This window comes from Pelecanus crispus, chromosome 9 (genome assembly GCF_030463565.1).
Source record: "Pelecanus crispus isolate bPelCri1 chromosome 9, bPelCri1.pri, whole genome shotgun sequence".
NCBI classification, from domain to species: Eukaryota; Metazoa; Chordata; class Aves; order Pelecaniformes; family Pelecanidae; genus Pelecanus; species Pelecanus crispus.
Window position 1 is genome coordinate 3,268,453 of NC_134651.1, and position 144,179 is coordinate 3,412,631.

The 144,179-nt window shown below is 44.3% G+C and overlaps 2 protein-coding genes across 2 annotated transcripts; one reads left to right on the forward strand and one right to left on the reverse strand.

The window, feature by feature from the left end:
* Positions 1-2,959: 2,959 nt before the first annotated feature.
* B3GALNT1 (beta-1,3-N-acetylgalactosaminyltransferase 1 (Globoside blood group)) lies at positions 2,960-4,057 on the forward strand. Its single transcript, XM_009479597.2, has one exon. The coding sequence runs from the start codon at positions 2,997-2,999 to the stop codon at positions 3,957-3,959; it is 963 nt and encodes a 320-aa protein (XP_009477872.1). The 5' UTR covers positions 2,960-2,996; the 3' UTR covers positions 3,960-4,057.
* An 11,009-nt stretch (positions 4,058-15,066) lies between these two features.
* PPM1L (protein phosphatase, Mg2+/Mn2+ dependent 1L) lies at positions 15,067-118,408 on the reverse strand. Its single transcript, XM_075717014.1, has 4 exons — positions 118,010-118,408; positions 40,955-41,129; positions 20,011-20,172; positions 15,067-15,413 (listed from the first exon to the last, which is right to left on the reverse strand). The coding sequence occupies exons 1-4, from the start codon at positions 118,406-118,408 to the stop codon at positions 15,067-15,069; spliced, it is 1,083 nt and encodes a 360-aa protein (XP_075573129.1).
* Between the last annotated feature and the right edge of the window lie 25,771 nt (positions 118,409-144,179).

The following is a 144,179-nucleotide window of genomic DNA, read 5'->3' on the forward strand; positions in this document are numbered from 1 at the left end:
AAACTTCGATAAGCTTTTACTTTAAATTGATCATGAAACTCTGAGAAATGTTATTTATATAAAATCAAATACATAAGCACTGATCTATAACTTAGGTTATTTCCTTCCAGTATGTATTTTTCATACTGAAAGTCAGGTTGGTGTATATAAAGAGAGAAGAATTGAGCCATTTTGTTACTTCCTGCCCTGATAAAGCCAGGAGGTAGATACCAGATTTGTGAATCTGAGTTTTTTGCGGTTACAGTCAACTTCCCTAAATGCAGTTTGAGCCGTCCTCATGACAGTTTCCTCTGCACTTGCCAAACTTCTCTTCTGGTACGCCTGCCTATGTTTAATCCTTGTGGAGGAAAAGAAGGGACTCCACGTAAAACTTCTTAGGTTTCATGCTTTTATAAGCTAGGACATCGGTCATGTTAGGAAGTTCTTAATAAAACTCACTTGTTCATCTGCAGTTATGTGATCAATCCTTTCATGAAGGATTGACTCCTGTTAGCCACTTAGTATTTTTGGAGTAATGCAGCTTTGAGAGGGATCAGTCTGAAATTCCTCTATTTAAATAGCTATTTCTATAAAACTGCTTCAATACAGTTTAAGTGATGCGCTATGCATCGTTGGTGAAGTGGACTCCAAATGATTCCTTTAAAGGATCATTAAATTCAAGTCATATCATACACAGAAATACAGGGCAGGTGGGCTCTGGCAAATCAAATTCACCTAAATTCTAATGTGCTGTGTTGGGGTTTGGATTTTTTTTTTTTAAATGTAAAACATACGCAAGCCCTGCGGTGATCATTTTGAAGATAACTTAATTAGGAAGTAATTGCACTGTGAAATTGAACCTTCCGTAGTCCTTACTGTGTGTCTTTGTGGATACTTTACAGCATAGGGTAAATATTATTACTGGAAACATTAGAAATCATTTGGAACTCCCACAGTAAGACATTGTAATTATTTTGGCTTAAAGGTATCTCATATGTGTTCACAGTATATGTAGTTTTAAAGAAATAAAGGCAAGCACTGCTAAATGGAGGGTAGAAGACTGAGATTCTGTTCTTAAGTATAGTTTTGGAAAGATGTATTTATTTGAATACCTAGTCCTGACACTGTAGTAGTATCGTCAGCGTGGACTCCACGGGGGTTTGTAAGTACCTGCCCGTGTAGATTGGACTCCAGCCCAAGATGCGTGTCTCTAGCCGAAAAATGGCTTTGGTTTGTCTTCCAGTTTTGGGCCCCTCAGCACAAGAAGGACATTGGGGTGCTGGAGCGTGTCCAGGGAAGGGCAGCGGAGCTGGGGCAGGGTCTGGAGCACAGGGCTGGTGGGGAGCGGCTGAGGGAGCTGGGGGTGTTCAGCCTGGAGAAGAGGAGGCTGAGGGGAGACCTGATCGCTCTGCAGCTCCTGGCAGGAGGGGGCAGGGAGGGGGGTCGGCCTCTTCTCCCAAGGAACAGCAATAGGATGAGAGGGAATGGGCTCAAGCTGCACCAGAGGAGGTTTAGATTGGGTATTAGGAAAAATTTCTTCACGGAAAGGGTGGTCAAGAATTGGAACAGGCTGCCCAGAGAGGTGGGGGAGTCCCCATCCCTGTAGGGGTTCAAAAAACGGGCAGAGGTGGCACTTTGGGCCATGGTTTAGTGGGCATGGGGGTGTTGGGTTGATGGTTGGGCTGATGATCTTAGAGGGCCTTTCCAACCTTAGTGATTCCCAGTTTTACTTTCATTAAAAATAATCCAGCCACCAAGGCAGGAAACATGAAATGAATTATTCCTCTCCCCTTAATTGGGTTAGTGATGGACTTGGTAGTATTAGGTTAATGGTTGGACTGGGTGATCTTAAAGGTCTTTTCCAACCTAAACAATTCTGTGATTCCTTTTTTGTGACAATACTGCTGGTTTTGGTTTTTGTGGCATGCCTGCTGGAGCTGAGTGAATCTGTCACGTTTTTGTAGACATTTCATGAAAATAATGCAGATGGGATCCTTTCTTCTTTAAAACGTACTTAGATGGAACTAGCAGGAGGATTTTGTAGCATCTTGTTTGTTTCAGTGGAAAATATTAGAAGAGTTTTCAAAACTTTTTAAAGATTTGAAGCTCGTCTGCTGCAGTGGATTCTCTGCTGCTCTCATTAGGTCAACTGTAAAGGTGCAATGACAAAAGTGGTTGCAATGCCCCTTTATTAAATCACTTGATTTAATTAGCACATATTAGAAAATAAACAACTGCTGTATAGAGTTGCGTGTTGTGGGAGTAGCCATTTCTTTAGGCAGTGTGAGAGCTCAGTCTGTCTGTCAAGATCCGTTTGTGTTTGCGTGTCTGCAGCTCATGAGGAAGTCGATTTTCTCCTCCCCCATCACCTATTCAGTCAGTTCAGAACAAGTCACTGCTCAACCCTTAAAGGAGGGATCAAATATTTGCTTGTACTTCCCTTTTTACCTGCTTTCTTGGCTGATCTGCTCCAGCTTATAAAAACTCGTAGGACTTCCTTTCTTTGAAATAAATGACACATTTTTGAAGCCTCTGAACGTCGATTTGCTGAGCACTTTGTAGCCATTAGATTTTGTGCACCGTATTCCTTCCTTGAGATTGGAGTCAAAGATGTGCTGAGATCTCTGGGATCACAATGCTTGATGCGTGATCTTTTGCAGTGATCAGGTTTATGCAGGGGAAATTTCCAAGGTGAAAGCTATGAGGTTTCAATCCATACCGTGCTCGGTATCAGCTCGCTGTTCCCGCTCGTGCCTGTTTCTGGGATACAGCATTGATTCCTGGTGTATAGGATGCTGGACCAGAGTCTTGGTTTTGTCTTCATTATATTATAGAACGCTTTCAACTGATGCTTTAGATGAGGTAAGAAAAAGATAATATTTGAATAATAGCACTCTGAATACTAATTTTTCATTTCTTTTTCAGCAAGAAACACGCCTCAGAACTGGTGATACAGCTTTCTGAAGGTCACTGACGCACTTCTGCAAAGTAGCTATTGCCCGGTTCCAGCTAGTGTCATGTATATGAGAACACTAAAATGGATTTTTTTGTTTGTCTGTCTTGTAGTTTGTGTCATAACAATGTGGTGCGTAATTTCTTCTTCCAACACTGTGAGTGAGCATACAAACCCCATGTATTTCTATGACTATGAACCGATCTACAAGCAGCCCTACCTCTTCACATTGCGGGAGCGCTTGAAATGCAAAGACATAAATCCATTTCTAGTCATCTTGGTGTCATCACATCCTAAGGATGTGAAGTCAAGGCAGGCCATCAGGATGACATGGGGATCGCAAAACTTCTGGTGGGGACATCGAATTCTAACCCTGTTCTTACTAGGTCAGGACACCCAAAGAGAAGACAATGCTGCAAAACTGTCAGTAGAAGATGAAAGCATCCTCTATGGTGACATAATTCGCCAAGATTTTATGGACACTTACGACAATCTCACCTTAAAAACAATCATGGCATTTAGGTGGGCCACCGAGTTCTGCTCAAATGCTAGGTTCCTCATGAAGACGGATTCTGATGTCTTCATCAACACCGCCAACTTGCTAAAATTTCTTCTGAAGCTAAATTCCTCAGAAAATGTTTTTACTGGTTATCCTCTTATAGATAACTTTGTCTACAGAGGCTCTTACCAAAAAACATACATCTCTTATGATGAATATCCATTCAAGTTTTATCCTCCATATTGCAGTGGGATGGGTTATATATTGGATGGAAAACTGGCTTTGAGGATTTATGACCTGATGAGTCACGTCAAACCTATTAAATTTGAGGATGTTTATGTTGGAATTTGCTTAAGTCTACTTAAAGTGAACATCAGCATTCCAGAAGAGAAACAATTCTTTCTTTATAAAATTAATTTTGATATCTGTAAGTATAAACATTTGATTGCAATACATGGCCTTACGTCAAGTGAAATAATCAGGTTTTGGCAGGATTTGTCATCGAACTCTTCAGTTACTTGCCTTTGATTCCATAGTAGTAAATATAATGAACCTTAAATGTATTTGGTGTAAAAATACTTAAAGTCCAGGGCAACACAAAACAAAAACACAGCTGTAGAGATGACTTCGACTGCAGGAGGGCTGTGCTGCCGGGACAGGAGTGCAATGGCAGCATTTCTCTGGGACATCCTAATACTCGTAAATAAAACTGTTAGGCATTCGCGAAGTGCTTTTCCATGTATGTATCCTACGCACGCAGGCCACTTTGGAATACGCTGTCCTGTCTTCCTCTGGCGCTTCTCCGCGTTGTCTGCTGTAACCACGGGACTTCTGCCCGAGTTCTGGAATGTATGAAATGTCACTGAGGAATAACATTTGTGCCAAGAAACTAGCTTCGAAGATGCTGCCTGGATTTTTTAAATTGTTTTTTTTACAATTGCATCATCCTTGGCTGCCGTCAAGTATTTGGGGCGGCAAATACTCTCCCCTTAATTGGTTTAGTGGTGGACTTGGTAGTGTTAGGTTAATGGTTGGACTGGATGATCTTAAAGGTCTTTTCCAACCTAAATGATTCTATGATACTATTTGTTCTCTGCCCAGTGTAAAACGAACAACGACTGCCTGCTTGCAACTCTGCGATCCTGCTGAGAGCGTTACGCCTTCTTATTTAAATGTATCGCCTCCATCATCGTTCCGAGAGTCTTACAAATCTGTGGATCTTGCGGGGTCTGCAGAAGCTGATGAGGAAATTCCGAAAATGTGATGCGCTTTGTGTGTGTATGTCTAGGTATATCTATATACGTATAAAATAGAATTGCTTTGGTGTCTTTGGTTGCGTTCACAGACTACTAGCGGGCTGGATGCAGTAGAGTTCCTGTGCAGTTTAGTTACGAGACATCTCCGGTACATCGGGATAAGCGAACCCCACGTCTGTCCACACGTACATGTGTGTCCTGATGCATCCCGAGACTTTTGGAACCATGCAGGCAAGATTAAAACAGATGCATTTTTAGTGTGACTTCGTATCTGTTTCTAAAATAGTTTTCTTTCCTCAAATTTTAAAATGAAAAAAAGTAAGAAATTCTAAGGTTTGTATTTCTTAAAGAAAACAAACTCTACTGTATCTGTAAAGATGGGCATTTTAATCACTTTATTCGTATCAGCAAGGCCAAGTTTTCAGTAGTTTACACTTCTAATGGACAACAATACAGAATTCGCAATTGCATTAACATAATTATTCTCGACACATCCACTACACAGTGAAGATACTATAGTTACATCCTGTACATCTAGAATGACAGAGCACTGCCACCTTATTTGTACTACAGCTAAGATGTTATGACGTATTTACATTTGGCTGTCTTTCAGGTAGTCTCTTAGAGACGAATTAGAAGAGGTGCAGAAACCTCTAGTACCGAGTTTGAGGTTTCACCAGGTTTTTTGTTACGCTGCGATTATGCTTAGTATTGAATTCTGCTATCTTTTTCAACAACCGCACACGTTTGTTTTGATGGAATTCTAGGATGCATTATTTTTTTAGCTATAAAAATGAAGTCTCGGGGAGAATACTCTTCAGACAAGCATTTCAGATGTCAGCGTTCTAAGGACGTATGTTAAGGTCAAAGGTTTTCAAAAATAGATTTTTTTGATTAAACTGAATAGCTGAAGATACAGTATTGCGTAACTGAGGGAAGAATGCTGCTGTGTTTCTAGAAACGGGTAAAACAAGCTGTTCCTGTGGTTTTAGGATCTGTTACTTGATTGTTGTAGTACTGTGGTCTGATCCTGAGAGCCCAGTGAGAAATGTTTTAACTTGTTCTTTGATTGTTTATACAGCTTAAAAAAAAGCCTCCATTTTTTTATAAGCCTGCTATGTTGAATGTTCAGAAATAAAAGTATTTGTCACAAGAACACCGCAGCACAGTCTGTATTGCTTTTTTTTCCAAAAAAATGTAATTATGAAAGACGATGCAATTTTCAGAAACTGGGTAGATAAAGCAGACAGTGCTCCTGTTGAGAGAATAAGAAACGAGTATCACAGAGAAATGGCTGTTAGAATAAAAATGCAGCTGTTGCCAAGCAAGGTATTTTTTGTATTTGTGCCCCAGAATGATAACACTGATCGTAGGTTACAAGGCTTCTGCTTTCACAAATGTAGGTTTATACACAGTGATTCAGTGTTTATGCCACCTGAAATTGTGATCTAAAGTGACATGAGTTCTGCAAGAAATTTACGTTGTAAAATATTCCTGCTCCTGTTGTGTGGTGTTACTTTTTTTTTTAAAAAAAACCCCTCATTTTCAAATCTGGTTTGTATTTGAGTCTGACCTTATTATTGCTTAAAAGACCAGAAAATTCCTAACTAAGCTAATGTTTCTGCTTACAGCAAATATCAGGAAAGTTCCCAGTGTGAGTGGCCATGCAAGAGGTAAAAAAAGCTTAGGACTGTGAGCTAACTTAAGCATTAAAGTCAGCGGTGGGCCCAAATTTTATTGCATCTGCCTAAAATACGGTACTAAAACCAAAGCCTAAACCACAGGCTAAAATTTTCTCAAATGCCAAGATTGTTTTTCTCATGTGGGCAAGTGGTTCAGAAAGCCGTGTGAAATCGGAATTCCAAGCACTTGTGATTTTGATAGGGAAATCGGGGGGCTTGCTTTCTGACTTGAAAAGCATAATAATAATAATGCATTGGTCAAAGGTTTTTAGAAACTCCTGCTGGGTGGACAGCAAAAGGGGTTTACAATGTCAAATTTCAAGCCTGTACCATTTCAGAAGAGTTAAAATTTTATCAGAACGCTTACAGGTTTTGTGCGCGTTCCAGAACAAGTTCAAAACAAACCATGAAATACTATGTGCTGCAAACTTCGGGGCGTTATTCTCTATGATCAGCTCAGTATTAACAGGACATAGATGGTTTGGAATATTTTCCTAAGTTTTGTTTTACGTTTTCTAGTTACTACTAAAGAATTTCAGTGCAAGGTCATTGTAAGTAAGTCACGAATGCCTGGATGCACAATAAATAATGTAATTTTATCGTATTTCTTTCAGATTTAAACTAGAAACGGATTGAAGGTTAACCAAAGGACGTGACACGGAGTTCCTGACAGGGTCTGTTGGGTTAGCTGTGTCGGAGGAGTTTGGGAGGCAGAGCTTTGCTCCCTATTTTTCAAATTTTCCTTCATCCCCATTTTTGTGTGACTAGCGTGTACCATTTTGGTCGTTTATTAAGTACTCTACGGTTCACTTAAGATGGAGGTGGTAGGGAAAGAGACGCCAAGCTTTCTGCAGTCTCCGTTAAATTAAACTTGTCAGGTTTTAATGCAGTTACTGCGTATTGCATGTTAAGCTGTAAACCATACCCAAATGCAAGTACTTCACGCAGGAAAGAAAGTAAGTTAAAATGAAGCTAAGCAGATGGTTGGGTTTGGGTTTTGGTTTTTTTTTTTTTCATATGGAGTTGAGTCTGCATTTGAAGGAAACCTAAAATTGTAAAAGAACCCCCACCCCCCCCATTTATATATGGGGTTTCAAAAAATGACAAAGCCGCCTCCTTTCACAGGACTAAAAGCGTCGTCTCTCTGAAATGCTGCTGCTAGCGTGGCTGGTAGCTAAAGGCCGCATGGACCTGCAGCTCGTATGAGGAAATACCTGTGTTATGGGATAGTTTGTCTTGCCTGCAGTTAGGGGACTTTGGGACTTAGTTTTCCTCCTATAAAATAAGGACCTAAAAATACAAAGTTTACCCCGAGCGACTTCTCTTGAGATGGTTTATATAGCTGAGCTGTTTCCCTCTAGCCTTCTGACAGCTGCTGTGCAGCACGTGAATTTTCCAGGCGGCGTTAAGCTGAATGATCTGAAAAAGATTGTTTTGTTTTGTTTTTTTTTTTTCTATGGTGCGAGAGCCGGTGGTGTGTGGGTGTCGCGTCCGTCCCGACGGGGACGGGCTCAGCCTGACGTCCCGGCCGCTCCTCTCGGTAACGCTTTGCCTGCGGTGGCCCTCCACCTGGGAGCCAAGTGCAGTCTCCCCTGAGCTTGCAATAAAGATAAAATCTTAAACCCAATTCTGGCTCCCAGTGAAAAAATGTTAAAGCCTGAAGAGGCTGTTGTCTCCGATAACACAGCCGCGTTGTCCTAAATGGAAGCTGTCTGTAAGTGAGATGGATTGCTTAAACGCTGCGGGTTTGTTATCTTGCGGGTTTGTTATCTTGCGTGTTGTGTAGGACTTTTTGTTAATAAAGCGCCGACCTGCCCTCGCGGAGTTCTAAACGTGCGTTTCATTTTCATAATGAGTCTGTCTCGATCGTTTCTGAGAGAGCTTTTCCAAAGACACTGGGTGGAAGTGGTTTTACAGCCGCCCAGGGTGACAGTCACGCAGGACGGGTTTTAATGTTGTTTTTCCAGGTGCTGCTCCTGTCAACTTTCTGGTTAGTAGTTACGCCATCGTTAGAGTTTGCCACATGAAAGGTAGATGGGTTTGAAATTTATAAAAATGGATTTAGTTTGTGAAAGGGTTTCAAATTTATAAAAATGGATTTAGTTTGTAAAAGGGTTTGACATTTATAAAAATGGATTTAGTTTGTAAAAGGGTTTGAAATTTATAAAAATGGATTTAGTTTGTAAAACCAGCGTTGCTAACCTCTGCTTAGGTTTCGTACCGAGCTTATGCGTATAGGAACGGTTGACCAAAGAGCAGTGTAGAGATTTCGGTACAGAATGAAACTAACTCTGAAGAGCTTTTTCCAAATGAATCATGTTTTAAGGTCACTAAGCTTTTCTTACCAGAAAATTTAAAAGTGAAAACATAAAAAAGAATTGGTGGTTCTGGCGTGAGAGCCTCCCGTCACCGGCACCTGAAGCCAGGCGGGTGCATCTGCAGAGGCACAGGCACGACCTCGCTCTGCGTGGAGCCGGCTTGCGTTCCCGGGGAGCGGCGTTCGCGGGGCAGCGGGTACCTGACCGCCGGCCCACGCAGCTCGGCTTCACGGCTCGTTACTGCCGACATTAAAGCAACCGCGGATAAAGTCCAGTTTCACCTATACTGCTCTCACAGCCCTGAATACAGCGGAGGAATTCCCGGAGAGCACCGTTCGACAGTCCCGCATTTAGATTTCTAAAATGTTATAATCGATTATTCACTTAATTAACTTCGCGGAATACAGGCTGCAGTAGGTTTCTGAGCGTCTGTGTCCCTGGAAGTACTGATGCGTCTCCGCAGGCTTAAAGGAATATAGGGTTGGTCTTTTAATGCAGAAAAAGTGCTTTATTTCCCTATTGCTCAACCAATTCGGCGTGCAGAAGCGGAGCAGACCAGGCACGGGAGCTGACCTACTCATCAAAGCGGATTTCAGACCTTTACTCAAGAATTACTTCTGATGGTTTTAGATAGGCTTCAACTGCTTTGGCTGCACACGTTTTGCTTAGCAGGGCTTCCGGCCTACCGCATATATGTGTTCAAAAAACGGGCAGAGGTGGCACTTGGGGACATGGTTCAGTCTGGTCTACCCTTGATTGGCTTAGAGTAGACTTGGTAGTGTAGGTTAATGGTTGGACTGGATGATCTTAAAGGGCTTTTCCAACCTAAACAATTCTGTGATTCTATGATATAGCTCGAGACAACTGATACCTAGAACTTTGCGTTATCGAAGGGAAAACTACATGTGAACCAGCTGCTTACCTAAGCCTTATATAGTCAGCACGGTATAAATAAAAGTGATTTAAATTCCAATCGATATTAACTTAATTGTATAACTCTTTAGATACATACAGTCCTCAGGTTTAGAGAGAGAGAATTTATAAATACATTGGCAACACCGAGGGGCAGCAGCTCCGGTCTGTACGCTTGCAAACTTCATCAGAATGTTCTAAACTTTAACCTTGCAATTTTTTTACAGCCAGATTGCAGGATGGAGGCCTAAAAACCTACTGTAGAAAATGAAAGGCTGGTGAGGGTTTTTTTTTTCTCTTTAGTATAATCACTTACTGAATGTTTCTCTGTGTAAAATGAGTGTTAGATACATTAGCAATATATTAATATTATTTAAAGCAAGGATGTCATATATTCTGAGAGGCAGCTGAACAACAGACCTCCCTTATTTTCCAGATGCAGCGTTAATGTTTATGTAGCAAACACCGCTACTCCAAGCTGACGCAGTGCTTTAGTACAAACTTCTGTATTCTAAAGAGGTCACAACTTTCTTTTTTCTTTTTAATTTTACCTTACGTAAATTGTACAATACTGTAATGACGTTAGCAGTAGTTTTGGTACTGACCTTGTGTTCACAAGTCAGTAGACAATACTTCGTGACGTTGGACGGCATTTACTTTATTTATGTTGATCCAAACATTCTATTCAGTAAAACAGGCTCATTCATTTCACATTGCGTACTTTTAGAGATTTTACGACCGCCGTGCTGCCGCAGTCCTTGCAATGTCTGCGACCATTCCTCCCCCAGAGACGGGATCAATCTGCCCAGACCACCGCTGCTGGACGTCGCAACAGAAGCAGCGGCGTACATTTTAGACGAGGTAAACCAGCGTCTCCTGCCACCCCGGAGACTGGCGACGAATTCCGGACTCTCCTCTGCCGGATCGCCGCGCTCTGCGGAAGCCGCGCCGTTGCCAAACGTTTGGATGCCACAAAGAAGCGTTTGACGTGCGTTCACCCAAGCGGCGAAGACGCCCACGCAAGGGGAGGTGAGCTGGCGGGGATGCCGGGCAGGACTGCGTCGCGCCGAATTTCCACGCACCTTTTTTTTTTTTTTTTAGCAGCCGAGTATCCGCGTTTCCCAGCTGCGGCTGGGGATGCGCGCGTTCCACCCGCGCCGCTTCAGCGCTGCTGCGCCATTTGGCCGGAGAGAAGGGGTTTGCGTGAACCTCACAGCGAGCTTTCTGCACAAAGGGAGGCTTTAAATCGCGTTTTTCGCAGGGGCTAAGAGAGCGACTGGTGACTTGAACGCGCGCTGCTCGGTTACCGGGCTTAGGCCAGCCACTAGACGGAGCTGTGAGAACGCTGAACCGGCTTGGGGCCTCCACCGGGAGCCCCAAAACCGCCCCAGGAGCTACCAACAGCGACGGCTGCAGCCCCCCGCCCGGCACACGAAGGAACAGCCTTCCCGAAACCCCACCAGCACCTAACCGGGATGATCAATGAAAGGGTAGCCTGTAGTCAGAGTGAGAAGCTAAACAGTAGTAGCCTTCAGATGTACTACGCGAGTTACACCGTTAGCTCGTAACACCACTGGGAAGAGCCCAAATTCTTTTAAATACCGGATCAGATGAAGAATTATAAGGTACGTTTTTTCATATTGGCCCACGCAGAAGATGCTCTGCGGCAGCAACTTCCAAATATCATTTTTCTGCCATGTGATGCTCTCACCTAATGAACAGATGACACCAATAGAGCTACGCGGGCTTAAGCAACAAAAAAAAAAACCTTCCATGAACCCGTACGGCAAGAGGGAGCGCTCAGCTGTGTGCAAGCTGCTTCAACCAAAATGCGTCTCCCTGTTTTTTTTTTTTTTTTTTTTTTTTTTGGAGAGGTGCCCAGGCAGGAAAGCATTCTGCCACGCTGCTCCAGCGTACCTGGCGATATTCCTGGCTGCAGTGCCCGGCAACCCCTTTCCAGCTGTAGGCTGTATTATTAAGGCAGTGGAGGATCAGACCCTAGATGGTTTAGGCTGCGTAAGCAATGCGTACGTTGCTTAATCTTGCCATCCAACAGCTGTACGTATCACGACAGAATTTGGCACAAATGGGCTGGGAAGTTGTAGATGGCTAGAACGGAATTACAACCTTCTCAGCAGACTTGCAGCAGGGAGCATAGGTGGGCACTGCGCACGTATGTGGAAGACTGCACAAAGCCCGTCACCTCCGTTAGGCCTTCATCTTTAAACCTAAAGTAGCCGTAACTAGGGGTTTTTTTAAAGTAATAAACCCAAAAGTCAACAACCTCACCAGAGATCATTGGCATGAACGTCTTTGGCCAGGAAAGAGCTACTACAAAGGTGGGAGTGCTGCAGAGAAACCTGAAGGTGCTAAAACAACTACATTTGCAAGTGCGGACACTCCAAGGTTGAAATAGGGCTGATTCGGTAACGGCCTGGATGGGCCTGTGAGTGCCGGAGTAAATGAATCCTGGCATAAATACCCAGAGAAGTCTGCAAAGCGGTTCTGCATTGCACTGCGCTACGTGTTTTCCTAAGTCCTGTGAGCGTGGCTTACTTCCAGAGGGAGCCACCCTCCCACTGCTTCCTCACGGCTGCTCCGGGACTCTCTGAACGCGTACGATTCCTGCCACCTCATTTTCCTGCCTGTCTCGAGCGCCGGAGCAACCAGCAAGCGAGCTGCGCTCGGGAGAAGGGCGGGCATCCCTCAGCAACGCTCGCCAGCCTCCAGGACGTGAGCTGCGGGAGGCTTAGTGGCTGCCGTCAGCTTTTCGCTCAAGTGGCGTTAGTCTAGAATTGGGGTGGGTTTTTTTTTTTTTTTTTGGAGCTGACCATTTCTCAAACGCCCGTAAAGGATTAGCGGTGATGTCTCTGCCATACAAGCATCCCGCTGCTTTAGCGTTCTGTAGGCTGCTGGGTCTAATTCTTCTTTTCCCTGAGCAGCTGTTTTGACAAACATCCAGGCAGCGTCCTACAAAGGAAAGCCACTACAAGGGAAACATCATCTGTGAAGGAGAAAGGAAAGGCAAACGCTACCCGCACCGCGAGCTCTGCCCGGAGCGGAGTTCCGATACTGCTGCTGCAGCATTCCGAGTACATGATTAAGCACTCCCATGAAAATATCACACGAGGTTTTCATTTCACAGCGGTCTGACCTCCAATACCTTTTCAAAATAAAATAACTGAAGCGCTCTGCAATTATTAATGTTTCCTGTTAGCTGCTCAATTTAACTGCAAAGTTGCATTTAAAATTCACTGAACACACCGTTGAAGAGATTTAAAAAGTCCGAAACCTTCCACCCTGCGGGGAAGGATGGGTGCGGGCGGGGTGCCTGCTGCTTTCAGAGGACGCCGGACACTTTCATACTTCTGCTTTTCCCTCGTCTGTTCCTCGGAGTCAAAGGCTCTACCCAGCGCCTGGGATGGGAAGAGGCTGCCAAAGGCTACGGGTACAATGTGAATAGCACCGGTAATAGCAACAGACCCAACTAAGAGTTGTGATGATCTCCAAGCAAACAAAAGGAGGGAAATTTGTTGGGGAAGCGGTAACCTAGGAACAAAAATGAAAAGACTAAGGTGGGAATTCCCTCTCGAGCAGAGAGCAGCATTTGTGCTCTTTCGTTTTTTGTCTCACGAGCTGTCACGCCCGCTTCGCACAACCACAACACAGCACGGTGCTTTAGGGACCAGCGAGCCACTTGCCCAAAAACCCTACAGGTGGGCGACGAGAAACTTTTTAACTAAGTAATAGCATATCTTTACCCAAGAAACGGCCCAAGTTAATGCATTATATCCCCGGTTCCCCTCAGGAGCCAAGTACTGACCACCTCCATCACCTTGAAGACCAGAGACTTCAGCAGATCGGCCAGGACCACGGTTTGCGGGGAGGGGATCCCACGGGTTGCTGCAGGACACGGTACGGGGAAGCAGGCCATCCGAAACACTAACCTCCCGCCCAGGCCCTGCCTCTCTCCCTCCAACGCGCGCTGCCCCGTCGCTCGGCCGCCGCCGCCTCTCGGTCATGAAGCAGCCGGCGACGTTACCGGATGCAGAGCGAACTCAGACTGTCATTGTTAAACGTACAGTAGTCACAGATTCCAAAATACAATTAAATACTGAAAGTTAGATCTAAACGTATTTTTATCTAGATTTAACACAAGCTTTCATCTCTATGGTGCAATGACACTGCCCGCCATTTATACATTATACCAAAAACTGGTTCTAAAGTGGTCTTCCCCTGGATTAACACCACCAATTAATCTGCAGTGGTACGAGGAAATCTTTAATAGACTTGACTTCCAACTAGGCAGCTCTCAGGAGCGCCCTGTTTTGATTAGTTTTCTAAACAGTCACTAACAAAATTAATTTTATCTTGCATTACTTTCTTTACATGCCTATGAAAAGTCCGTGCCAAAAAAAACCTAATGTAAGGGTGAATCTCACTGAATCATAGAACCATGGAATGCTTTGGGTGGGAAGGGACCTTCAGAGCTCCCCCAGCCCAGCCCCTGCAGTGCCAGGGACAGCTTTAACCAGCCCAGGGTGCTCACAGCCCCGTCCAGCCTGGCCTGGGATGTTCCCAGGGATGGGGCATCTCCCACCTCTGGGCAACCTGTGCCAGTGCCTCACCACCCTCACTGTAAAACATTTCTTCCTTATACCCAGTCTAAATCTATTGACAGACGTTCTTCTATCACAACAGAGCTATTTTTTGATACAGGAGGTGTCGGACCTCAGAGTATTTTGCTGGAGTTTAACATAGTTGGTTTGACTACTAGATGGCCTAGAAGGACTGTTACTGGAGTAATGCACGGCCTGAATAACCGTGTGGCTTCAGGTAATGCGGTAACTCTACCTAATCACATGCTCGATTCATTTAAGGGTGGCGGGGGGGTTAAACAAAGCGAGAGAGCCGGTTCGGTGGTAGCAGGCGAACAGTTGGCGTCTCTTCCTCCTTCATATCAATAACAGGCCATTAATTGCAAACCTTTTCCTAGACAACCTTATCACTGCAGATTTAAAAAAAAAAAAGAGAAACATGAGAGCATCGTTCTGGTCACACCTACGAGTGAAGAGCAGCATCGTTCCTATCGCTTGCCGTTAAGCGGCAGCACCGCCCCGACCCTGCTGTGCATCTGAGCGAACCTTCGACTGTTGGAAATGAGAGGTAAGGAATCGAATGAAAAGTCTACGCAGGCTTTGTAAAGAATATTCTGAAATGGCAGATTACAGTTAGTTTCTAAGGAGCAGCAAGGTCACAGGAGACAGGTACATGTGAACCAACTTAATTCTTAGAATCACTCAGAATGTATTTGTTGTATTGCTCCTTTTGTTAAGCAAAGAACAAAGACCAGAGGGATCTGTTCCTTCCGTGTAGAATCTTAACGGTATTTACTAGAGCTTTCTACTACGTTTAAAATGTAAGAGTTTGTTTTTAAGTTCAGAGTGAGGCAGAGGACCGCCGGTCATTACTGTTCTTCTGTTTTGCTGCTATTCCTGAACTTCACCACCATCACTGTTATATTATCGGGGCAGCCTCTGTAGAAGGACTGTAGAACTATACTCTTTGCACCGAAGTGTGGTTCATCCAAGCGTTCCTTGATGAATCGGACAGCTTCCTCATTGCTGAAAGCATCCCACAGACCATCCGACGCCAAGATCATGAACTCCGGCTGCAGTTTGTCCAGGTCAAAGGTAAGAATATCGGGGTCGGGAATGACAACATTCAGGTTCTTCAGAGGGTAATCTCCCAACGAGCGGGACATGGCCAGGATCCCCTGAACGCGCCAAGAGCCATTAAAGCTGATAAAACCACCTGGAGAGAAACACCAACACTTAAAGCAGTTCTTTTTAAAGTTAAAGCATTTCTCTGGCTTCCTGCCAGACCCACCCAAAAATTCATCCGGCAGCATCCCGAGGTATACGGATGTTACCTAGCTCAAAAAGCAGCAGGTGCCTTACGTAAATCTCGGAGCGCCGCAGGGAAGAGCTGGGTTGTGGCTGCCAGTGCTGCCGAAACAGCTGGAGCAGAGAAGTTGGGAATGGCTCCGCTTTCAAACGAAGCAGCTTCGTGCTCTCGACTCCCCCAGCGAGACCGACAACTTCCTGAACACAGGTATTCCCGTTCCACGCAACTTACTGCTCAGAAAGCCTTACGGCGACGTTAAGACAAAAATACCGAAAGCAAATCTTTATATTGTGTCAGTAAACCTCTCCTTTTTCTGTGTAGTTCAGGTTTTCGCCATTTCAGAAGATCTATGAAGGAAACAACCCTGCAAGCGCTCCTGCGGTAGGACTCACATCTCACTTTTAAGGCATAAAGCAAAGCAGCAAGTGCAAAAACATTTATAGGCCCTTCTATCAAACTGCCTCGAATGAGCTCTGTCAAAAAAAAGGACCAAAAAACTGCTGTGAACAAACCGATCACGAAATTTTACTTCAAGTCAGAAAAATGCAGTGTGGGATCTGACAGATTGATTTTACCATCGCCAGGATGAAAGCTGCTTCCAGCTGAAAATAGGTATTTTATTTAGGGGTTGCTTATAGCGAGATACGCTTTGCACTGAAATCGATGACCCCGACACAGCCAGCACCTGGCTCTCACACGGTCTGATCGTGCCAGGGAGGGAACTAGACAGCGTTCAAGGTCAAAGAGTAAAATTTCGGCACCTTCAATTCCGGTGCATGCACCTGCGTGCCACTGTTTCACAGCAATATTCCTGCCATCTTAACGTGAATGAAAAGTCACTTGAGGACAAATACTTTGCAAACACGGAACGTGAAAGTGTAACACAAAATCAGGTGAACTGTTGTCTTCTACATCTGCAAGCTGTCTGCTTTGGTGTTCTTTGTTCTTTGTAGTTGTCAGAATGTTTTCGGCTCTGCGCTTCAGCCCGTGCGTTATTTGTCAGTCCCCTAAATCTTACGATAGCATTTCCATTCCCGGTTGGCATCTAATCTGTAAATTCCTTCTGCTTTCAGGTGAAACTACATTTCATTTAATGATTCATTGTTGTTTAAAGCTCAAAACTTGATTTGTGTTAAAACCAGCAGAAACAAAACTTCTTAGCTGGCTGTTTCCATGAATACTTCTATGGCGTTTCCTTCCATATGGAACTTCCCTTCCATATGGAACTTCCCTTCCATAGTCAAAAAAAGGGAGGCTGCTGCCGCTCCTCTGCAGATGTGCGGTCAAACACACCTCGTCCCGCTGCTGCAGGTTTCCAGGGCGCCTCGGTTGGATGTTACACAGCCACCTACTCACCAGCGCAGGGCGGGATTCATAAGCGATTAGGGCTGTAGTAACTGGAGTGTAATCGTGTGTACGTACCGGCGTGACAAGGGATGCAAAACGCTATAAAGAGGCAGTTCAAAGTAGACATTTTCCACGCAAGCGGAGGACAGCAGGGCTTGCACCCGCCACTGTGCTTGCAGAGGAGATAGCTGATGCTGCCGACTCGTTGCAGCGTGCTTGCTCCGGTCTTTGCAGGTTGTGCTTACGCATACAAAGTGACTTTCGGTGCCGTACGGCACAAGTTGAATTCCTGTGCTTTGCTGAATGGTCTGTCGGCACTTCTAACATTATCTTTTGTAAAGCTATCCATACAGAATACATAAAAACGCTCACGGAAAAGCAAACATTCTGCGGCGCTGGCTGTCACCGGAGAAGAAAAGGCATTAAAGAAATAGAAGTTTTTTGGCAACCGCACGCGCATTTTGCATGCTAGCGAGCGCTGAGCTCAGAGGATTATGTTCAAGGTGAAGGACTTAAATTCCCGTCGGTGACAGTCACCTTGTGGCTCTGCAACCGAGTGTTGCTTCACGAGCCCGAACCGCGGTTGTTTCAAGGCCACTCTCTACTATACGCGTCGCTCAAGCTCCTGATCAGAAGGAGATTCCTTGTGTTTTCTGGGAAACCAGCATCCCTGTGTCGCAGGACATGCATTCCCCTATCCCACAGGAACGAGTCAAGAGGGCTGGGACCCCGACCTCATTCAGCTGCGAGACGAGCGGCACCGCAGCCCTTGTGAGCGCGCATCAGCCGGCCTCTTGAGAAAATACAGTCAGTCTGGAGGAAAACCCTGCGACCGGTGCTGTTAACTGCACAGCCACGCTGCGGAGCAGGTAATTCCACAGGATGCGGCAGCTCAGCTCAAAATGGAGGGCCCTGCCCTGTTCTCTGAGCTGCCGTCTGTCTTTTCGGCATTTGGCTGCGGGCTTGGGCACCAGTGACCTCTCGCCGCACTGCAGGAACTCCCACGGGAAACCGGCGCGCTGGCTTCTGGGGCTGCGGCGTGAGAGCTGCTCGAGTCATGCCGGACTGATAAATCGGAATTTTTTTTCAGGTTGTGGGTTGCCTAACTGGTTGTACGCAGTTGCTGGGAGTGGGGAAGAGAGAGGGGCTGAATTCATTCCCCGTCCCCCGCCCGCTGACAGCGGCGAGCCTCCTTAACATCCACCACGGCAGCAAAAAAATGTTAGTTTAAATGGTCTGTTATTTTTAACTTAATGTTAGGATTAGTTTAGACTTGTCACCCCGATGTTACCGCCCCGCTGAAATGCACAGGGCCAGTCACGCTCTTCTTCGAGCTGCTGTTTCAGGCTGCCTCAAATTGATTTATATCAGACTGAGGGCTGAAGGATGTTTTCTCAACCGTGGCTATATGGATTTCACTTTTAAATGAAATCTAATCCTACTAACACGAACGTGCAGTCGTTTTATAACTACCTGTAGGGCGCTGGACAGTGCAGCTTGGTGTGACGTAGGGTTGGAAAACCAAAATATAACAGAACGATGCGGTTATTGTCACTTTGTTCAGTTCGACGTGGCAAAAAAGCACCCAGAAGGTGGAAATAAGGTACTTTTGTCACAGTAGCAATGTAGGCTTGATAATTCAGCTGGGGCACTTTGCTTCAATTTTACACTTGCTGTATGTCAAGAAGGGATGCTCCAAAATGTAAAAGCATCCGGCAGCAGTATAAACTGGCCTGTATGATTGTAACAGCACTATGAGGCCATATCGATCATGATAATACAGTGGGGCAGTAGGGAAGAGGGAAGTGAATTCATTAAGTCACGAGGCTGGACAGAGTATTTCTTGGTTATAGTTATAACAATTACCTGTCTATTAAAATAATTGCTTCCAAAGTTGGAAAGTCCTGCAAAAAGCCAGGTTCATTTTTCACGTTGCTGTGTTATAAAGCCTCGCTGCTACACAGAAGAAATACCCAAATTATTTTTTTTCTCCTCAGTGAAGGCCTTCTCTAAGTGAACAATCGCACGGAGGCGCCGGACTTGGCTGAGGGGGAAGCGATTTTACAGAAAAATCTCCAGATTTTATTGATGCATCCCCCAAGCAGAGAGTTGAAACAAAGCGAGTCCAAGATTTTGCTATTCCTTCTTCTTAGGACCCGTATGCTTTTTCTTCCCTTTTGGGGAACACACGTGGTCTAGCAGCAGCAAGGATCCCCCCCGCTCTTACGCCTCCTCGGCGACAAAAGCAAACTGCGAGGAAAGCGCGCGCGCGGGCGTTTACGCTGCTGTGAGCGTTATTGATAACCTGCAGCTTTTAAAAACGTTTTATGCTCCGGGAAAAACTTGTTATTTCCACTTTACAGACGAAGACGTGGAGGCAGAGAGGCCACGCATCTCTGGAGGCAACGCTCAGCGGTAGGTTTAACACAAACACGAGGAACTTTTGTTCTTCATCGAGTAATTTGCTGCTGCAGGCTGCTGTGGGAGCCAAACCAGAAGTGGGTTCAAAAGAGACTCTGACAAATTCATGGAGAATTGGCTATTACGCTTGATGATCCAAATGTAATTTCTAGCCCAGGCAGTCGCTAAACTGACAAGTGATGAAAGCAAGGAAGATTTATTGCGGAAAGGTTGCCGTTTCTTATATTCTTCCCCTATACTCCTGCTACAGTTTACGTGTTTGTGCTGATTAGCAGTCACTATATGGGAACAAAAAAAAGCTTTGATGAATTAGCTTCATGCTCTGCTTATTTTAGGAACTAAACCTCGCTCGGCTTCAGACCCAGCCTCTCACATAAAGGCTGCTGGCAGGGTTTGCTGTGAGGCAGCCTGTAATGCTGCTGCTCCTGTTTATTCGTTTGCTCCCTGCAGAGATGGGAAGGGAACTGGCCGGGATGGTCAACTGGCTGTTGAAGATGAAGGCTGCTCTTCTTACCCAGCCACTGGCTTATTAAGGGACAGGTCAACCTGCTCCCACTTCTGTCTGCACCATGAAATCCCGCTGAAAAGCGTTGTATTAATAATGGAAGATTTTATCAGCTGGTGCCTCAGTCTGGCAGACTTTTCAGTCTCCCTGAGCGGAGAAGTCTATATTATTGACAGAACAGAGAAGAAAAAAGATGAACCTTCAATCCAAAGCAAAACCATTACGACTCACCAGCTCTTTTAATCCTCTTCCTCTCTTTCAGTTGGTAGGGCTTGTGATCGTGTGACAAGGGGATGGCATTCCCATCCTTGTCGCACAGGACTCCTCGCGAATCACCAACGTTGGCCACCGTGAGTTCTTTATCCGACAGCAGCGCGATCAAACAAGTTGTACCTGGAAAAAAATAGAAGGGAATGGGAAGCAAAAGAAATATATGGGGAGATATATATATATTTGTATATAAATGATCGGCAGGAAAATGGTCTGCCTATTAATAACGGCAGAGAGGGGCTGAAGCGGGAGGAGTGTATTCCAGTCTCCGTCTGAGCGCCGGCTTTTCCTAATGGCCAAGGAAAGTACTAAGAGAAAAATACAGATTAGCCCCCGAGGCCACTCGCAGCTTCTGTGAACTGCAACTACGGCACTGGGCCGCGCATGGGTGAAACGGGGTGCTCTCCCCTCATCCTCTCAAGAACTGAGGTCAGTCTTTGTATTTTTTATTGAAAAGATTTAACATTTTTAATTACTTCAACCTTTAAATACACAGAAAATGTAATTACTCGTTGACCACTGTATCCAACAGGCATAGTATTTGTTACTATGCTAAGGTGGCAGGAAAATATTGGAAAAATTGGCTGTTTCTCAAGCGAGAACACTACAGTTTTTATTTTCCTCATTGAAGAGGAATGAATGTTGAGCAAAGCAGAGCCCATTAAGGCGATGCCTTTTCTGTATCTTCCCCTTCTAGCTAGTGCGAGCTGTATTTGTAAAAACTCTTGCTATTACAAATACTCCTTGCGCGGGCTTTGGACCAGATGTCACAATTTCGTTCATATTTTAGAACGATGGCAAGTAAGTTTTTAGATATACATTAACAAACATTAAAAGGGAACAGTGTAGATTACATGGCACTGCTGAAATTTGTACAAAAGGTACTCAAGTGTCCTTCAACAGTAAATAAAATTAATGTAATGGCCGCTTTCTTTTCCTTTTAGGTACAGCAGAGAAGCACATGGTTCAGTTTTCACCTTTGTTGTTAATTTACATCTGATTATTCATTAAAAAAACAGGTGCACCCACACCTGTGCATTTGCACCGGGCAAAGATGTGCTTTTAATGCAAAGGCCGGGAACGGGGCGTTCCAGCACTGCCTGCCAGCGGTGGCATCCTGGCCCCTGGTTTTGTTCCAGGGGAGCTATATCAGGGTTTAAGTCTACGCTCTCTGGTCTTAAAGCAAAATTCTCACAGCTGCCGCTTGTTGCGTCGCTGTCCAAAGCCAGAATTCAAAGCGATGTTTTGCTGTTCCCATGTCGGTAGTTGAATATCCCATGACTGGTATAAATAAAATAGCCAGTAATAAACAAGTTGTGTTTAGATGCACTGTGTTCTGAAGATTTATTTTTAACTTAATGGTCTGTCTTGCACAGCTCTAGAGCTATTTTTTCACAAGACAGGCACATATATATATAGATATATTATTTTTTGCAGTTGACTGACACATTGCAGACCTAAATGGATGTAGTTTCCCGTTTGTTGCTCAAGCTCCCCGCTAACCACGCGCCTTAATGGCTCACCTAACGACAGGACATGCGGAGGAACCTGTCCACCGGGATCAGCTGAGGAACCCAGCAAAATGAGCTGCCCGCTCAAGAACGATCTCCTCTGAAGCCCAACCGAGATTGCACCGAAGGGCGTGAAGACGCCCGTGCTGAAGGGGCACCTGCCGGCGGGGTGCCCGCCGTGTCCAGCCTTGGTCCCCCGGTGAACAGACCCGCTCTGGTGCCAGAGGACTCGGTAGCCAATATCCAAATATCAATATCCAGTACCACTATCCAAACCGTGAAGACAACAAGCTAATAACGAGGGTACAGACTGCTGTAGTGGGGTGCAGCTGGTCATTTAAGCAGAGTAAAATGGGATTTAGCATTTGAGGTCACCTCATTCTCTGCCTGAACAAAAGCTGGTAACTCTGCAGAGTAGTAACTCTGCAAATGCATAAAGCTCTGCTTCAATAAGAAAATTGTGGCAGTAATCGGCACCCTCCCTTGCTTTTATTTATGAAACTTTCCTTAACAAACGTTCAAGCAGCAGCACGCTGACAATCTGCAAGAGACTCGAGGGCCGGTACCTGCTTGTCCTGGTTTCGGCTGGGCTAGAGTTAATTTTCTTCCTAGCAGCAGGCACAGTGCTGTGGTCTGGATTTAGGATTTAGGATGAGAAGAATGCTGATCACACGCTGATGTTTTTAGTTGTTGCTCAGCACTGCTTATGCCAGGCAAGGACTTTGCAGCTTCCCCTGCTCTGCCAGGGGCACAAGGAGCTGGGAGGGGGCACAGCCAGAAAAGTTGATCCCAACTGGCCCAAAGGGCTATTCCATACCATACGGCGTCATGGGCAGTATAGAAACTGGGGGGGTTGGCCGGGGAGCAGCGATCGCTGCTGGGAACTGGCTGGGCATCGGTCGGCGGGTGGTGAGCAATTGCATTGGGCATCACTTGCTTTGGATATTATTATGATTATTATTATTATATTGTTATTATTATTATTTTACTTTATTTCAATTATTAAACTGTTCTTATCTCAGCCCAGGAGTGTTTCTCACCCTTACTCCCCCGATTCTCTCCCCCATCCCATCGGGGCAGGGGCAGCGAGCGATGGCTGCGTGGTGCTGAGCTGCTGCCTGGGGCTGAGCCCCGACACTGCTGGGGCTGGGCTGACATTTCATCTAAACTTCAGAGAGGAAAAGAACGGCCGCCTTTGCAATTTGGGTTGAAAACCAAGTGAGAGAGCCAAAACCAACTCTGGAAGGATCCCGGCGCGCTGCGGGACAGAGACCCAGGCTCCGTGACCCGCCCCCCGAGCGACGCTTCTGTCCGAAGAGCAGAGCTCCCGCTTTACCTCTGCTTTACAAACGTATTTGTAAACTCGTCGGCTCTCCTGTGTGCAGGCCCGCCCTACGGCTCCGCAGATTGCCTTCCCCCTTCCCGTGACACCGGCCCAGCGTGTGGTTTTTCCTACGGGCAGTAGTAAACATCATACATCTCCTAGTAAGGCAAGTGCTGCAAGTAACATCCTAGAGCCCTGCAGTTTGGAAAGTCAAATGCTTCACAAATATAGTCATTATTGCCACAATTTATATAAAAATGATAACTCTGAACCCAGCCGTCTTGGCTATATGATCTGTGCGAACGAAGGAGAGCGAGCGGCTGGAACAGAAGATAATTTCCGAAGTGATTTAGGAAGGCTCAGTTGTTTCACGGTCCCTGACTGATGGTAAGTCCCTGACCTCACGCTACTGCCTGCCATTACATGAGAAAGCAAACTTATTTTACTTTGTTTTCTTTTCCATCTATTTTTATTTCAGTCGTTTAACCTTGTGTAGACTTAGAAAACATCGTGCTCTTGTCAGCCGCCTCAGATTTAATGCAGTTGCACAACGGAAAATTCCCAACGTAAAGGGTCCAAAATTGAGAACACATGTTATATTAGTCCCTCGACACAGCTGCCTGAATAATACCCTGCTGAGCAGTTTACAAAGAAAATCACCAGAAAATTTAAAACCTGTACTATACTGGCTGCAGAGATAGGCGCTTTTTTTTTTTTTAAAGTCAGGTAAGATTATTGGTGGTGTATTTTAGTATCAGACAAGGCACCTTGTAAAAGTCAAGGCTGCTCCAGCTCTACCAGTTTTTCAAAAAAACGCTTTATCGAAAGGAGGAAAAGTCAGCGGAGTGCCAACAGGACCCGATTAATACATTAAAAGGCGTTAGAGAGCCCAGGCGTGATCCAGCTCGCCCCGCAGCCGCTGGAGGCCTCGTGCTTCGCGCGTGGCGTCAAAAAAAATTCCTGCTGGTGCCTGGCTCCACGGCCCCGCTGGCGGGGCTGCTCGGAACGAGGAGCAGAGCTCCTGGGCTCCGGATGGCCCGAGGTGTTTGGAATTCCCCCAGTGCCCTCGTTTCACCTTAATGCAGTAGCAAAAGTGCATTTAATCTCACCAGCTGCTCACCACGTCGCTTCTTGCCTCCCTCTTTGCCGAGTTTTAATTCCGTTTTCCAAGTCTCTCGTGCCCCACAGGTTTCAGGCCATCAGGCCACGTAAGGTCTTCCCTTCCTCTTCCCCCTCATCGCTCCCTTCGACCCTGAACTTTTGCCCTTCGTAAGAAATCTTAAAGGTCTTTTCCACCCTAAGCGATTCTACGATTCTAAGTCGCACCTCCGCCCTGCCCTTAGCTCAGGCTTTCCGATGGCGAAAGTCCCCGGCCAAGGCTCTCCCTCCCCAACAACCGTCCTTCCCTCGCGCGCCTTCTCGCTGCTTTTCCCAGTCCTCCCCCACCTTTTCTGTGGCTCTTCGCAGAGTTTCTTTCTCCGACAAAACTGAGAAGGGAGACTTCCCCCTCCTACGCTTTAACCGTCGCTTCCCCATTTGCACAACCCGAGCCGAGGTTGCTCGCTCGGGTCCTGCCTCCCATCGACCCGTCTTCCTACTCTAGTGACTCGATTTTAACATTTTTTTATTCATTATCGCCTCATCCCTGTGCTTCTCTGGCTCTTCTTTTGTAGCGCATCTTCACAATGCCCCTCTCTAGAAAAACGTCGTTAGCCTCGATGATTTTTATGGCTATCCCTGCTTTCCTGTCTCACCTGCGAGCTCCTTGAAGATGCCGTTTGCAGTCCCCGCGGAGCTCGCCTTCCCTCCGGCTCCGCGCGACGCCTCCTCCAACGCAGCCTCTGCCCCAGGCTCGCCAGCGGAACGGCTTCTGCCGAGACCGTGACAGCGTTTGCCAGCCGTGGCGCAGACAGCCAGCTTTTCCCATCCCTCTTACCTGCCGCCAGCTCAGCACTTCTTCTCGGCTGATGAGAGACTCTTCTCTCCTAGCTTTCCCCTTCGCTTCCCTCATCACGAGCATCTCTGAAGGCCGCCCCTTCATCCCTCTCCTCTCCTCCCTCAAGTCCAGTCCCCTCCGCAGGCTCGCTCCTGCACAGCCCCATCTGCAAACGCGTACGTCACCCGTGGTCCCACGCAGCCCTCCACCCCGCTCCTCCATCCCAGAGGGGTCTCTCCTCTCAGCTGAAGGGTCAGCCTGCTGTCGGTGCAGGTATTTATCCCAACACGTTCACTGCCCATCTCCCGCAGCCCGGTTTGGATGGGGTGGCCAGTGCCATAGGCTCTCTCCCGTGACTTTCCCGGGCGTCATTTCCCACTCCGGTGTCCTCAAACCTGGAGCTGGTGAGGCGGCGTGAAAAGCACCATCGTGGTGCCACCACGGCAGAAGGAGCAGCTCGCTTTGCTGCCTCGTCTCGGCTTTCCACCACGTCTCATGTGGAGTTTCACTCAGCTTTACTCCATAGGGAAAAAGAAGAAAACTGGCAGAATGATGACCTCAAAACCAGAAACCATCGTCGTTATCTTTGGAGAGACCAACGCCGTCCTCTTTGCATTTAGCCTAAAAGCACGAAACCCCAGAGGGCTAAAAGCTACGTTAATTCCCGCACAGGTAGGGCTTGTGACAGCTCGTCTGTATTAAACAGAAGTCTGCGCAATAGGAAATTAGTCTAATCTCATCTCTGGAAACACAGCAAAGTGACAAGGGAAAGAAAAAACCCAAACGTGATCAATATTAATTTTTAGAGAGAGACTGAGAGACATGCAAAGAGACCAGAAAACAACCAGGCAGCGACTGGAAGCGTGCAAAGCTTCCCAGGCCAAGGATGCGCAGCCTTTGAGAAGGTCTGCGGAAGGAGGAGGTGGGCTGCACCAGCTGGGACCACTGTGAAGCTGCAGGGAAAAGGATCCCCAGTACCTTAATTAGAAAGGGAATATCCCTTTCTATGAGGATATTCCCTATTAGAAAGGGAATATGCCCGCACCTGCGCCGTGCTCCGATGGACACAGCTTTTGCAGTCTGAATTTCATCGGGTCAAACATAGAGCGGGGGAAAATTTCTACGTAAACAGCAGGAGCCCCGCACTGGCGGTATCCCTAAAAACAGCGACAGGTTTGAAGTGGCCGGATCCCTCGTCCAGGTATTGAACTGAGACTGGGATAACAGCTCCGGCCAGTCCTGCCTTCTCGGTGACTCCAAGTCGGGTGGGAGGGATGGTAAATCAACGCGCCCAACTGCTTTTTGGTAAGTCTGGATCCCCTTTCACAAACCGATGGCGTACAACAGCACTCCTGCGATGGCTGACCGCCGGAGAGTAGAGGTCTCCCATACCCTTTGAGCAGAAATGCATTCAGAGCGACTGCAGGTCAAGAAATTCGGTACTTAGTTGGCTAGACTGATGAAAAAAACAACAAACAACTCGAAAAACCCCTTCCTGACTTTTTTCAACAGTGCTCAAGCTTGAATTCACACAATAGTTAAGCAAGAACTAGTATTTTCAAGCTTCAGTAATCTCCAGAAGAAAACAGAATTACTCAGAACAGTGTGAAAAGTGGGATAAACAAAAATATAGATTTATATTTACTCTCTACTAGCAACTCGCACTGCATGCAGCTTCTTTCTCATTTACAGACCATGCTTTTCCGCGTGCCTTACAGGGACTTTAAATCCTAAACAATAAGACTCCAGTAGTTTTCAGGGCAGATATGTGACATTTTTATCATTAATATAACTGTCCTCTGTGCCCGTCTGCCTCAGCTCCTCCCGTCGAGACCAGCCATGCGTCTCCTGAATTTCTGTTCTATGTGCTCTGCACATACCCCTCAGGCAATGCAAATAAAACTTTGATTATAGCCTGTGGAATAGGCAAGACTGAGAAAGACACTGTAAGTAAGTATATGAGGAAGGGTAAGGGAGTCTCTTGCTTCCCGGTCGCCAGGAATACGGATAAAAAGCGGTGTGAGACCATCAAGATCATGAAACGCCGCCTCCGCGTGCCCTCCAAGTGACCCACCGATTCTAATCCAAGCCATAAAAATAAATCTAATTATCCACTGCTTTTCTATAAGATAAGCAACGATAAAACCAAGCAGCAAGCATTCACGTTTCATTCGTGCTACAGCAGTGAGAGGAAATGTGGGAATTGCAGGGGCTGAAGCCCTTTCCTTGCTCCAATGCTCCCCGAACCACCGTGTCTGCATGGAAAAGGAGGGACACAGCAGGTACTGAAAACAACAGTTCTCCAAACAAAAATGATCCCAACAACCTGTAATTGGGGTGGGATCACAGCAAACCTTTTGCTGGGATGGACCTTTTGCTGGATCCCAACGATCTGCGCGCCTCCTCCTTGCGTGGTTTCTAATCACAGAATCACAGAATCATAGATTCGTTCAGGTTGGAAAAGACCTTTAAGGTCATCCAGTCCAACCATTGATCCAAGGTGCCATTTCTCACGTGCATTTTCAGCTTCTCTAACGCATCCAGCCTTCATCAAAGTTTTGCGAAAGGCCAAGGTAATTGTGCTCGTTAGCACTTCTTCGTCCTTTACTCCTTTATAGGTTATTGAAATGTTTAAATAGCTACACAATTTCTTTTCAGCAGAAGCTACGCTTAGCGAAAGCGCTATTATAATCTCCAAAATACACAATTTGCGCAAAGTACTGGGCTAACCGCCTGCGAATGAAATAAACTGCTGATCACTCGCAATACCTTGCAAAAATACGTGTGCATTTTTAAAGCAGCCACCTCCTTTTCCTCAAATGTCTTGTAAGGTGGACGGGACTGAACGGCCTACACATCACACAGGCCTTCGTCCCCGCACGCCCTCGGTGCTGGCGTTTCCTACGGATGAGCTGCGCCTGCCCTTTCTTTCGGTTAACAAAATTCTTCCGCAAAAGTCAGTTCTGTAAAGCACGAACCTAAAAATAACCATTCTGAAAATTCAAGGTCTCATAATTCCTTAATCACCCCAACATAACGGGTTTTTTCCCCTAAAATTAAAAGAACTCCTTCTTTTAAAATAGATTAAAAGAAACATTGGATTCTTAGAAATACACAGAAATTACTTCAAATCTTTCTAAGGTTGTAGCTTAATTTCCACCACGAAACAGTTCCTACCTGGCTGTATGCAGTACTGTTTTAAGATTTTATATTTGAAACAGAGAACCATACTGTATTTCCATCGAGACAGAGCCTATTTTCCTGCCTAAACAATGAGTACGTATATATAACTCAATCCTGTTTACCATTAATCGTATCATGTTCATCGTGTTTGGAATATACTTACAGACTAACAGATTCATGTAGATATTCCACCTCAGCTATGTAAAAAGTACCTAAAAGTGTTTTCCAGGTAGGAAAACAAGAGCTGGAAGTTTCGTGCATCAGGTAACAAAAGTTAATTACTGAAAAATGGAAACCCTTTTGGGCAGCCTCTCCATCTTCCAGACTGCTCTGGCATCGCCTCATCAATACGGCAGCGGGATCGGGGAGCGCTCCCACCTTCGCGCTATCCTAGCGCCGCCTGATTCATTTCTTGTCCTTAGGAAAAAATAATCTTAATACAAAGGGGATCTCCATTTCGGTTCCAAAGTCGATTTCTTGGCATCGCTCCCACGTTGGGTTGCGCCTGAACATCCCACTCAGCCGTTTCGTACGCTAGGAGTAGAAATATGTTGAGAACGCTTTGGTTTTTTTCTGGTTAGAAATTTCTGTATGTCACCAGGCTAATTGAAGTGCAGAAAAGCACACGTGCCATCTCCTTTGCGGATGGGCTCGGGCGTTCTGCAGCAGTTAAACCTCCCGTGCAGCCTTGGAGAGATAAGAGAAGAAAAAATGCCTACGCTAAGGTCTGTACATGAGAAGAAAAGAAATCTCTTGCTGACGCTTCCCTGTGAGCCTTCAATATCCACGGGCTGAAACACGGTCTGCGCGGTCAGCGCAACACGAGCGTTCGCACACGAGCTGCGAAGTCTGAATTCTTCTGAGCGTAAGAGCTCCTGAAGCACTGGAAACTAAAATCCCGCTGCTGCTATTCCAAACCACATTCCCCCAAAAGCTCAGCCCGGCTGCTACGTAAGCCAAGCAACAAGAGCAGAGGTTTAGCGTGAGGTTTAGAGGTGCCAGGCAGAGCAGGCGGAGCGCAGCCCCCAGCTCAAACAGCGGCGAGCACGCAGCATTCCCTTGCTGAAAAGCACAGGCTGTATAAACTGAAAAACAAAAGTTAGTGCTTTCAAACAGGAATTACACCTGATTTTTTCTTCCCCCCCCCCCCCCCCCCAATCTGTTGAACATGTTTTCCTCAATTCCCAGACCTCTACAGCGGAACTAAAATTTAGAGGCAGTTTGATGCAATTTATCCTTTGGACTGGAGGCATCCCTAGGAGATCCCAGTAACCCTGACCCAAGGCAGTAACTGGCTTGCTTGCGTTTCGCTCGGCAACTGTGCTGAGCAACCTCGGAACGAAGCGGTGGGATTTCTGTCGGGTCAAATGGCCGGCAGAAGAGGAGCCGGAGGGTATCACGACCTTTCCAAGCCCAGCAAAATACCCACCTCTGTTAACAAAAGCTGCTCACATGAACCTAGGGTGTTCAGGAAGAAGCTGGGTATTTTTCATTGGGAAAGGTAAGGATATTCCCTCAAAATAGCAGCACTTCAACTTTTCTAAGGAAGAGCTGGATAAAAGTTTAAAAACAAATAAAAGCTACTAAAAGTTTTGCAGTGAGATATGCACAGTCTGCTTTGTTGAGATTTGTCCCAGCGTCTGTGATCTGTAAGACAAATCTTCTATGGATGCGTTAGAAATCCTCTACAGCTTTGCATTTCCCATTATGGAACTCTATCAAATTTCAATGTAAAACACAGTCTGCAGAACTAATCACGCACAAAAAAAAAAAAAAAAAGAAAAAAAAAGGGGATTCCATCCTCTTAGCACTTTCAGACACATAAACCCCTCCACAATCCCAGTGCCACAGATATTCAAGCTGTTCTGCTGCTGACACAAACAGGCTTGGAGCGAGTCAGCTCGGTACCGACCGGCCGCAGCACCCACCCCACGTTTTAAGCCAAGCTGCAGTTTGCCGGTGGCGGCACAGGGACAGCTGATGCTCGGTGATTTTAAGCGTCAGGAATAAGGTCAGCAGTGCCGCTGCTCCATGAGGCCGCCTAAGAGCATGACTGACCTTACCTAGTTAGAAAATGTTATGCTAGCTGCTCAACAGGCTTCTATTAGCGACATTCAACCGTAATGAGGCCTGAAATCGCATGGAAAAAGTAGGAGGAAAATGAAAATCCCAGTTGGAAAAAAAAAAAACCAACACCAAAATAATTAAAAGCATCCAATTTGTGCCGAGTCCTGTGACGCCTCTGGCTTTATCCCCCTCTTGCCTAAAGGATCAAGGCTGCAAAATTTCATTTCAACCCCAGGAGCTGACCTGCACTCTCCTGAGGTGCCGGAGCCATAACACCAGACTCAAAGCAGCAGCTATAAATAAGGTGTCAGCGGGTAGGCACTAAACTGAGCTCAAGATATATAATTAGCAAACCCTTCGCAAACAGCGTACCTAACGGCTAGCTTATGGATGCTGCGCACATCTCCACATCACTCAGCCTCAACGGGGCTGCTCAAAAATCCCCATCGCGGCTGGCAATCGTATCCGACAAATGGTTTTTGCTACGACTGCGTTATCCCTCGGCTCCCGGGGCCGGGTTTCACGGAGGACTAGCACCCATCGGCAGCAGGACCGTCGATCAGGCTGCAGCTCATTTCATGGAGGACCACTGGAAATGTCTGCCGCGCTCTCCAGCTGGCCCTGAGGCACTCGCATGACGGATCTCTCGCCTTAACTCCTGAACAAATAAGGAACTTATTAGTATACAGGCAGAGCTGTACAGCAAGACAGTATTTAAGAGTTACTCTGTGCCCAAGGTGTATCGCCAAATTACAAACATGCACCCCGTCCAAACGGACTGAGATCTTGCTTTGTATCTCCTGCGCTGGCAGAAGAGTGGGAGCAAGAGGAGGAAAAAAGGGATAACGCACCAGAATTGCACACAATTAAGGAGGTTTGTGACTTAATTAAAGATCCTGGAAGTGTTCAAAAAACGGGCTGATGTGGCACTTGGGGACATGGTTCAGTCTAGTCTACCCTTGATTGGTTTAGTGTGGACTTGGTAGTGTAGGTTAATGGTTGGACTGGATGATCTTAAAAGTCTTTTCCAACCTAAACGATTCTGTGATTCTATGATCCTCACTCTGTCGCCATCCCTTCTGCTATCCAACACACAAAATTCACTGATGCAGATTTTACTGAGCTGTAAGTCGAGGCTGGCTGGCCTGAGCGAGGGTGGCAGCTTCAATCAAGCTGGGGACTTTTCCACTCCTCAGGTTAACCAAACTCTGGGGCTAATCGTCTTCCAACGCCCGGCCAACAGTCACCTCGGGCCATACTTTTTTCCTTCTCTGTTTTCCGGTTGCATCTTCCAGTTCTCTGTATCGAACCCTACTCTGCCCATTTGCAAATACAAAACCTCCACATCTGCCGAACATCCATTTTTTTGGGGCAGAGCTGTCACCTTGGAAATCATCCTGCTGGCACGTGGCTGAGTGAAAACAGCACAGTTTGGGGGGAACTTTTGTATGAGATCAGCAAATTCAACCGGCAGACGGAGCCCAGGCGAGCTCCTTTCTAAAGAGTTGCCCAAGCCGCTGGCAGACAGCGGCTGCAGCCCGTAATCCCAGAGATGCCTGGAAAAGATGCACACGGCGGGAGGAAAAAGCACCGATATTGCTGAAACTTGGCAACTGCCACTGTTAGAAAGCTATTCGAGCACGAGGAAGAGCCAGTTTTTGCTTGTTTATGACCAACTTCTTTACCTTAATGGGTTGTTGCAGATTATGGATAGGGTTTTTAAGAAAGCTTCACTTGAGAACAGAAAACCTCCTTTTGTTCCTGCTCCTTTTTCCTCCTACATCTCCCCATGTATAATTCAAACAGTGGGAAATAATGGAGAAGGCTAACAGTGATTGATTGCGGCGTGCCACGCAGTTGTGCATGCAAAGCAGGGCTCAGCACGAGCTGAGCGCTGCTGCGAATGGGGAGAGCGCAGGGACAGATGACACAAAGATGCGCACGCCACCTCCAGAAATGGCAGCGCCCTCAGATCATAAATCCCTGTGCGTGTTCTTGACATTATTACAATATGTTTTCTTCTCAGTGATTCTCCTCTTAAAATGTTTTCAGAGCCACCCAAATACTACCTCTTCAGACACGCTATGGCAAAGCTAGGAGCGGCGACACTGCAGATAGCAATGGAAACATAAAAAGGGAAGGAGTTGTTTAACATGAATAAACTAAACAGTAACCTGGCTTTGATAGGAAATGGAATGCTTTCTTCTTAACCTTAAGAATTGGCTGCAGTGTTTTCAATAAACAGTTATTTTGTGCAGTCCTTGAGTAGGCAGCACGATCTGCACGCTGCAGTTGGTTTTATAGACAAGTAGGCTGGGACTGGATGTTTTGAAGTAAATGCGCGGTGGCGTCTGGACGATGCTCCTACTCATATGGTTTAGTTTTAGGTAGTCCTGTAAGGAGCAGGGGGTTGGACTCGATCATCCTGATGGGTCCCTTCCAGCTCCAGGTATTCTATGATTCTATGAAATTTCGCAACTGCAGGTGTAATGAAGAGTTTTGCAAAGGTGCGTCTGGCGATGATTTTGCGCCGCTCCGCTCTGCTACAGCAATGCCGTTTATGCTCGTCTGGGTAACGATGCAGGAGAATTTAATAAGGATCTCCAAATGGTCTGTCGGGTTTGTAGGCAGAACAAACTTCGCTGCCTTCGCTGCTACTCGCAGGAACCCTTCAGGCGTTTCTCTCTGCATCCACCGGCAGGTGACAAACCTCCACCAAGACGCATGGCTTTCTGCCAGAGGCCTGGAACACACGTTCTCGCTGCCTGCGCTGAATTTCCAGCGAGCCGTTGTCTTCAAATGCTATCTCTGCCTGCTATCTTTTTACTAAATAATTAAACAAATAAGATAAATCCGTGCTCATGTCTGTCTACTCATGCAATAGGCGCGTCTGAAATTGAGGAAGAACACTACAGTTCAAACAGCAACCATCTCAAGCGATCATCAACTAAGGGTTTTCAAATGAATCCTAACAAAAACTTATGCGAAGTAAACCTCAAATAGTGGTTTGAATTCTCCAGAGCTTGCCTACTTTTCAAGTCTTTCACTAGGCCAAAGGTACAAACAGGAAGGACGGCGATCAGGCAGCAATAATGCAGCATCACTGAAAATCCCCGTTAAAAGCCCTCTTGCAACGCGGAGGAGCAACCCTTCCCCAGCGCCGGAGGCATCAAACCACCCCTCCCCGGGCGCAAACCTGAACCGACTCTACCACAAGTTCTGACTGAATTAAGTAACCACCTAAAAATACATTTGTGCATGGAAGATGCTTTCCAGACTGAATCAATCAGTACATAGAAAGGCAACGGTCAGTTAGCAATAATTAGTACTAAAACCATGCAAAGCTTTAAAAACCATTTTCTTTTACACTTCTGAATCTCAGCGCTCTGCAGGGCTGTGGTGGTTTCTTCTCTTTCTGCGGGACTTTGGTAATGGTAGATTTTTTTCAATTATTTTTTTCAAATTGCTACAAATGTGTCAATACCAAAGTGAAGAGCACATGGCATTTACACCGTAAGACCGAAGACAGTCACGTACGCTTGAGTAAGAACAGAACGCTTCACGTGATTAATAAAAAAAAAATCCCTAACTTACTGACACAACCCTGTAGAGACACCATTGGACCTACACCGCATGGAGGTTTCACAAAATATATAATTTTTTTTGTTTGTTTTACCAAATATAGAAATATATTTACCAAATACCCCAAACCAAGTATTGTTAGCATTTATGTCAGTTCTGAAAAATCGACTGCTAAATTCAAATAGCTAAATACCTGCTTCAAAAATGGATGAGGAAGCGAAGAATATTTCCCGGGCAAGTAGGCACCTGTCAAAGCGCTATTTCTGCTCCGAGCTTCTGCTGAAAGGTTGTAATTATATGACTAATAAAAAAGTTATTTTAATGGAGCAAAAGAATACAGCACGCTCGGGCTGGCTTAAATACACGTCTGTTGTTTACAAACATTGCCAATAGTCTAGAAAGCTGGAAGACCACAACGTAGGAAATTAGAGAGTCGCAGGGTTTGCATTGGAGCTACGCCCTGAAATGTCATTTAAATGGGTTTATGTGCACACCTAGAGAGAGCCTCAGGCTGGCGTTCAGCTCCCAACCAGAGCCGTCTACCTGTATTCGACCTGTGAGCAAAAGCTCGCTCACAGCCAAGGGAAAAGAGCAGGCGCGTTCAGGATGTGACTCCTCACATATTAAAGTAGATGCTTAAAATAAACCCGTGAATCACACTAGAAATGCCGGTTTCTTTCTAATGACTACTGAAGAGCTCTGGAAAAGCTGTCCAGAATTGGATGTCTATAATGCAGATATTGAAAGGGAAAAGAGACAAATTCCACGCTCTGACTGCCCTCTGAGTTCCGCTGTAGGTACTGGCCCTCTGCAGAAAAACAGAGCACTGCTTCGTGGTGACCAAGCCTAATGTGTAGCTTTAATGCGTGAAAGAAATTAAATATGCCAAAGAAAGCGTTGGGTCTAAGGCAGAGATTAAATAAATTCAGCAGCAATCATCTGGCTATAAAGAGTAAAACTTCCTACTGTATTATCTGGAAAAAGCACAACGCCGAGTTCTTACTGCAGCAACCGAAGACCCAGAGAAGGGAGTTGTTTTAGGTCATGTTCTTGAGATCAAATACCGAAAAATCATTTCCGAACCAAACGTGAGCTGGAGGGAAGGCCACCAGCCGCGGTGGCCAGGAGGCCGCTGGTTTTCTCCTTGTCGGTAGGAAGCCTCCAGCACAGCAATAAACGTTGCCCCGACGCATTCCAGCGCCGTTAGTTACACATCAGAAAATGCGTTTGCGACAGATCGGAAAATGAATTTACTGGATTGCTACACGGCTGTCGAGGGGTGCTCACCACAGCACACGGCACACCCAGCCACGTCCCTTGAGATGCCAGCAGCACACCGTTCACTGCGAGCACCCTTCGCCTGTACATGCTTTTTCATCAGAAAAAAGACGTCATTTCTGGCTCTTCTCTTCCTCGCAGCTTCTTTACGGCTCTCCTGGCTTTGTTCTTGCACGTTCTGCGCCACCCGTTGCCTCTGCAACTGTTGTTTTTATCGTGTTTAGTGTACGACTTTCTTCCTGCTCTTTAAATCCCTCCGAAAAACATACATAAAGCTTTCCAACCATGTTTTAGGCTCAGGTAATTTCAGATTTGGCAGCGTTACATGTTCTTGCAGGACCATTATCGCTGTATAATTGTGAGGTTACAGACATCTGCTCTTCCCAATGCTGTCAGCAGAGCATGCCCGCACCCCGCCTGACTGGTAATGGCTGTAGCCAAGACTGGAAGAGAAATATTCCCAAGGCTCCTTGTCCGGACAAGGATTTAAACACCTGATGAGTCACCACTATTGAAAGTGTGTTCTCGTTTTTCCCCAAAGACCGAGCCCTCTGTGAAAAGGACCAAACACGTACCAAAAGCATGGTCCAAGCATGAGTGTGCATTATAAGCCAATACTTTTGGTTTTTATTTTAAAGAAGGTGGACATAACAAACCCAACAGATCTCCTTCTGCATTTTTAATGGATTGTTGCTGCGCACAAACCACCTTGAGATAAACATCACAGCCAAGATAACTAACTTTACCTTCACTGCGATGTAACGTAATGATGACTTGACCCGGTAAAGCTCTTTGCAGTGGGAAAAAAGGATTTTCCCCAGCAAGGTATTTATTATCCCAAATTACAGGATATGTTTCTGGTGCAATTTTACTGCTTTAATTTTCTCATTTTCTCCTTGTAGTCACATTCTCTGGGGGAAAACACATGCCTGTGCTGCCCGAAAGGGAGCACTGGAACTGAGAAAGGGGCAGCATCGGCCCCTCGATGATTACAGTTAACCTTTCCCAGCGCGACCACACCAGCGCGGACGTTTGCGTGAAGCAGATGGATTTGCCAACCACTTGGGCTGAAGTTTAACGTCGGATATTTTTCTTTTTCTCTACTTTTGCCAGAAACAGCAAATGCTCACGGGTCTGGATCTACACTGGGTTGCAGTCCTGAGGTTGCAATGAAGGTCTGAGCCTTGGATTTACGCTCGGAGCCGGTTTTCACAGCTGCAGCTACTAGAGAAACCAGACCCAGCCTTTTGCAAAGCACAGAAATACAGGCTGAATATGAGGAGTTGATTTAATTCCCGATCCATTCATTACATACTAAATGGTGCCAGGAGAGAGGAGTGGAGGGTGATGCATCGCAGGCTCTGAAGGACCGTGAGATGCCCAGGGAGAGCACAGCGCCCGGGCACAGTTGGGGAAGGCAGAGTACAAACCCTTATCTCATCCGGAGACAAAGTCCAATATGTTGTGATGCTAATGGCCACGTTTTATCTCAGCAGAAAATAGATTTTGTTGCTAAAATCAGAGTATTCGGGCAATTTGGGACGTGGACTTTATGCTAGCGCATAAAAACCCGCTTTAAGAAACACTATGGTACCGACAGCGAGCGTCTCAAGTGATGGTGCACGTCAACTGTATCTAAAAGTTTTCAAATTAAATCTAACGCCAGCTGCACCCGTAGGGAGAGGCGCGCAGGGTCCGGCCAGGCGCGAGCTTTTGGTCCCCCCTAGGAGAAGGCGTGGAGGAGCAGCCACCCGCTTTCCTTGCAGGTGGCTCCAGGAAACGCAGGGCAAATATTAGCTAAGAAAAGATGTTTGGGGCTGACATCTGGCTCTGGATGCAGTGCCTAAATATCAACATCTTTCATGACTGCTTCACGGCAGGGCAAAATGAAATTCATCTGGTTTGTCGCACAATAATGAAATTCAATTTCTACAGGACTCTGGGGGAGAGGGGCCATCCATTAAAGAAAAACCTATTGCCTACAGTACAAAAACACCACCAGAATCTCCTAGCAGGCTTTAGCTACCTGGCACACCAGAGCTACATGCCAAAGTGCTTTTAAATATCCTAAACTTGCATTTGTACAGAGCAGTCACGGAGCACCCCAGATATTTAGAGATGCTATAAATCAAAGGACTAGGATTAACATCCAATAAAGCTCCAGCAGGAAAAAAATATTCTTGCACAAAATTAACACAGCCTTAGCTAGTCAAGAATGCCACTTTTTAAACTAAGGGATTTAAAGATTACGAGAGGATTTGTACCCATCTGTCACTTTTGGCCTGCTTTCATTTTATAAAGCTTCCTTAGTCAAACTTCACTAAAAATCTTGTCAACATTTGACTATTTTCAGATGAACTCATTTTATTTGGTAGCTCTGATATATACTGATTTCCTAAAGGGAAAGATTTACAAAAAGGGGCATTAGGATGTCGAGTCCATCGAAGCTGCATGTTATTAATATTGCATGCTGCTAGAAAGGCCAAATTAACATGCAAGATCGTACCAGAAGCCCAAGCTATTTTAGTGCAGTTCTGTTTTATCCTGGCTAAATGGATGCAGCTGAATTCTACCCACTTTGGGAGGCATCCCTGGGGTGAGGGGAGTTAGCTGGGGGTGAGCACTCTGCGAACGCTCAGAAAATGGCCCTTCCAAGTGGGATGGGAAAGGTTTCCCGGATGGAAAAGGTCCGCTCCCTTGCTGTGGAAGCGCTCCCCGACACGCAGCACCCTGCTACAGTCGGCTCCTGACTCCTCGGATCACGTACCACAAACATTTAACTTCCTAGTTTGCCCGGCTGACACGTAGCAGAACTCCAACTGCTCGTGATTACAGAAATTAAACCCTTGACAGTGCTCTCTGGGATGGGTTTCGCTGATGTCTCCCGTAGTCCCCTGCCAGACAAAGTTGTATTTTCCCCTTACATCACAATTGCTTTTATTTTCACCATTTTGATTTTTAAAGATCGCTTTCTTCATTTTGTTATGTACCACCAGCAGCTTGATCTCCTCATTAAACTGACTTCGGTATGGAAAAACACTAATAAAAGAAAAATGTCACTGGCACAACTGCTTGAGCGCTGAGTAGCTGGAGTGCGCGGGATCACAAACAGCTGCTGCAATTATATTTAACTGCCCATTTTCTGGGCTTCGCTCACAATCAGATCTTACTTCAAGAGCAGGTAGCAGCATTTCTGCTTTTGTAGTAAACAAGTGACATGATTAGAATGACGAGCGGGCTCCATCTCCCTGTTTTAATCTCTAGAGGTGTCTCCACCTGACTGGGAAGCTGAAATTCTGGCTTTTTATTTACAGCAAGCTGCACTCTCTCTCCGTTCTGAATGTGTGTATATGCTGGGACTTTTCTAAACCAGTTATTTATGGAGCTTCTCATTTCCACATGACTGTTTTATTGCATGATCTAAATCCCCAAATGTGTGTTTCAAGCAGTTTTAATCTTTACTTTCTCTGTACAAACACACAGTTTTCAATAAAGGAAAACGCTTGCTTTTTCTTCTGACAGGAGTCAGTAACTTTCTCCACTGCATTTTTTCCTTCCTAACAAACTTCTATCAATCAAAATGACTGGAGAGATGAAGTGACCAAAGCAGGGAAAAAGATTTACATGATTCATTGGACTGGTAAATTCTGCATTTAAAAACATAAATAGAAGCAACAGAAAGCAACAACTTTCGAAGCTTATTTTTTATGCATCGTTAAAAACAGGCCATATGTGATTAAACAAATACCCTACGTCCTCATTTTAACTCTGCTGTCCTTGGAGAACTCGTATGACTCCTTAAGTACGTGACGTGCAGTCTGCAAATGGCACCGTACGGGGCTCAAGAGCATTCAAGATCAAAGCAGTTTAAGGGAATTCAGGCTTATTTATTGGGCGAGCACGTGAATGTAACTGATAAAGCAACAGAGCGTTGTAATTACTTGAAGTTACTAAAGCTCACAGCCCTGTAAGTACCCAGAACGTGCAGGCTGCAAATGGCATTTTAAGTTGCTCAAGCGCCTTCGAGATCAAAGTAGCTTAAGAGAATGGTATTGCTAGTGAGTGGGAGTCTGAGTAGGAGTCTGAACAAAGTTGGTAAGTAGTTGGAGCATTTTAAGTACGTCAGGGCACGGCAGCGTGAGCACAAATAGGACTAAATAACACCAGCCTGTCAGTGCTTGGTTTTCCAGAGCTGGGCTAGTGACGAGAAAGTCAGAAGATGGCAATTTTAGTTTTTTTACTCCTTGTCCTGTCACAGCAGGCCTTGCTAAAAAGCTTGCCCCCACCCTTCCTATTGGCCCCCTTTAAGTACTGAAAGGCTGCAATATGGTCTCCCTGCAGCCCCCTCCTCTCCAGGCTGAACATAGAATCATGGAATCATGGAATGGTTTGGGTGGGAAGGGCCCTTTAGAGCCCACCCAGCCCAGCCCCTGCAGTGCCAGGGACAGCTTTAACCAGCCCAGGGTGCTCACAGCCCCGTCCAGCCTGGCCTGGGATGTTCCCAGGGATGGGGCCTCCACCGCCTCTCTGGGCAACCTGTGCCAGTGCCTCACCACCCTCACTGTAAAACATTTCTTCCTTATATCCAGTCTAAATCTATTCTTCTTTAGTTTAAAGCCATTACTCCTTGCCCTGTCATGACAGGCCTTGCTAAAAAGCTCACCCCCCCCTTCCTGCAGCCCCTCTCAGCGCTGCCAGGCCGCACTCAGGCCTCCCCGCAGCCCCCTCCTCTCCAGGCTGAGCACCCCCAGCCCCCCCAGCCTGGCCCCGCAGCAGAGGGGCTCCGGCCCTCGGGGCATTTCTGTGGGATGCATCAACAGCATCTCTTCTTTTCTCTGTAACTGTAAAGACGACCCTGTGCCGGGGCTCAGCCCCAGGCAGCAGCTCAGCACCATGCAGCCATCGCTCGCTGCCCCTGCCCCGGGGGATGGGGGAGAGAATCGGGGGAGTGGGAGTGAGAAACACTCCTGGGCTGAGATAAGAACAGTTTAATAGTTGAAATAAGGTAAAATGATAATGATATAATAATGGTAATAGTAATAACAATATCCAAAGCAAGTGATGCCCAATGCAGTTGCTCACCACCCGCCGACCGATGCCCAGCCAGTTCCCAGCAGCGATCGCTGCTCCCCGGCCAACCCCCCCAGTTTCTATACTGCCCATGACGCCGTATGGTATGGAATGGCCCTTGGGGCAGTTGGGATCAACTCTCCTGGCTGTGCCCCCTCCCAGCTTCTTGTGCCCCTGGCAGAGCAGGGGAAGCTGCAAAGTCCTTGACTGGCATAAGCAGCGCTGAGCAACACCTAAACCATCAGCGTGTGATCAGCATTCTTCTCATCCTAAACCCAAACCACAGCGCTGTGCCTGCTACTGGGGAGAAAATTAACTCTAGCCCAGCCCAAACCAGGACAACATGCATCAGGACAACTCTGTGAAGGATCCAAAAGCTGGAAGACGTTTCTAACTACTTTAAAAGAAAATGCTAGTACAAAGCAGTAGCTATAACTAAGAAAACCTCCAAATTATTAAGATGTAAATATCAAAACTGAAAACCCCTGTAACTGTGCTGTTAAAATGCCTCCAACGCTCCACACATTATCTGGTTTTGGCTATCCACATGCATCATGTCACAGTTAAAAATCAGATTCTGTGACTGTCCAGCACACTCTTCGCTAAGTGAGTACCCAAACTAAGTGAGCAGTGAAGGAGAAACCAGCAGAAACCAGGTCGCACGACTTGCGGAGACAACAAAGCAGCACGGCTAGATCGATCAACATCAGTGCATGACAAAGGACAAAGCGCTGTTAGAAAAATAACTGTCCTTCCCGCTAGTTAGTATTCAATCACTGAAGTGGAAAATCTTCTCTCTCAACTTGATTTTAGGAAAAAAAAATGTTTCACTGAGTCACCTCATACCTTTGAGGACGAAGTTCAATTTGCCAGCACAAGCACTAGTATTCGGGAGAAAGACTGGAAGTGAGCTATTTTTTTTCAGTAAGATGTAACTTAGAAACACAAAATTACCTGCTTCGTCATAGGATACAGTCAATTTTTCCAGCATTTCTCGATCAATTGATAAAATCTGCTGTTCCAGGATGGTTTGGTAAGACAGCACGCTGTTCTCCTTGTCCTTCTCATAGTCTTGAAGATGTTGTTTTAGGACTTCAGGCAGGCGGGACTTCACATACTCTGCTGCCGACTATGCAGAAAAGAGGCAAAGGTTTAATTAATAAATTTTCCTTTGAAAAACTTTACGCATATCCATAGCAAATTCTTTTTTTTTTTTAATTTAAAGCATTCTCCAATGTAACTCCTCACAATAAAATACTCTTAACGCTACTAACTCCACGGTGCAAAATCCGCGGGTCATTTCTCTGCCAAAATGACCCCTGCCTGCCCAAAAACTTCCAGGGAGTTGGGGATGTGACGGACCGAATTCCCCTGAGCCGGGGCATAACCCACTCTTCGGCAGGGCATTTAGGGCACTCCAGAAAGAGTTACCCATGCTGGACATGTACATACCACAATAGCTCAACTTCTTCATCGTTCACATATTTTGAAACTGTGACTATGAAATGTAATGTCTTTATTCTAAATTTTAAAATACAAAGTGACAGAGTGGAAGCACTTCACCTGCTATTGATACACAACCAGGCTCGGACAGGGAGATTTAACAGCGTTAAAAAATGACATATATATATGTATACACACGCATCCACACACAGAAAATTCTTTTAATTTTTTTTTTTTCTCTGACTGCTCAAGGCCATAAGGAAAGAGAAATTAACACAAGGTGGCATGGTTGTACTGATGTTACGGAGCAAAAATGTAAATGGCAGTAAATAAGAAGAGGATGTGCCTCTGGAGAGGCGTTGGGCCCCCGGACCGGCCCCCAGGTCCGCCCCTGGAACCGCTCTCCCTCGGGGCTTGGGCTCCAGACACAAGCCAGATTTCTGGGTTTTAAGCATTAGCATCCATCTCCTGCGAGGACTACACTCCCATTATAATGGAAAGAACAGAAAGTCCCTCCTCCTGGCATGGGTTTGGGTTTTTTTTTTTTTTTTTGCTTTCCCATCTCTGATACAAACGTAACTGGAAAAGGAAGGTGCAGCAAAGTGCTGCCCAGGGCTCCAGCTTTCCTGCCAACCTCAAGACAAAGAGAAAAATAAATGATAACAAGGTCGTATTATTTCAGGCCTGGAACTGTCCAGAAGTTACCTCTACTCAGCAACAGGCTGTTCCTGGGTTTATATTTAGTTTTCCAAAGTCAATTGCTGATTAAAGTGCAACCTTAAAATATCACTGAAGTTGTGTTCAATTTTTCTGCAAGCTAAGCCATGTGAGACGAATTAAACGATTCTAGGAAAACTAAACCAGCTCTCCACAGGAGTACAGCATATTTAATGTTACATTTTAATAGTGGTTTTCTTCCAGGGGAAGGCCAAAAGATACACTGTATACTAATTATTTTAGTCCAAGTTCAGGCATTTGTGTTCAATGTTTCCTTTGAGAAGAGCTTTTACTCTGCGGGGTGGGATTTTTGCGCTCTCCTTACCGCAGCAATTCTAAAGAGCAGAAAACAAAAGCAGAATTTATACGTACTCATTTTCTGAAACACATCTTCTGCCAGCCCAGTGACTATTTGTATACTACCGGCTGTAAACATGTAAGGAAAAATACCCGTCCCGTCCCAAAGATCTTGCAGCCCAAGTAAAAGTCAAGAGCCAGACGGGCACAAGCAGACGGGAAGAGCATCGGGACCATCGGCCGCGGTCGGCATGACGGACAGCTGCCACGAGCCACGCGCAGCCCCATCGCCGAGTCTCTCCATAGGCATCGAGGCCGAGGATTACGCCGGTTCCACGCGTGATCTCACAGGTGGGGGGGTTTTTCCCCTTGGTGAGAAGCAAAACCCAACACTCTTGCTTAGTCCGCTGCCTTTCACACTCGGTCTAGATGTCATTAAAGATTTAAACCACAAAGCAATGATGGAACCGATACAAACTCCTCTCCTTTTCTAGCAAGAAAGGTGATCAGCCACATCTCAGTAATTACATCCCTAGCTGCACTGCAGCGATGAGACAGACAGTACTGTATTTTATTCTCTACAAAAGTAATTTTACCTTGGTTTTAAAAAGGCACTTCCAGTACCTGGAATATTAAAAAAGTGTGAGGGTGTGAGTGCATGTGTTTATGCAGGTGCTTGGTATTAAAGAAACGAAGAGGCTGCTGGGTGAACAAAAATTTAAAAAAAAATTGTAAAAAGGAAGACTTCCACCATTTCCACGCTCTTCCATCTTACCTCAATTCTCATTGCACAGACCACAGTATTCAACTTCTGAGTAGATCAGAAGCTCCCCCTGCATCCCTTATGGATTTTGGTGCAGGCTGCAGCCCAGAGATGCATTTGCTGGGATGCCGCTCATGGCATCCTGCCGGCAGAGCATCCCCACGCCGGCCAGCCTGCCGGCAGCTCGGCCACTCCTCCTCCAGCCGGTGCTGGGGTCCCCCCGCTCTCGTGAAATCTATTTTCATTCATGTATATATTTGCGTCGCAGGCAGAAGTTAGGGGAAAAAACCCATTTCACTACTTTGAAGCTTCAAAATAGCTTTATCCTCTTTTCCTCTGTATGGTCCCCCTTACTCCCGCAGGAAGGAATTACAAACCTAGCTGCTCCTGGCAAACACCTCAGCCATTAGTTATAGGTACAACTAATTGTACAACATTGCCTGGTCAGTCTTCCTCACCAGCACTCCGAGAAAGCAACTCGGAGCCGTAGGCACTGCAACAGTGAGAAATGCAAAGAAACGGCGGTCCTGGTCACGCAGGAACCCTCCCACGGATCACTGCTTCAAAACAACAACGGAACAGAAATGCCCATGGCTGAACTGGTACCTCTCTCGGTCACGATAACCTCCTATTTTCTGGCAGGAGTTTATCCATTTCTTCTATAAAATTGAAACTGCAGCATCCGCCGTGAATCTCTTTTCAGTCTGAAGCACCCTTCTCCAAATTAAATAAAGGGTTGACTTTAATACCTTAATTGACTCTAGGGTATTTCATCCTACCACAGAAAACTAATATTTCATATATACAGAACACATTTTAAAATGTCTGCATACAATGAAATAGACTTGCAGAGCTTATTCACAAAAAATCACATTATTCACTAAAAAAAAAAACCAAACCTACATAAAAATCACATCAGGAAATGCTGAAATCCCTCAGCTGTGTGGTAACCTGAACCTCAAACGCAGCCAGCATCCTTCTGTAACTACCAAATTTGCCCACATCTTTTAATTGATGAGTGTCGTGGTTTAGCCAAAACCAGGACAACGAGAAACACATATGCAAAGTAAATTTTCTTTTTATAAATTATGTGAACCGCCTGCTAAAATTTGGTCTGCTTTTCTGAAGTGTATCCTTCTGGGAGCTCCCTCGTATGGGGGGAAGTAAAGGTCTAAAATGGTTAATTAAAGGCTTCTTCATGAAGCTACTTCGAAGTCAAGCGGCAGCTTGACGAAGCAGCCTCCTTACAGAGTTATACTGGGTGATTTCGGAAAAGTTTTCAACACACAGTAGGGTATTTGGCCTGTGGAAGACCAGCACACCCGTAAGGGACAGTCGCAACCCTGCTCATCCCAATCACGTTCTGCAGGCTGCTCAACGCATCCCATAGCCTGGCTTTACCAACCCGCTTGACCTTTAAAATTCAGGTTTTCACCAAAGCAAACACAGTGACCTTGCGTACTTCTGGCACCTGAAACACTCCAGCAGGTCTCATTAAATTGTGTTCTCATCGGACGAACACCGGGCAGTGGAAAATCCTCCAGTGGCGATGCCCTGGGACTCTGCTTGCTGTTCGCCCCGCGGTGGGGTTTGGTAGGAGGAGCCGGACGGCAGAGTATCAGAGCCGGCTCCCGAATTACGCAGCTTTCCACCCAAATGCTTGCACACAGAGAAGATACACCTCCGTGGGCATACATGTAATCATGCAAGAAGTGACCCGAGTACTCCATGACAAAATACTTTAATTAAAATGGCCAGTGTTAAGCAGCTCCACGACCCCGTGAAAAACAAGGACTGCAAACAAGAGCTATGGCAAGATCAGCACACTGGCAGATCAAGCAACTGAAGGATCTAATTAGCTGGAGCAGCCATTATTTATAAACACAGATTTCAAATTTTAAAAATGGAAGATGGAGACTTTATTGCCTCAGACCTGCACTCTGCACCGACTCCCGTGATTTACAGGGGGAAGAGGGAAACCACAAATTTATGATCTCAATATTCTTGAGACAATTCATTCTGCCTGCTCGGCTATTGCAAACATCCAGAGACTATGGGAAAATACATTTTAGAGTGTGGTATTGCTGGCATAGCACATACACCACTGAAGGATTTAGAAAACCGTCAAGATTCCTCTACCGCATCTCGCTGCCTCTCCTCTTCACATGTCTTCCTCCCCTTCAAAGACACATGGGCCACTACAAGAAGTTTCCTTCTTCAGAGATGATACACCATGAACTGCTGGGCAAGAACAGAGTTCACCTTATGAAAAAGAGGAATTTCAACTTTGTTCACCTCCTGGTTTACCTCAGGGAAATAATTTTTTAACTAGGATCAAGTGAGTTTGACAAATAAAAGCCTGAGGTGGGTAGCACAAATGAACACGGGTGTAAACCCTGTGGAAGATAGTGTTGGCCGCGATAATCCCATGGGAAGGAAACATAATGAAGAGTAAAGCGGGATTGATCTGTGGACCCCATGAGACATCTCTGTAAGAATCGTGGAGAATACACAAAAGGAGCTGGAAGGAAATTAGTACAGTATCAGAACTAGAATATAATTGGGCAATAAGACAGGCTCGGTAAATAATTCACAAGACTAGATTGTTAATACAGATGATATAACCTACTGAGAATGGAGGCTCGGAAATAAAGAAGTGTCCTGCACATCAAGAGAGTATTTGCTCTTCTAGGTCCAGTCCGTAATAAAAGGGAGACAGACCAGCCGAAAGTCATCACGTAAAAAAGAGAAGCAGAGGGCACTCCCATAGCGCAGGTCCATCAGGCACCAAATGGAAAATAAAGAGAGGTTGGGGTTTTTTTAACCAGAAACTGGAACAATCAACCAAAGCACAAAATGTGATGAAGTACTGCAACTACTCAGATATGTTACGGGAAATACATTTCAGAGCAAGGTTGTCCAGCAACCTTGGAGTGTGTTGGTGATAGCAGCAAAGACCACAGTTTGGGTGCGGGATGTTCCAGCGCTGAGAAGCCCCCTCAGATAAGGAAGGCAAAAGACAACTTGCATGAAGGCGCATTAATTCTTCAGAGAGAAAACAACATAATAAAGACAAAGGACTTTAAAGGAAGGATACTTAACGATCTCTGAAGCTTGACAGTACAAAAGGACCAGCAGCTGCAAGTCAAAGGAGAAAAGAAGGTACGGAGAGCAAACATTTCCTTAGAGAAATTATGTGAGTGAAAACTATCCAATGCAGAAAAAAACCTAGGAATTAACCTGGCTAAGTCATAAGCTGCTCACTGATCTCACACTCAGGAAGGACACATGCACAGTCAGAATACCATGTCAGTATAAAAGAATAACAAACACTGAGAAACAAATGGAGACTAAAGAAAAAAATGACTCGGAGCTAGCAAAGGCAGCAAGAAAAGGTTCTACAAGTCCATTTGTAATAAGAAAAAAAACGGGCAAAATGTTGCTCTACTGCTCAGCAGAGTAGAAAAGCTATTGATAGATGATGCCATAAAAGCTGAAGTATTTAATGTCTTTTTTTGCTACAGTACTCGCTATCTTTACCTTGCTGCATTCAACTGGCAGCTAATATCAGAGGCAAATAACCAAAATCTCAAGACAGAATAGGGAAGAACATGTTGGAAAGTGCTTATAAAGATTAGATATTTTCCAGCTGGCTGGGCCAGATGAAATTCATTCAGGTATACATAGGTAATGGGCTGAAACAATCTCTTTAATGACCTCTGTCTTTGAAAATTCACAGAGGATGGCGAGATGCTATTTGGAAAGGGCAGGTGTCGGGGCTACTTTTAAAATAGTATAAAGGGAGAGAAACAGAATTACAGACTAGTCAGTTTAACTTTGATGCCTCAAAAATGGGATAAAAGATCGAATGATTTCTATTTTTATGATTTTTTTTTTTTTTTAGTCTAGTCTACCCTTGATTTAATCTAGTCTACCCTTGATTGGCTTCGAGTAGACTTGGTAGAGTAGGTTAATGGTTGGACTGGATGATCTTAAAGGTCTTTTCCAACCTAAACGGTTCTATGATTCTATGATTCTATGATTCTACGCGCATGAAAGCACCACGATTTGTAAGGCGCAGAGAGCAAAGTGGTTCTCTCCGGGTGCAAGGAGACCTGCTAATTCAGTTCCTATCAGCCGCAGTCTAGGGAGCAAACGCTCCCTTGCTCGTTCCAGCAAACATGCCCGTGCTTAAAAGTCTTAGCACCGCTGATCACATCATCAGCACAGACAAATCTTTCATGCTATTTTCTTAAGCCTTAAGGGATCCCAGCGAAATAGCCTTCCATGTAAATTAGGATGCTGAATCCCACGCAGATCAAGCATTTCAGAGAATCTTCCAGGGTTAAGACGCATCTCCAGAGTCCCCTCGGACCCAACAGGCGTTTGGTGCTCCCAGGGAGCGGACGCGGGGTGGGGAAGCCTGTCGCTGCCGCCACCCGACCTTCATTCACGGCTCAGTCATTTCACCGCTCACGGAAAAAATTTCAACTAGAGGTTGCTATTTGAAATATATAATGATCCCATTTGGAATTTCACATTCCACATTTCAGACTAGCACTCCTTAGCAAAAATACTTTTATATACAGGTTTCTGGACTCACATCTTTTAAAAAAAAAAAACCAAAACACCCACACAATTCATTGTTCGAGGAACAGTGCACTTAACTTACTAGATATCTCCCAATAGGATGGTAAAAACCATGGCATAATAAGGTTGTGGATGAGAAGCGTATTCCAGAGAGTCCGTTAGTGATTTTTTTTTTGTAGCAACACTGTAAGGCTTTCCTGTTTATTTCAAAAAAGTACAGTACAAAAATATATGTATTTACATACATATAATACATATATAAGAAAAAATCAGATTGCTAGGTTAAAGAAATCACAACTCGGATTAAATAAAAGACCTGAAAGTCAATCTCCCCCTGACCCACTTCATTCTGGTAGAGAAGTCCCTGCTTCCAAGGGTGAACTGGGACAACTTTATGAACACATTCCCCTTGCCCAGCCACGCCATTTTCAAACGCCGTGTAGCATACGGGGTATTTGTGCCCATTTTACTGTATTCACAAATCCGTCGTGAAACTTTAAGAGTCGTTTCTCGGCATCCTGATATTTTGTCGAGTGCTTACTGCAGGAAGGAAGTGGTTAAAGAACGTTCTTTGGGTTCCTGCCTCCCTGAGAGCTAAACTTAGGGCAGCCAAACCGCCTTCGCAACCCGTGCACGCTGCAGTGCAGGGAAGGCTGGTGTTGACTGGAGTGGAGAGAAAAATTCTGCCTCCAGGCCCACACGTGCTGCTTCAACTGACTTCAGAGAAAGATACGTACATCAGCCCCGACTCTCACATCTCGCACTCAGCATTTAGGATCGGATGCCTCTCCTCCAGCAGCACGGGCCACGGATAACTCTGCTGAAGCAGTGGGATTTTGCCGAGGCAAACCTCTTGGAATAAGGACATGAAGCTATGAATAGTTACTCAAAAGGAAAACAGAGGATAGCAAAACATAAGCTACTCCCAAGAGGATAATATAAGATGTACAAATGGCACCAAGACAAACGTTTTGCCCTCTAAAGCAAGGAACTATTTAAAGAACAAACGTGCCAAAAGAACCCCGTTAGCAGAGTTTTCCCGTAATACAAACTTTTGGTACGCTTAGCCTATTATTTCTATTAAAAAGTGCCTTTTTTCCTCCAAAATAAATATTCAAGTAAATAATTTACTATTGATCAATAGGTATCCTAGGAAAGCCAAACTCACAATTTAAAGCAAGCTTATTAGCAAAAGCACGCTATCTGAAAACGTTCGGGGAGCTCAGAAATTCTCTCCTAGGACTTTCAACAAGACTGAACACTGAAAACACAACTATTATTTTGCAATCCATGCACAACTTATTTCCGTAGCAGGAAAAATATTAGCCTCACAAACATCTTTAGTTAATCAGAAGCTATATAATCATGAGAAAATTAACCTGATCCCAAGGAGATGTATAAAGTTCAAATTAGTATTCGCCCTGGATTGTCAGAGATACATTAAATCCATAATTACAGTAATCCACAGCTGCTTCAACAGTAGAAAATAATGAATTGCCCAGTGAGAACTGGTGTCCATGAAATGGAAAGAAAAGGCCATCTGCTGTGGAGCTTCGCTCTGACTTTATGCTTTGAGCACGGAGAGCTCGATCTTCTTTGACACAGTCTATATGTGGATTTATGGCTACAAGCAATCCAAATAACCATATCAGCAAACACAAAGGATAAAAATAAAAAATGATGATGATTTATGGCTTTAAATTATGCATTTTAGTTTCTTCCCTGAGACAGCACTTGTCATTCACTTCTTAAATAGACTTATTTAAATGTCCTAGCATGAGAAGCAAGTCAACAAAATTTGTAATGTAAAAATTACATGTTCTGTTCTCCCTCCCACTCCCCCCAACATTAGTCATATAGAAATGTGTGACACTGCAGCGAGCATACACACGAATGTTGGCACGGTACTCGTTAATCTAGGACATGGATCAGAAGAGGTGAGAATAAGTGCAAAACAATTATTTTCCATCTTCCAATGAGGGAGTGGTTAGTGAAATACTTGTACAAGTAACTTTTTAAAATAAATAATCTTAATTAAACAATTAAAATTAAGAAAAACGTGCTCCATGTGATATAGCCAAGCAGTCACTCATCCTACAGATGAGGAAAGAAACAAAGCACAGAGACGGATTTGTCAGAGATTTCACTGCAATTGGCAGAGCTACAAGGAGTGCTCTGGAATCTGGACATCTAATTAAAAGATTAATTTTATCAAGGAAGGGGGAGCATTATGATTACCTTGTCTGGCATCTTGAATCAGGACCTTCCCTGTCTCATTGTTTGAATGAATAAGTCATTTTGAAAAATATTTGACTCTGTTTCACAGACAGAGAATCTTCCCTAGCCCTTGGAAGTTAATTACCCTTACTGTTAGCGGATAAATTCACATACCACAGAAAATGTTCACATTATTTCCAATCTGAATCTATTATCTATGACTTTCAGCCACTGAATCAAGTAAAATGTCTGCTCACCTACACTCCTCTTTCTTATGTAAATACATGCAAATTGATCAAATCACCCCATTATCTTCTCATTGATAAACTCAATAGATGGAGCTCATTGAATGGCACATTATTACATGTCACGTTATCGTGCACGCTTTCCAATCTTTTCAAGCATTCATATGGTTCTCCTTTGAACACTCCTGTTTTCCGACTTTGTTCTTTAGGGGTAATCATCGCAGCAAGAAACACAAGACGGAGGAAGACTTACCAATACCAAACCCACTTCCTTATTAGCCATTTGCGTTATGCTTATTGGCCTACCATTGCCTTCAGATCTCACGTACAGTTCATGTGGCCCCTAAATCTTCTTTTATGACCTACACTGTGCAATATCAGATATACAGACGTACAGGTGATTATACTGAAATGCATGGCTCTCCTTATGAATATACCCACACAACAATTTCTGTTTATAATTAGCCTGAAGTCTATCATACAAGCCGAGGTTAATCCCTTTAATATACACTGTATCAATTTGAAAGTATTCAAAATAGCATGTATATCAAGTCAAAACACATATTCTTCTTGTAAGTTTTGGCTAACAGCTATTAAAACTATTATTATTGATGAAAACAATCAAATGCTTCGATTCATAGAGGCATGAAGTGAAATCCTACTCACAAGGAAATCAAGTATATTCTCATCAATGACCTGGACGATGGGACAGAGCACACCCTCAGCAGCTTTGCAGATGATACAAAACTGGGGGAGCACTTGATATACCAGATGGATGTGCTGCCGGTTTGAGGGACCTGGACATGCTGCAGAAATGGGCCAACAGGAACCTCATGAAGTTCAACAAAGGGAACTGCAAAGTCCTGCCCCTGGGGAGGAACAATCTGATGCACCAGTACACACTGGGGGCTAACCAGCTGGAAAGCTGGTTGAAGGAGGACCTGGGGGTCCTGGTGGACAAGAAGATGGCAAAGAAGGATCTGGGGTCCTGGTGGACAGCAAGCTGAACAGGAGCCAGCAATGTGCCCTAGCAGCAAAGAGGGCCAACAGCACACTGGGCTGCATTAGGCAGAGCATTGCCAGCAGGTCAAGGGAGGTGATCCTTCCCCTCTGCTCAGCACTGGTGAGATGCGGCTGGAGTGCTGGGTCCAGTGCTGGGCTTCCCAGTACAACAGAGACAGGGACAGACTGGAGTGAGTCCAGTGAAGGGACACAAAGATGATGAAGGGATTGAAGCATGTTGTACAAGGAGAGGCTAAGAGAGCCCGTTCAGCTCAACGAAGAGAAGGCTCACAGGGATCTTATCCACGTGTACAAACACAAACCATGGTGCCAGGCTCTTCTCAGTGGTGCCCAGTGAATGACCCAAGAGGCGATGGGCACAAACTGAAATACAGGAAATTCCATTTAACGCGAACTAAAAAAATGTTTTTTCATGGTGAGGGTGGTCAAACACCAAGGCAGGTTGCCCGGAGAGGCTGCGCAGTCTCCATCCCTGGAGACAGTCAAAGCCCAACTGGACATGCTCTTGAGCAACCTGCTCCAGCTGCCCCATCTCCAGCAGAGCTTGGGCTGGACGGTCTCCAGAGGCACCTCCAACCTCAGCCCTTCCGTGGCTCTGTAAAAATATTTCCAGAGAATTCATTGGGATGGCTACTCCACCCAGAATATTTATTCTGGTTGTTTAGACAACTGCAAATATGCACCCAAAAATGTTTAGTAAATATATTAAGAATAATGAGAATAAGAGGAGTTATTACCCTAATAAAAGGAAATGCATTAGCACTTAAATTGCATAGGCACAGATACAAACTCTGAATCTTAATTGTGCTAGGAAGACAATTATTATTCATGCCTTTTTAGGAGAAGAATTAAGATTAGCGGTTAAATTAAACTGAAAATTAGCCACAGACAAAGCATTTATTTTATAACACTCCTGTTAGTTTTAACAAATAGGAAGCTGAAGCTTATTGTAAAGGTGATGTATTTCATAAATCCTGGAAGACACAAGCACAGACACAAAAGACAAGCAATAATTATGACTACCATGTCCACACGGCCATATCTAAAGGACATTAATATTTGGCATATGAGACTAATAACTCGATTTGCCAAAAGGCATGATTTAGCTAATGGAACAAAGCAAAATATGTTTGAATGAATTACTAAAAAAAAAAAGGTATGTCAAGATTTAAGCCAATTTTTTATGCTAATTGGTTGTAACTATTAACATAGATGAGCTGAATATTAAATTAGGAAATGTTAAAAAAGGTTTAAATATGGATGAAAATACTTATCCATTACCAGTTAATAGGGCAGAAAAATCTGGCTCCCAAATTACAATTTATGGTTGCAAGTGATTACTAAATGTAAATGCCTACACAGCTGAAGACCTGCCAGAAAAATTTCACCCGACCAGGAAGAACTGAAACATTTTCTTATATTACTATAATCAAATCTAAGCAATGGGGGATCATTCTTTTTATATTGGCGTAAAAATACAGAAGCGAGAGAATGAGAAATAACACTGGAAATAATGGTTGAAATGTCATAAAAAGAACTAACTTTACAAGAGTATTGAACTGCTCATTTTGCAAGCTAGGCATCAAGCATTTTTTGATATAGAAAAACACTGCGTTTCGTATTTTACTGAGCTCATCAAGTTCAACACAGAAGGCGAAAAAAAATCAGTTTTGCAAAATGACTGCAGCTTTGTGCAACCCCCGAGAAAACGATGTTTAAAACTTTGCGACTGCAACCTTGCATCAATGCAGCTCCTGAAACGAAAGCCTTCATCAGCAATTAAAGTGCCTTGAGACCACTCCAGGGAATTTCTACAGGTGTTTCTGTGCAGATGCTTTTCCAAATAGGAGCGGGATACAAGATGGTTTATGAAGAATCAGTTTTACCAGAAGCCTTTCATTCTGCTACTTTAGTTGAGGCGAGAAATGTATTTATAGCCTATCAGACTCAATTAAATAGCAAGAAGCTTTCTTCTTTCTTTGCCGTTGTTCTCTCTCCCCAAGAAAGAAAGAGTGAGTATAGTAGAATATTTTAGTCTAAATGGTCTCTCCTGATTTAGAGACATGACTTTCTGCCAAGCAGAAATCATCACAAGAACTAGAAAGATTTGGTCTGGGCTGAAAAGCTCTAAGAATTAGTTTGTTACGCAGGAGACCAAGACGACTCTATTTTCACCTGCTTAGAATTTTACCAAAATTCAACCATCTGGTCAGAAACTTGTATTCTATTTTAGGTTCTTATTCTGCAACAAAAACATGTAGTCCAAATAATTTAATTTATCCAGAGAATGAAGTTAAGGAACAAGAAATTGCTTTTCCCATTGCAAAAGTCACAGTTTTGGCAAACGCTTCCTTAAATAGCTTCAGCTGGATACCCCCTCGGTCACGCGGAGCAGGGGACTGCGCACGCAGGGCGCTCGTACTTACTGGGATGTCCCCGTGATGGAGCAAGCCATTGCTATCAGGTGATGGCTGAAGAGACCAGCACACAAGACACCTTATATACACCTGGGAATTTGCATTTCCTGCGATGCCCAGCGCAGAAACGTACCGGTATTGCTTGTGCCCTTTGCTACCCACCATCTGTTTGACTGCGCGGTGTGAAGCGTGCTCAGAGGAACGCTGGCTGGGACTGGTAGACCGAGGCTCGCCGCAGTCCTGACCATTACTTTTAGCTGAAGTAATTTGTACAGATGGCTCGTACAGAGCTGTTCTGTATTTACAGGCTCTCATGCAGAAAGACAGACGCTGATCCGTAAGTCACTCCTCAGGGTTTAGGTCACAGCACAAGGTAAATAAAACTCCTGCCCTTCCTTCTGCATCATGTTTTCATAACTGTGGGTGGAAGAGAGGTATGGTTCATTCTAAAAAGCAAATGTGTAAGGAGTTTGTTTGTTTTTTTTTTTTGAGGGACTTAAAAGAATAGGGGAAGCACGTATCAGACACACACTGGTTCCCACCTTGCTGCTCTGGGGACATTTTCCCCCAAGAACCAGAGTACCTGCAAGGCTTCCATTGCTCCTTTTCCCAATACTGAGTCCAGCACTCCCAAATGAAATTATTTACGTAAGTAATTCCAGTACAATTTCAAAACTCCAGAAATCTTAACAAGTAGAAAATGGACAAGAATTTACAAATAATTCTCAAATATATATCGACATATGAAGTACTTCCACAGTCATAAATCACCTGCACATCACCACCTTAGAGACCCAGCACACCCAAACACTGCAGCAGCCGGCAGCACGTCACCTACTTCTGCTCTGGAGCAAGAGCTCTGACCAGACGTTGTCCCCTGGAGCCAACAGCCAAGTCCTGTCCTGATAAGGCTTTTATTAAACAGGATATGTCTAATGCTGGAAGCAATTCTTAAGCTTTCATTTAGGTCCCCATTTCTCTTAGGACTGACCTTCTAAAAATTCTGTATTTAGAAACCACATTAATAATTAGCCCCATGTTACATCCAACGCTGTGATGAGGAGATAAGAATCGAGATAAACCACTTCAGTGTGAGAAAGAAAGAAAGTGGAGCCACAGAGCCTCAGGGTAATCCAAGCCGTTCTGCTGTGCCGTTCGCGCCGAGGAGCTGGAGGCATTAATGAACAGATGACACAACTGCAATTTGTTCCAGCCGTATTTACCGGAGTCCCCCGCTGTCTCTTCAAAAGCTGGAACAAACCCTGCACACAAACGGTTAACGAGGAAAATGTGGCCGTGTCATCCTTTAAACAATTTACCGTGGGGGCCTGATGACATTTTCCTTTAGCGATGTATATGGAAATTAAAATTTGTGAAGATAACGACTTTGAGATTCAATGAGCTCTGTTTAAATGCAATTATGGTTCTTTTGCTTAGGTCCTCTCCTCGCTTCAGATTTGAAAAGGCCACTGTATTGACCCACGTTGCAAATAATGAGCTGGGAGCCAGCGACAAAAGCGCTGCATTCACAGTTTATGTAAAACTAATCCAATGCCATTCAAGAATAAAGAGAACTTTTGTCTCCTCTCCGTGTGTGCTACTGTAACACCAGTCTGCCAGGAAAAAAGATTTTTCTTGCCCGTCAGATTTTGTGATCATGCGGGCGATAAGCAGCTGAAACATAAGATTATGGTATGACATAGTGTTTAAAAAGGCTACTGTAATCCTAAGATGTATAAATAGAGGAATAATAATGATTGATTGTAGCAAAGTTATTCTGGAATTGTTGATGGAAAACTGTGTCTAGTTCTTATAACTGGAATTTGAGAATCAAGAGAACATCTGAGGGTTTAAGAAAACAACAACAAAAAAGGAAAACAGTTTAAAAAAACCCAAAGGTTACAGCAGGAGAAGCAAGGATCTGTCTCAGTTTACCAAAGCTAAGGTCAAGTGGAAAAACTGGAGACGCATCTTCCATACAGGGGTCTCCGTTTAGGCGGAAGGAATCTGTCACCCAGGAACTCTCGTGAAGAACCAGGTTACCCCGAAATCTCTACTCCATCACCAAAGTAACCGGCTGCCGAGAAGGAAACCTTCCCTCTGATGGGCAACGCACGTTAACGGGTCAAACAGGTAAGGGCGCAGAGAAGGCTCCGAAGCAAGAGATGCTTTAGCGACTTCGCTGCTACGAATGATGTTACACAAAGCAGCTGCTGAGGGCTCGAAGAGGTACTACCTGCATGTGAAGAACGCCAAACCTTTCATAAACCCCAAATATCTCCAGGATTATAGCAAAGGAAGAGCCAGGCTAGGTATTCTGCCAAGAGCGCACAGATGTTGTCTGTATTGACACAGAGATTGGATCGCAGCTCCTCTTCCTAAAAAGAGGAGGAATAAGAGAAAGTTTTTGGTACATCAGTAACTGGGGAGAAAAAGAATGGCCTCGGCAGCATCTCACCCCACTCAGCTCAGTCCACCCTGCTACAGGAAGTGTCTTTACCTTGGGATTCTGCATTTTTGTGTGCTCTTTTGTGTCCCAAATCGAAGGACTTCCAAACAGGCATTAAATAAAACACGTTCTTCAGTAAGAAAACACAAACCTTCCAGAGTGGACAGAATTGATGACAGAGAGTAATTATATAAACCACTTAATTAAATGGCACAGACTCAAAGACAGGGACTTCATTAAATAGAAAAGCAGCCAATTCGAATCCATAAATAGTTTCCAAAGCATGTTCATTTTCTAGTGCCATTTCACTACATAAACACTGAGAGCAGTACCCTTGAGAAAAGGAGAGGCATAAATCAGGCCTTCAGTTAGGATAAACACCAATGCCTGGATGTTATTTCTTCCCTGTAAAAATGGACATAGTTAAAGAATAAAAAAAGGATTTCTCTTGACTGTGTGGTCAACACATCTTTGCTTACTGAGCCCAAACGCCTGTAAGCACACGGGGACCAGCTAATGCTCTCGGTAGATGCATGCTGGTGAATGAAGCTGGAGAACGGAGCTGGGGCAGGGTCTGGAGCACAGGGCTGGTGGGGAGCGGCTGAGGGAGCTGGGGGTGTTCAGCCTGGAGAAGAGGAGGCTGAGGGGAGACCTGATCGCTCTCTACAACTGCCTGACAGGAGGGGGCAGGGAGGGGGGTGTTGGTCTCTTCTCCCAAGGAACAAGAGATAGGATGAGAGGAAACAGCCTCAAGCTGTGCCAGGGGAGGTTTAGATTGGATATTAGGAGAAATTTCTTCACGGAAAGGGTAGTCAAGCACTGGAACAGGCTGCCCAAGGAAGTGGTTGAGTCCCCATCCCTGGAGGCATTTAAAAGATCTGTAGACGTGGTGCTTAGGGGCATGGTTTAGTGGTGGACTTGGCAGTGTTAGGTTAACGGTTGGACCTGATGATCTTAAAGGTGTTTTCCAACCTAAATGATTCTGTGCTTCTATGCACAGAGCCCACCTGTGAAGCGGGCAGCACCTGCACACGGAGAGAACTTTCCATGGGGTTGGAAAGCCAAGCGTGCAGAGCGAGGTGCGAATGCTTGCCCAGGGCGGCGGGGGGTGGTGCACCATGCCACCGGGCTGCAGCGGCAGCAGAGCAGGGCGCCGAGGCTGTTTGCAGCAGGCTCGCCCTTGGTGCCTTCTCACCCGGCATTTGCAAAGGCACTGGACCACCACAGAATCACAGAATCATAGAATCGTTTAGGTTGGAAAAGACCTTTAAGATCATCCAGTCCAACCATTAACCCAACATTACCAAGTCCACCACTAAACCAATTAAGGGGAGAGTAGCAACCCCACGCCTCCTGGCTTGGTGGCTGGATCATTTATAATGAAAGTAAAAACTAGGAATCATTAAGATCGGAAAGGATCTCCAAGACCATCAGTCCAAACATCAACCCAACACCCCCATGCCCACTAAACCACGTCCCCAAGTGCCACCTCTGCCCGTTTTTTGAACACTTCCAGGGATGGGGACTCCCCCACCTCTCTGGGCAGCCTGTTCCAATGCTTGACCACCCTTTCCACCAGTGAAGAGATGCAGAGTTCAGCTGAAGCCTCTGGGGCTTTCCACCTCCTTTTTCAATCTCTCCCTTGACCGGAGAGCCAACTTGTTTGCTTGTTTGCTTTGAGGAGTGTCTGCCCTTCCCACACATCCCTCAGTTCCCATCATCCACCCCAGATCTCCAGCGTGCTCCGACACTTTGCCCACACACGTTCATGGAAGCAGCAATGAAAGCAGAATTGCATCTGCCTTTGCAGGTATTTCTGTATCACTCACATCATTTTAGTGCCTGACTCGCCAAATTACAGCAAATTAAAAAAGACGGGAAAATAAGATGTAGGAAAAAAGAGCAAAGGGATACTAATTAAAGGGAGAAGAGTAAGTAAAGGGGCATGAAGTTAGATAAAGGAAAGATTAAACCAATGCCAGGGAAATGTAAGTTACCGTTTAAACAACAGTTTCCTGAAACACAGTTTAATTAAATGATAGTACACAGTAATTTTGCTTCTCTAGCTCATTAGAACAAGGGGTTGGTAAGCGCACTTAACAAGGCAGAAGGTCAAGCAGATTTCAGGCTATTTTCTTCACTGAATAGGTGGAGAAACAGGGGCTGAGCAAGGAAATTATTCAGCCAAATGACTTGTTGCTGAAACCCTGTGGCTGGGATTAGGATCCAGTGTTTCAGCAAACACGTCTCTCCCTGCGCGAGCTGCCAGAGTTTAATGCCATTGCGGAACAAAAACAACCACCAAACACAAAACCAGAAAACCAAACAGACAGAGGCAAAAAACCCTCAAACACAAGCAAAATAATCACGATACGCTGATGCAGAGGTGTGAATAAGCAGCACTGCTACGAGCTGAAACCTCTGCCGGGGACACGCCGCCTCTCCGTCGACTCCGACCACAAACGCACGCTCCGAGTCTTGGGATAACATTAAAGCCTACGCTGTAGTCATCACTTTAGTAGTTTTTATATCTCTATACATCATCACACTGTACTACACCTGAACTGCGACATTTCAGCAGCATCAGACTTAAAGTTACAGCCGTGACCGGGTTTACTTCCATACCGGGACCGAACCAGCAGACTCTTATCAAGTGAGGCTGATTAAATGTTCCAACAGCTTCTTTTCCTTACTGCTTCACTTTGCAATTTCTCACTATTTTTAAGAGCAGCCACAGCATGGCTTAAATGTCCATGATATCGCACTAAAAAAAACTTCAAAGACGCAACTGGAAGTTATTCTGCTTCTGCACTAGAACCTCCTTGAAAAAGCTCCTGGTCTGAAGAGATAACAGCACAGCTTTGATTTTAAGCCTTTTGTATTGCTTAGCATGTTTGTATATTAAAGTGACACAGCCTGAAGTTTTTGGATTTCACAGCAAGCCTTGAGATGACAAAAAGCACATACCTTTTTATCAGGAGTATGTAGCGAAGCAACTTATGCAACAGAGCTTAATATTTTGGAAAGTTCCCAGAAATACTCAACCTTTAATTTCCAGGAGTTTAAACAGAAATTCAAGCAAACCCGATCCAACATTTCTAAAGAAAAACAGATTTGAAATTCAGAGAAACCCACTATATCATAAAGGCTGGTCATGCTTTCATTTCGTGGGGAGATTGCTGTTTTTGCAGAACAAAACTTTGCCGGCAAGTGCCGGCAGTGCCCCGGGACCTGGACTGCTGCTTTAACCCATCGTGCTCAGGCACATGAACCCAAACCCTTCCACTTGGGTACATCTGGAGGACTGCTTTCTACGTGCCTGGCACACTAAGTTTGTTGAAATCTGTCATGCGCGTGCCTCGACTGAAGACGAATGAGCCATCACCACCCTTGTGTGTCCTAGCCACAGAAAGGAAATCTCAGACACGGAGAAAGCGTTTTGAGCGAGGTTGCGCAGCACACTGACAGAGGAGCTCAGAAGTCGGACCCCCAACTCATAACCATCACCCCATGGCTCCTCGGTGAAGTGCAGGGCCACAGCTGATGGAAAGGTTCCTCCCAGGCTTATTTGCAATGGAGTTATTCTTACAAAGCGTGTTACGTATACCCTGCAGTCATCGGCTCAGGAATAGTTGTGCATCCGCTACTCCAGGGGACATGCATCATCTTCTGGATCATCATTTTTCAGCACTCCAGCACACCAGGCATCTTCTGAGAAGAATAATATTGCTGAGATTTTCATCAAAAGCAACAGCAAAGTAGAATATGGCCATTTCCTATGAACCAGATTAACATGGCTAACAAGCAGTGTATCTTACAGCCTTCACTTTCAAAAACTCATTGAAATACCTGCCTCTTGTGAATAAATTACTCATGTTTTTCTGATTCAGTTAACTGACAGCCTCTGAGGTACATAGTTGGAAGTTGGTGAGATCAAGACTATTTCCTCAGCAAAAAGGGCTGGTAGCAAATCTTTCTTTTGCTGTCAATCAGTTTTTGATTTATTACTTTCTGTATTTATTAATTTTCTTTTCCCAAACTCTTAGGCACTTGGTCACCTTGGTAAGACGCTGTGCTCTGTCTTTCAGCCTGGTGCTGTGCCTTAACCTCGGTATTCCCCCCCGAGGATGGACAAACTCTGGGTTTCCCTCTCCCCCCTCGTCATTACCTGCACAAGCACTATTCTCTCCCCTGTTGTTTTCTCCATGCCGTACAACTGATGGAAGATACAATAGCTTAAAGCGCACTGAGCTGGACCTAGGTACCACAAACAGGCTCCACTAATAAGAGTCTGGACTGCGACCGGAGGCACATACGGCACTGTGGCACTGAACGCGCAATGAATACCGTCTGCTGTCCTGAGGCTTTCCAAATCCCACCTCGCCCGCAGTGCATTTCCTTGCTGCTCCATACTTCTAAGTCCTTATAAAATAAACAGCTTTTTTCCCCCTGCAGAATGCTTGTATTAAACCAACATGTTCCTCGTACTGAGACCCTACGTCCGAGCTTGCACCGTGCCTGGTACAGTTTGAGGCAGAAGAAATTCTGTACAGATCGCACAGCAGAAACAGATTTGCTGAGAGGCACGGACAAGCAGATGTATTTCAAGGTAAAATTTCAAAACATGCAGGTACCGTCAAAGGAAACAGAGCCCAGAGCAAGAGAGGCAGATGGGCAGCGTAACTGGGGCTGACTCTCGGGTAAGGTCGCATGGGTGAGGTCTCTGCCGACACGTTTCCCAGACACCTCCGTCCACGCCACTGTCAGTGACTTGACCCCCACTGGCAGTATTGCTTTCTTCAAATTTTGCCAATTTAATGCCTCTCTCTTCCCCCCTGCCGCTGCTAATTCTTCCATCTGGATCTTTTTCACTGAATTATTCCCATCCCACCTGTTATTTTCCAGGAGAGTTTCAAAATGGTTGTCCAAGGCAAGGATCATGGCTGAGTCCCACTCACAGAAACCAAATCAGCTGTAATCTTTATGCTGATGACTTGCCAATCTACCTTGACTCTTCAGAGCCTTCTGAACTAAAATCCACGTCAGCTTTAACATTTACTTGGGGATATTCACACAGTGGTGCAAGATAAAGCAGTGGAAGCACAGCTCTTAATCTTCTCCTGCAAGTCCTCCTCTCATCCTCTTATCCCAGAGACCAGGATAACCCCAGTATTATTCTTAGAAGGACATATCCAAGGTGTTATCTCCAACTTGGCTCGGTTTACTACACTTGATAAGTAAACCATGTCTAAACCTTCCCAATTCTTCCAGCACATCCTCTAAACATGCAGTTGCTTTTAAACCCATGTAGGTAACGCCTTCCTTCCAGGCATTGCACAATCTCAACTAATGGATCACCCTTCACGCTGCCATCTACCTTTATTTCCAGCCATGCAAAATGCTGCTGCGATACTGCTTCTCTGCCAACGCCACTGTAAATTCTCTATTTTGAGCAGAAGTACATACTAAAGGGATGAACTGCGGTGAAACCAAAAGAGAAGAGCAGAGTGGAAAAATATGCTACTCGAAGTGTCTCGACAGATCAGGACAAAAATGTGAAAAAATAATTTAGAGCAGGGAACTGCTGGAGTCAAGGCTTTCTGCACCAAAAAGTGGGCTGCTCCTTGGCAACTGAAGTTGGGACACAAACAGAGAATGAGAAAACAACATCTGAAAGAATCCCAGTGTTGTGAGTAAGGTTGAAAGAAATGGTGCCAACACTGAGCAAAAAAAGGATAAAACAGGATTTGGGAATGTTGTGGGCGTGACAGAAACTAATCTAAATAGAGAAAAATAAAATACCAACAGGAAATGTTGGGGGGAAAAAACCTGGCAGACACACAGTGTGTGGAAAACTGAGAAACCAATTTCAGAGCCAACATACTGGTATAGTGCTGCAGCAAAGGAATAATGGGATTACTTTGGGAGAAAGTATATGTGGAGAGGAAAAGAGTAGACAAAAGGGAAGCCCAACCACCAAAAAGCTTGTTACTGAAAAGATACATTTTAAGAGACACCTTTAAAGATAGCTTTCATGAAGAGGTTAAAAGAGGTGCTCAAGGCGCTTGGTAAATCAGAGAGCATCATCACCTGCCTAAACACGGACACACCTGACGTCTCGACACTCACGCATGACGATGCCTTTCAGGGAGACGGGCATCCAAAGATCGACGCACCAGGCTACAGTTACACACGAAACGTCACCCCATTTCCCCAAAGAGAAAGAGAATCGTAGATTAGAAGTTAATGCTGCTGCTAAGAGCATCACTAACTTCTGGGAGGCTTTCTGCAGGCAAATCCCCAGGTCCTGGCATTATTCAGTGCCCTGACAGCTATTAAGTCACTACATAAACTTAGAGTCTATCGATTCCCTGTTTTCTGAGAAAAGCTTATTTGGTTGGGATGAGTACTGACAGGAGCACTAAGCTGGACCTCACTCAAAAAGAAACTTGCAGTTAAAGGTAGCTCTGCCAGCTGCAAAGCAACATAAAAAGCCCCGTGCCAATCCCTCTCTCGGTGTATATGCCAGCTCGGTAGTTTAAAACCAGATTAGTTTGCCTTGCTTGGCCTTTTGATTGAATCTTGGCTATTTTTAATCCATCCCATTATAGAAAGGAGAAAATCCCCTGCAAAATAAATACTGAGAATGAGCCTTACCTTGAAGAGCTATGGATACTTATATATATAAACCGAAAATATCCTAGAATGAAAACGCATGAATCTGTGAGCAAATTATCCTGATGAGCTAAACTGAACGCATGTGTTGCTTTTGTAGGCAAAAGTGCTGCGTTAAGGAAACATTTCATTTTGTTTCTCACCTAAGAGGCACCACAAAATGTCAGAACAAAACATACAAGCAAAAAGCCCATAAAAATTTAATCAGGGCTACTTCTGAACTTATCTCAATTTCTGAGTTCATAAATTCCCTTTCTCTTACACGTAGATGCAATATTTTCAAAACCAGCATTTTAGTGAACTGGTAAATTGAATTTGCAAGAGCAATGACTGCAGGAAATCATGATAAAATGCTTGACATTTTCTGACACTTAAAAAAATATTCTGTTTTAACAAAATCTGTTTTTCCAAAGTTTTGCAATAAACTCTACTGCTTGGAAAGAAGGTAGAAATCAAAGGGGACGAATGAATTCAAATACAACATTATGTAATGAATGTTTTCATTGATTACAATTATGAGAGATTATATTTTTGAAGAATTGCAGATCAAACTACCTGAAAGCGAAATCTTTAATCCCAGCCATTAAAGTAATAAAGAAACAACATTTAATTTGGCTTGATTTTATTCCACTGGGTAAAAAGTTATTTCACAAGGAGATACTTCATCACCTACATCCATACATAGCTTGTAAGTAAATATCTTGCATTTCTCTTCCATGAAGGTTATTTTGGTCACTATTCAAGTTTCACATATACGCGAGGAACTACAGGCTATTTTTTGGTAGCAGTATGATCTTTATGCTGCTATTTTTACTTCTCATTGCCATGCTTTTGCCCTTGGGCTCTTTGCACAGCTTTCCCACTTTTATCCCTCCCCCAACTCTCACTTATTTGGCATCCTTTCTCAAAGCATCTAGTTTTATTCCCCTTAAATTCTTTAACAACTTAGAATTTATGGGCTCAGCTTTTCAACGTAGCCTAGACACTGTGTTACTCGACCTTGTGTTCCCACTGTATATTTTTTGCATAACAAGACATTTTGAATATCAAAATCTCTTTTATAGATTTTCTGTGGCAAGGGCTATATGATATGCTAGAAATTATACTAAACACAGGATAAATAGAACAGTAAAACACAGCTGTATCTGAAAACCAAACTATGTGCACTCTTCAAGCACCACATTTCGGTAATCAGACTGGAGTGGTATTAAAACTTCTTAAAATCATTTCAGGTGGTACTTTATATGCATCGGCAAGATGTGCTTGATACAAAAGGTGGTTACTGGTAGATGCAAGACAACGGACAGACTGGTGGGACTCAGAAACAGTCCCGTGACTGGACTCCAGGTTCTGACTCAACTGAAAAACACAGGTTCATAAGCAGGAACACTTCAGCCAGTCCCCTAAAGAACTTCAGCTCCTCAGGGGCAAGAGAAAAGGCACCATGGCCCACGGGCTGAACCCACATTGCTGTTGTATGGACCGCGGTTGAGCTGAACACAGACTTCTCCAGCTCAGGGAGGCAGCAGGGGATGACTAGAACGGCAAGGCTGGTGCATGCTTGACAGACGCCTTCAACAAGAGGAGATCTTGCGTCCTCTTGCCTACAGTGCCAACAGATGCTCCATTATCGTCAACGGGACACCGCCGCCTATGCTAACGAATGTACGTACGCTACGCTGGCCTGAGCTCTAACAGGTGGACATGACAACGCATCTCCCCCCAGGGCCAGTGACCCCGATCTCCCCGGCTCTCCCAGTGGGTCTGCCACCCCAAGAGCAGAGCATAGAGGCCAGCCACCGCGGTGGCTTAGAAAGGTTTCCTTCTGCAGTCGCTGGTGGCACCTTCCTGCCAGAACTGTCCCGCAAACTGAGGATTGTCGCCTACGAGTTGAGGAGAGCATCTACACACGTAAGCTATGACCAGCTGCAATCAGCTCTCACGCATCCTGAAACCAAGTCCAGCCACCCAGAAGAGCTCTGTGCGTTAGAGGGCATGGGTGACAGCTCTGGACGTAGAGGGGAAACTTCACTAACGCTCTACTAGAGTTGCTTGTCCAGCTCAGTCTCGTTAACGGCTGGTACGATACTACAGAGAGAGTGGAGCAGTACAGATATATTCCCCGCCTTCTCCTGGGTGCTGTGACCCATGCCAAAATTGCACACGGCAGCCTTCCCTTTCCTGCACCCTGCCAAAAAGAGGCCAGCAGGAAGCATGGCACTAATGGGACCCGAGAGTCAACGCGGCCTCGGAAGCTCCAGCGTGGCATGTCCGCAAGGAGGGCCCGTGGACCTGCTGGGTATTTTCTGGCTTTTCATGATTCCGGTGCTTTTTTATTGGTGGCAGCTATTAGCCTTTCTCAGCGCTATGGATCATAGGCGTTATGTAAAATCAAATATATAACTATGGGGTCAAGCAAAAAAGCTGTTAAAATGTTTTTATAGTTAGGTGTCTAAGAAATCATCTGACTTTCACTCAAAAACCAAGTTAGAAACCCATTCATTCAAATAATGTCTCTTAGTGGTTTAGCATATGATATTTTCGTAATGAAATTAATTACAAGAAAATCTGTGCTCTGTTATTCTCTTACCAAATATTGCCAAAATAACATGTGGGTTGTTTCTTTCTGTAAGGACTAACACTTAATTTAACTTTGAAAGGGACCTAATAAAATAATTTCCATGCAACTTTATCTGAGTATTCATCCAGACAATGACTTGAGGTATAAATATGACAGGGAATTCAGGGTAAATCGCATCTTTAACGTTTGGCTCTCCAGCAGTCCTGTGACTGTTTTTCTTTTCATTAAAGGTGTCTAGCAGAGAAACATGTCAGATTTGACATTTTGAATTTTTAATAAAATACCAAATGTTACAACCATAAGGAAGGGAAGCAAAAGCTTTCCCTTAATTATTTCCATAACTTTGTTGAACCTACTCATATTTTTGGATACATACCTCTTGATCGACTCTAGCAATCACAGGTGACACGGGGGAAACCCAGCGCGGGCCAGCCCTGCTCCGGCTCTGCATCTAAAGTTTCTGCATCACGGGAAACTCAGAGGGAACGCGAGAGGTTTCTCCCAGTGCAACCAGAGACCACTGGTTTCCCTGCAGAGTCCGCCAGCGGAAACGAAACAAACGGGATGACAGCTAGAAATCTGTAAAACTGCATTCTGTGTTAATACGCAGAAATAATTTCATAAACTTAGGCAGTGGCTGCTTTGCAGTATTGAGTTGTTCCTTTGCAGCAAACAAACAAGCCAATGAAAAAACTAACAAGTGATTTTTCTGAGGAATGGGTAACTGGAAAAAAAATCAAAGAATTCCCACTTCCAAGCCTAAATCTCTGCAAAAGTCACAGTAGCTGTGTATCTCCAAAGAAAGCCTCAACTTTGTATCTCTGGCATAAATAAAATATATTTTGTGCTGATCCCGCTGCCTTTTCTGACTGGAATAAATACTTCAAAGAATTATCTTGGATTTAAAACCAGAGTATTTTGGCCCGCCTGAAGGCTACGTGGCACCATTATATGTTGCAGCATAAAACCCTGCTTTGAGCTTTATTGCTGGTTTGCCTCATTCTGAGGAATTAAAGAGCTCAATCAGGTCACAGAAAGACAAAACCAAGGACGTGGACTTAAATCATAGTCACCGTTTGCACAAAAGTTTCCTGGTAAAAAATGTAGCGGCCATAATTAAAAAACTCTTGTAATTGAAGGAATATTGATTATGGCCAGCTACAGAGCAATGGTCTGAACAGCACAGAATATCTGACAAATTCCTAGACCCCAATAAATGGAGGAAACAATCTCATTGTCCTGCATAGAACACAATAAACAAAAAAACCCCACAATTTTGGGGGTAATTTACATATAGCTTCTAAATAAAGTGTTTGGAGCATCCCATTCCTGGAGGTATCACATTCCAGGGGATAGTGTAATAATTATGGGCAGCAGAATTTAATTAATTCTTTCACAACTGCATGTACGCAGGCTGCAGCAGGTAGATGTAGAACCGAAGGAAGAGAAAGCAGCTAGTCAGTCTACCTTAACTATCACTCAAAAACCAAAATAAAACCCACTGTATTTAAACTTCTGGAACAGAAAATGCTTTATAAATAGATAAAAAAACCCTAAGTTTACAGATCGTCTGTCAACAAGGAAGCGACGCAAAAAATTATTAATACCAACATCCTAGCCAGGGCTTTGTTTGCAGGGTTATTTTAGATGGGGGAAAATTTTTCACAAGGTTCCTCTTTGATGTACCCCTTTTAATATTATCTTAAGAGACCTTTTTTGGAAGTAGCGTTCATCACAGAAGTGGACAGGATGTTTGTACGTTTTGTATGTGAAAAGGGAATTATTGTATCCTGGAACAAATAGCAGCGTCTGATGTTCAAAACACATGCTTTTCATGGCAGCTGCCAGAATAAAAGTTGGAATAGCATTCAACCCATGACCGGGGGGGGAAAAAACATTCCTGATCCAAAATCCACCCTCTGGTAGGTTTTCACAGTCCCACTGACATCAACGTTCTACAAGCACACAGAGACACGGCTGCGACCTTGGGAAGCATGCGCTGCATACGCTAAAAAAAGCAACGTTGATATAAGATTGGGAAAGAACAAGCTACAGATGATTGCAAACCCAAGAACCTCTTAAAATGCAGGTGGTTTGGGAGAAGAGGGGACGTGGGAAGACGGGAGCGTGACCACCACTGCATTTGCAACTGATAAAAACACCAGCTCCAAGGAAAGCCCCGTGGCCATCTTTTTGTTGCGGCAGCAAAAATGCTTCTTTGCCTCGCTTTTTTCCCACGCAGATGCAAGCCATGCCTGATTTAACAGCGAGTTATCATCAAAAGGGACAGTCCTGCTCTCTCCCACCACCAGGCAGACGTTCCCACGTCACTTACACTACACCCCGCAAAAAACCAGCGGCCAAGGATGGCATTCGCATCGGCTGACTCATCTGACTGAAAGCGAACCGTGGAAAAATGAAGGACTGGCACGAGATCTTCAGTCACACGGGTGACCTGATACCAGGCTAATCCTGAGGCTACGCAATGCCAGGAGCCCACCACCACCTCTCGGGCTGCTCCTCCACCCGGGGCCATGGGTAGTGTCCATCACGCTGCCATCCAGGAGCGCCAGCGTGGGCTCATGGCTCTCACCTTAAATATCTCAATATAGTTATAAAACCGACTGCCAAAAACCGCAGAAAAACATACATGTGCAAATAGTGACTTCTAAATCTGTATAACTAAAGGAAAATAAATCCGCATGCTACACGGTAATTAGGTTCACAAACTTCATCTCCTTCCCTCCCTCCCTGTTGCCCCTCTTCTGCTCAGCTTGGCCTCTCCTGACAATTTAAGATCCTTTCTGATGAAGAGCGTCTCGGGCTGCCAACCAGGGCAATAAGCAACTTTGGTTGGTTGGTTGTTGTTTTAAACCTCCCAGCTCATTTATTTCCCTCTGGAAGAATTTTGAAAGCGTTTCCCATTTTCTTTCTGTGAGACAGCAGTGGCAGATATCGATGCAGCGTTCACTTCATTCTGTGTTACTAAGTTCTTCATTACCTCTTCTTACGCTAGAACCGCTGAAAGGTCTGTGTTAATAAATCCCACGTTATCTCTATTGCTCCTCATATTACAACACCTCTGCGAGCACTTAGAAATATTCTTTCCAGCTTTGTTTCCCTTCCCACTGAATCCAAATATCCTACAATGAACAGTTCTAATAATAATATCTACTAGGAAGGGACTTGCCAGCTTTTAGGAAGAGTCCTCATATTTCTGTATCTAGCCACCAGCAAATTTGTAACACTTAAACCATTTCATCACCATTCCTAGTGTTAGTTTTGTCCAAGAAAGCCTCCAAATGAGTATTAGCTGGACTGAAACACTGGATTGCTCTTTGGTACTCTTCCAATGTGCTGATTTATTGAGTACACCCAGAATATAGAGCTTGGTTGTGTATTTTAAGAAACTGTATTATTTCTTAACTGCATTGTACGTTACACACTTGCAGTGTCCAATGAGGTGAAGCAATATAAAGGAAAATCAACTTAAGTGAACAGTATATACAAGTTATCTTTATTTTCCTTTCAGTGCAAGCTCAAGGATCTGGAAGGAGATGTGAAGAAAAAAACCACAGAAAAGCGAGTCTGCCCAAAGGACCTGAAAGTGAGCAGGGGTGCAGCTTAGTTGTGTGAGATTGGAAAAATACTCTTTACGGAGCGAGCAGCATAAGAAGAAATCACAGATTTATTTCACAAATCTCAGTGGGCAAGGACTAGGAGACTGGAGAGAGTACCCCAGCTATAGTCTGCACAGAGCACGCATACCTGCACAGAACATACGTATGTATACGTGCTTTTCTAGCAGCACAGTGCATTCACAAAGCTGGTCCCTACTAACCACTGCCTCTCCTTCACGAAGGACAAGAACAGCGACGTCCAATAAAGGCCAAACGTTCAGTGGGCCAGTGCTCATACAAGAATTGCTGCATTTCTCCTAAATAAAGAACCAGAGACCGGAGATCTTAAATGGGGGAGATATATCAATATATAGAGAGATGTATGAAGAGATCAGCAGGTGTTAAGAAGCAGTTATCTCTCTAACTGGAAGGATTTCAGGGATAGTGACATCGGTATACTTCAAATAACTGCTGACAGCTGTAAAATAAAGCACTGTGCTAGGAAAAAAAGCAGAAGAGAAAAAAGAATCTGATAAAAGAGCAGGAAATGACTTCTGAGTAAGTGAAGAAAAGTCATCTGGTGCAGTTAGGAAGGTCACTACACAGAAGAACAGATAAAGGCACAGCCGGTTAACTCACCGCGCTCGAACAAAGGCAACGAACGGAGGAGATGTAAGAACAACTGGCTCAGCCGCAGGGCTGGGAGATCTCAGGGAACCGCTACCCTACGCTCAGCAACACGAAGAGCACTCGCTTGGACTGCAGTCCTCCACACAGACCTCTGCACGGCAGGGCCTTCAAAACCAGCAGGAGAAAAAGGAGGTTGAAACCAGAGAGGGCGAATCTTGCTGGCTTGCACAAAACCCTGGGCTCGTGGAGCTGCTGCTGGCGACCTGCAGGTCCGGAGATCTGGTGGAGGAGCGCGGGGCATCAGCTGGGACTCGGCAGGCAGATCCGTCAGCCTCCTTCCAACAAGGGGACGCGTGACCCCTCGCAGATTTTTAGAAGGCTCAAGCTGGAGCAAGACCCCTCGCAGATTTTTAGAAGGCTCAAGCTGGAGCAAGACATACAAAAATATGTAAACATCGTATTTACTAACTTTATTGCTGTCTAAAAGCCATCAAGTCTGCAACGAGGAAGGACAGAACAAAGTAAATTAAAAGCAATTATGAGAAGGTCTCATAAACAGGCTGATTCCTAAGTTTTACAGCAAAAAGCTTCAGGGAATTCAAAAGTAGGAAACTGTAACCTGTGTAGTAATGGCAAACTGAGTAGGAAATTATATCGAATAACACATCCGAAAACTACCAGTACGGGTCAATACTTAAGACTAAAGTCCTACTGACGTTTTATTACTTTTTATTATATATATACTTTTATTACGTTTTAGCAGGCTCTTAATTTACTTACGGCTCCCTGCGCTGCAGAAGAGGTTTGCTCTTCGTTTCAGCTATAACGCATGTGATGAGGGGGAATCCGGCTTTCAGCTCAGGTCAGCAGCTTAAACGACTTCCTTGTTACTTGAAACCATTTTAGCTAATTCAGGCTCATCGAAAGAAATTGTCCTCCAAGTACGGCCGACTGCAGAACTCGCACACGCCGTGGCAGTGTTTTGGGAAGAGCCACAACATTATTAACAATAAGGGACAAAAATAGGAAGGCTAAAGAAACTTCTATTTAAAAATAAATGAACGCAAGTAACTACCTCCACATGTCTAAATTGTTATTCCCCTCATGAACAGCTTTTCACAGCTTATTGAAATTCACATATTGTCTCTGCGGTAGATGTAGCATTGGAAAAATAATTACAGAAGATGACAAATGAAGTAAATTATACCCAAACTGTGGCCATAAAACAACAACAACAAAAAAAGCTGTCTGCTTCATGTCTGATGTTTTGAGGTATTTTTAAGACTAGAAAGTTCAGAGGTTAATCCAATAAATATAATGGTATTCGCCAGTTTTAGAACCCATGTAACAGCATCCTTACATATACCACAACCCACAGCATCCACAGAGAAATGTAATTTATCCCGGCAAAGAGAAAATCCTGCTCAAAGCCCTTCTAGAAAAAAGACCGCACAAGTTAAAATTTAATGAACTGACTGCAGAAAAAGGATTTTGAATGTATTAGAAGCCCAGACTTGCTTAAATGAAATAGCTGTTTAACTCTGAGTTCTTGGATACCGGGTTCTGAGCCAGATTAAAATCTTGAGGAAGAGCCGAAGTCGAGTTTGGAGCTAAGGAGGCTCCTCAGAGCAGCGGGGCTGCACGTTTGGTGATGAAGATGATGCAGGTAGCGATTCTGGTCACGTTATAAACATCTCAGACGGGCTCCTGGCTAATCACAGGAATGATGGCACTAATGTACTAAAAAGCAATTACACCTTCTTCTGCTTCCAGCAGGCAGATCTACAAACAGTTGGTATTTATTACTTATTCTCCACTTCATTAAATATGGGTTATTATAGAAGGGAAACAGCAGCGGTGTAACCATTGTTTACATCTAACCCAGAAACAGTTTTACGTACCAGAGGGAACAGAAGTTAAATCGCCAGAATTATGGAAATTGAAGCACAAACTGCTTGGCACAAGGTATCGCTTGCTACAGGCAAAGGTTAGCGTTACTGTTTGCTTTACTGGCATGCCTAAAGCCTGAACCCCAGGCAAAGCAGGGAAGTAAGTCGTGACTTGCAAAGGGAGAGCATCTCTACTTAGAGATTTGCTCTCGGGGGAGTAAAGGGAAGGGCACAGCTCTGTCCCATCAGCGTCCTCGGACAGCCTCCCTCCTGCCTTCACCAGACCGGCACCTTCCAAAGTCTCCTCCAGGAGTACGGAGCTGAAGATGAAATCACAACCGTGCATTTTAATTTAATCAAATGAAATTATTTTTTGCTGCTGTTACTGCAAAATTAGCATCGTATTGTGCCTTAAACTGCCACCAGGTAGAAAAAAAAAAAATTAAATTAAATCAAATCTAAAGCTACAGCTAATAGCGTGAATAGCATAGAAACCGAGCGTATGGAAGAAGCGTGGTACGCGCTACAAGGATCAGAAACTTAACTCCGGCATTTTTGAACTTAGGAGATTATAGCCTTAAGAATGTTCTTTTAACACTGCTTTTTATAAAAATCCTTAAAACATTTAAAGCAAGATAGTAGATTAAACGGTGTTTTCCGACCCTGGCTCTATTTGTGAGTGCATATACCTCTTTGCAGTTGCACAGTTTACTGAGCATATACTGGGCGATGCATAAAAATTGCTAATCATGGGGGTTTCTGTTCTTGACAAAAGCTAAAGTGGCCCGATTGCTGCTGACACGTGGCTCACATGTCAGGTCCTTCTCCCTAAATTTACAACGGCATAAGCGTTGAATAAATAAATTTCAGAAACTTAATGAAAACCTTAGCGTGGAAATGAAGGATGCTGTAATAGAGTTAAGATTTGAATTTCAGATGTAATTTTTGCTTCAGATGTGAATGCAAAAACATGTATGAATACGGAAGTGAGTATTTTGAATATATAAGCAATATTTCTAAATGTGAATAAACTATAAAGAGAGCCCAAAGGTTACACTGTGGATGCTCCTGCAAAGCGCTGCCCGCGCAGAGCGAAGAATTGACCACGTAACTATTATGTCAGCTGCTGCTAACATACAGAATTATTTTTTTAAAAATCTGCAAGATTTGTTTCCATTTCAGAAATCCTTCATGCTAAAGAAACTCCAGTGGCCTCCCGGTCACGCTATCACCCTTTGCTAGCTACGATGAAATCAATTTAGACATCAGAGTAACGGGTAAGATTGCGTACTGGCCTTCTGAAGCTCATTCTGCATTTTTTTTTTTCCCAAAACTCTGATAACAGCTCTGCTTTGAAAGTTAAAAAGAAATATCTGGGAGGGAGAGCCTGGACTGCTCCCCAAAGGTGACATGAAGGCGGTGGGGCAGGGTGGCAGGAGAGCTACGCAAGTTCTGCCAAAGGACAACAAAACCAGTACATCGAGCAGAACGTACCGAAATCAAACAGTAATTCTGTGCTGCTATTAGCTGGGAAATTCCAAAATGAAACGTGGAAATGGCATTGGGGCAGGATGGATGGCGGCTGTGAAATCAGGCTTCTGAAAGAGTCCTACTGCCCGATGGGTTTGCTGTGTCTGGGTTATTACGCCAGTCGAACCTCTAATGTTGCTGTAGATGCTAACTTATTTAATAGAAAATAATTACAGGACAGTGAAAAGAAGATTTTTTTACTGGCTTTTTTTGTTTTTATTTAGGGTTCCCCGCAGTAAGGCTGCTGCATTAACATCAGGCATGGATTTCCTAGATTAAGGAAGACCTAACATTAAGGCATTTCAGTAAGACAAGAACAACTTGCATCTTTTGCCACACTTACAACTACTCTAGCAGCCTGCTACTTCTCTAGTGCCACTTTTGCAATGCAATGTTTAAAAACCAGAGATGAGATTTTTCACTCTGTAAAATCACTCCAAAGATGGAGCAAGCAAAAAAGTGTAAGAAAAAGCCTGGGCTGCAGTTCCAAGCATGACCAGCCCTGGATTCAGCAACCCCTCTCGTAGCCCACTCTAGCTCATGGCCCTTCCTACTGCATCCAGAAAGCGCCGGTCTCTGCTCCAGAAACACCAAAAAAGCGACTAAAACGATGCATGTGCAGCAGAGCTACAGCACAGCTGAAGCCATCGCTTTGGGAGTTTCCTGCCCTGGATGTGGGATTTCTCCATCTATCCACGGACAAGCACCGGCGACGGCATTTGGCAACAGGCTGCGGGCGGGTTACCGCGTAACAGGTAACATTTGTCACCAAAAAACCTGTTAAAGACGCTTCCGAGAGTCACGAGCCACCCCTTAGCGCCAGCGAAGCGATGATGCTCTCGGGATCTCTGACATACGTTAAGTCTATCAAAAATGTCATAAAAGCTGCTTGTACCATTTACACTTCAGTCGGGACCGGCAATCTACGGTGACACTTCGAATATTATAGACAACTTTACATCAGTATAAACAACATATGCTATAATATATACATACACTTTCTATCCATATTATAACACACATATAAATAATGCATTCAGCATATATACTGCTAGGCAAGTACTGCACAAGTTCTACATACATTGCAAAAAATGTTATCGTTCAAAAGCTGTTGTCTCTTTAAACTAACAAGTCAAACCAGGGAAAAGAAAAACTGTTTAAAGATAAATGCTGCACAGCCATTTCCAGAAAGCTAGAGAAGGAGATACAGGAAGATGCTCTGCTTTCTTTTTTTATTATGAGAAACCCAAACAGCTGGCTTTGTTGTTTTTGACACAACAGGAGTAGTAAAAAGGAAATGAATTCTTTGAGTAAGTTGGGGGCAGGGGTTGTGTTTTGTGGAAACTTGATGTTCTGTCGCCATTGCAGGCTGATGCAAATCTGAGTTCTGGAAATAGCACAGAGAAGACATGATTTGTTATCCCAAGAACAACATTCATTCTTAACTGTTGCCAGAATCACTTGGAGAAGGACAATTTTCTTTGCTGCATTTGTCCATTTTTTGCGATGACCTATGTACTATCAATATTTATGTCTGCGCTGTACATGTCTTTGACGGGACCAAGAGAAGCATCAGGCACTGATAGGCTTTAATCTACACAAGTACATTGGCAGAGACCCTGCAACATTATTACTGCAAAAAGCAAAATAATGGGCTTAAATACAGTTGCTGAAGTCGGTACACTGAATATAAAAATGACAAACCTTGTGTACACAAAATCACATCCACCATAAATCCACATTAATATGATCTGGTTTAATAAATTCTTTATCAGTGCAAGTCTGGCATTGGGCTTTTTTATCTCACTATTCAAGATACGCATACAAATTAAATCAGCTTCATAATCTTGGTCCTGAGCATTACGCTAATTATTGATACGGGTCCACCATCTCAGGCGTCAGGATGGAAAACATTGCTAATTACTTAGGCAAAATACAACACTACCCAAACGGATAAACTGTGCAGAGGCATGCTTTCTATCGCAGCTTTTACAACCAAAATCCCCCCCCAAATTGAAGGGTATTGCAAAACTCACCCCCCAAGGTGTGCTGCTTTCATCTACATCCTCTTACATGACACAAAGCAACCCTTCCGAAGCAGCCATTTAACAAGGAAAGCCTACCAAAGCAAACATTTTCCTGCACAAACAAGTTGCCACCTGGAAAAAAGGTACAAAGAAAAATGAGCGATGTTATGTACCTTAGCACAATCCAGCTATACTTCAACGAGGACAAGTAGTACAGGCACTTGTAAGGCATGAAATATGTGCGCGCACAGGCTGAACAACTCAAAAAACGCTCTTTGAACAGTCTGAATACCAACAATCAGTGCCAAGAAGACTACAAGTTTCGGAGAAATACTCCAAAACAGGAGACCGCAGGTTCCTGCAGAACTCCAGGTTTCGGCCAAGCTCCCCAATTCTTCCTTCATCTTACGACTTGCAGGCTTCCACGCTTTTGCCTCATGAAAGGCATTTCAGCAGCAGAGAGACCCGTTTCAAACTGGTATCACTTAGTCGCTACGGTGTAGACAAGCAAGATGCATTTGCAGTGACAACTACCGCCGTAATTGCTGACAGCCGAGCGCTGACGATTTGCCAAGAGCAAAAAAAAAAAAAAAAAAAAAGTGTCACTTCTTTAAGCCACTTTTTATAAACTTTAAAACCTCAATAATTTACTCCTACCTTCCTATCTGAAGCATGTTGATCAGCAGCTCCCATTCCAGTGGGAAGCTGTCCTTCCAGGAGGAAGCTGTCAGGCTGATTAATATGAATATAAAATTACACCATTAATACTACCCAAGGGCAGATTTTTGCTGAATATAAACTGTCATAGCTGCTCCAGTGAATTTTAGACTGCATAGCGCCATAAACTGTATCAATAAAGGGATGCTCCCCTTCCATTTTCAGGAGCCAGGAGAAATGCTGAGGCAGGCAAGGGATGCGGGGAAGGGTTTGCACAAAGAGAAGAGGAAAGGAGAGCACCAGGAGAGGCAACAGCTCGGAGCAGAGCTACCTCTTCCCTTTTCGGGGAAAACAGGGGGAATAAGCGCTGCCCTCCCCTGCCGTGACACCGCAGCTGAGAAGGGGTGTAAGAAGGAAAGAAGCCTGGCACTGGATGGTTCGAGGCAAAGGTGATCTTATGCTAACATAAAATTCACGCATTACAGCCAAGTTCCACGTATCCAGGCAGCCCATGGTACAAACCTTGGTATTTCTACCACAGAAAGTTGAAAAACAACTTCTTTTTTATATATATATATACACACACACACGTAGACCATCACAGTCTCTCAGCAGCCACCCCTAAAGAATGAACAGGGAAACTAAAATAATAATTAAAAGGCCAAAATAAGAGGATATAATAATTTCAGTGAAGTCTGGAGACTTTTAAGACGCTCTTGTGAATTTTAAGTTTTGGTAATACTCTGCTGCCTGTGGTTTTCCAGCTGCTCCCCCTTAGGAACACGACTGTACAGATTCTCATATATTAGTATATTCGGTAGAGTACAATAAATCTCATCCATCAGAGTCAACTTGACAAGACATATTTTCCTGCAAAACATGCATGAAAGATAAGGGACAGTTATTCATAACTCTGTTTTATGGGTACCCCTCCTGAAAGCACCTTTAATAATGTACTATATTTTGGTCTTCACCAAAGAGTTACAACTCTGTTGTGAACGCAAGGTGTATTTTATATCTACGACCTGCAGGAAACTTTGTGACAGACCTCCATCGAAAATAGGAACTGGAAATAGTTCTCCCCAAAAAACCATAAAGCAGGGCATCCGCACCGTTTCAAGATAATCACTGGACCCTATTCAATATTGTTGCCAGGATGTTGGAGCTAACGAAGAGAAGAGGAATTTCTGCTTTAATCTAGCAGTCAGTTCTGGTCAGTGTACATGAGAACAGTTCACTCTATATATATCCACACAAATGGTCTTCAAAGAAACAGCTTGAGCTGCAAATTAACTGTGACATTCGTCAAAAACAGATAGTCCAGCAATCAACTATAAGCTATTTCAAGACCCAAATTCTTCTACAAGCTCAGCGCAGGGTTGAATTTGTAAGCCTACAGCAGGGTTAGGTCTCAGACACGACTCTGGCCGTGTATTTGGTGCTGGAAAGAAGGTTGCCAGAAACTTTCTTCCGCAGCCCCTGCCCTCCCACGACCTGGATACGAATGGGCATCGGGCAGAAGCCGTGTCACGGCTCGTACTGCACTGAGAGCCATTAAGGCAAACGCTTCCCTCAAGAGCGCAAACCCAGAAATATATTTCTATTATTGAAAGAGATACATCTTGCATGGTCAGCAAACGCTTTCACGTATTCTTCTGTCTCACCTCCGGACTAATGGACTGATACCAAAGCACTTTCCCTTTCTGCCTTCTCAGCTCCTCCAAGATAAATATTAATGGCTAAGTATGGAGCAAACACTCAGCTGATTCCTCCACAGCTACTTCAAACTAAGCAAGCGCTTTAAAATATTCTTTCCACCAAATCTTTTCCTCTGAGTATTTTCTGGGCTTTGCTTGGGTTTCTCCTCAGTGACATTTAAAGGCTCGTATAAAAACGGGTTGGATGTTTGTGCAAAGATTATAGAATCATAGAATCGTTTAGGTTGGAAGAGACCTTTAAGATCATCCAGTCCAACCATTAACCTACACTACCAAGTCTACTCTAAGCCAATCAAGGGTAGACTAGACTGAACCATGTCCCAGAGTGCCACCTCTGCCCGTTTTTTGAACACTTCCAGGGATGGGGACTCCACCACCTCTCTGGGCAGCCTGTTCCAATTCTTGACCACCCTTTCCATAAATAAATTTTTCCTAATTTCCAACCTAAACCTCCCCTGACGCAGCTTGAGCCCATTTCCTTTTCCTGGCAGCTTAAGCTGCCAGGCGTGGGGACAGCAGCTCTGCGGCAAGTGCGTTCCGGGGAAGTAAACTGCAATTTGTCTGAAACTTCTCTCTTGGGAAAAAAAATGCCCTCTGAGGGGTGGTTTTGCAAGGCAGACCGCATCTCTGAGCGTTCAACCTCCGGGTGCTGGCATCTGCCAACGCAGCCTGTTCACCACCAGCAACCTTACGCGACCAGTGAAGGATACTCCTCACGCCCCCGAAAAGCATTTACAGTGGTTGTGTGTCCTGTGTGCTTGTACAGGGAAATACAGGTAATGTGTTTATGCTTTTACTAAAAGATGAAGGCAATATGGACGCCTCTACAGCTGACTTGAACATCTCCTGGCAATCACTCGAACTGCAGCGATATCGCGCGCTCGCCCCCACACCCCACTGTGGAGCTTGTGTTCTTTCATTGAGGCTTTTAAGGTTATGTCTGTCTGTCCTGTAATAAGTAGAAAAGTAATTAAGTAGACTAAGGCAGTATCTCTGTCCTTCCACAACGTACAAAATACCTGTATGGTTTGGAAACAGCAGCAAGGCACAGTATCTGCTACTTTCCTCCTCCCCTGGGCGGACAAGACATTTTAACAGAGAACTCGCTCCGTGCTACACGGTATAAAAGAGAGTCTAAATCCCCAACTAAATGTAAAATGAACAGTCTCTAGCCTGCACATTCTAAAAATAGTTCACATGTACATTATGCTATGAATAATTCCTCAGTTTAGGAATGCTGAAGTGCCTTTTAAAATTTAGACCGCATAGTCTGCAATTTGGACAAATGATATTGCTAGGGGCACTTCTATTCAGAAAGGGTAAGCCTGTATAATTTTCTCTTAATAGCATTGTTGCCAGTGCTCCATTTTTCAGGATAATTTGCTTTCGTTGATACTTTAAACATCCATATTCATGGAGAATACCAAGGGGGTGTTTTCCCTTCGTATCTCACAGATATCTTTATACCTGCCAATTAGTGTACCCTAAGTCAACAGAGAACAGGATAATCTCGTATCGTCAGCCTGTCCATAAGGGATGGGCGGACGGAGCTGCCAAGGCCAGCTGAGACCGGCGTGATGGAGGAGGAGGAGCTGTGAGAGAAGGAGAAAGCAGTAGCAGCTGCTTCCATCAGCCTGGGTCACCCTGTGTTGTCCCTGCACCCCGCCCACCCTGCCAGCAAGCAGCCCACCTCCCCAGCAAGTCCAGCCCCCAGCCACCATTCCCCGCTCAGGGGTCACACAGACCCCGCCGGTACCCAGAGCTGGGCTCTGTGGAGCTGGCCTCTGCCCTGCGCAGCCCCAGGGTCCAACGTTGGCCACCAAGGCCCCGCCAGCAGCCCCGGGGTCCAACATTGGCCACCAAAGCCCCACCAGCAGCCCTGGGGTCCAATGTTGGCCACCAAAGCCCCGCCAGCAGCCCCAGGGTCCAATGTTGGCCACCAAAGACCTGCCAGCAGCCCCAGGGTCCAACGTTGGCCACCAAAGCCCCGCCAGCAGCCCTGGGGTCCAATGTTGGCCACCAAAGCCCCGCCAGCAGCCCCAGGGTCCAATGTTGGCCACCAAAGACCTGCCAGCAGCCCCAGGGTCCAACGTTGGCCACCAAAGCCCCGCCAGCAGCCCTGGGGTCCAATGTTGGCCACCAAAGCCCCGCCAGCAGCCCCAGGGTCCAATGTTGGCCACCAAAGACCTGCCAGCAGCCCCAGGGTCCAACGCTGGCCACCAAAGCCCCGCCAGCAGCCCCGGGGTCCAACGTTGGCCACCAAAGCCCCGCCAGCAGCCCCAGGGTCCAACGTTGGCCACCAAGGCCCTGCCATCCCTGGCCATCGCAACCATCCTGCAGCTCCCCAGCTACCTGCGCACAGCTGGGACTCCCTCTGCCTCCCAACCTGCATCCCCCTGCCCCTCAAAGCCAGCAGATACGCTCAAGCCAGTCTTTCCTAACAGCTGCAGCCAGGAGGCACAACCCTTCTTTCACTTCCAGACTTCATCAATCCCCTGGGACACGTCCGGTGTGTGACCTGAGCCTGAATGTTTGGAAGTGGACTTTGACAACTTCTTGATATCTGCGTTTCGCAGATCACCACCGTGAGACAGTTCAGCTTAATCTGTGAAGATACAAAGCGTTCGCAACTTTGTTTGAAATAAAAATAAAATAAAAAAATCTTTTAAATCTGTGGCCGCTATGTTCTTGGGCTTTCGATGTCTGAAACAAGACATCCAAAATGTTTTTGTATTTCAGTCTGCCCATAAAACAGCGTGGGCAAACAAGCTTTTTTAAGAGACTTCAATAAAAAAGAGCTAGGTAAATATGTACTCCAGATGTGGACCACATCATTTTGTAGATGTATAAACACAAAATAATTGTTTTAGTACAAGATAGACAAAAAATCCTTGAAAAACTCATTTAAATGGGATAGAAATAAAGCTGGGCACCTATTTGATTCACCAAGTTAATTAGGAACTTGTTTTACTTGCAATAATTGCATATTGATCATAGCAATTACTGCTGATGAAGCTGGAGAGATGGTTTAAACACGTGCCAGGCAGTGCTAATAACACCCATTTCGTCTTACAGAGGCTGACCGCTATGGAAACAAAAGCCTTTTTAAGATGAAACTCTGCTGTTACTTGCTGAATTTCTCATCTTGAGGAACTTAACTCACAGTTACTCCGAAGCAATTTAAGTCAGACACTTCTGGCCATGTCACTAGACTGTGTCATTTAAAACAGAACTTTGTGGCTCAAAGAATATCGGTCTATAAATAGTACGAACAAGCGTCACGCAGCGCCACGTCACACAATGAAGCTCAAGACAAACGCACCCGACTTGCTGCGAGCAATGGGACAGACACTTGATGCCACGCTTAAGCAGCTGAAAAATGTACCACAGGGGTTCCCAGGGAATGTATGTCTGTGGGTATGGCAAACAAAAACCCAAACTCACTGAGCATTTCTATTGAAGAAAGCAATATCCAAGTCACAAGCGGTGACATCTCTTTGGGCTGATGTAGTACTGAGCATTCAAGCTGTCGGTGAGCATTAACAAGTCAGATTATTCAACTCGCAACAAATTAAAGAATAGTGAGCATTTATATAATAGATGCACCAAAAAGGACTATAACAGTAATGTTGCTTCCCACAGTCTTTGCATAATAACAGTCTTAAAAAGCCATTCTCTTTTCATTTATTCTTTTCTTCTGAAAGCCACAATTATTCCAAAAGCTCAACATGCTATGCCCTAGCAATTTGTAAATGAAAAACTGAAATGCCGTTCATCAAGACAGGCAAATTAAAACAGACTATATTTATCACGCTGTTTGTACAAAGTGAAGGAAAACTGCATGTTTACCTCCCTGAACATAACTAAAGCAGGCCCAAAGCTGTAGCTTCATTCTGGAAGTTATTCATAGCAGCTCCTGTCAAAAAACATTTTAAAGCTTTTATCCCTTTTTAAAAATTTTAAACTTTTCAACAGAAAAAAAGCCCATAGAATCATAGAATCGTTTAGGTTGGAAAAGCCCTTTAAGATCATCCAGTCCAACCATTAACCTACACTACCAAGTCTACTCTAAGCCAATCAAGGGTAGACCAGACTAAACCATGTCCCCAAGTGCCACATCTACCCGTTTTTTGAACACAACATAAACTGAAAATTGCCTTGAATTGCTAAACTTTCATCAGGATGTTATAAGCGTGACCCAAAATAAATCACTCACTCACTCTCCATTTCAGGCCACAGAATAATAAAAATCAACCGTGTACAACTAATTGGGATATGGCACAGACAAATCAAAGAAGTGAGAGAAAGCGCATGATGCCGAGCAAGAGGACACCCGGGATTTGGGGCTCTTCAGGGAACCAGCTCTAAACCAGGACCTGTATCTCCTTGAACACACAGATCCGATTATTAATTCCTGGTGGTGATGGTAGAGGAGAAATAACTTTATCCCATTTTGCCATTGATTTTCTTGTCTCTTGCCCTATAATCATACACTTCAGTATCACTTTTGAGGACCTAATAAAAACACACATAAATTCAAAAAGATGGATTACAGACAGATCAAACAATATTAATGCATAATCTCTTTTCTTGCTGCATATCCAGGATCAGAAGAATTTGTCTTGCACATCTCTGGTTTTGGTGTAAGACAAAAGTGTGTAAAGAGAAAGGTTTAAGTTTGTTCTGAAATAGTGGGACTTACAGGGTATTTGCTTATTCATGGCAGAGGATTCTATAGTAAATGATTAGCTATTTACTGGCTAAAGTAACCAGGTGAAAACCTAACACAATATGAGCAATTACAGTAGCTGAACAATAGCACCAAGGAACTCGGGAGTGCCGTGAGCAGTTGGGCTGTGGAGAAGCAACCGGGATGCCGGGGGAACGGAGAGCACCGGCAGGCGGCAAGGGAGACTCGCGGTACGGCACGGATCACAACGTGCAGCCCAGAGCGGAGCTGAACGTGGTGTTGAAAATCGCTTAGCACGAGCTGAGCAGAACGGTGCTGCCAAAAGGGTGTTGAGTGCATGCTTAATATATGCAAAAAACCCCATTTAATTGGGAAGTATATCAAGGTGCACAATCAAAGATGATATCCAAGCGCTAACGCACGGTGTAACGTATAAAAAGCTTACTAAATTAGTACAAAGAAGAAACGTATATTCAAAGAGCTGAACAAGGAAGAACTGCGGCAGGTTTTCCTGCTGAGATGTGGCCACGTGTTGCGGGATGTCTTCCACCATCTCCAGCAGGTACGCTCAGCCTTGCTCCAGCATTTATTTTCTACCTTGGCAGGTATCTACCAGGATACGACCAGGACGGCCGTCCTCCAGACGAAGGAATAGGGTCGTAGTTCTGAAACAGACGGCTGCCCGTGGGACACATGGGAGTCTTGTAAACTGTCTAGTTAATGGCTTTCACATTTGCATATATATGTGTCCACAGATTATAGCGTGCCACAGTTTGAGATGTTACGCAGCTACCATGACTAATTCATTCTCCTCAGTTGGCTGCCCCTGCTCCACAGAGGAGACAGTACTTTTTCTAATAAAATTAAAATCTCTCCCTCACCCATCCTGGATATTTTGTCTTAGCATTCAAGAAATGGCTTTGCAATACCCCAAAAATCTGTCGGTTTAGTTGCTAATGTTTCTGCTAACCTAGATCTATTCAGGGCTCAAGTAAACCATAATCAAAAGTTAAAGCAGTAACAGAGCTTGTCTCCGCCTATACAAATCTATATAAGAAGAAAATGGGCATATTTTAAATGCTTTAGGTGATACAGTAGGTTTAAAATTAAAGTACCTCTTTGAAATCTGAAACTGTATTATTTTTCAGTTTGGTCAAATTCTCTGGAAGAAAAGCAGCAATTATCAACTACCACTCCCTACAAACCTTGGCACGGCCTATTCTGTTCTTCTGAATTTGAAAGATGAGAAGGCTAAAAACACCTCTTGCGTGCAAATCTGCCCAATAAATCTCAAACCACTAGAAAAAGAGGTAACATTTCTTAGACATGAGAATGTTTGTCCGATTTTTCTTCTTGCTATTGAAGACCACTTAGGAGCGTAGAGTAAAGCATCAATAAACATAGTATGTCCCAAAATGTGCTGGCTGAGCAAATCCTGGCCGGACTCCTGGCCCCGCTGCCTGTAACCCAAAACAGTGCGAGCCAAGCTCCTGATCCGGCAGGATCCCGGTTCTGAGCCCGCGGAGGTTATAGGAACACCTTCCCAGTACCCACACCCCAGGGGTTTGCAGCACAGCCTACTTTCCTCTTTTTAAATGACAGAAAACTCGGCTGGGCCACCCCCCAAGCGCACAGTGACATAGATGGCTCTTCCCAGAATAGATGCGAAAGGGGCTGCGGAGCAGGGTGCCGGCAGCCGGGAGAGATGCACGACTGACGCTAGCAAGTGCCCGAAATGAGGTCTTCACTTGCAAATGAATTGTGTCTACGGTCACCGTAAAACCAGCCACTTTGCAACATGGATCAGCCCGTGCCCTGATTCAAGCCAAAAATCGCATGCGATGTAAATCAACGCAAATGTTTTATTTATATGGATTCCCTCCCAAGGAAAATTAAACCCACACAAATTTTAAGCAATGAAAACTACCAGGTTGCATAGTAATTTTTTTTAATGAATTCATTAGGATTATTTTTAAGCTACTTGGAAGAGAGTCCAGCTGCAACGGTGGTGGTAGGGGACAGTCACTCCTCCACCTTCCCATGGTGGAACCCCACGCAAGCCTGCTGGCCTTCCCTGGGGAGAGGGTGCATCAGCCCTGCTCCCCACCTCGCCTCTAACACTACACTTCTCCAAGTTTCAAAAGTATTTTTAAAAGCTGATACTTCATTACAGTCAGGTGGGTGTAATCGATATTTAGTTTGGGGTAAGAATTTGCTCACATGACACTTCTGTGTTAATATCGCTTAAATTGTTGTTAGGACAATGACGAAGATGGAGAGCGATCCTACATGAAGACTTCCATGTGAATTTTAATTTTGCGACTCAAAACTTCTTTAATCACGAGTTATTACATGTGATTAAAGACGGCTCTAACAGCTCATAGTGATAGAAAGCTTGATTCTTGAGTGACTGTTTAAGCCTTTGTACAACCTGCTGAAGAACAGTTATCTGTAACACTTTTACGCACTTTTGGGATTCAAAAGATTCCTCTCCAAGTTCCTCCAAGATCGCCACGGCAGTAGGGTACGATCAGACTTCCCTGCAGTGAACAGGAAGGCGAAAAGGCCAGAGGATTTCACAAACACTATTAAAACTCGAGAAACAGGGGCGTTTTGTACCAAACATTGTCATCGCTGGGCTGTATTTGTGACAAGCCCCAAAGCTTTGCTCTTCACCCTTCCCCCCGGCGCAGAAGGACAGACCACCTGCGCCGCTCTGTGCGGATCAGCCGTAGACTGAAAAAGACAATTTCCACGCCATTGATTAAGTTTCTCAAAATCTTCATTTCTGCGTGGAAGAAAACATTATTTACTGTTTGAGGAAAGGAATTAGGAATTTTAGATCCTGTAAAGCTCTGCATGAGGCACTAAATAAGGAAATCAGGCAGTGCTGGATATTTTTAAGCTGTCAGGTTCTAAAAGCGACAGATCAGTGACTGGCAGAAACTTGAGGTGCCCAAGTGCCTCAAACCCGTTTGACTTAAAGCAAATTAGGTATACAGTCACTGTGAAAATCTCAGAAAATAACTAGCAGCAGGCTGCATAAAGGCCTAAAATATTTTGTCATTAATTTATCTGTTCCACAGTCTAGCTTTATGTTCACCATACCTGCCGTGGAACATATTTGTTTTGCATTAATAAATAAACATAGCTTCCAATAAAAACAAAAAACCAGCAGAAAATTTATTGCACGCTCATTCGTCACTTGATTGGGCTGCAGTTAGCAATATCGATTGATCTTTTTAAACCACGCCCCAGTTACTTATGGAAACACAGGCAACCCACAGTACAAACCACCTGGCAACAAAGGTACTAAGCCGAGAAGCCAGATTAAGAGTTACGGCTCCCTCCAGCCACTGAACACTTGACATGCATTAAGAAGAATATCTCCAACTGCTCTCATGGAAAAATTAATACAGTTTCAGTTCAGCAGCCTAAAACCAAGTGCTCCCACAGGAAAACAAACTTCCAAGTTGATATGGAAATGAACTGCATTAGGTCTAATGAGACCAATTGTACAGTTAACTACATAAAAACAATCCCTATTTTGGATTATTCATTGACAAAATTGTTTGTTTAAAGGTACGTATTTTTGTGATCAATAGTGCCCTCGCTTTAGCCTAGACTGTAGTATCTACCAGCCTCACGATGTTTGGTGTATTTGTATTCAGGCATTTGTAATGCTAGGAAGAATTTTTCTCCCTGCTTCGCAGATGGGGAGATGAAGCACACAAAAGTTAAATAATTACCCAAGGTCACCCAGGCACTCTGCAATGGAGAAGAGGGTGGCTGGTGATGTGATGAAGTTATGAGCCAGTCTGCCTCTCTGGTCTATCCAGTAAAGGCACTAGTAGTAGGCTTGTAAAGTTAATGTAAGAATGAATTTATCTGGGGGAAAAATACCCCATGTAACATGATCTTAAATTAGAATATTTTTTTTAAATAGTCCAATTCTTCATTCCAAAAAAATATTTTGTGTACTTCTCTTAACTGTAACACGGTGCTGAACAAATACAAACTCTGCTGTTTAATTATCACAGTAAATGTTTTAAGATCAAGACAAACAAAAGCAGGAAGAGTGACGTAACTGTAAAAGCCACGGACAGCAGAAGCCAAGAGATGCTGCAGTCGCGCACCGCAGGCTTTCAGGCTCGGTCTGCTCACCTGCGCGAAGCCAACCTTCCACGACGCTCCACCGCCACGCGCCAGCTCCCAAGGAATGCGTTAAAAGCTTTCGTGCCTTCACACGGCAGGTTAGAAACCACTTGAGATGGTCTCAGATGCCTCCTAAGAGGAGCTGGCACTCACAGTAACGTTTTGAAACTTTAAACATATTGAAGAGGTTGAAACACTAAACCTTTTAAAATAAGTGGGAAGAAATGTAATTACGAGAGCATCTACTCAGGAAAGGCTGCATGCAGCCTTGTATTAGATTTACCACAGACACGCAAACTTTTATCCTAAAACTGGGCTTTATATGCTTATATGATGTGACTTATTTTTGAACTTGTTACCAACCGAAAGTTATGCTCCTGAGTCTGCGGGGCTGAGGGACTGCCTTTTAAGAGAAGGACTTTACCAGATTGCCCTTTTTTTGCAAAGTATTGCCATCTTCTCAACAGCGAACAGTTTAACATAAAAGCAGAGAAATGAAGGAGGCAGTAGCGTTTCTGTTATTCATTTGTAAGATTACAAGACAAAAAAACTTTTGATAATCTATAATGTTTAATTAACTAATTATATTTATTTAATATTAACGCTATCTGGGAGTTTTTATTCCCAGACAGTTAATTCCTTCAGTTTGACAGCATGAAAGGAAACTAGTTGATATGTAAATATAAAAACAACGTAACATTTCAGCAGGAGCAAGCATGTCAGGAGGAAACGTAGATTTTCATTAATCAACAGGAAACAGCAAAGACAGAAACTACCTTGCTAATCCATGCTGATGCCCTCCAGAAGCCATCCAACTGTGACTACATGGGTTTTAGTTTGAGAGACAAGAGTTGAACACGAAGTGTTTTGCGCTCACGGGATAGACCTTGTTAAGAAAGGAAAGCTGAAATTGATACAACTGTGGAGAACGACACGGGCCTGTGATCATTTATTTCAAATTTCTAGTGGTTCCTAGGGAACTGCCTACATCACAGGCAGAGGGTTTTATATTCTCTAAATAAAAAGGACCCACATCCAAATGGAAAGCCATGGAAGGATTCATTCCCAGATCAGGAATAAAGTCTTGTACTTATTACAGAGCTTTATTTCACTACATAAGCCCAAAAGTGTTTGCTCTTCACATTCTGAAGCCACTCACATTAGAATTAAATGTCACTCGGTAGTTTTCTACTCCTCATATTTTACTGCCTATGGGAGAACTAGTTTTTCATATTTTGTATCATTAAACATTTAGCTAGATACTTACATGGTCCTCAACCCTGTGATATCTAATTTGTGCCCATCTGTCTTGAAATGATTAGGGCCTAATCTAGTGAATTCATTGGACTTGTATAAGACTCCTTCTGAATTATAATGATCAAACAGCAGCAAAAGCACCAGAAGTTGCTAGATGTTATTATGAGAGATGCTGATCCCCGTAACGGAGACACACAGATCTGATGAAAGGAGTAGCAGGGTTGGCTCGGGTGTGGGAAGTTCACTACAGTTATCTGGCACCGGCTGCATGTTTAAATATTTATTTTTCCCCCATTTCTGAGACACTGCAAACATGTCGCTGTATGCTCACCTCTGCTCAGAGCTCACCAGATGGTATCAGACTGTATGGGGATGTAACTAAAACACGCCACTGGATCGAGCTACTCTGCAAACAAGAAGTGACGCTAAGATGAATTTACTCCCGTCTTCTCTAAATACCTAGGTAAAACCCAGTTTTTAAACACGGTATCTAACAACCAAAGCCCATTTCTGAATACCGATAGTTAAATAAAAAGCTCTTTTGTCAAAACAGCCAAGCCTGCCCCTGAGTGGGCTGACATTCCAGCAACAGAATAAGGAGGTGAAGAGAGCAAAAGCTTTGCAAGAACAATTGCCTTCTATGAAGAGACCATGCAAGGCTGGCGGGTTTGGGGTTTTTGCTATTTTTTGTTTCGCATACATAATGCATTGTTTTTCTTTGCTTGCTTTCCTCTTACTCACTGCACCCAAGCACAACTGCTGCCTACTGGGGAAGTGCCTGCGGTTTCTGCAAAGAGATATATTTGTTCAACTAACTGTGAGCCCAGAACTTCATCAAATTAGCAGAGCGCTACTTACAGCTGACGACTCTATCCGCGTGATCTAATTAGAAATCCACAAAGTGTCAAAGCACTGTAAGACAATTCCTCACTCTCTTTGCATTTGAGAAGTTTTGACCATGAAACAGCTGGATGCACAGTACAAGCAGATCAGCTGCATGCGGAAAAACTTTACAAATAGCTACAAACCAAGGCATTTATTCATTTGGCATTACATATAATAAATTTAACTACACTTTTTACCCCCCTCCCCTGTGTTTCACATTTGTATTACTAAGTGATAAACTAGTATAGTAAATCTAGCCAGGCAATGAATAATGACTTTTCCAGCAAAGGAATAAATCAGGACTCAATAAGCACAGTCAGATGTTGCTACGGCAGCGAGCAGTTAATGTGCAAAGCTGACAAAAAAAAAGCAAAATATTCGAATATGTTTTGCAGCGGCTTTTTAAAAATATTATATTGCTGTGAGTACCTATTTCTGGATCCGATCCTGTTCTCTAAACTGCCTTGAGCTCCTCTGTAAGGCTGCACACTCATCCTACAAAATCACAGACCACAATTCGCTTGAATAAAACCAGAAAACCTCCTCCCAAACCCACACAATTTGTGTCGAAATACTACACAGAGATAAGAAAAAGGCAATGGGAATCCAGGACTCCTTCCCAGTTGGGAAAGAAAAGCAGGACGGTACCGCATACAAGACGTGAGATGGATCTGAGCGTAGATCCAAGGCCGGCAGCCCTAGGAGCAAAACCAGAGAGCAGGAGGACTCCGGACTAACAACGCATCTGGAAAAACAGTGGAGCCAAGACCGTATTAATGACTGGGAACGGACCGGAGAAAGTGCCTCACTGTTTTCTTTGAAGCACTCTTACCTGTTAACCGGCTGGGAAACACCACCACAAAAAAAGACAAGACACACCTAGTCCGAGGAAAATGATGAGCGTGTGTCAAGGTGTTGCAAACTTTAGCCCTCAGATATATGGGCTGTCAGTCAAGGGAATTATAACAGTAACAGTGACAGACGACCAGGGCTTGGCCATCAACGCTGCCACCTTAGCTCAGAGAGAACAGAGGGTGAAATTTGCACATTTTCTCTTTAGCTGTAGAAGAAAAAAAAAAGAAGGGCCGAGAGGACAGCTTCTAGGGACTCTCCCAGATCATGCGGAGAGAAAGATTAAGCAAAAAAAAAAAAAAAAAAAAAAAGTGCTGAAAAAGAAGTACGAAAGAGAGGAGGGAGATAACCTGGGGCCCAGGAAGAGATGAGACATAAAAGCACCGGGAGATCTAAACTCTGAGTCAGTTGGGGTCACGAGATCAGCGATAGCTACAAAGAAGATCAGAGAGCCTGAAGGTTTCGGAAGAAAGATGCTGGCAAGGATGTGATAATTTGCAAAACTTGCATAACAACATGAATGAGAATACTGAAATTGAATGTAAGTTTTTGCTATAAAAATAACTGTACAAAAAGACAGGCCACAGAACGGACCAGCGCAGTGAAGAAAAGTTAAATGAAAATGAGTCTGATTGGTTTTTCTCTTACGTTGAAGATGGTAACTATTTTCAGTATCCCTCTGTTTAAGGTACAGAGAGTTTGTGGGGACAGCCCTACGCACCAGAAGACAGGCAGCTCCATCATAAATTCCAACTTCGGAGGGACTACAAGGCAGGAAACGAGATCCCTGGAAGCGTGCTCTGAAATCTTGGGAGCAGCATCTGCAGGTTACTCCATGTTCTTCAGGTTACTCCATGTTCTTCACATCTTTTAACCTCTACGCCGTAACAGCCGGGCTCTGTTGAACATCGAGGTTAAAGAACAGGGAGTAGCGTTGGCGCAGGTGTGAGAGAACAGCGTCAAAATGGTTCGGGCAACGAAGCTGGTGAAGGGTCTGGAGAACAAGTCTTATGAGGAGCGGCTGAGGGAACTGGGGTTGTTTAGCCTGGAAAAGAGGAGGCTGAGAGGAGACCTTATCGCTCTCTACAACTACCTGAAATGAGGTTGTAGTGAGGTGGGTGTTGGTCTCTTCTCCCAAGTAGCTAGCGATAGGACAAGAGGAAATGGGCTTAAGCTGCGCCAGGGGAGGTTTAGACTGGAAATTAGGAAAAATTTCTTTACGGAAAGGGTGGTCAGGCATTGGAACAGGCTGCCCAGAGAGGTGGTGGAGTCACCATCCCTGGAGGCGTTTAAAAAACGGGTAGATGTGGCACTTCGGGATATGGTTTAGTCTGGTCTACCCTTGATTAGTCTAGAGTGGGCTTGGTAGTGTAGGTTAATGGTTGGACTGGATGATCTTAAAGGTCTTTTCCAACCTAGATGATTCTATGATTCTATGATTCTATTCTATGATTCTATGAAAATAAATGCAGCGAAAGTTGCTCAACAAGCGTTTCCAAGGACCGCGCATGCCTTCCGACAGCTCTTTAGGCGCTCCACTGGTATTGGCATTCACCGACCTGGCACTCACGGTCCTTCTCTTGTGTGGCAGACGTCGCAAAATTCTTTTAGACGGAGTTGGGATGGGACAAGGTAAGCTTGCGAGGGGCAACACTCAAGTTCGACGGTCTTAAGTTCCACCAGAATGAACTCGCATCTATCAGGTCAGGGCTTTGTTTTGAGCTGTTGCCCAGCACGGCAGTGCTGTAACTCCAAGGTACAGCAAAAAAAGCCAACAGGCTGTCGTACCAAATGAGTATTTCAATTCTAAGCATCAGGACTTTTACCTCTTCCAGAGGACAGCACGCTCCACCCCTACCAACCGACAGCGGCAAATGGATGCCAAATACTTACATCTAAATACAGCACTAGAAACAGTTTCTTCTCTACTGAAATTTTCAGATACATTTATAGCACTCGGGATTTTTTTTTTAAAACTGTTAAAACAGTTTTCATAAATGTAATTCAGTTCCTATGCCTACAAGTCTCTATTTCATTACTGGTGCTCTAGCAACGCGGTTTAGTCCCTCATTCTCCAAATTCTTTATAAAACGATATGCTTACAACATATTATATTCCCAGAATGTTTATATGGAAAAATAAAAATAAAAAAAAAACAAACCAGTTTCTTCAGGCTCTGGAAAGAAAATTTATAAAACTACAATAATAAACCCATGCTATTATTTCTAGAATGGCGTGCTTTGAAGTGTAATTGATTTTGCAGGGAATCAATTGGAAAATTAGAGGTTCATTATTTGTTATCTTAACCTCTCCAAAATGTTGGCTTCATATCAGGTTGAATGAATTCTAAGAAAATAGCAACTCAGATTTAAAATCTCTCTCTGAGTCTTTATAATTGTAAATTATTTATCATTTTCACCCCCCAAATTTGTCATCTGAAGCCGTTTTCAGCACGTACAGGGATTCTTCTCAAGTTTATCTATTTCTCCCTCACCAACAGCTTGACTGCCTTATGTCGTAGAACATGGATTTAACACAAAGACGCCGCTTTTGTGGCTGGTACTCAACAGATGGATGTGCAAAGTCATTTTTATTGTGTTCACTGCTAGTTCCACAAGCTCTTCTACAAATTAAATGGTGGTAAAGCGATACTCGTATGTACGCTTTGTCACAGGTCTGCCTTCAGATTTTTTTAAAACAAAGTGCGAAGAGACATTCACCTTTATTTTTATAAACACGATACGCAACTTTTTTCCCTTTCCAAGTTACATTAACACTTGCTTATTTGTGGACTGGCAGTGATCTGGACCGGACCTCGGATGCTCCCTGAGCTAAATATTTATAATGCAGATAGACAGTGCAATCTATCTGGAGGGAAAAAAACTAGCCTCCAAAGCTTGATGCATCAATGTCATCGCTGGGTGAAAATTAAGTGTCAGCACTGGCCTGAAAAGACTTTTTGGAGTGCAGATGGGGCAGATAAACAAACCCAGCAAATACTGTGGTCTGAAGTGGGAATATCGTAGCATTTTATGAAATCCATCTGCCAAGCTGTTTATAAGCTTTTCACCATACACTTTTGCCACGTCTGGCAGGATTAGCAACCACACTTCTCTTAAGATATGTGGAGGAAAAATTTAAAACAATATTATTTATGTAACGCGTGATGATTTTCAAGTGAGCTTGTTAGATGCGAAGCATTTCTTTTCCTGGCTGAATTTTTGAACTGACGCTGCCAAATAGGCAAGCACTTTTACGGAGACACAAATCTTAATCTTGAACCAAACACCGTTGCTCTGGGATGTCGCTAACAACAGTCTGAGGCCGTCAACAAAAGAGGGAAATTTCTCCTATCGTAATGACCTCTGCGATTTGAACCCTCATCGTCACTGGCAGGAAGATGAACGCTCTTCTTAGACTACAACAAATAGGATTTTAAAAGTCATTTGCAAACATTGTTCCTCTTCAGCTTTTTCTGAACTTTTTTTTTTTTAAATCTTCCATTTAAAAACATTATTAAAGCACAAATTCAGAACAGCCTGTATCTTCTCCATGGAAGTACCATGTAATTTACAAATAGCATAATCTTAAATGCATTGACTGTCATTTTTCTTTTTTGTATTTTAAACATTTTAATTATTTCCCTTTTATTTTGCTCTGCCTGATCTTATCGTAGTTCTGAAGCAATCAGAAATATTTAGCATCAGTTACTAAACTATGGTTGCCCATCCATGTAACACAGACAGATTCCACTGAAGAGACAGACTGCATTAAGCGCACTTAAACAGACAAAACTAACCTTCCAAAGACCCAGCCTAGACAATTACTCACTTTAAAAATAAACAAACCCCAAACTAATAATTGAATAGCTTTAGTCCCTTGGGTCTGAAAGCCATCAGATCAGAGCTGATTGCCACCTACCACTCAGTTCCCTTTGCCATAGAGGAGTAAAACTAATTAACCCACCTTTATTACTACAAGAAAATGAAGTGTTTAAGGCCTTATGTATAAAACTTACAGCTATTATTAGATAATCTCTGACTTTTCTCTCTAATTTTTGCTATACCGAAGAGACAACACAAAGCAAACATCAAACGGAACGCCTACTTCTACATGAAAGGAATTAAAAATTAATAAATATGGCTGAGATGACACCAAAGAGGTCAAGATGCATGAAAGCCCATTTGGAATCACGCACATTCTCAATTACAAAATGAAAATAAACCATAATACTGAGAATCTGTGAAATGCAGGCAATGAGGCCAAGAGAACAAAAGCTACCTTACTAAACAAATGTAATAATAGGGCATAGAATCATAGAATCGTTTAGGTTGGAAAAGACCTTTAAGATCATCCAGTCCAACTGTTAACCTGCACTACCAAGTCCACACTAAACCAATCAAGGGTAGGCTAGACTAAACCATGTCCCAGGTCCTTTTTCAGCAAGATTGACATTTACTGATGTGTTAAGTATTGGCTCAAATGAAGGCAGCACCTGAGGTCTAGCTTCAACATCTAACTAAATCTATAGCAATATCACAGTCAGGTAAACAAAAAAAGGACTAAGACCTACATACAGTATGGGATACTACGTACTTTGCAACTAGATCATGTAAAAATGCTGGAATAACATGGCACAGATTTTATTTATTGATTATTTGGGAGTATCACCATCACCTTAGAGCTGAAGCAGATCTGTAGTGGCCTGGCACAGAAGACACGCCATCTACGCTCCCCCACCCTCTGCTGCGTGGAGCTCATTTATCCCCAGTAACTCCTACTCCAACCACCGGCGTGAAGACAGTCCCTCTTCTCTTCTAGTGACACAGTTTTTCTAGGAACACGTTGCTCCATTTTAGCCGCCTCCTGTCTGTAAAAGGCTACTGCTAACTTCACAAGACCATCGCTAAGAATGAAACACTTGTTAACATTAAGAATGCAGCACAAATTCAGAGATGCATAAACAGATAACAGCTTTCGTTTAACCAGAGCAGCGGTTTCAGCATGTAAGATTCAGTTTAACACGGGAGACACGCACACATCGAGGGCGGTATTTTAAAGAGAAGACGTTCTGCAAGCTGGTTTTAAGAGACCGCAGAACTGCCAGGTTATGGCACATCACTCGAGTTTCTATGGGCTTCACGACAGGTTGCCTAGAGTCAGTGCCAGGAGACCTGTGTATCTTTTCCAATTGAATTTCTGGAGCTCAAAATACAAAGGCTTTGCAATGCTATATTTTACTTGCCTTTTAATGGCTGGAAGGAGAGAAGTGCTGTTACTCCTGCTGCCAAGATTCTTCAGCTCCAAAAGTGCAGCAGCTACTTTTAGATCAGAAAGTCCTCAGATTCAACCCCCACAAAGTTTCTTCTCTATATATTATGTCTGTTTTGGAGCGTTGTAATGCTGTTAACTCTGTAATGAATATTAATATAGCCTTTGGGGAGATTTGTTCTGTCTCTACTATGCCTCGTGTATTATGAAGCACTTTTAAATCTGCAATAACAGTTTATCATATCAGAGACAAGTAATTCATTGTACCCCAGCACAATGGATGCACGCACAAACCCATGCACTCAAACACCACCTTAATTACCTCTCCTGCCTTCTTCCTACAAAATACATTCTTTCGCAAGACATGAACTATGGCTGGCTTCTGCTGCTATAGTTTAAAAAAAAAAAAAACCACACACACAGAAAAGCAGCACTGCTCGTCTCCCACACCTCTGTAACATTTCTAAAGAATCAATTACTTCTCCCATAGCTTCCCAGGCTGACTCCAACCCACAAGCAGTTTAATGTCCAAAACCAAACATACAAAGGAAAAAAAAAACCAGCAAGCGGTCAGCAGTGAATACTTGAATACTTGTGACACCAAGGCCGGAGGAGCTAAGCTAACCTTCGGAGGCAGCGAAGGGTTTGAAGAGGAATAGGAAAAATATTTCTAACGAGACACAGGTGTAAAAACCAAGTTTGGGGGGGTAGGAAACAGCAGAGAGCGAGCCACAGAAATACTTGAAGATCGCCCCAAGGAGCCAAACCTGAGGTGCTGCCCTTGCAAGGAGAAACAGGTTCTTTATGTCATGTTTACGCCGAAAAGCAAGTGCCTGAAACCACAGCGTTTGTGCACGGACACCCAGCGCAGCAGGACCCTGCCCCACGTCCCCTCTCCTCCCTGCCCGCCGGCTCTGGGGTTAGCTCACGCCTGTAGATACCAGCCGGAAAAAAACAGTTTCGGCCCGTTTAGCTTGCTGAAGCAGCTCTCGACAGTCAGCGAGGTGTCAGGGCAGGGGGACGGCGAGGCCAGGGCAGCAGCGAGGGGAAGCAGCCTCTTACGCATCACCTTGGCACCCCGAGCCCGCGTCCTGGTTCCTCCGCTAAGCAACTCGCTGTTCCGCAGATAAGCTGCCCTACGGGCACCGCGGCGAGAGGTAAAAACCACCTTTGCCGTCGCAGTCGTCCCGCTGGAATAAATTAATGTATTTTTTACTGTGGAGCGAAGCAGCTGTGAGTGCACGCAGAGCTGGGTGCTGTGGCCGAGGAGAAGCTGCCGCCGGTGGAGCCCCAAGAACGCGCTGCCTGTCGCCGGCGCGCTCGCCTGCGCCGCGATCTCGACGAGCACCGGCAGGTAGCTCCGGACGCGTTGGGTGGCTGTAGCTGATTTCATGGGACAGAACAGAGAGCTTGTTAGAAAAGATACTCTCATCTCAGCGGAGCAGCTCTGCAGGGTCTTGTTTTGCTTGCTTGCTTGTTTACTGTGATATAACAGGCTATAAACCACAAAAGCAAACCCCGCAAACCCCACAAAAGCAAACCCACACATCTTTTGGCTTAGAGAGGTACCGCCAACCTACCTGCGTAAAACAACCTCACTGCAACTCGGTCGGCTGACAAGGGGCTGGGTTTGTATTAGCACAGTACCCCGGGGGACACTGTGGAATTAGGAATGCCCCCCTCTTTTTTTTTTTTTTTTTTAGCACAGTGAAGCTGTGGAAAAAGCAAAGTTCATCTAACAGTGAGACTGAAAACTTTTAACTGCAGTGTTTTGAGCGTCCAGAAAAAGAAATTAATAAGTAGGGTAGGCAGAAGGCAAGCTATGCCAGCGAAAAGGGTAGGCAGACGCAGGGTGCAACGGGACACCCTATGCTAGAGGATTTCTAAGATCTGTATGTTGATGTGAAGTAATTAAGCGCAAACAAATTAAACGGCAATCTACCGGAACCTCTGCATGTAGATGAGCCTTAAGAAAATACAGGCTACAGTCTGTGGGAGACTGGTTACAGCTATTTTTGATGAGCTTGGAAAGAAACCTACTCCGTGACTCTAAATCCAAAGCAGGAAGCTATACATACGGCAAATTTCCCGATGATACCTGGTCTAACTTTAGACGGCGTTACTCACTGCAGATTAGTGCTTTTTACACTGCGCCCAGTAACCGAAATGTTCTACTGTGTTCTTTCTTCTTTTTAAAGAAGGTACAACATACCCACTAAAAGAGCCACCAAAATACATGTATTTACCCTTTTAAAGGTTTTTTTTAAAGATTTCAGACAAATGTTTTAACACAAAAATTCCAAATGATGAGGACATTTTTCTTTCTACTAGTGTAAAAGCATTCCTGCTGCAGGTGTTTCTCAAAGGCAGAGAAGATCAGGAGCACCTAAAAGGCAAAGGACTCCGAGATACCTCTTCACGACGCTGGCACCGCTCTCTCGTGCTGGTTGCTGCCACATCTGCATCTCCAAAAGGCTAACAGTCTGGCGCCGATTTTTTGATCAGCCAGAAACACATAACTCTCGAACCATTTCCTCAGGTTTTTTAAAAAAAAAAAATTCCCCCAATCCATAGGACTAATCAGAACCTGTTAAACATTTTAAGTGCACCTGTTAAAATAACATTTTCACAAAGCTTTCATTCACAGAGTTTGATTCGGTTTACTAGTAACTTGCTGACGGGGCAAAGAACTGCTAAATCAAAGCAAATTTCCCATTGTGCCTCTTGAAACTTTTTGCTGCCCTCCAGGCTTCAGTGGAATAGCGGCTTGCATTTTGGACTTGCCTGTATTTCATTCTTGCCACAATGACATCAGAATTTAGCATGACATCTAAATGAACTATTGCCAGTAGTCGCTGTGTTAAGTCTGAGGCAAACATTTTATGCCCGATATCACACTAAGGATTTTTATTTCTGCATTTAAAGACTAGCACTTCACTTGTGAGCAGGTGTGTGTGCATGCGTGTTTGTGTATAAATACACGTATCTGACAGATTCCTCGTCCCACTGACTAGCAGACTAAATCAAAAGACATATGACCTAAGAAAGCTGAGTAAAATTTCTACCAACGCTTAGACATTTAATCAGCATCTTAGTTTGGATGTTCCCTCTCTCCAGACATTGCATCTCTAACTGAACAGCAAGAGGAGGATTACTGTAGGCACATGGGCTTTGTCACAGAGAAAGAATTAGATTGCATTTACTTGTGCCATTTGCAGTAAAATAATTGTGCCCTTTCTGATAAGACAAAGCAAGGACCATTTCTTGAAAAACATTTATTTATATGTATAAAATCGTGCCTTGGAAGAAATATATATTTAATTTCATGCATATTTAAGAGTACCAACCGGATCTTAATGCATCACAAAGAAAGAAAATTTTCTTCCTTGCAAGGCAGTCCAAAGGAGCAGTGACCATCACCTGAAGGTGTAGTCACATATTTAAGACGCTGTATGGAGTTACGTGTTCCTAGAACATGGTAATACATTTTCTCCGGATTACAAAAGATGAGGGCTGCACACTTCAGCGCAAACTTTTTTATGCAGGAGAAAGCAAAAAGCAGACGGGGAATAACATCACGTTACCTCAGACAGGCAAGAGTGGCTAGCAACAGACCGCATCCGAGGCACATCCTGCTGCAGCCATCTCACACAGCTAGAGAACATCTCCAACTGGAAAATACTCAAACGAAACAGCATGCATGAAAAAATTAGCAAATTTATAGGTGTTTGGAAGTCAGCGTTGTACTGGGAGGCCAGAGTAACTTCACAGCTGGGGAATTCATAGCAGCGACCACTCCTGCAAAGATTTATCAGCTCCCTGCCAGCCCTGCCCACTGACTGGAGATTTTCCATGCGCAAAAGTCTTGTTACAACATCTTGAACTTCAGCATTTGACCTCTATTTTGAAACACCTTTTTCCTACTCAGTCACCCAAGAGATTTTGCAAACAAATAAGTGTTTGTGTCACAGGACAAATCAGATCATTTGAAGTAATTATACGACGCTTATCGGCTCCTTTTTCTCTGCTGTAGCTACGAACAGTATTTTGAGGTCTATTGGAATAGCAAGACTGTTATTTTTTCTCCTTTACTGAACTGCTGCACACTGAAGAAAACTGCTTGTGTCCAGTCAAAATACTGTCAAAGTACAGATGAGTTGTTTCAACTTTTGTTTTTGCTTCAATGAGAAAAATAAGATTAATTCAAACTATTTCCATTTCTTTTCCCTGACAGACTTGCTCTGCTAGCAAGTGTCCTTCAGTTTGCATCGCAGCTGTAATGCTCATTCCCAAAAAGTGTATTTCCATGTCTCTCAATCTTAGAATAAGATGTTTTCTTGCAACACAGCTGCTCAGTTGATAAATTAAAGAAATAGTCTCAACTTCAGCAGAGAAGATTCTTCCAACCAGAAGTACACTGCTGCATGATTTCTGCAAGTAGTTCAGCAATTAAAAAAAAAAAAAAAAAAAATCATATGTTTTTGGCACAGTAAATAAGAATCAAATTCAGTCTGCAAACTGTAAATAGAGTTTAACAGCCTTTATAATATGGCAAAAGTTCCTCTTCTTTTCTACCTTCCCTCAATACGTAAAGAATTGAAAATCAGTTTTTCAGACTCAACTTTTCAACAAGAGAATGTGCACTGAACTCTGGAGAACACCACTGCAGTCAGCATTTACCACGGGATGGCCACTACCTCAAAACCAGACCAAAGCATTACAGGATGGAGGAAGATCAAATAATCACAGAGCATGAGTATGACTATATCCAGATTTTAAAACTGCGTTATTTCTCTAAAAAGAAGTCATATATTAAGATGGGACTCATTTAAGATGGGACTAATAAGTCCAATAATAAATACAGAAATTATTTTAAAGGATCATGTTTACCATAGATACTCAAAATATTTTGAAAGCAAAATGTGGTTTCCACAATGAAAGAATTAGTGAAACAAGTTTTTGTATACCACCACTCCATTTCATTGGCAGATATAGTATACACAGCAAATACTCAACCTCTGACATGCTTACAGAGGTCCTAAAAAAATGTTTCCTATTTTTTTCCACTTGGGACAATTTAAAACAACAAATCTTCAAGGCCCTCTTGACTAACAGAGACCTAAACACCGATCATGCTCACAGATTCTTCTTCATCTTCTAGATGGTCTATCTTGACTTCTCCATTCCCAACATTTGGCTCTGATAAATTTTGTCAATGAGCAGCTGTAGCCTTCAAATAGCAAATTTTCAGTAGGACCTCTTGCTCTTTTTCAGTTGGCGAAATATCACAACGTTTCCTTCAAGTATTCTTATCTTTTTGCTAAAGAAATCTCCACCTTTTCTTTAAGATGGAAGAAAACTTTCTTAACTGGGTTCTCTCTCATACTTCACACGCATTTCATGGCCTCTGTTTTCCTATATTAGCACACATTAGTTCAACAGTCTTTGAACCAGTTCCCGCAGAGCGAGACCGCTGTCCACCCAAGGCGTTCCCCTGACGTAATAAATAGTTGTCATTCCAGTCATCTTCTGTCAGCCAAACAAGGACTGAAAACACCATCTGGGAGAATCACGAGAGGACGGACTACTAGTCGTCAACATCCTAACAAAAAGTAGAAATTAATCTGATACAGCTGCACAACGCTGCAGTTATCCTCTTTTTGCTCTTCCTCATCTCTTTCCTTACATACTTGCACACACTAAATCTTTTATTTTGGGGTCTCAAAGTTCTGTTTCCATTTCATCTAGATGAATGCCTTGCAACTAAAAAGTCTTGAGAACTTTAATCTACAGTGGGAAAGGCAGCAGTCGCATCGGGATTATAACCAGGGAGTGATGAATTATTCAGCCAACATAAATCCACAATTTTTACTGTATGGACAATTTAAAAATATGAAATTCAGTTTTAGGGCAGTTTTAAGCAACCTTTATCATGGCAAGGATTACAGGCTAACCATGTCCTTCCTACAGTCAAATTGCAAGCAAGTTGTATACCTGTAAGCCATGAAAGCAAAATGTCACTAATCTTAAGCATATACCCATGTAGTAACAGATTTCATTTTAAATAGGACCTCTCTTAGCTGTTAATAAACCTCTATTAAATATACTTTCCAGGGTATGAAACCTTGATGGTTGTTATCTGCTTTCAACTTAAAAAGAACAGTAACATTTTGGAGCCTGACCTCCTACTGCTCACGTACACACTACGACCAAACATGCAGAATGTTTCTCCACACGCTCGATTCATTAAATGAGTATGTATGCAAATTTCTTGTCCAGAAAAAAAGAAGCATTACTAACTCTGACGAAACCCAGATATAGTGCCGGATAGTGCTTTGCAAGCTTCCCTATTCATGTTTCAAAACCATCTAAATTCAGATTGTCAAGTTCAGATTGGAATTCAGTTTTCAAGAGAGGATATGAGGATTTAAAGTCTGTACTTAAAAAGCTGTATATAAAATAACAAAACCTAATAGCCACAGAATGAGTAATTAGTACTGAATTCTCTCACGCAGCAGAATCTGAAACAGCACTTTTATCTTCTCCTACTAGCTAGAAATCTCAATTCCATCCTAATGAACAACGATCTGGTTTCATGCACAAATAGCAAGTATTAACTCCCACAATAGCTAACAAATATTTCATTTAAGCAGTTAAACATTTCAACTTTGTTGCTGGGAAAGATGAAGAGGAATTAATTAGGTCTGGTGGAGACAGCAGAAGATATATTTATACAGAAGATAATCTATACTAACTACTGCGCCGAAGCGATAATTTTAAATAGCTTCTTTGCATATTGCTAGCATGCGGCTGTTGTAAGACAGGCTAACTTTATGCATCTTTATTCAGTCTCAAAGAGTGCTGCAACAGCTACGCAAGGTAGTACCGTGGTACTCAAGCTACTTCAAACAAGCTTGCACGTGCCACAGTCACAGCGGTGACGGCGGTACAAGCATGCTTTAGTCTCCAAACTATCATAACCTGGTACAACTGTGCATTCTATTGCAATATTTCTCCTCTTCTTAAGAAACACTTAAAATGAGCGTTAAATCCATTATAGCCTCAGGCTTCTGTACAAGCTTCTGTTCTTTTTCCCCATTAAGAACTCACAAGGCAAAGCAGGAGTTGGCACTCTGCAAATCTCCAAGTACATTATCAAGGTGCACCGCAATTACAAGGGAGACACTGATACCCAAGGCTTTGCAATCATACTCTTCTATCACCTCTCAGTCCAGCATGGGAATTGCAGATATTATGAATGCACAGAAATACATTAAGAGCCTGTGCAGCTTGCTCACAGAGTAGCCGTCTTGCCTTTTTCACTTTTGCCCCAACCAACAAATAGCTCTTCCACCAAGAGCTTTGGAAACAACACAGCTGCAAACAAAAGAGGCTGATGAATATCTAAGAAAACTCAGAAGCTTCTCTTCACAGGTACCTCCACACACACAGATATTTTCGCGTTGCCACTGCGTCTGTCTGGGCCGGTGGTGGCGTTCATTAGGCGCTCCTCGAGAAAGAGCTACCCAGCTGCAGGAGAGCATCACACACACTGCGGTGGGCTGGCCCCGGCTGGACGCTGGGTGCCCACCAAAGCCGCTCTGCCACTGCCCTTCTCAACAGGACGGGGCAGAGAAAATATAAATGAAAAAGCTCCTGGGTTGAGATAAGGACAGGGAGATCGCTCTACAGTGACCATCGCGGGCAAAACAGACTCAACTTGGGGAAAATCAGTTTAATTTATTACCCATCAAAACTCAGTAGGGTAATGAGAAATAAAATCAAATCTTAAAACACCTTCCCCTGTAGTCCCCCCGCTACCAAAACCTTGCCACGCAAACCCAATACACACACAAGTGCACAACAAAGCCAACTTCTGTTCAAGCTGAAACAGACATTCTTATCTTTACCGGGATGGATCAAGAAACAAATGAATTGGTTTTGCTTTTCTGTCTAAAGGAAGGGAAAAGACTTGGCTTGTTTCACTTTTTAAACTTCCCCTCAAATCTCACTTTGGACCGATGAGATCTTCAGTTTCCATTCTTTGACAAACTAAGAAGTCAAGCTCTTTTTATGCCGTAAATAGCGTCCCGTAAGGCTATCAATTCCGCTAATGGAAGAGAAAAACAGGGATAAGAAAGCCTGCACTTACGCCTCCCCTTTCAGGTACCTGCCCCGCAATCACCAGGCACCCGACAGGTATGCGAGGCATGCACCACACACTTAAGCCCATCCTTAGTTTGGTCCCTTTGGAATTCAACTGTAATTTGAAATAGCTCCGCTCTTTTCAAGTTGATGCAAATAAGAGATCATTAACACATTTAGGAATTCCAAGTGGTTCAAATGGTCTCAAATACTGAAAATGATCCCATTTGAAATCATAAGGTTGCACAATGGGGACGGGTCAAGGCAACGTTGGCCTCGTATCTCCTGCTGAAGCGCAGGGAACACTGATAACTCCTAAAGCAGCCTGGATCTTTCTCTAATTTATTAATCTAGAGCACCGTAGCTCGAGAGTTAGAGGAAAAACTGCAGAGCACTTCTGGAGCGCTGCCAGCGCCACGCCACTGCTCGAGCCCCCTCCAGGCGCCTGTGCCCCGCTGCGTACGCCTGCCTGGATCCGGGGCCAGAGCGTTCAAAATCCAGAGGCAAAGAGGTGCTTGCACAAACCCCTGAAGTACGTCGATGGGAACCGTGCTCCCCAGGACACGGGCATCTGCAGAGATACATTAGGAAAAAAATCTTTCCTGGAGTGTTTTGACTCATTTTCTTGCTATAAAGACAGCTTCATGACAGGCTCTTGAACTCTGGTATTTGAATAAGTTCTTGGGTATTACGGCTTAATGATTGAAGTAGAGAAGGCACTGGTGATGCATTTTGAAACTGTTTATTGGGGAATTTAGATTCTCTGGCAGCTCAGGGCCTGGGCGTTAGCTTATTCCTACCACTAATTACTTCTCCCTATAAAATATTTACATATTTGCTCCTTTTGAGCACTCATCATCTCGCTTTTTTTTTTTTTTTTTTTTTGAAAAAAAGTATCTCACTAATTCTTGCTGCACAAAAATAATGCCTGTAGGTTCTTTCCAGCGGTGTGGAGTTGGTTAAGCTATAAGCTTTAGGCAATAGCAAGACCCCTGTTCAGGTGGGGCATACACACACACTTTCTTCAGTTGGTTCATTTGATTTCCTCTCCTCATGTGGCTATACAGAGGCATGGTACAACACAGACACCCCACCCCCACTTTAATTAAATTAATTTCCTTTTATTGTTCCCAGCTCATCCCCCTTCACCTTGAAACAGCCGTCACTGCTAAGAGCAATTTCCTTGCGATACAGCACTTTAATTCAAGAAAGATCCGGCGGTCTTAAATGTTTTATTAACGTAACTTTGAAAGTCAAAACCAAAACCACTTAACGAGATCTTCTGGGGCATTTTCATGAAAATAATAAAAAAATCCCTATGTTCCCCAATTTACCTTTTCTTTCCTTACTTAAATCAGAAAACATTACCCATATTCACTTCCAGCCACGACACTGCTGCTGTATTCACATCCCCAACCTCTTAGAAGTTGGCCTCCTGGATCAAAAGCTTCCAGAAGATTTTACTCTTCCAGGGCACTTATTTAACTCTCAACACCAGCAAATTAGAGAGAAGAAGGAGTACTGCCGCAGGAACCCACACTGCAACACCTGCGGCAGTTAAATTGCAAGCAATAGATTGCTTGCAGTGACTCTCCTTTATGCTGCTCAAGAGAGGACAAATTATGCCAAGTTTTCAAGTCTTGCCATTAGCTCCCTACATGGAAAAACTCTCGTTGGCAAAGAAAGGGAACACCAAGTCCCCCTTCCGGAGAAGCAGGTGAGCACAAAGTTCAGCTTCTCCCCCAAGACAGTAGGTACAGGCTGGAAGCTGTGGGGTTGACCTCAGTTAAATGGTTATGTGCTTGCGTCTCCTGAAACGGCCAGGCAACCTCGCGAACCTCGCAGCTCCAGAAATGACCGATGAAGCGCCAGACTCGCAGGTCACGCGCGTGATGAGTGCATGACTTCCGCAGCGAGTCTCAGCTATCAGATCAGCCACCAGGTCTGGGCGTTCACTTACCGAGAGGCCAGGCTGCGCTCCTCACCCCCGTCACGTCCAAGAGAGCTGGTCAGCACCCAACTATGTCCCACAGCTGGCCACCTTCTCGCGCTCATGCCTTGCTATTTAGATCACTTTTCACACCAAAAGTTCTGTTTCACAACAAAATGCTGAAAAAATTCATTTAAAATATGACAAACAGTAGCACAGCGCTTGCCCCAGGTTCAAATCAGGGTTTCTCGCAGTGCCAGGGACACGTCAGTAGCGTTATTTTGGCATGAAAGACGACCACTAAGATCCACGGTACCGCTGCGAAATAAGCACTGATGCTGCTGGGTCTTAGGTGCCATTACTTTCTTGATAACCACATTCAGAAAAGAAACGGAAGACTGCAAAACCCAGCAGGCAGGCGATGGTGCTGCATTAAATAACGGAAGGCACACAGTTAACGATGTTGGCATCCGCCGGAGAGAAAAAAGGAGCAGTTGCACCTGGGAGAGAAGGAGAGGGGGACTATAAAGTTCTATTTTCAGTTGTGTTACTGACTTGTATCAGATCAGCCAAGGGACATAAGCAGAAATTTAAGCCTGTAAAATGATCTGAAAACACCTGTTCACAGAGGTATAATATGTTTTCGTGACACTTTTGAAATACTTTGAGTCAGAAACACAGTGAGGTCGACTTCAAGCCACTGTGGCAGACAAAACTCTTATGTTTTCAATTTGTATATAAAAAAAAATCTCAGTTAAATGGTGTTTGTCACTGAAATTGTATTTAGCTCTCCTATCAATTGGGAGTGCTGGGAAACTCGGTAATAAAACATTCCAGTAAAAATATCTCTCCATTATAATAGGTTTGAGGTTACAGCCTTTCATATTATTCATCAACATGATTTTCATCTTCCTTCACAGTCAGGTTTTTCCTTAATAAGAGACGCACCACCCGCATGCCAAAAAAGCTTTTAAAACCTACATTTCAAACAACTAATTCCAATATGCAGCTGGATACGCTTTCTTTTGGCTCTTCTGCCATGGCATTATAATGTTTATTAGAAGCAGTGCTCTCAATTGCCAGGCTTGAAGGTTTACACGAACACTTCAGAATATCCAAACTCCAACTCATGCAACTTAGAAGCGTGGAGTACAAAACCCAACACATCCCAAGAGATACTCTAATCTACTCAGAGCATTTTTCTAGTCATCACATGCGGGCCTGCAACATGAACCAGTATGCAGCTACCGTCTTGAGCTGCTATACAGTGCTATCAGGCAGACCAGCACTGTTCTTTACAAGGGGGCAGGTAAGTTAGATAAAAGTTGCTTTTAAAAAAAAAAAAAAGTTATTTAAAAATAAAACTATTAACAAAATTTATATCTCAAAGCCTGAGAATATAATCTATCACCTTAATAAGATAACTAATTAAAATAACAGATTAAAACCAGCACATATTTGCCTCTGAAGGTTGAAGAGAAATAAAGAGGGTTACGTTCAGGGAATATCAAGGCACCAACCCCTACCAGAGCCACCAGGACAGAGCCTTTGAGCAGATCTAGATGAGGACACCAATACTCTAGCAAAGAATACCTTACAGGACAGCAGGTTCTCCTAAGCAGGGAAAAATGTGGGGGTTTTGAAATTATTGATTATCTTACCATCATTCTCTTTGAAGAGGTGGTAGGTTAGCTTGATCAAGTAGAATTACCTCCCACTCTTGTCTGTCCTGCCCTAATTCAAGTTATAACTGAGGAGATGGTACCTGACCTCACCACGAACAATCTGGCCACAGAGTCCAGGTCTCAGGAAGAGATGCTTGATAAGACGTCTTATCACAAACCTGACCTTGCAAGTCCCAGAAGTGTGTCTCAAACCAATTCACCCTCCAGGGACTTAAAATGTTGCGTACAATTAGTTCTAGATGCAAACTATTCAATAACTTCTAACAAATGTAGATACGTTATTTGGCCTCTTATCTAGTAGGGGGCGGGGGCGGGAGGAAATCTCACCAAAGAAAAATTTTATAGTAAATACCATTCTCCTTCTCAGAAACAATACAAAATAAAAGTTATGTGAATCTGTGTATCAGGATACATAATTGCTAAAATAAATACTAAAGCAAAAAAAGAATTCAGGTTGATGATTTAAATGATTGTCAATTTAAACCATCACAGAAAATGCTTATTTAAAGCACTGATTGAAATAATTCCATCCTGGAGGCAGGAGATTGCTCCTGCCCTCAAAGTTAAAAATAATATCACCATTAACCTCAGCATCAATTTTCTAATTGCCAAAGATTACAAATCTTTTATGCAACATTCATCCACAGAGAATTCAATCACTCTGCTTCGCTTTCCAAAACCACTACTGTAACAGTAGTCGTAAGGCAAGTCCCTGTTCAAAAAAGTCCAACTTACGTGATGTATTTTCTATGAAAGCGTAAAACATTTTGCAAAATGAAAAAGTCTGTCATACCCATCTCTCTGTAAATTAATGTAGCACCTCACATTACTATTTATGCATGAAACATAAGCAAGAAGCTTATGTGGAGCTCTTCTCTGACACGTCGATGCCAACTGGCACTATGAAACCGGCAGCTGGTCCTACATTTTGTTCTCTAAGTCCTGAGCAATAAGGACTGTTGATACGTGCCAGCAAACCAGTGACCATCAGTAGAAACAAAGAGGGCAAAGTTTAGCCTTCAGAGCATCCAGAGTTACAAAACCGCTAGTGCTCTTTCAAGAGCCATAAAGAAACACTGCCAAAATGCACGCTCATGCTCTCTGTTTCTCTCAAACATGCACAGAGAGAGAAAACAGTATTCATCCCAAACCACAGAAATAACCCTTACGCATACATCTCTCGGGTTGTGGATCTCAGGCAGTATAGAAACAACGGTACGTTGAAACTGATAGTAGTTTTCCTACAGCTGCACGGTGATCTTGCTAGGACAGCTTGTTATTAAATACCCCCAGTCTTACAGCAATCTAAAATTAAGGCAAGCTGTGATGCAGAAAGACGCACTATTCTCCCTTTTCTCCTCTACTCACGTTCTTCTCTTCAAGTCCCAAGCTCCACTTCTTGTCTCCCTCACCCCCTTCCCGCGCTGGAGTCCCTCAGCCCTGTTATCCCAGTAGGAACGCCGGATGCTTTCAATCACATGGCCAGAAAAGGTAGCAACAGTTTTTTTCCAAGCAGTCAGTAAAAATTTACTTTCCTTGTCATGGTTCAGAGTCAACTGCATCCCCAAGCACGTAGTGCGGGGCCACTCACCTTCACCTCTCTCCAGTGGGAATCCCAGCAGCATCCTGCCCAAGGCAAGCGGGCTTAGTCCTCACATCAGCAGCTGTGACCAGGTGTGCTGAGCATCATGATCCCAGTAGCAGCTGATCCTTATCACAGGCCTTTCACAACAAAGCCTTGCTTAATCTCAATTACAGGAGAACATGAGTTATAACACAACCATCTACACGTACTGTAATCCTACGTATGACTTCGGCCAGTTTGGCGTCTCCTAGTCTGGGGAAATGAGATTGTTTCCTCCCCAGTGTTGCAGCTTCTCTCCTCCTTGTGAGCTAGAGACTGGTTTTATCTACTCTGCAGTTATTTTCCTACTTCTCCCTGTGTGATTTCCCTTTTCTTCCATACCAACAAAGGGCCAAACTTAGGATGAGCAGGAGTAAATATCTAACGAATATACTAGTTTTGTTCAGTGGGGTCATCCAGACTCTTGTCCGACTTCCCTGCCTCTCGGCAGAAATAAACCCACTGTAACCACATCACAGATATGTCAGATTAAAAAAAGTAACATTAAAAGCACTTTCTACAACCTACGTAGTGTCCTATACATCTCTAAAAAGACCTAAGTAGTAAATTAAAGAAAAAAAAAGGCTAGAAAAATTAGAAAAACAAACCCCATTCACACTCAAATGCAGGGAAGTAGATGAAAGCTCAGAGGCATAAACATTAAGAAAACTAAGGAGGCAAGCATGTTTCGTCCTCCCCTTCCTCCTACTTCCACCCTAAGTTGCCATTCCTGAAGCACACAGCCTTGGACAGACATTTTATTTAATGCTGATTGCAATCGGATATTTCAATACCTCAGCTTCAGTGTGTTTGGAGGAAACACACATTTCAGGGAAAGTTTAGGCAATTCTGTGGTGCAGTCCATGCACAGACTACCTACAAATAAATCATGTTCCCATTTAAAATGCAAGTTTAAAGAAGTGCAAGCAAGCCGTGGCACACCAGAGAACTATATTACGGGCTGGGCACTTTCACTTATCAGAAGAAATGTTTCATGCCCTCCAGCAGTTTTCTGTCTGGTAGAGAATGAAAAAGTAAAGACATTTATTACATTAAAAAGCGTATTGATTGAAAGCAGTACTGTATGACAGTTTCAGCTATTATAACAGAACTTAATAAAATCAAATGTTTACCCCTGAAGGGGATTTTGGAAAAAAGAAAAAAAAAAAAAAAAAGCCTTTTCAACATTTATGACAATGAGAAAATTTGCAAGGGATAACATTTTAGTGCTGAAAGTAAATGCAAATAAATGTTCATTTCTCCAGGGGAGCTTTGAGGTTTGCCGACATGACGTGCTATGGATAATTGCATTGTGGTTTAGCAGTTAAAACACGTACTTTGATTGTCTGGCTGGAGATGTCAGCTGCTCGCACAGCTGTGAATCAGACAAGGTCGGAGATGATGAGAGCCGGCAATGTTTCAGCATCATAATCAATTTGTATCAGCAGCGGCAGGATCGGCATTCTGTGCTGCCACGCCGCTCTCCGAAGTTTGTTACGGCACCGGGTGCGTCCTCCTCTGCCCTCGCCCGCTTTGCTCCGTCGCTCCACAGCTCCGACCCTGAGCCCCCGTCCCAGCTCGGTGCCACACGTAACCACCCAACAGCTACCTTCCGGCAATAACTTTCCTACGAGAGCAGAAAGAAAGGCAGATTTTTCCCTTCAGATTATTTTATGGCCTGCAAATTACTCTAGACCTGAAAGCCTAGTCTGAAGAAGTGCTTTCTGTTCTTTTTATTTCTTGAATGTAATCAAGATAGTTCACTTGTACCAGACCAGGAACAGCTCTGCCATCTAAAGATGAGGCCTTATGGCATAAATGGGCAGTAATTTAAACTACAGTTTACACACTCTCACCCGTCTCCCCTACTTAACCTGACTCAAGTATTTATTAGTGTTCTGGCATTTGCAAACCTTTTGGCTTGTAAACTGCAACTAAATTTACTTTTTTTTAAAGCTATCCTGCTTTCAAATGAAATCTCCACATTTGGCAGTAAGTTTTAAACTGCTTTAATAAAAACACTAGCTAAAGCGCTTAACGCTAGCTAAACAACAGGAGTAAAAGCACACAAACAACCCAAAAGAAAGAAATTCTCCAACTTGTTGCAACTACTGATTCTGCATACAACTTACAACGGCCCGGACGTCACGAGCTGTCTGTATGTACATCTTTGTCAGGGGGGAAACTTCCTTTTGGACTTGCCTTATCTGTCGCCTTTTTTTGTCTTATTACCTTCAGGGTGAACTGGAACTCTTCAGGGCTAATAGAGACGCAGGATCATTTTATCTTCATGATCTTCATTTATGTGGAAGATCTCTGGGGGTGGCCATGAGCCAGAGAAACTGGCCTGTCCAGCTAGACTGGTATCTACTGGGAGAGTCACTGACCATTGATGATAACATGAACCTGACCAGGAAGCCGAAGGGAACTGAGAGTTGTAAAAGCTTTTTTAAAGAAAAAGAGCCTCAGTCATACCCATTCCCTATTTGGGAATGCGGTGGCACAGGGCATACATACTTGTTACAGAGGTTTTCAAACTGGGGCGCGCACGCACGCAGGCTGCTGGGAACATGCAGATCATTTTAATCAGCACGGATGTGCCACCCGGCATGAGGGGCAACAGCTCGCGTTACCGCTTGCCTTTGGCATCCCGCCCGAGGGGCAGGCTGAGCACCCCAGCGCCACTGCACGGCTCCTCCTCGGTCTGCTCGGGGCCCGGCACACGCAAGGACCCAGCCGGTGCGAAGACCCAAGGGTTGGCATGGGCAAACAGAGCACAGCTTGCTGAGGTGGAGCATCCCCTGAAGGTGTGAGGTTCATGGGATGCTCGGGTCCGAAAGCGTGGTCACGAGATTGCCTGGACAGTAGGGGACGCGGGCGTGCGGGCGAGGAGCTCGCTGTGCGGGGGCACGGAGGAGGGAGGATGGCAGTAGGGTCCCAACGGTGGGTGAGTTCACTTACACTTTAAGGTTTTAACAACTACAGTGAAGAAGTGGAGCTAGAGGCGTATGACTTTCTGTGCATAATTATAGCAGCTGCTGCCCTTAAATTAGTTTTGGGAACTCTCCTTTCAAGGGCGTAGATTCTAACCGAAGGGCACTAGTATATAAGCATTTTGTTCCTTTTTCTAGATCTATCAGTATCTATGCTGTGCTTAAAGCGCAGAGCAAGTCCTGAACCTCGACACCCAAGAAACATTAGCACCAGTTACCTCTGGATTGCCCTGCTGGGTCACAAAACTTGACCGATCTTGCGCATGACCGTTTCCAAAGAGATCGGCATGTTCAAAGGCTCCTGGGATGGGGGAAAGGTGCGGCACTGCCCTTCGTTTCACTTCTGCAAAGGCAATACGTGTGCGCTGAGGAAGCGCTCTAGACTGGCCAGATGAAGAGGGACAGGGCTGAAGGGTCCTGAGAGCAAGGGAAGATTTAGAGGTGCCAGATCCAGTGCACGGGAACCCAACAACTAGTACGGGGCCTTCCTACGGGGCCAAGACTGCTGTAGAGAATTGCAGCCACCGGCAAAAACTAGACGGCGGCAAAACTAAGCATCCCTATGCCAGGAGATTGTTTAAAAAGTGAAACTAACAGAAGCCAAAACTCAGTTTCCAGGAACAATTTACACCATAAATATTTGGATCTCTAACAACAGGGAGGGAGGAGAAACACCACTCTGGTCCAAAAGAGCTACCAAAAGCATGGCACTCAAGAGAGAGCTAAAGCAACCTGCTTTTTTAACTAACCCCACATGACAGAAGAATCCGAATTTCCTTTCTCTCACAGTATTAAACACAAAAATTTCCCTGTTCCTGACCTGCAGAACGGAATCGATCAAAATCCTACTGCCCCAAAACTGTATTTAAATTTGTTTATCATACATCCAGGCTGGACACCACGTTGCTGAGGACTAGCTACCAAGTCTTCATCATTGCCTGCGTTGTGTGGTAAGCAGTACCAGTAGGACAAATCAGCACAATTTTAAGCAATTTAAGATGCTGCTCATTTCTGAGCCTTGATCCATCTTTAGAGATTGCTTATGTACCTAAGGACGCGGCGCCGGGAGTGCTACCGCAGGGTATCGAGTTAAAAAGCATCAGGCACTCTAACTAAACTGCGGTCTGAACATTCCTGTTTGGTAGCTGTGAAATATCCTCCCCATCTACGGCGACGGATAAGCTGCCAGGCGTTGACCACACAGCAAGAGCACGCACACAAACACTTCCCATGGAGTATTCCGAGTTACTCAAGTTCACGGAGAAACTTAAATGACTTCCATAATCTGAAAGCATCTAAGAATCAAAATTGATTTAATTAAGCCAGTAGCAATCAGTTGGCTGCCTGCGTGCCCAAACATGGAAGCACCAATTCAAGCTAAGCTGGCAGACTACATTTAAAATTAATTGACTTTTTGATTTTTATACAAATTGAAAAAGACTCAATTCTGCACCCAACGATACAGCTGTGAATGGCAGTGATAAGAGTTCCTACTTCCAATTACATATTTTTACACCATTTTAATCAATTTTAAGTCAGAGTTCTGTACAGCAAATGAGCATATAGCGTAGACCTAAAAATCAAGTAAGTGTGGTTTTGTAGGGTGAAAATCATAACCCTGTAAGATGATATCCAAGAATCGAAACTCAGATAAACTAAACAAAATGACAGAAATGTTCCTATATATAATTTTGGCTTATATTTTAGGCCACTGGTGTGGAATTTATAAGGAGATTTGAGGCTTGCATATCAACATGACCTCACCTATGTAAATATTTATTCAAACATTTAGGCACTTTGCAGAGGATTCTAGATTAGAAACTGAAGGAAATTACTATAAAAGGAAAACCATCCCAGCAGTTTCTTTTTAAAAACTGCAAAGCCTCAAAGGCTTCACCTTACAACTAGGCTATAACAGCCATAAAAACTCAAAGCTGATGTTTGATTTATTCTTGTATTTTATAAAATCTCAAGCCATTAATCCTTAACGGCCTTTACTCAAAAGTATGATAGATAAATTTTCATCACTAAGTTTGCTTGAGTAGTTCAGTACCAGAGGAATGGGTTTTGAATTAGCAGATCCAGATAAATTTAGGAAAAAACCCAAACTTGTTAGTGCTCTCTTCTTTCAACATAGTATAAACACCTTCTGCTATTCGAATCAGAAACTAAGAAAAAAAGAAAAAAAAAATCCAAAGATCACCAAAATAAAAATATTAGCTCATTAGTTCCTATTCGGTAGAAGGCAAACATTATCTTCCAACTGTCAACTATCGTCTCCAATTAAATGGAATAAATTTCCCCCATCAGTGCCTGAAAAGACGCTCATCATCATAGCACAGCCTACAGCCAGGTCAGTTCAGGTCATCAGTTTGTGAAAGGGTTAAAAATCACGTTAACCAGCATGAACACAAGCGTACAGACACTATTCCCTAGTCTGAGAGTACGGCTTAGAGCTGCTCTGCCCATACCCTCACGTTTGGTAAATTTACGGTAGTTTACCCATTCGCCCATTTACCCATCGCAGAGGACGAAGTCCCCTCATTTTTGTTAGAGGAGAACGCGCACACAGGCTGCTACGGTCCCACGCGGCATCTCAGAAGGTCCCTTCCCAGCCTAACCTCGCGGCAACTTGTTTGTTGCGGCGGGCCTGAAGACGACAGCGCCTTCACCCCAATGAATCAGGGAGGAATCAATCGCGCGTTCACCCCAATGAATCAGGGAGGAATCAATCGCGCGTTCGAGCACCCACACTTCAAATGCGCAGCAGGCTCATTTCAACACGGCTGGTGCGGTGCCCTCCTCCCCACGCCTCACCTCAGCATTCACGTTTCCATAGTCTCAGACAACGCTCACCATTATCTTCTGACCTTCCCCCTTTTTTTTTTTTTGTCTTTCCAAGTTAATCAGTAACCAGAGACTTCTGCCAACAGTTCGTGCTACTGATTTCAGGGTCCTGTGGCACACAAAGCATTACGTGATTCTGTACGTGGTTACAAACATTAGCCACTTATACAGAAAATTACTCCCCTTCCACTTTTAAGCTCCCCAGTCTTTCCCTACACCATGAATAAAAATAAAAAGGTGTATTTCACATACTGCAATGCTCTATCGGCAACTCTAAAAACCAATTATATCACGCAAAACGCTTTTATCCACACCTACAGATCCTAAGGAACAAGCCTTGCCATGTTCCTATTTAAGGAGGCTAAGAGAACTAAGAAGAGCAAGACATTCTTTATGAGACAGTTACTGAGCTTTAATTTCCCACCATCGTTATCAACATCGGTTTACGACTGCAAACAAGCACAGGCAGCATATAAGGTACTATCTATTACTATAATTATTTTTAAAGTCTTCACCTCATAGGGTTAGGAAAAAACAACGATATGCGACATAGCCATAACCATAAAACTGCAGATGGTAGCTGAGCTACTTTGTTCTTGTCTGATACTGAGTTCTCATTAAACTGAGTGCTTAAACCTTAAATATTTGGGAAAAGAACCCTTTAGTAAATGCTAGTTGAAATAGTTAAATCATTCTGATTAGGCACCCATTCTTTCCTTTGCTCAGCTTTCAAGCTCGTTGTTCGTTACTTCATCATTTATGTAGTTTGCCTCTGCCCAATCTTCCAGTCTAGGCAGCCCCAAAACTTCGACGTAAAGGAAAAAAGGAAGGGGGGTAGGAGCACTCAAGCCATCTTTAAGCCTTACAAAGAAGCCGATGAGAGAACAGACAAATACTTTCGTCTTCTCTTCTTTTTTGGTTCTAAGTTAGATCACCTGGAAGACTCCTTTGGCCAAAGCCAGTCAGGGATACAACAGGCAGAAACTTTTCTTCATTCTTTCTAAGTCTACTTCTTCGCCCTCTACCTGTTCTGCATCATTCTTATTATTCAATCTTCCAGGAACAAACTAACTTTTTATAAAAGGAGGACTGCACTACACCCCGTGTATCGAGTTTCAACTCTGAAATATTATTGCCTTTAACAAGTCATTGCAGCAGCACACCAGGTTCTTAGCTGTAACACAGAGCATCAGTAATGATTTTTGCTTATTGCTTTCTCATCAAGCCAGCCACCAAATTTAAGCAAATGGCTGCCAACCTATTCAGGCTAAAATTGTAAGATGGAAGAGGAAATGACATAACAAAAAAGTGGAATTTATGCAAAATGTTGGCAAGATTTAAGCAAACCCCAGAAATCTTCATAAATTAGCACTACACAGTAATTCATATTACTTGAATCATGCTTCTCTGTCCTTCCACTTCAACATGATATGGCAGGAAGTAATTAATGGAGACACACTCCCTTGTATATAGCTGGAAAGAATTAATCTAGCATCTCATTTGTGGTATTGTCTGTTTGGAAAAACAATTTTTCCCCACAGAGAACAGTTTGTTTCACATGTAACTCCAGAGATTAGCAGTTCTTTGTTCTTTAAATATACATAAAGAAATTTAATGGGAGCCCATATGGAAAGTTTAATTCACAAAGGCTTTGCTACATATGTAAGTAAAGTGTTCCACAGAGTCATTCATCTTTTTAAAAAAATAAAGTAAGACAGCCAGAAAACCACTGCAAATAGAGACCTGAAATTTAGTATTATGTACCACGGATTAAATAAAAGCATTAATTCTTGCTATTTCTTTTCCATCCCCTCTTTCTACTCAAAACTACAAAACGTGCTTAGATTAAAACCTATTTTTCATAATTTATTTTTTGCTGTATGCACAGCACAGAGTTCATGCCCTTCCGATCAGTTTTACATAAAGCCTAAAGCTAGAAACTAGTTATGTCCTCAATGATTAGGTGCCTATTTTTGTAGGAGCAAAGGCCACTAAGAGCGTCTGGGGATTTCACTAGAAAGATAAATAAGAAATATTAGATACACACGTTTTTAAAATGTTAGCTTTAGGAAGGTTCGGAGGGAGATCTGCTAAACCTTTCAAAATGACAGGTCTCATAGAAAAGCCTCATACCTTGTCACCGCATCAATTAGAGCAAGTTCTGAGGAGTCAGAATACAAAAGTCACACGAGCTTTCCACAGATCCAGTATTATTATCAATATGTCTTACGGATATAATTCCAAGATCCACAACAAAACAAACAAACAGGGAAAAAAAAAAATATATATATATAGGGGACATTCTTGTCATCTAGCTATTCTCTATGTTAGTTTTGGATTATTTAATATACTGAGTTTGCAATCAAGTGTAGGGCAAGATACATAGATGATACAAAAGAAAAGACAGAAACAAGATCCCCCTTTCACAATGCCAAAGCCTAAGCGTGTGTATCATACTTCCATCTGTACCAATCTCGTAATACTGTTTAAAAACATGACACGCATACTCCTGCAAACTTGTTTTGGCCGATCAGTGCAGACAAGGAAAACTGCCAGTTTAAACACAGGGGAAGAAGGCAGAAGAGAGAGCAGAAGCACCTTCCGTCCAAAGCCTGAGAAAACGAAAGAGCCAGATGCACCGAATACGCTGAGCGGAGCTAACATGCCCTCAGGAGAGGATGCGTACCAGCTTGCGATACACACGCATTCCTACCTGTGCTCCTCAAAGGCCAAGGAAGAGCCAACTGGCACAAGCATGCCAGCAAGAGCTGGCACAACCGTGCCCCAGCTGAAATCAGACGTGAAAAGGAAAACAGGTTCACAACCAGAAGTTTTTATGAAGCCAACAATTTTCAATATCCAAAGCATTTGCATTATTTTAAAGGGGGCAAAACGCTAGAAACTGCGAGGCTGCAGTAGGACAGACGACTGACTCCCTTTAACAACAACCGCGCGGGCAGCAGAAGAGCAGCTTTTTGATTACGTGCCTAAGGCCTGGATTTTTCAGGCAGCAATTACAGGTTTAGAGGGGGCAGCAGCTGCCATCCTTGTGCTCCATTAGCATCTGGTCAGTGCCCGTGCTTTTCTAGGAAGGACTTTGACTATTTGATCTGTGACAGCAGCTGGAGGAACACCCGAGCTCTCTTGCTGCCTTACCCCTCCTCGGCAGGAGAACTTACGTGAAAAACTTCAACGTTGCTCTCCAGCTTCCACCATCCCAGTAAAACCCATAAGGTAATCTCATACCCGGCATAATGGCTGCTCGAGCTAATTCGTCACACAAGGACAAATTCTTTGTCCTTTTCCACAGTTATGAAACGTGTGCTTTGTGCCATGCAAAAAGCTACGTGGCAGCACCGCAACCCTAAATGAAGAGGAAGCTGCGGTTTCAACGTTTGTCATCTGTAATAAATGAAGCATCCCATCAAGCTGTAATACTAATTACATAGCCCAAGCTAAGGGAAATCACCCTGCCGAAAAAAAGTTAGGAGGTTAAGCAGCAGAAAGTTTCAAAATGACAGTTTTCCTGGCTTTCCACTAGGGAGGGGACAAGCACGACAGCACAGCTGTAATGACTTAAAAACTACAGGCAATTCACAAAGACGATACTCATTCTCGGCGACGCGCCGGTCTTCAGAGGAGAGCGCGCGACGGAAGACGTGTTTTAGCACACCGGCTCTACGGCTGCACACGCGCCTGCCTTTAAGAGGACTCCTCTCTAACCACAGCTGATGAGCGCAGCTCCTGACAGGAGGGGGAGACCAGCCCCGTGCCAAAAATCAGATCACACCACACTTCCCCGTAACAAAAGATGCCTCCGGGGAGTTTGTGCTCATCATCGTTATTCCACGCACGTAAGAGCCACCTCCAACGGCTTTTACTTCCATTAAACCTTTACTACTGTAAAGGGCAGAGGGGGTATAAACACATTTATACCGCGCCGATCGCGGAAAGGGTAACGAGAGATAAAGGGAATGGAGTATTGCTCCCTCTCCCTATTCAGGGACTTCCCCCCCCCCCAAAAAAAAACCCCCACAAGGAACAACCCCCCCAAACAACGTCTCCAGATAGCGGCACAAACCTGGTGGGAGAGAACACATCCGCTCCTCGCCCTGTAACCATCCTCCCCGCCCACCACCCCTCTTTTTTTTGTTTGTTTGTTTGTTTTTTTCCAGCTGAGCACTTGCCTCTCCTCCGTGCCCATCAAATATCCCGAAGATGGAGGGGTGAGTCTTGTTCACCAGGTCAGTGATTACTTCGAACCTGTCCTCCATGTGATCCCTCCGGCCTTGGATGGAGTAGACAGCCACGTTGTGGCTCTTGAACTCCCAGGTCTTGGAGAACTCTGCGTCCAGCACGTCTAGCCCCCCGAGCCTGTCATTCTGCATGATCTCAGCCACCTTGCCCTTCACCATCTTCACCGCATCCCTGCTGGACTTAACAATGGTTTTCACCTCATCCGTGTGGAAGAAATAACTCCACAGGGCCAGGCTGATGCACAGCAAGAACAGGGTCTCCGGTCTAAGCAAGAAGTAACGCATGATCCGACCCAGCAGAGACAGCAAAGTCATTGTATCCTCTATCATTTATTATCGAGACCGTGTTATCCCCGCAGCATGCACCGCGCCCGCCGGCGGCCGGGATGGCTCCGAGCCGAGGCAGCCAGTCAGTGCATGCTCCGCTGGGGCGCAGCCGGCGGGCGGGCAGCGCCGACTCCCGCGCCCCGCCGCTCCCTGCTCCTCCTCCTCCTCCTCCTCCTCCTCCTCCTCCCGGCGCCGGCCTCGGGGCGGGGGGGCCGCTCCGCGCACCGCCGCTGCCGGCCCCCGGCCCCGCCGCGCCCCGTCCCTCCCGCGGGCCTCCCACGGAGCGGGCCCGGCCCGGCGAGGCGAGGCGAGGCGAGGCGAGGCAGGCTCCGCACCCCCCGCGGCCGCGGCCCCCCTCCGAGCCCCTAGGCCGCTGCTCCGCCTCAGCGCCCCGCGGGGAGGCCGCCGCGCTCCCGCAGCTCGGCCGGCCGCAGCTCGGAGGCGCCTCGGCAGGGCCGCCCGCGGGTACCTGGCTCCCGTGGCCCCCCACGCCTTGCGCCGGCCCTCCCCCGGGGCGGAGCGCCGCCGCCGCCACCTCCCCGCCCGGCCCCCGCCGCCGCCCCGACTACAAGTCCCGGCGGCCTTCGCGGGGAGGGCGGCGGCGGCGCGGGGCGGCGGGCCCGGCGCGGAGCCTTCTGGGAGTCGTAGTCCGGCGGCCGCGCCGCGGGGGCTGCGGCGGGCAGGCCCGGGCGGGCTGGCGCCGGGAGAGCGGGGCGGGCCTGGCCCTCACCGCCGGCCGGGCCCCCGGCGGGGGCAGCGAGCGCCCGGCCGCGGGCCGCAGAGCTGCGGTGACCCCACCGGCCGCCCCGGGAGGCCGAGGGGCGAGACGGCGCCGTGGCCTTTCTGGGGGATCACCTTGCGAGGCGGCCGAGCGCTCGGCAGGGACACGCACGGGCGCGCAGGTGGAGGGGACCCAACCTAGGAGTGTCTCCATCTCTGCACCAACAGTAGGGAATCACAGAATTATTTAGGTTGGAAAAGACCTTTGAGATCATCCAGTCCAATCATTAACCTACACTGCCAAGTCCACACCAAACCAATCAAGGGGAGAGGAATAATTTCATGTTTCCTGGTGGACGGATTAGTTTTAATGAAAGTAAAAACTAGGAATCATTAAGGTTGGAGAGGACCTCTAAGCTCATCAGTCCAACCAGCACCCCAACACCCCCATGCCCACTAAACCATGTCCTAAAGTGCCACCTCTGCCCGTTTTTTGAACCCCTCCAGGGATGGGGACTCCCCCACCTCTCTGGGCAGCCTGTTCCAATGCTTGACCACCCTTTCCATGAAGAAATTTTTCCTAATTTCCAATCTAAACCTCCCCTGGCGCAGCTTGAGCCCATTTCCTCTCGTCCTGTCGCTAGCTCCATGGGAGAGGAGACCAACACCCCCCTCACTACCCCCTCCTGTCAGGCAGCTGTAGAGAGCGATGAGGTCTCCCCTCAGCCTCCTCTTCTCCAGGCTGAACACCCCCAGCTCCCTCAGCCGCTCCCCACCAGCCCTGTGCTCCAGACCCTGCCCCAGCTCCGCTGCCCTTCTCTGGACACGCCCCAGCACCCCAATGTCCTTCTTGTGCTGAGGGGCCCAAAACTGGACACAGCATTCCAGGATCTAAACCTCCCCTGGCGCAGCTTGAGCCCATTTCCTCTTGTCCTGTTGCTGGTTCCTTGGGAGAAGAGCCCAACACCCCCCTCCCCGCCCCCTCCTGCCAGGAGCTGCAGAGCGATCAGCTCTCCCCTCAGCCTCCTCCAGAGCTTGCCGAGACACCATTTGGATGGAAGAAAAACCCCAATACTCAAAACGTGCATTCTCTGACCCGTTTCTGTAAGTCGTCATTTTTCTGCTAACCGATAAGCAATGCAGATTCCAAGCTGTGCCTGTGTGAGCAGAAGTTTGCTGGAATATAAACAATTGAGCGTAGTGCCTGGAGTGATCTGCAGCCAGCTGGCAGACCGGGGGGCTGAAACCTGACAAAATTCGTCAACCAACCTCAGAGAGTATGACAGCTGACATAATAGTCAAACACGTAAGAACGGTGTTGAAAACGAATTAGCAAAATACAAGAGCAGTCTGAAACTTTGACTGAAAAATATAACAAACTGCCTTTCCACCAAGGCTGCGCATTAGGTATGTGCCTTCCAAGTCTTCCAGCAGTTCCCGCTTCTTGGGACTTTTGTTAACACAGAAGTCACACATAACCGTACATAAACCATTGTTTTGTTAGTTTTTTCAAAGATCAGCTTAAGGAAATGACATCAACCCAAACCTGGTTAACCCAAAGTTAATGTTTTAAGCCTTTTTCTGTCCGATTCTTACATCCAACTCTGAGAAGCAGGAAAGTTAATGACAGATGTTGTATGTAATGATGATACTGCTTTAAATCTTAGAGGTGCGTAACACTTTGTTCGTATTTCAAAGGACTATCCAAAGTTGTACCTTTCAGGCCTGAAGAAACTCTTACCTTTATCTTCCCGTCTGTCACCATCCACTTGAATTGAGCCGCGGGCTCTTTACCTGAAAAGCCAAAATACACGCCCATGAGTTCGGTAATACGGCAACGACGCAGACGTGAAAGGATCTATAGCTTATGATGCTGACTGAAGGGCTCAGTGAACGAGCACTTCCAGGAAACATAAGACTAAACGTAACGAACAGAGGCTGAAATAAGTTGCACCAATGAAACAATATTTTTGCTACTACAAACTTTGTAGCTACACCTAGCCTGAAGCTTTTCAGTCAGCCAAAGTCCCCAATTTGTGAATAGAGCTTTTCTAGCAAAACTTCCCAGGTTAAAGAAAGCCTCAGTTTTGTTCTGGCTAAACTGCGTCTTAGCGTGCCTGGGACACTTGCATTACAACACGGTTCCCTCAGCACAGTCAATTTGTCTTCGTACGTGTGCCCTTAGAGAGCCGATTTCCTCTCCCCGGCTTTTTGCTGTACCTGCCGCAGCAATTCCCCTTTGAGTTGTTCATTGTACCGGCTGCAAGTTGTAGGTGGCCGCTAAGAAAAACCAGCTCTCTAACGATTGTGTTTGTTTTAACTGTATTACGTATGTTTGTTTTACCTGTAGTATGGCGTCTTTTAATTTTATGGCTTCTATTTAATTTTATGTTTAATGAAAGATAAAATAAATGTAAAAATATGGAGAATACTGCTCATTACCACCAACGAATTCATTATTTATTCAGTTGCCATTTTCATGAAATACAAATGTGTATGTACTGCCAGGGAACAGTGGCTAGCATGAAAGTTGTGTTTCACTGATGGCAATTGGAATTCAGACTACGGAATTGCAAAGTGAAAGAAAGTGGTTGCAAGCCAGAGAGTGCACAAATCACTCTCCCGGCCACCGGCGTGCATCTCCTCATTGTCACTTCGGCTGCCGAGGACTAGTACCCATTCGCTGTCCAAAAACTTTCTCCAAAGAATTACCGGATCCTCTCTGTGCTAAATGCCCCCAGAAGCAGAAGATGCTCCATGCTGCCTTGGAGCAGTCCATTAGCAAAATTATTTTTGTCGCCTATCTTCCATTGCATTACACATATTTTATAGTGCAACAGAGTCTGAGTTGGTTCGAAAAGCATCTCAGCTGTGAAAATACGATCTGAAATGCCCTGCAGCTGCGGAGTGTCTACAGCTTTCCTTCCTGAATGGGAGGCAGGCGAAACAATAGGGTATGGGCAAAGCCTTGTTCTGCTAAGCACATGCAACGGGGTAGCAATTGTCATCGTGATGGGGCCATCTCACAGTAATCCATGTAAATACTCAGCCCTAGAAATGGAACTGTCCACGGATTAAATCCTAATAATCCAGGTATTAAGTACAAGTTCTACACAAATGTACCATTAAGCGCAAAAGTCAAAGCAACATTGAGACAGCCCAGTGGTCTGATCCGGAGTGAGCCAAAAAACCCACTTACGGGTTTCATTATGCGCTCCATGGCTGCATCCTGCACTGCTTGCTCTTGCAAATCTCCCCAGTGGAGAAACAGAACTTCAAGATCCAAACACACTCTTTTAAACACTGGAAATTGGTAACGAAAATTTCATAAATATTTGGGATATCAGTTGTTATTGAAGGATTTCTTTTTGGTTTTGTTGGGGGGGACGACACTCTCACTTTTGTTCATTTATGAAAGGAATGAGAAGCCATCACTGTCAGCTTCACAAATAAACTTAATTATACACGATGTAATGACTTGAACATGCGGAAGGAACATTTCTTGCTCAACAGCTCCTCCTATTGCTTACATGTAGCATGAAGCTATCAAAGCAGAATTTGTTTTCATGCACTGGCTACAGAAGCAAATAATCTGCTAATATAAACATGTATTCATTGTCGATTTAGTGTTACAATACACAGGAATTGGGCATATGTTGCCTGATATGGAGTAAAATGGGAAATTCTTTTGGGTCCAAGAGAAAAAAAGCAACACACAACTTTCATTCATAGGCGATTTTCATGGTACCCATAATTAAAATACAGAATAAGATATTGGCAAAAGCACTCACTTTTTGCTAGTCTGCACAATACCAAAGCTGTTAGCATTATCATTTTGTTTGTAATACAAAACCAATGTTTTGGATTGTAAGACGCCTCATTTTGCAAAGATACTTACAATGATAACTTATAACAATAAAAAATCATTACATTTACTCTAGTTGCAAACTGAATTTACTATTATTTTACCCTGGGGATGAACAGTGAAGATATGATACCGAATCAGCTTTCCTGGACAATTTTCCTAACTTGAAGCATTTAGTTTAATGGAAATTTCCTTCTAAAAATACTACCAAAATCTGTAAAGTTTCTATTCTATAATATTCTCTAGGATGCTAAAATGTGGAGTATGCTTCTGTTATTATTTACAGTACTCTGCTGCCTATTTGAAAAGTCTTCTCCGGATTTTCAGATTCAAACAGTGTTGTTAGCATAAATCAGAAGCGCACAGGAATGTAGCTTACTGCAGGTTAGTCCTTTCATTGCAGGTCAGAACACTGAAGTTTATATCAACATATTCCCAGAAGCCTACAGAGCTATCTCCCTTTTCTTCTGTTAATATACAAAATAATAATAGAAAGAATAGCACCAACGATAACTACAAAACCGTCTTTTTGCATGTCAGGAATAAAATGGCAATGCAGTAAAATCTCTCGTGCTTTTCTTTTCAGATGCTTTAAAGAAACAAATTCTAGAATATTCAGGATGTTCTTTGGCCATGACAGAGACAGCTCTCCAGAGGAATAACAGTGTAGCAATATTATAAACTGCTTTCTACAACAGTTTTGATAACAGGTAAATAAAGTTTTAGTTTTTCTGCCAACTATTTTTATCCTTTCTTTTGACCTCAGTTGATATAAAGAACACTTTCTAATATTGTTTTCAGAATTTTATGTTGCAGCAAGTGCCAAGCATTGCAGGTAAATTCTGCCTTCTCCCTGGTAAACCCACGAGAAATCTTATTATAGGAATTTTGCTCATCTTGCATCTCCGTTGAAGAGGAACATTTGCAGATGTGGAATGAAAATAGCACTTTTCCACACAAGTTGTTCTTTTCTATTTTCCATGATTCTCAATTCCCATTCCTCATTATAGTACATCTTTGTGTGTAAAGTCTGATTTTCATTTATTTCCTGGCAACACAAAGTGACATTAGTGTCAGTAAGGATGAGAGTCACAGGATGCAGGGAGATTTCTGGAAAATGGAGAGTCATGTTTTAGCAAGAACTTCTATTTAAACATAAGACTCTGCCATGGAACAGCGTACACCAAACGATGACAGCGAAGCAGTGTATCGCTGTGCAGCTGAAGCACATCCTGGATATATTGGGAAGGTTCAATGTATGCAGGTACCTGCATACAGACAGATCACATGAGAATGGAAATCCCAGACCTGGCTTAGTAATGTTAGGGTATATAATTTCTGATTACAAGTATCTAATTTGGTGTACGTTCTACCTGAAGCTAACGTTATTCCAAGAAAACAAAAATCAGTGTAATTTCCCAAGTAAAGGAAGGGGTGTTGCTTATTAGCGTTCACATGTTCTTATTTACTTTTTGTATTGGAGCCAAACTATCCTGTGATAACGCATAACCAAGAAAAGATGCCAATACTCGTTTTACGGAAAAATTTAACCAGGGATGTATTTCAGAAGGAAATTCTGGAGTCTATCAACTTACAGAACCTTGAATTAATACAATTCTAGAATTGCAAGAAAAATTTGGCTATTATAGGTGAAAAGTAAAACATTTTTCTACCAGTGAGCTCACATGTTGGTGTAAAGACAACCTGCAACTGGCATAAGGAAGTGGTATGGAAAGAAGCTGATAGGAATACAAGGTGATTCTGGTCTCAGCAGTTATACAGTTACCAGGTAATCCAAATATATAAAAGGTTCACGAAGAAACTATAATACTGACAGTGACGATGAAATGCGAATGGAAAGCTGAAGCCGTGTTCCCACTGAAATCAGTGGGAGTCTTTGCCTTGGACCTTGGTGGGAGCACAATCCCAAAATTTTGATTCTGAGTTCACCTCTCAAGGGCATGACATGCTCTTGGAAATTCTCACTGATTTATTCTGAGATTTCCCTGGTTAGGCCCTCTGTATCATAATTATTCAAACCACATTTTTTCCTGTCAGTTTGCAGAGATGAACTCACTGACAATTGGAGCATGACTGAAATATCGCCAAAAAAGCCCGACAGATAAAGCCGAAGATGATCCTGACTGCCAAAGCTGCTATCTAAAGTATTCTTTCATTTAAATAGCAGCATAACTTTGCATCAGTACTGACTGAAGATATATTTGGAAATGTTTGTAAAGTATTTGCTGGTGAATTAATGCATCACAAACTTAGCACTTTTATGAAGATCTCCAAAGTATGCAAGGAAAATATAAATAGAAGCTAAGCGATTTGGAATCACTTTGAATTAGCTACAAACTGGCAGCATTCTTACTAAATCTTTCTTCGATTTGAACACAAATTGATAAAAATCAACAACAAAGCAATCTTAATTTTCTTCTTCATTAATTTTTACTTGGTTTAGCAGATGTTTCATGTCTTTGAGTTGTAGACTATTTAATATGCATTAAGCAAGAGGCTACAAATTTGATTTATACATTTTAATTCCTTGCATTTTTACTTCTTTCAGATCCATTTGTATGCAAAACATTATGGCCTGCATTCTGGACTAGATCCTTAGGTCAGCCAAGCTAGGCTTGTACCAAAACTGAGATGAGAGGGGAACCGAGGTTACAGGTGCCTTTTTTTGTGACTTACTCGAACACTGAAATTAAGCATGGGCTCAGCTGACTGCACAATCTAAACCAGATCCCAAGCTGCAGTCAATTCCACGACTCTTCGAGAGGTTAGTTACAGCCACCGTGAATTTCAAAGGTGCAGCAGTGATCCGACCCTGACACCTTCCCTTGACCATACTCTGAATATACCCTAAAGAGTAAAGCCTTCTAAAAGGTATGATAGAGATAACTCAGCTCTGGGCTACTTAAGATTTCCTTGAGCAAGCCAGGTAAATTGGTTTTCTGACTGCTTTACGATCCCTGAATGGCACGAAGCAGGCAGCCCGTGTTCCTTTTGTCTCTGGGAATATGTGATTGATTCTCACACACTGCTTCATTTTCATACGCAGCCTCAGGGACAGGCTCCTTTTACTCAGTTCGAAAGGCTCACTTATTTTCCCAGATTTGGGTGATGGAGATAGAGAAATATTCAGACAAGGATGGCGGAAGAATTTTTTTATTGGGGTATGGAGAATTTATGAAGACTTTCCCCATTTTTTAAATTACAGTGTTTGTATTCATGCCCAGTGCTTGAAATTTGCTTGAAATGGGTCTGTCGATAAATAAAGATGAAGCATTCATACCTCTAGGGCTGAAATGGGATATGTATTTTATAAGCGGCAGGAAAAGACTCAGACTTTCCCTAAAGAGCCGGCACAGAAAACCGAAGGAGCATTGCTGGTGCCCACTGGATACAGCCATAATCTTTGTCCGAGAGAAATACAAAAGCACAGAAAGAAATACAAAAGTAATTAAAAACCCCCAGAAGTCAGCTGTTAGGGACACTCGCAGAAGACGACTCTAAAAACATTCTGTGTTGGGTAATGGGGATAAGCTGCTTAGAGATATTTAGATGTCTGCGCTCCACTGAATCATACAAGAAAGTTTGGGTTCCTAAGAACTGGATGCAGTAAAGAAAGTGATAATTCCTGTAGACAACTCCTACTCAAGGATGGTTTAAGTGATATCTATTCTTCTTGTGTGTCTGCAGTGACAAACGCATTTCTTTTTGTTTGTTCTCCGTCTTCTCATGGGCAATATGTCTAGTGAGATCCAAACGGCATGGTTTGTACTAAAATAGCTGCATGGGTTGGTACCTTCAGCTGTCAGAAGTGTCTCTCCTTCCTTCCCACTTTGTGAAATATCCGTACCACAGCACCATCTGCTTCACCACGGTGCAGATTTGCTGCATAGGAGCCGTATTTTAATGGAAAAAATCATCTGACTACAAGAGAGTTTTATGACTCTCTTTTAATTTTCTTTTATATCTACTTTTTTTTTTCCCCCTCTCTGATTCTCACATCAGTCCTAGGTGTCCTGAGGCATCAGACTGTGAAGCTGACACCAGATGGGGGAATGAGTTTCAAACAGCTGTGGGCTTCCCTACTGCTGCTTCCTGCTATCAAGGATTCATTTCTGCACGTGCATACGGAAAAAGCTGGTGATAGCAAGACAAGACCAAATTCAGTTTTCTTCCCTGCAAGCTCCGCTGCCTTCAGCATTCGCACAGCTCACAAAATTTGCCACAATCACAGTATCTGTTTAGAGAGGGCATAATGACTGGCAGCTGCCTTCAGCTGATGAAAAAGAAGCGAACAAAGGATGAGAGAGCGTGCAGAAGCAATGGAATGTATTTACACGGATCCCGCTGCAGGAGGCTGTTTATCAGATGTTATGAACTGATTTATTTATAGCTAATGACTTCTCCAAAAACATTGTTCTCTGCTGACCTTTACGCTTACGTTGAAAGTCAGGAGACCTACTCTGCCAAGTAAATGAAATAATTTTAAACTCAAATACAGGGGAAAAAAGCTTCTTGCTGTATTGTGAATCCATTATTAACTACTGTATCTCCTGCTTTTTTACCTTATGATCATTGCTGGTCACTATGGATAGCTACTGTTCTCCAGAATAACCAGTAAACCTGGTCTGTGAAAAGAAAATAACCACCACTTGATGTGATATGGGAGTTGAGGACACTCAGCCAGTAATCCGATCAGTCGCTCATACTGTCAGCTCCTTATACAGGGGTTCTGTCTCTCAGCGGCCTGTGCAATGCCCCATCCATTAGTAATGCTCCTCAAATAAGGAAGAGGGATTTGCACTTTTGCCGGCTGACTTCCTTAGTCATTGCTTCCTACAAAAATACAGAGAGCAATAACCAGGCTATTTCAGCCTGCCGGATCCTGCCTCTTCTGAGTGTCAAACCCACTCACACTGACAGGGCAGAGCTCGGCTTAGAGAACCGAGGCGTCTGCACCCAGAGGGGATCGTGCCCTTTGATCACCATCTCCGCTCCCCCAAGTCGCTTGCAACAGCCAAGCGTAACGAGGCTCAGCAGTACGGAAAACACCGGCCCACTGGAGTCATCCGTGCTCCAAAGAGGCAGCGAATTCACCTCACGCTGCCGTCGGGCCCCGTGCTGCGGGGCTGAAGACGCGTGTTTCACAACTGGCTCAGCGCGGTCAGCAATGCCTGTCATCGCCTTCAACCCGGGATGCTTCAGGAGTCAAAGCGTGTCCTGTCACCTCTTCCTCTCGCAACGCTGATTAGGCTCTGCGCCCTGCAAGTGCACAACAGAGACACGGGAGATGTTGATGAATCTTGTTTGTGGCTGCGCTGTAACTGCAATAAACGCACCTCAGGACAGGCAGATGGATTGAGCAGAAACATTAGAATTAACCCCGTGTTTTAGAAGTGAAGCCAGCAGATAAAACAGATAAAACAGATAAAACAGATAAAGCAGATAAAACTTTCTGCTTTAAGATGTTCATATTAGCTCATTAAAACTATATACGGACCCCAAGCAGAGACCCTTCACCTTTGCCCAGAACTCTTTATCAAACTTAGCTTCTGCTGTGGCACATGAAGGGCAAAAGGCTTGCTTTCAGGGCTAATTAGGATGGAGAGAAATTGGATTGAGGAATAACGTCCTATGTGAAAGTCATTTGCAGGTATGAGAGAGTCAGACAGTGGAAACTGCAGAGAAGGCAGCAATTTACGCTCAAAATTAATTTCCCTAGCCAGAGGACTAGAAGTTTATTATTTTAAAAGAAAATCTTAACATTTATAAACAATGTTTTAATTGTCCACAAAGAACCCAAACCCATAAAATCTGCATCTCCTCCACGTGCATTAATTTCTCTGACTGCATTTACTTTTCATCCAGTCTTTCTACATAAGAAGCTTTATAAAATTGGAAGGCTAAAATACCAGAAGTACATATTTTGCCTAACTATGTTACACTTCATCGTTCTCCTGGACACATGGATTTGAAACCTTCAGACAGCTTTTTAAAGTTAGCTCTGGCCATCTATACTTTGCAGTAGCACCTACCAGAAAAGTGGATCCACCTTATATTTTATTCCTGTAATTTCTGAGTAAGGAAATTGATTAATTGTGAGTGAGAATTTCAGGGAGATTTTTCTTAATCTTTATGTATTTTCTATCAGAAAACAAGTCTTCTGCAATTCTGCACTGTCAAGATAATCAGCGATGCTGCTTCTTTATTCATATTATTTTGACAGAGGTTCAGACCTTTTCCTCTATATGAATTCTCTTTATTTAGATACTTCTTTTACATGTGTCCTAGTTTCTCTAGGACTATGGCATAAGAAACAGGCATTTATTTTCAGTGTAATTCCCAAATCACCATTGACAAAAATAAAACCTGATGGATAAGTAGAACTATTCTAGAAATACATGAGGAAAAAAAGGGAAAATAAATATATTCATAGCTTATAATTTAAAGCAATGCAAAACCGGTCTGTGTAACTGTTACTACACACTGTGTTCACATGCATGCGCACGAGCGGCGGAACAGTACGCATTGCACCAGTGGTACAATAATGTTAATTGGGTATTTCTTCTGTTATGAAATTTTTGCTCGTCAGCTTTAACAGTATCCCTATAAAATACTGTTTTGCGTTAAATTTCTTAGGTTTTATTGCTGTCTTCTGAAAACTGTTTCACATTGTTGCAAGAACTGATGTATGGATCAGCAAAGAGGTTTTGGTTCTGTAGCTTTATTTTCAGTGCAATCAAGCACTACCAGAGGGACGCTATCTTGTATATACATCCCTACAAGGTGGATGCTTCGTTAAATATGATACAGTTATTCGCTAAACAATAAATTAATAAGAACTGGGATTCTTGGGTTTTAATCTTTGATCTGCCTTAGCTCCCTCGCTGCCCCTTCATAGTAGCAAACTGCGAAAGCAGTGGGTCTCTGAGCCGGAAGGTCTCATTTTTAACATTCCTCTTTGCTTTGCTCTTCATAGCTGTCTCTTATTAATACCCATTTGTCAATGTAGAATTTTCAGAATTTTAGTACAGATGCAAAAATATCTTCTTTTATACGTATCCGTCTTCATGATTAATAACAGAAATGTAGTGACTGGCCTAAAAAGACGGATTCCTTTCAAAATTATAAAAGGCTCTCATCCCATCTTCTCATGTGATCTTAAATGAGGACATTTTCAGTCCTGGAAGAATGAGGCATTGCTACTCCATATACATAAAAATCTGAGCTCACAGTCTAATTTAATCAAAAAAGGGAAGAACATTTTTTACTGGAAAATGCAGACATAGTCATCAAATGATGGATAACATAAGGTCAACGGTAAGCCATATCTTAGAAGAAAAATAAACAAGAGATTTGCAGATGCAAGATTGTATTTACTATTAACCTTTACAGTGTAACTAAACAGAAACATTTCCCAGCAGGAATTAGTACCTGGAGTGTAGCTTTTGAATCTTCATGGATTTATGAACCATGTTCAATTACATTTTTAATTCTTTCCTCATACACAACACTTTTATGACCTTCCCACCTATCAAAGCACTATAAAAATAGGGCTCTGCCACTCCAGAGAGACCGATTGTTTCAAGACTTCACAGACTTACTATTAAAGCCCATTTCATGTTTCATAAATTTTTATATCAAACATTCATCCCTGGCTTGCTTTCCTGTCTGAATGACATACTGGATTTTATTTTAAAGATAAATTAAATCCTTTCAGCCATATTTTCCTTATTCCAGATGCAACCCTAGAGAACGCCTGTAAAATACCATTTGAGGGTGAGAGAAAGCAAAGCCCAGTTTGAAAACAAAGGGCAAAATTACCCATAGTTTGTGCCATTGCTACTTAAATGTTGAAATCCTCCTCCATAATATAAATGTAATAGTTGTTGATCTCCTGCCTTTCTTCATATGCAGAGTTCAATCACTAAGTATGCTTCCAGTGAAGGATATTTATCAATACACGCATAGCTTCAAACGGCTAGAGAAAGGGAGAGCTCTGAGTACACAAAACAGTCATTTTAGCTATAATTCTGCCACAGATTCTAACACAAAGCAATGTATTAGGCAAATATTTAGATGTGGTTAAATGATACCAGTGTGTCTCTATGAGTCATTAAGAAATTTGCATCTCATGGAAGAGATTGGATTCAGCTGACATATCCATATGTGACATTTCACCTATATAAATTTAATGCAGTACTGTTTGGTGTTCTTTCACATGATTTTTATTTAAAAGATGGCCAGGGAAACAGTATTCCACAAAAAAAAGTGTTGTAATTGTCAAATGTTTCGATTAAAAGTTGATTTTTTATGAAAACTGTACAACAAATGTCAGTGATTCCTTAAGCAATTTATAGCAACTTTGATACTTCCAATACCCTCTTAAAATATTTCTAAAGGTCTAACATAAAGAAGAATAATCTCAAGTAACAAGTTTTTAAAACTAGATCCTCAGGCTGTCAGGAAACAGAATGGTCTTAAGGAATTGTGCAGGAACAGTGAGAAAGCAGAGGATTGCAGCGTGATGGTGCCAGCCTCTTAAACTGCTTCTGACACTGAGGAAAAATCCAGTATAGCTCTACCGTCACACTCTGATCTTTCTCCAACCTTTCATACGTGTAAGGAGTTAAATGCAAGAAAATACAGTTCAACAGCACAACAGTGAAATTACCCTATTTATACTTTAAACACACAGCTATTAACGTTATTAAAGAGTTAAGCAAATTACTGTGAAACTAAATTGTGTGAAAAGAGCATTCAGCAGCAATACAGGAGGTGTGGAAAGAACTATTATAAACCCTTCTTCAGGTCTTTCACTAGTCTATCAATGTTTGCCTTAACAGTCCAGCATGTACTTATTCTCCCGATGTGATTTTTCCATTTTCTTATTTATGCACTGTGCTATAACGGCAGATAACCGTGAGGTCCTTAGCTTTGAAACAAATACCATGAACAGTTATATCATTACCCTTATAAACACGTCTCATTGATTTTAGTAGTACATACGTTCCTAAGATAAATTCAGGAAACCCGTATACATAGCAGAGCACAGGCTGAAGGTCAGTGAGACTTTATATGTGCTGAACTGCCTTTCCAGAGCAGGGTCACAGTTAAAAAGCCTTTAATTTCAGATTTTTCAGCAGAACTCAGCTATTTGGAGAAACTGATTTTAAGGCACGCAAATTCATTAAATGTCTCCTGGTATCACAGAGGAATAAAGACTAAATGAACTTATTATCCTTAAGGAAGTAATAGAGCAGGTTTAGAAAATGGCAACTGCAGTTTCAAATATGTATTACTTCACCCCAACATAACTTAGCCAAAGTTTAAAGTATATATCTTCATGGAAAATGAGGGCTTCTCACTTCTTCAGAGGTTCTGTCTGACTTGCTTTCTTGTATTGCTACTCCTGTCTCGATGTTTGTCAGCGTGAAACTTCTCAAACCTTTAAGAACCCATTTTCTGGGGGTTAAAGGCCTTTATTACATGCCATTGAATCTGCCAGACAAGTCCTTGAACTTTTGTACATCTTCTTAATTGCTGAATTAAAACTCACTGTAAGGGAACTTTGTGCGGTGTCTCAAAACTGCATTTTACACCAGCTGACATTGACTGCCACTGCACCAGCTTTATAGCTTGCATTTCTCAGACTGCTCCTTGCACCTCAGCAGCGCAGATTTTCTTGAGAACGCTTGTTACTGGTAGTTTCGGGTAGAAAACTTATGAAGACAAAAATATCTCAAAGACTTACAAGTAATATGTCTCATGTCACAATCATTACAGGAATAAATGTATGGGCATTTAGTTTTTTCACTGTGCTTCTCCTGTTTCACGCATAGATTGAACCAACCCTTGCCGAAGGAAACTCTTTACAAGGCGCTGGGCTTAAAGGCACTGAAAGAGCGGGGTCTTCCATCTTTTATGCAGGAGCTAGGTTGTAAACATAGCTTATTTGACTTCTGAAGAGTTTTCTGATTCAATACTTTTATGAATTTTCAGATCTAGAAAGACCAGATAAAGAAAAGCAGTAGAAGAAAGATAGAGGAATATGCACACAGCCCACAGATTCTGCAAATTATGCTATATTTTGCTTTTCTATCCTCACGGGCATCGATTCAGGAATTAATCTTGTAATTCCTGGTTGGGAACATAACTAGTAAAACTCGCACTCTGGCTAGTAGCCCAGTTCCTATCATATAAGTGCATCAGTCATCTCCTGTTCCATTACCAAATCCATAGCATCATGTATTTGTTACACTGAAAGTGCTGTTAATTAATGCTTAGCCAAGCTGTGAAATTATTTCTTCAGTACTTTACTTTTTCCATTACAGCAAGGAGCAGAAAGGAAAAACTGTTTGATCTGCATGCAGTTATCAGGTTTGACTTCTAAAGCACAGGATTAATTCTAACATGAAGATGTTTCTGCTCAGTTGATCTGCCTACCCCGAGGTGCATTTCTTAGGCTTAAAAGTTAAAGCAGAAATGTTACGAGAGTCCGTAGAGGAAGGGGTGCTTTTTCTTTGTGCTGTCACTTATGGGGACCGAGCGCAGTGTGGTTGATGCCCTTTTTCTGTAGCAGGTCAAGTCAAGCTGCAGTGGCCCTGGCATCCCTGAGCCACCCCAGCACCTACCTGGGGGGTAGGTGGAACCAGGAGTGCAGCGGCACAAGGGGAAGCCAGAGATGCACAGCTGCAGGAACTGCAGCAGGAATACAGGCTGTGCATCGAGGAAGGGAGCAAACCCTTCCCCTCCCTCCTCTAGCAAGAGCTTGGGACACAGCGAGCGTGTGAAATACCGGATCATCCCTCCAGCAAACAGCATCACTTCCCGTTTACTCTAAAGGTCTCCTTCGTAACTTCTGTGGGCAGCCACAAACAAGATTCATCAACATCTCCCGTGTCTCTGTTGTGCACTTGCAGGGTGCAGAGCCTAATCAGCGTTGCGAGAGGAAGAGGTGACAGGACACGCTTTGACTCCTGAAGCATCCCGGGTTGAAGGCGATGACAGGCATTGCTGACCGCGCTGAGCCAGTTGTGAAACACGCGTCTTCAGCCCCGCAGCACGGGGCCCGACGGCAGCGTGAGGTGAATTCACTGCCTCTTTGGAGCACGGATGACTCCAGTGGGCCGGTGTTTTCCGTACTGCTGAGCCTCGTTACGCTTGGCTGTTGCAAGCGACTTGGGGGAGCGGAGATGGTGATCAAAGGGCACGATCCCCTCTGGGTGCAGACGCCTCGGTTCTCTAAGCCGAGCTCTGCCCTGTCAGTGTGAGTGGGTTTGACACTCAGAAGAGGCAGGATCCGGCAGGCTGAAATAGCCTGGTTATTGCTCTCTGTATTTTTGTAGGAAGCAATGACTAAGGAAGTCAGCCGGCAAAAGTGCAAATCCCTCTTCCTTATTTGAGGAGAATTGCTGATGGGCCACTTTTCTTTCTGTCCAGTAGATTACACTCCAGGATACTGAAGTTGCAGGTTTTGCTGTTTTCTTCCTGCCTTTCCTTGACTTATCCCTACTCCCACTTTCACAGTAGTGTGAGGATGTTCACTTCTCTAGTTCCAAGGAGTCAGCAATTATAAAACCAATTTCCTGAGTCTTCAGTTGTCTTCTCTGCTCCTCTTATAGTAGATTAAATGTCACTGAAAGTCCCATGAAAGGGACCCATGAGGCAGCCTGGGATGGTCTCTTAGCAGAAGACAAACTTCTAGCAATCTTTCCATTATTACACGTAACCTATACCTCCTTTTTCTTTTTAGGGGTACATGGAATATTATTCTTCCTCATAGTTATAAAGCACCGGAGATTGAAACAGAATTTTAAAAGTGTAGGGAGAAAAGAAAATTTAGTTTCAGTAAAATTAGAAATAGTTTCAATTTGATGACATCGATGAATACTTTTTTGAAATAAGTTTTAGATAAAGCACATATAGGCAGATCGATGTGGCCTTTTGGAGAAAAAAATATGTATTATTTGGATGACTTGTTCAGTTTCCCAGTGCTTTCCCCTTGTATTGTTTTCACTTTTTACACCATGTATTCAAATCCAAGCAGAATTTTACCAACTAGGATTTCACTGAAAGAGAGTTAAGTACTCAAATGCCCATGCCATGTCTACTCCAGTGTCTATAGCTCAAAGCTAGACATCTAAAACCTCTTGAAGACAGTTGAGAGTGATGCATTAAATAATGTGATAACTCTAATTTTGGTTTCTCATCCTGCCAAATTGTTCATGTCCACAATTGTGGCCATGCACTACGTTCCTCTGAAGGCCCATTCACTTGAGCACAGTTGTGCACACCGAGGAACAAACACCTCTGCCTTGGCTTTGATAAGGCAAGGAAGAATCCATGCTAAAATGGCAAGTCTCCTACAAAATTAAAAAAAAAATGCTGCAAAAATGAGAAGACACTCGCAAATTTTGTTCCAGTAAAAACACCTGTGCCTAGACAGAAAGACACGAGAGCATTTCTTAACAGACATATTTGAATGCCATGTACTTTTTAAAGCAATTACAGAAAAGCCTGTAATATTTCCTAGTATCGTAATTCCTCTGGAGACCCCTCTGTCACAGTCGAGGGATACACTGAATGTTCTCAAATTTGCCTTTTCAAAGGATCACTTATACAAGGCAGGAACAATTCTTGCCTCACAACACTCTTAATTAATTATCTGATGTCTGTAGAAAATGTATGATTAGATTTTACTGGGGATTTTCTCTTCCTATAGCTAATTTGGATTTTACTCACCAAGTATACAGTTATGCTGAAAAGGAACGCAGCGAAATGGTGGGCACCGGTGACCTGAAGCATTCTGCTCTGAGGGCGGCCGCTGGCCCCGTGGTCCTGACACGCGGCTGCTGGCTCCACCTGAGGTAAGAGGCACAGACAGTCCTTCAGGGAATCATGGAATCACAGAATCGTCCAGGTTGGAAAAGACCTTTAAGATCACCCAGTCCAACCATTAACCTACACTACCAAGTCCACCACTAAAACAGTTAAGGGGAGAGCAGCAATTTCATGTTTCCTGGCTTGGTGGCTGGATTATTTTTTAATGAAAGTAAAAACTAGGAATCACTAAGGTTGGGAAGGCCCTCTAAGATCATCAGTCCAACCATCAACCCAACACCCCCATGCCCACTAAACCATGTCCCAAAGTGCCACCTCTGCCCGTTTTTTGAACCCCTCCAGGGATGGGGACTCCCCCACCTCTCTGGGCAGCCTGTTCCAGTGCTTGACTACCCTTTCTGTGCAGGAATTTCTCCTAATATCCAACCTAAACCTCCCCTGGTGCAACTTGAGGCCATTTCCTCTCATCCTATCGATAACTCCGTGCGAGAAGAGACCAACACCCCCCTCACTACCCCCTCCTGTCAGGGAGTTGTAGAGAGCGATCAGGTCTCCCCTCAGCCTCCTCTTCTCCAGGCTGAACACCCCCAGCTCCCTCAGCCGCTCCCCACCAGCCCTGTGCTCCAGACCCTGCACCAGGGAAGAGGCTCATCTAAGCAGAACCATTTCTAGTTTGGAAAATGTGGATTGAAATAGAAGCTCAACCCCCCCCCCCCCCCCCCCCCCCCCAAGCCGTTCAGCATCACTGCTGCTAGAGGAGCGGAGAGGGTCTGGTGGGGAAGAGCCGTGAGGAGGGTGGACGCAGCAACAACCATAAACACGGTGCCAGAGGAATTTCCGAGATCTGTGCGATTGTTCTTACTCCACCACTGTCACGGACACAATTTCTCCTCTCACGCTACGCCCACACCGCATTTTTCCTCTCACGATGCGCCCACCGCCCCTTGCCCCCCACGCCGCTCCTCCCGGCCCTTCCCCGGGACCGCCGGCCCCGGCAGCCCTCACGGGTCCCGGCAGCCCTCACGGGCCCTCCCGCCGCACCGGCGGCTCCATGGCGGGGGGGGCGGCTGGGGCTTGCAGGCAGCAGCCGCCGTCCTGAGACCTCCCGCCCCGCCCCGCCGCCTCTCGGCCGGCCAGCGGCCCGGGGAGCCGGGGGCAGCGGCTTGGGCTGCCCTGGGGGGCGGGCGCTGCTGCCTGCCCGCGGCGGAGGGGGCGGTGAGAAACCGCACCGCCGGGCCAGGCAAGGCCGGGGGCTGCGGGCAGCCCGGGGGACGCGGTGGGGCTGTGAGGGGCCGGCAGGGAGGCTGAGGGGCTGTGAGGGGCCAGCAGGGAGGCTGAGGGGCCAGCAAGGAGGCTGAGGGGCCAGCAAGGAGGCTGAGGGGCTGTGAGGGGCCAGCAAGGAGGCTGAGGGGCTGTGAGGGGCCAGCAGGGAGGCTGAGGGGCTGTGAGGGGCCGGCAAGGAGGCTGAGGGGCCAGCAAGGAGGCTGAGGGGCTGTGAGGGGCCGGCAAGGAGGCTGAGGGGCCAGCAAGGAGGCTGAGGGGCTGTGAGGGGCCAGCAGGGAGGCTGAGGGGCTGTGAGGGGCCGGCAAGGAGGCTGAGGGGCTGTGAGGGGCCAGCAAGGAGGATGAGGGGCTGTGAGGGGCCGGCAAGGAGGCTGAGGGGCCGGCAAGGAGGCTGAGGGGCGGGCAAGGAGGCTGAGGGGCCGGCAAGGAGGCTGAGAGGCCGGCAGGGAGGCTGAGGGGCTGTGAGGGGCCAGCAAGGAGGCTGAGGGGCCAGCAAGGAGGCTGAGCGGCCGGCAGGGAGGCTGAGGGGCTGTGAGGGGCCAGCAAGGAGGATGAGGGGCCAGCAAGGAGGCTGAGGGGCCGGCAGGGAGGCTGAGGGGCTGTGAGGGGCCGGCAAGGAGGCTGAGGGGCGGGCAAGGAGGCTGAGGGGCCGGCAAGGAGGCTGAGGGGCTGTGAGGGGCCAGCAAGGAGGCTGAGGGGCTGTGAGGGGCCGGCCAGGAGGCTGAGGGGCCAGCAAGGAGGCTGAGGGGCCGGCAAGGAGGCTGAGGGGCTGTGAGGGGCCAGCAAGGAGGCTGAGGGGCCGGCAAGGAGGCTGAGGGGCTGTGAGGGGCCAGCAAGGAGGCTGAGGGGCTGTGAGGGGCCGGCAAGGAGGCTGAGGGGCCAGCAAGGAGGCTGAGGGGCCAGCAAGGAGGCTGAGGGGCCGGCAAGGAGGCTGAGGGGCTGTGAGGGGCCGGCAAGGAGGCTGAGGGGCCGGCAAGGAGGCTGAGGGGCCGGCAAGGAGGCTGAGGGGTGGGCAAGGAGGCTGAGGGGCCGGCAAGGAGGCTGAGAGGCCGGCAGGGAGGCTGAGGGGCTGTGAGGGGCCGGTGGGAAGGCTGAGGAGGTGCGGCGGGTCGGCTGTAGGCTGTGGCGAGCAGCGGGACGGGTGCTGAGGAGATTTTGCACCTTCTCCCCTTGTTTGTAATGAAAAGATGAGTTCTGAGTGAGTTAGGTTTCGGGTTTTGTTTTTGGTTTGTTTGTTTTTTTCTTTCCTTTGGGTTTGTTTATAGCAACGAGCACTTAGTGACTCCCACTTGCCCTTCATGAGGTAAGGAGCGAGGGCTCCTGCCTCCCACAGACGCTGCGCCCATCACCCGCCGACTGGCAGGGCTTGTTCCTCAGAGCAAGGCTGGGTCTCCTGATGGTGGCTGGATGAGGAGCTATGCTCTGCTGAAATACCAAAGTCATAGACGCATAGAATCGTTTGGGTTGGAAAAGACCTTTAAGATCATCCAGTCCAACCATTAACCTAACACTACCAAGTCCACCACTAATCCAGTTAAGGGGAGAGTAGTAATTTCAAGTTTCCTGCCTTGGCGGCTGGATTATTTTTTAATGAAAGTAAAAACTAGGAATCACTAAGGTTGGAAAGGCCCTCTAAGATCATCAGTCCAACCATCACCCCAATACCCCCATGCCCACTAAACCATGGCCCCAAGTGCCACCTCTGCCCGTTTTTTGAACCCCTCCAGGGATGGTGACTCCACCACCTCTCTGGGCAGCCTGTTCCAATGCTTGACCACTCTTTCTGTGAAGAAATTTCTCCCAATATCCAATCTAAAGTGGATTCAGCTCTGAGAACTCTTTTTTTGGGGTGGTAAAAGCTTCAGGTAGGCTTTAGATGACACAACTGAAATTAAAGAGGATGTGAATGCGAATTCATTATTCTTGCCTGGGAAGGGACATCCGTTTTGGTAACTACCTGCCTTAGTTATAACAAGAGAAAATCATGGAGGTCATCCTTTCCTCTTGCATATTTTCTTAAAAAAACAAATCTTGAGTTCCTTGTCTTCCGCCCTGAAAACCAGCTCCTTGGACCTCACCCAATGCTAATTTATCTTATAGAGAAATCTCCTGTACAGCGCACCAGTTCTGGTGGATTCTTAGCCCTTGCTAAGTATGTGTTGACATACCTGGGAGAGAGAAGCAAGCACACAAGCTAGTATCCTTTTGATGCTCCGTAAGTGGAATGTTCTTTTGCATATTCCAAACCCAGTGCGCTGTTTCCTGTGGTTTCAGCATTAGACGGGGAAGGGTTTCATGCTGCAACGATTTAAAACTAATTGTTGCCCGCTGAAGAGCCCTTTTTGCCTTTTTTGCTACTGCGGTAAGTCGTGAAGGCTTTGGGATTCCCTCAATGCCTGTGACAGGATCAGGCAGCTGAGTGTCTTCCTGGAAAAGGGATGAAGCGTTAATGGAGCACATCGGGACTGCAGCTGTTGCCATCCTGAGCCTATATATAGAAACCTTCTACTCCATACGCATGTGGGAGACAACGGTATTTGCTGGCAGCACAACTGAAGTTTGCAGTAGTTTTTTGTCATCTCTCGACAGTCGGTTGCTGCAGGAGTACTTGGGAGTCAGCTTCGGAGCTGACTTTTTTTTTCCCCAAGTCCTATGTTAATAAATTCTTCCACAGTATTTGACAGAACTATGCTTGTTATGACGGTCATTGTGCATGTGATTTGCTGTATGCTTGTAAAAATGTCTAAAATAAAGAAGAACCGCAGCTATTTCTCTGCTAAAAGCCAAATGAAATTTCTTCTCCTTACTGCTTTAGTCCGTTCTTTGTATAGAGAGTGCTGAAGATCTGCAAAATAGCTAGGGTTGTATCACCCCTATTTTAAAGTCAAACTACAGAATGATCTTAGAAATTAGAGAACGGGAGAATCCTGGTCTTGGGAGAACTCCCAGTTTAATCAGCTCCTAGTCCCAGGCTAGGCATTCAGCTCTGCAACTCACAGCCATGGCTTTGTATCTGTACAGTTCTAGATTTTAAACTCCTTTTAGGCAGCTTTTCCTTTTCTGTTATATTTGTTTTGCACCTGAAACAACATCAGTTACATGTTGAGTGATACCACAGCATGGGAAGCAGTGGGGAAAAGAACTGAAACTGATAAACGTTGTTAACAGCGGAGAGGAACAAGAGGGAGAAAGCAGAGCTTAGCCGCTCAGTGCTGGAGCACAGAAGCTTCCCTTTTCTATTCCTAAATGGCCCATCCTCAGTTCAGAAAGGGATGTGAAAGCCTGCAAGGTGAAGGAAGGAGGCACAGCCTGGAGCTGGAAAATGTGTTGAATCTGAGCCACACTTAGAGAAGAGCCCCTGCCCTCGGTGAGAGACCAGGCACACAAGAACTGCGACAGCAGGCTGCCGCAGAAGAGCGTGCTTTATGTACTGCTGGGACGCCGGTGGGCAGAAGAAACTTGCTTTGCTGGAGTTCGCTGTGCATCAGTGGTAGCTAAATAAAAAATTACGTGACTCAGCTGTATGGTAAGATAAGAAGCAATTGCAACTGGGAAGATGTAGGCTCACTGCTCTTCACAACTGACATGCTTAACTGTCCAACTTCTGTGAAACGCTCGGTTCGCGACATGTTAAATGGTCTGCTGTCATCTTACTTCAAGTTGAAATAGTCTGTGCCTAGTCCTTCTGGGCCAACTATGCATATTCCTTGTGCTTCCGGGGATCACTAGCCTCCATAGTTCTCACTTAGTTCACTATCTGTCTTGATGTAGAATTTAAAAAGTTCCTGAACTGGTCTAGCCAGGTGCAGGGAAGCATGCTGGGAAATCGTATGACTCTTGCAGACAACAATGTAATAATTAAAATATGGTTTTTGCATTACAAACAGCAGTTAACTCGAGCCCCTACAAGCTGGAGCCAAGATACATTCCTCATCAAGATATATTCCTTGTCTAGTTGTTATGTGGTGTCATATAGCCTGATTCCAGGGGTGATACTGCTCCAGATAAACCTGTCGTCTGGTGCTGGGATTTGTGGAGCCGCATGCCAGGTATTTTACACCATGCAGAACACAGCCTTTCTAAGAATCGGCCGGCTCTACACTATAGGGCAATTTTTCTCCCTTCCAAAAACAGTAGTGCACATTCTGTAGGTTCTTTGGTGCCGCTTGATTGTATTGGCAAGTCAAGCCAACAATTCACTGTGCGAGCCATTCCTTATTGCCGAGTTCCTTTCCCTGTGCTGTGAAGCTGGTGCTCAGGTGTCTTGAGGACGAGGGTAACGCTCAGAGGCCGCAGATGTTCACAGGAGGAAGTTGGCACCGCTCTTTATTTAAGCTCATCTTAACCTTGGCCTGCCTTGGCCTGCCCGGCCTCCCACCATCTCCCTGCTCTTCCCTCGTGTTTCCATCCTGTCCCTTCCTCCAGCACATGCAGTTGTCCTGCCAGGCCTGACCGGTTCCCTGATGTGCCCTCCTTGCCAGCCCGAGGGAGAGGACAGGAAAAGGTTGCCAGGCCAAGAAGATCCTCGTTACGCACTTGAAGCTGCAGCCAGAAGAGCTTGTACTCACGCACATGCAGATGCTGGCTGTCGCGGAGAGCGGCAGCAGGCTGCCTCCCCAGTGTGTTAATAATTCATCGCTGCTTCTTTCCATTCTTTCCCAACGGTGCTGGAGTCAAAAGGGACCGAACAAACTCCAGTATACTATTATGACAAAACAGACTTGTCTGTGTCTTGCTTTGCGTGCATAGGCAGACCGGGAAGGTTAGAGAGACAGCTCTCCTGATCACCTCGACTTCCTGCTCCGATTCTTTTCCAGTGTCTTAATTTCAAGTAGACAGAAAAATGACTTACCACAGTGTATGGGTGTGAGGCAGAGATATTTCAGGCATTTTTCGCTTGGTCTTTATGGAAATGAAACTTACTTTCTTTCATTGCCTCTCTCTCTCTCTGTACTCCCCCATACCACACTTTTTAACCCATGACCAATTTCAGTTAAATTGGGAAAAGGAGTGCTGAAATTAAAGACATAAATTTTGTCAAAAGAGATGATCAAGAAGAGAAAAGCAGCATTATTACATAGTCCTTACTAGACAGCAGAGGAGCCACACAGAAGACAGCCGTTCTGAAGCCAAATGCAGAAGCAAATGCCTCAGTATGGATTTACACCTTATTAGACATCAGAGGATCCCATTATAAGGCACGAAATAACACGAAAAAAAAACCTTACTTCTGCTTATGGAACTTATCTGCTAAATTCTGTATAAACCAGAAGTCACCAGCATTCTGTATGGGGAAACTCACTGAACTTAAAAAAGGAAGTCTGGTGATTTCCTTTAGCGCCTTGGTAATTTGAATGTTTCTGGTTTTCTTTTTTAATTCATGTTTCCCTTGCTAGGAAGAATTATTGCCGTGTTCCTGTATGACGTTTATATGTCTGTGTTTGAATTTGTTTGGCTGGCAACCACAGTGAGAAGCAGTAAAAAGAGGTTTTGAAAGTTAATTGTGTGGGCAACGTGGTCAAGAGACCTGAAGACAAGGGACCAGCCCCTCTGGGACAGAGTGCTACCCAGGAGAGTCTCTTTCCTGCTCTTCAGAGTAAGATTTTTGAAAAAAAATGCTTTCTGCATGCATCTGCAGTCATCCATCACAGCGTCTTACCAACTGTAGCAGTATGTTTTTGTCTGTGTTTTTGTTGCTGTTGTTGCATTTTTGGTTTTTCTTTTAATTTTGAAGACTCTTTCTGTTTCTTCTCTGTGTGGGGAAAAGATTCTTAAAGCACATAGGCTAAAATTGCCTTAAAAGATAGGCGTTTCAGGCAAAGTTTGTATTGTGAATGAAGCTACACACATCTGATTACGAATTGTGAAAGGTATTCATGAGTTCTTATTTCCCCTTGGGGCAGAAGCTGGGAAAAGCAGCAGGAGTGGCTGCTCGGAAAGCAAGGAGAAGATGCCTGAGGGCTTTACATACCACGGTCCAAGATCTGCTTACAGCATCACACTGGGAATGGATTCTGCTTACCCCAACGTTTTATTTCTGAGAAATTGCCTCATCTTCTGCACTACCACCTATCTCTTTCACAATGGCTCTCAGCTGTCAGGTGAAAACTTTCTGAAGCTGTTAGAACTAAAGCAAACCCAGACAAATCTTGCTTTCTGCATTGTTTCAACTCGGGGAATTTGTTATTGAAAGAACTAGTGGAGAATTATTGAAAAGAATGAAAACGTCTGTACAGTTTTGCACTTGAGAATGGCAGAAGTATCTACCTGAGTTTTCCTGGCTTTTATGCAAATGTTTTTTGGAGAGGATTCAGAGAGTGCTGAGGTGACAGCCCTGCCTTTGGCTGCCCTGGTAATCGGTGCTCTGCCGCTGCATCTTGCTAAAGGATTCGGAAGAGGCTGATCCACCTCGCAGGGAAGGTGAGTAACATGAAGCAGGGATGCTGGCCTGCCAAGAACATGGGCACTGTGGTAGCCAAATGTTGTTTCTCCTGTGTATACGTTGTTTTTCACCAACATTTTCATGGGGAAAAAAAACCGTAAAAAACTCTTTGTCCCACCCCAGCCCTCCATACTCCATTGAAATACGTAGCTGAAAAAGTCTGGCTGAAAGCAGAAACTCTTGAGATAATAATCCTGCAGCACTACTCCAGGGCAATTTTATTTCACGTTTGATGAGTCCATTCTCTAGACCCCAGCCTAAGTTGTATCTTCCAGAGGTAGTAGTTCGTCCAGCTTGGGAGATGCACCCCTGTGGCAGACCCTCGTTCTGCAGGAGAAAGGTGGGGCACGGGGCATACTGACTACTGCTGCCGGGGCAGTGGTTTACCATTTCTGGTTTTTCTGTGGGAAATGGACGGGTTTTAAACAGAAAACTTTAGTTTGTTGAAAACTGGGGGGTAAAAAAAAGCTTGAGGGCGTAGGTCGGCATTTACTAATAGATAGCTCAGGCTGTGTTTGGTAAGGAAGGGAAGAAACAAGGTGAGGCTCAGATGCCTTAGACATTGCTTGTGGCATAATCTCTCCAAATTAAGCTGATTCATAT

What these genes read in the sequence shown, in the direction of transcription:
- B3GALNT1 (XM_009479597.2), top strand. Translation starts at nt 2,997, where the DNA reads ATGTATATGAGAACACTAAAATGGATTTTTTTGTTTGTCTGTCTTGTA.
- PPM1L (XM_075717014.1), bottom strand. Translation starts at nt 118,408, where the DNA reads ATGATAGAGGATACAATGACTTTGCTGTCTCTGCTGGGTCGGATCATG. An exon ending in TGTATCCTATGACGAAGCAG is followed by an intron (nt 20,173 to 40,954) that starts GTAATTTTGTGT and finishes ATTTTTTTCCAG; the next exon opens with GTACAACTTGTTTGATCGCG. An exon ending in GAAGAGGATTAAAAGAGCTG is followed by an intron (nt 15,414 to 20,010) that starts GTGAGTCGTAAT and finishes GTTTCTCTCCAG; the next exon opens with GTGGTTTTATCAGCTTTAAT.